Source organism: Lutra lutra, chromosome 7, assembly GCF_902655055.1.
Source record: "Lutra lutra chromosome 7, mLutLut1.2, whole genome shotgun sequence".
NCBI lineage: Eukaryota > Metazoa > Chordata > Mammalia > Carnivora > Mustelidae > Lutra > Lutra lutra.
Window position 1 is genome coordinate 49,223,377 of NC_062284.1, and position 143,170 is coordinate 49,366,546.

The 143,170-nt window shown below is 47.0% G+C and overlaps 1 protein-coding gene and 1 long non-coding RNA gene across 4 annotated transcripts; both read left to right on the plus strand.

The window, feature by feature from the left end:
- The first annotated feature begins 19,930 nt into the window (after positions 1–19,930).
- NOX5 (NADPH oxidase 5) lies at positions 19,931–73,146 on the plus strand. 3 transcript variants are annotated; one of them, XM_047738233.1, is made up of 19 exons: positions 19,969–22,142; positions 22,767–22,975; positions 36,107–36,474; positions 41,149–41,272; positions 43,063–43,213; positions 45,510–45,720; positions 46,619–46,853; positions 48,008–48,161; positions 48,396–48,574; positions 49,570–49,752; positions 51,345–51,477; positions 53,412–53,554; positions 55,374–55,502; positions 57,185–57,229; positions 57,544–57,668; positions 57,948–58,032; positions 58,719–58,818; positions 70,095–70,261; positions 71,257–73,146. In XM_047738233.1, exons 4-19 carry the CDS (start codon positions 41,153–41,155, stop codon positions 71,386–71,388), a joined length of 2,292 nt encoding a protein of 763 aa, XP_047594189.1. In that variant the 5' UTR covers positions 19,969–22,142; positions 22,767–22,975; positions 36,107–36,474; positions 41,149–41,152; the 3' UTR covers positions 71,389–73,146. The 3 variants fall into 3 exon arrangements, 2 of the variants coding, with proteins under 2 accessions (XP_047594189.1, XP_047594190.1); XR_007128812.1 differs by lacking the exon at positions 71,257–73,146 and having other exon boundaries at positions 19,931–22,142; positions 57,168–57,229; positions 70,095–70,136; XM_047738234.1 differs by lacking the exons at positions 19,969–22,142; positions 22,767–22,975; positions 36,107–36,474; positions 41,149–41,272; positions 43,063–43,213 and adding an exon at positions 43,952–44,939 and having other exon boundaries at positions 55,374–55,565.
- Positions 73,147–97,961: 24,815 nt separating this feature from the next.
- On the plus strand, positions 97,962–102,682 carry LOC125104921 (uncharacterized). The gene is made up of 4 exons (XR_007128762.1): positions 97,962–98,025; positions 99,802–99,892; positions 100,569–100,680; positions 101,162–102,682. It is a non-coding gene; the product is annotated as an uncharacterized LOC125104921 (long non-coding RNA).
- Positions 102,683–143,170: the final 40,488 nt, after the last annotated feature.

A 143,170-nucleotide genomic window follows, 5' to 3' on the forward strand; every position in this document is an offset into this window, starting at 1 on the left:
CAAATATTGTTAAAATGTCTATACAACCCAAAGCAATCTACACATTTAATGCAATCCCTATCAAAATACCAAGAGCATTTTACTTTAGATGGAAAGATTAACATTTCCTTTGTTGCAATGGGGTGGGAGGGTGAGGAGAAAGAATGGATTCAGATAAAGATAGGTTTATAGGTTTGGTATCAAAAGTTGAGGTAATTCCAGATTGTAGCTGCTGCTGCTGCTGTTGCTGCTCTCCTTCTCCTCCTCTTCTTTTCTCGTGATATAGAAATTGAGGATATCTGCTGAGATTGAGAGATTTGGAAGGTTTGAAAGGGATAGCATATGTGAAGGGTCTAGAACATAGCAGGTGTTAATGAGTGGTTGTTTTGTATTACTTATAGCTTTAGATAGTTTGATAATATAAGACCAGTGCAGTATAATGTGATTTGAGAACATTCAAATATCTTCTCTATAGTCCAAGAATGTGCTTGAAACTTTTTTTTTTAAGATTTTATTTATTTATTTGACAGACAGAGATCACAAGTAGGCAGAGAGGCAGGCAGAGAGAGAGGAGGAAGCAGGCTCCCTGCTGCGCAGAGAGCCCGATGCGGGGCTTGATCCCAGGACCCTGAGACCATGACCTAAGCTGTAGGCAGAGGCTTTAACCCACTGAACTACCCAGGTGCCCGTGCTTGAAACTCTTGTTTGAGAAAATGTTTACATTAGATTAAAGCATTGTGAGATACTGCTTTATCTATTTTATATGTTCAGATTTTGGTGGGACTTATTATTTAATGTTGAAGCCAACTTCTACTTGATTTCAAACTGTTATTAGTTCCCACTACAATCTCTTTTAAGTTTTGGGTTTTTTTTTTTGTTTGTTTGTTTTTGTTTTGTTTTGTTTTTTGAGTAATCTCTACATCCAACATGGGGTTCACACTCACAGCCCTGAGACAAAGAGTTGTGTGCTCTACCAACTGAACCTGCCAGGCACCCTTCCACTAAAATAGATTTTTTTAAAAAAAGGTTTTATTTATTTGACAGACAGAGATCACAATCAGGCAGAGAGAGAGGAAGGGAAGCAGGCTCCCTGCCAAGCAGAGAGCCTGATGTGGGGCTTGATCCCAGGACCCTGGAATCATGACCTGAGCCGAAGGCAGAGGCTTTAACCCAACTGAGCCACCCAGGCGCCCCTCCACTAAAATAGATTTTGATGTTTCCTGCAGATTGAGACTTGACCCCAGGACCAGCTTTGACTTTAAGCAGGAATAATGTAACTCAACTCTTTTGGATTTAGCATTAACTCACTTTGAGTATTAAACTAGACTTGATCTGGTGCAGTAGTCCTGAGATCCCTGTTTCTTCCTTATTCCTAAAACTTCATCCCCACCTCACACCCCAGGTTTAATAATCAGAACCTTGTCCCTGAATCCCAAATTTAGCAATCATTCCTTTTGTACTGCTCTAGACTAATCCCTGTTCAGGGACTAGAATTCTACCCACTGGGTTGGCACTAGCTGGACTTACCTGATGCTTCCTGTCTTCATGAGTATTCTCTTCTTCTATATTACTGGTTGTCAAACTGCGCTCCTCAAACCAACAGCATGCACATTGCCTAAGAACTTGTTAGAAATGCACATTATTGGGCCACACACCTCCTGCCTTGGGTTTCTAATTCAGTTGAGTTGACGCTCAACAATGTGTGTTGCAGTGAGCCCTCCAAATGACTTGGACACATGCTTAAATTGGAAACACCTGCCGCTTTCTAGAGCATCTATCATCCTGTGATAATCACTGAAAGCACATCAGTATTCCATATTCTTATCTATGTGCTCTGCCTGATAGACTGTATTCTCAGTGTGGATGTCTGATCCTCATCGCCTACTACATCTTTGTGAACTCAGTCCAGTATTTGTTCCTGCCAGCCTGCTCATCCTGTTTGTCTTCCCGTAGAATTAGGAAAGCTGTAATATGTAGTCAGAGGTTTGATAGACAAACCTCTTAAGACACTATGTCTTAATTCCCAAAGAATAGAGTCACAAATTGGCATATATAAGTTTCATTAAATTAGTAATACAATACATATTTATTGTTTTTTGAGGAATAGCATTTAGTAGACAACTATTGGGCAGAACTTTGTATTTGCTTTGTAATAGACACTAGATAAAGATGATAATTTCTGATTCAAACATGATATAAAACAATGAAATGTGTTCTGCAGAAAAAAATACATTAATGACTTTGCTAACATTTCCTATGAGAATTTACTAGCACTTATTTTACAAAATGGAAATTTGTTTTCCATAAATTACGTTATACCTTTTTTGTTGTCATATTTCTTATTTTAAAATTTTTCCAGCTTTATTAAAGTATAACTGATAAAATTGTAGTATGTTTGAAGTGTGTAATATGATAATTTGATATATGTCTACATTGTGAAAGGATTCCCACAATCAAGTTAATTAACATATCCATCACCTCACATAGTTACCTTGTTTTGTTTTGTTTTGTTTTGGTAACAACACTTAAGATCTACTTTCCTTGCAAAGTTCAATTATATGATACAGTATTATCAATTAGAGTTAGCACACTATACATTAGATCCTCATACCTTTACTGATCTTATAATGGAAAGCTTGTATCTTTTTAACAGCCTCTCCCCATCTCCTCCATCCCCTTTCCCCTGGCAACCACCATTCTCCTCTCTATTTGTTTTAGACACCATAGATAAGAGATACCAGGTAGTATTTGTCATTCTCTAACCTATTCAGTTAGCATAATGCCTTCAAGATTCATTCACGTTGTCATAAATGGCAGAGTTTCCTTCTTTTTTAAGGCTGAAAAATATTTCATCTCTCTCTCTCACACACACACACCCCACATTTTCTTTATCTATTCATCCATTGACAGACACTTGGGTTGTTTGATATTTTGACTGTCATGAACAATGCAATGAATGTGGAAGTACAGATAACTCTTTGAGGTCATGACTTCATTTCCTTTGGAGATTTACCAAGGAGTAGGATTGTCGAATCATATGGTAGCTCTGTTTTTAGTCCCTTGAGGGAAACTCCCTACTTTTTTATTTTTATTTTTTATAATGGCTGTATCAGTTTACATTTACCATTAGTGTATAGGGGTTCCCATTTCTCCTCATCCTTACTACTTGTAAGAATGTAGTTGTTGGGGGCGCCTGAGTGGCTCAGTGGGTTAAAGCCTCTGCCTTCGGCTCAGGTCATGATCTCAGGGTCCTGGGATCGAGCCCCGCATCGGGCTCTCTGCTCGGCGGGGAGCCTGCTTCCTCCTCTCTCTCTGCCTGCCTCTCTGCTTACTTGTGATCTCTGTCTGTCAAATAAATAAATAAAATCTTTAAAAAAAAAAAAAGAATGTAGTTGTTGTTATCTTCTTTCTTCCTGTTAATAGACATCTAACAGGTTTGGGTTTTTATTTGCATTTCCTTGATGACAAGTGTGTTGAGCAAATTTTCATCTACCTATTGACCATTTCTTTTTTTTTTTTTTAAGATTTTATTTATTTATTTGACAGAGAGAGATCACAAGTAGACAGAGAGGCAGGCAGAGAGAGAGAGAGAGGGAAGCAGGCTCCCTGCCTAGCAGAGAGCCCGATGCGAGACTCGATCCCAGGACCCCGAGATCATGACCTGAGCCGAAGGCAGCGGCTTAACCCACTGAGCCACCCAGGCGCCCCCCTATTGACCATTTCTAAGTCTTCTTTGAAAAAGTGTCTGTTCAGGTCCAGTGTCCATTTTTAGATTGGGTTATTTGTTTTTGCTTTTATTTTTGATATTGCATTACATGACTTTCTTATATATTTTGGATATTAACCACTTTTCAGATAGGTGGTTTGTAAATATTTTTTCTTATTCCATGGATTGCCTTTTGTTTTGTTGATAGTTTCCTTTACTGTGCAGAAGGTTTTTAGTTTGCTGTAGTCCCAATTGTTTGTTTTTATTTTGCTGACTTTGCTTTTGGTGTTAAATCAAAAATCATTGCCAAGATATCAAGGAGTTTAACCTCTATGTTATTGTTTTTCCCCGAAGAGTTTTACATTTTCGGGTCTTACATTCAGATCTTCAAACATTTTGAGTTGATTGTAGGTGTAAGATAAGGATCAAATTCAATTCTTTAGCATATGAATGTTCAGTTTCCCCACATCACTTATTGAGGACAATGTCCTTTCCCCATTGTATATTTTTTGGCATCTGTGTTGAAAATTAATTGACCATATATGAATGGGTTTATTTCTGGGCTCTCTATTCTATTCCATCAACCTATGTGTCTGTTTTTATGCCAATACCATATGTTTTGATTACTATAGCTTTGTAATGTAGTTTGAAATCAGAAAGTGTGATGCTTTCAGCTTTGCTTTTCTTGGTCAAGATTGCTTTGGTTATTAACAGTCTCTTGTCATTCCATATGAATTTTAGAATTGCTTTTAAATTTCTGTGAAAAATGTCACTGGAATTTTGATAGAGATTGCATTAAATCTGGGTATTGCTTTGGGGACTATGCACATTTTAACAATACTAGTTTTTCCAATCCAGCAGCATGAAATATTTTTAAATTTATTTTATCTTTTTCAGTTTCTTTCACTAATGTTTTATAGTTTTCAGATTACAGATCTTTCACCTTGGCTTACATTTATCTTGAGCATTTTATTTTATTTTTTCAGAGAGGGGGATAGAGCAAATAAAATAAAATAAAAATAAAAAGTGAATGCAAAATTAAAAATTTGTGAAAAAATAACTTATAAAACCTCTTGCAACCTCACCCTTATTTTGGTAATATCACTGAATGACTTCCATCAGAGAATCCTAATGAAATAGGCACATCTCACTTGCTAACCTATGAACACTTCGGCCTAGAAAATGTTATTATACTGACAGTCACATAACTTCCAGGACCTAATAATATGAAATTCATATATTGACAATGACTCTAGGTAAATCCAACATTGGGCCTCAGACTGAATTTCTTTTTAAGATTTTATTTTATTTAGAGACCATGCATGTGTCCGTGCACAAGCAGGGGGAAGGGACAAAGAGAGGGAGAATCTCAAGCAGACTCTGAGCTGTGTGAAGTCCAACATGGGGCTTGATCTCAAGACCCTGTGATCATGACCTGAGCCAAAATCAAGAGTCAGTTGTGCAACCTACTGAGGCAGCCAGGTATTCCAGCCATGGGATGAATTTTTAAACAAGTATTAAAATAATTTTTTATTGGTCAGTTTTTAAAATCTTCAACAATGATAATATTTATATTCAGATTTCATGGAAAAAGGAGATAACACATGCATTTGAAACAATAGTATTAAAGTGGTACTTAGTAAAATATCTCCTTTTGATTATATTATTTACTGAAGTGGAATTCACATAAAGTTAACCATTTAAAAAGAATGTTTTTAGAGAGAAAGAGAGTGATGGGGAGACACAGAGTAAGAGGGAGAGAATCTTAAGAAGGCTCCACACTTAGCACCCTGAGATCATGACCTGAACCAAATCAAGAATCAGTGCTTAACTTACTGAGCCACCCAGACACCCCTAAAATTAACTATTTTAAATTGAACAATTCAGCAGCATTTAGTACATTCACAATTTTATGTAACCAGTCTCTATCTAGGTCCAAAATATTTCCATCACATAGAATATAACTCTACCTATTAAATAGTTTCTTCCCATGTCCCCTCCCTTCAACCCCTGGCAACCACCAATCTGTGTTTGGTCTCCATAGATTTATCTGCTCTGAGTATTTCATCTAATAGAAATCATACAATATATGACCTTTGTGTTTACCTTCTTTCATTTAGCATAATGTTTTCAAGCTTCATCTACATTGTAGCATGTATCAGTACTTCATTCCTTTTGATCACTGAATAATATACCATTGCATGCATACACAACAGTTCATTTATTCATTCATCTGTTGATGGACATTTGAACAGTCTCCACTTTTTAGCTATTATAAATAACTGTTATGAACATATGTATATATGTTATGTCATATGTTATAGGTTATGTATATGTTATGAACATATGTGTATATGTTTGAGTGCTTATTTTCAGTTCCTTGGGGTATAGACATAGAAGGGGAATTATGGGGTCATATGGTAATTTTTCTTTAAAGATTTTATTTATTTATTTGACAGACAGAGATCACAAGTAGGTAGAGAAGCAGGCTCCCCACTGAGCAGAGAGCCCGATGTGGGGCTCGATCCCAGGACCCTGAGATCATGACCTGAGCTGAAGGCAGAGGCTTTAACCCACCGAGCCACCCAGGCATCCCTCATATGGTAATTTTTACATTTTTGTAGGAATGCCAAACTGTTTTCCACAATGGCTGGAGATGGCTGGACCATTTCCACCAGGAATGTATGAGGGTTCCAACCTCTGCAAATCCTTGCTAACACTTGTTATTTTCCATTTTAAAAAATTATGCCATCTTAGTGGGTTTGAAGTGACATCTCACTGTGATTTTGATTTACATTTCCCTAATGACTAATGAGGTTGAGCATCTTTTTACAAACTTATTGGCCATTTATACATCTTATTTGGAGGTATGTCTGTTCATCCTTTGCCTATTTTTTGATTGAGCTGTCTTTTGTTGTTGATTTGTAAAAGTTCTTTATATACTTTGAATACTAGACCCTTCCTTAGCAGATGAGTGGTTTGCAAATATTTTCTTCTAATCTGTGGGTTATCTTCTTGCTTTCTTGATAGTGGCCTTCAAGGCACAAAGGTTTTTAATTTTGATGTACTCCAGTATATCTCCTTTTTTCTTTTGTGCTTTTGGTGTCCTATTGAAAAATCCATTGCCTAATCCAAGGCCATGAAGATTTACCCCTATGTTTTTTTAAGGGTTTATAGTGATAGGTCTTTTTATTTGTTCTTTTGAAAATTTTTTCTTTAGTCCTTGTTTTTCTAGATACATATAATCATGTACGCTTTATAAGTGGTCTTATAGTATTAGCTCTTGTATTTAGGTCATCAGTCCATTTGGAGTTAATTTTTGGGTTCAGTGTGGAGTTGGAGTCCAATTTTATTCTTTTACATGTGACTATCTGGTTGTTGAGCACCATTTGTTGAAGAGACTATTTTTCCCCCAATGAGCTGGCTTGTACCAGTGTTGAAAATCAAATGGCAATAGATAAATGAGTTTATTTTGGGGCTTTCAGTTCTATTCGATTGGTGTATATGTTTATCTCTATGCTATTACCACACTGTTTTGGTTTCTGTATCTTTGTAGTAAGTTTTGAAATTGGAAAGTATAAGTCCTCAGCTTTGTTTTTCTTTTTCAAGATTCTTTTGGCTACTCAGGGCCCCTATAATTACATATGAATTTACAAATTGGCTTTTCCATTCCTGCCAAAACCAAACGGCTGTTTTGAAAGTTGTTAGGGATTGCATTTAATTTGTAGGTCTCTTTGGGTTGTTTTGCTATCTTAAAATAGCAGTACTTCACGAACAAAGGAATTTTTTTTAATTTAGCTTTTCTTAATGACTCTCAGCAATATTTTGTATTTTTCAGTATATATATCTTTCATTTCCTTCGTTAAATTTATTCTTAGTATTTTATCCTTTTGGATGCTATTGTAGATAGAATTGTTTTCAGCTTGTTCATTGCTGGTGTATAGAAACACAACTGACTTTTTGTGTTGATCTTGTACTTTACAACTTTCCTGAATTTGTGTCTTAGTTATAGTAGCTTTTTTTGTGAATTATTTGGGATTTCTATATATAGAACCATGTATCTGCAAGTAGAGGTGGAAAGTTTATTTCTTCCTTTCCTTGTGAACGCATTTAATTTCTTCTTCTTCCCTAATTGCTCTGGCTAGAACTTCCAGGACAGTGGTGAATAACAATGGTGAAAGTGAGCATCTTTATGTAGTTACTGATCTTAGAGAGAAATCTTTCAATCTTTCACCATTGAGTATGATGCTAATTGTGTGTTTTTCATAAACGCCCTTTATCATATTGAGAAAGTTCCCTCTATTTCTAGTTTTCTCAATGTTTTTATCGTAAAACATCGTTGAATCTTGTCAAATGCCTTTGTTGTGTCAGTTGAGATGATTATGTGGGTTTTTTCCTTTTATTCTATTAATGTGGTGTATTATACTGATTGATTTTCTTATGTTGATCGCCCTTGCATTCCTGGGATAAATCCTATTTGGTCATGGTGTAGAATATATTTAACGTGCTTCTGGATTCTGTTTCCTAGTATTTTGCTGAGAAATTTTCATCTATATTCATAAGGAATATTAAGCTATAATTTTTTCTTGTATTTATTTGACTTTCCTGGCCTCATAGAATGAATTAGGAAGTATTCCTTCCTCTGCTGTTTTTGGAAGGGTTTGTGAAGGATTGGCATTAATTTTTTGTTAAATGTTCAGTAAAATTCACTGTAAAGCCATCTGGTCCTGAATTTTCTTTCTTGAAAGGCTTTTGGGATTGTTGATTCAATATCTCTGTTTGTTATAGTTCTGTATAGATCTTTTATTTCTTCTTTTTAAAAAAAGATTATTTAAAAAAAAATTTTTTTTTAAAGATTTTATTTATCTATTTGACAGAGAGAAATCACAAGTAAGCAGAGAGGCAGGCAGAGAGAGAGGAGGAAGCAGGCTCCCTGCTGAGCAGAAAGCCCGATGTGGGGCTCGAACCCAGGACCTGGGATCATGACCTGAGCCGAAGGCAGCGGCTTAACCCACTGAGCCACCCAGGCGCCCCTTAAAAATTTTTTTAAGTAATTTCTGCACCCAACGTGGAGCTCAAACTCACAACCCCGAGATCAAGAGTCACACATTCCATCAATTGAACCAGTCAGGTGCCCCAAGATTTTCTATTTCTTCTTGAGTCAGTTTTGGTATCTGTGTTTTAGGAACTTGTCCATTTCATCTAGGTCTAATTTGTTGGCATACAATAGTTCATAATATTTTTATTTCTGTAAAATAAGTAGTTAATATTCTCATTTTCATTTCTGATTTTAGTTATTTGAAACTTCTCATTCTCTTTCTTTGTCATTCTAGCTGAAGATTGTCAATTTTGTTGATTTTTTTCAAAGAACTGAATTTTGTTTTCATTAATTGTACTGTTTTCTTATTCTCTATTTTATTTATCTCCACTCTGATATTTATTATTTCCTTCCTTTTTCCAGGTTTGGGGTTAATGTGTTCTTCTTTTTCTAGCTCCTTAAGGTGGATTATTTATTTTATATATATATATATATAAAATGATATATATTTATATATATGATATATAAGATATAGATCATGATATATAAACATATGTATCATGATATATATTTGTTTAAGATATATATTTATTTAAGATATATAAATATATAAAATCTTTAAAAGATATACATATCTTTTAAAGATTTTATATATTTATTTGAGAGAGAGAGAGAGCATGAGAGAGGAGAATGTCAGAGAGAGAAGCAGACTCCCTGTAGAGGTGGGAGGCTGATGTGGGACTTGATCCTAGGACTCCAGGATCATGACCTGAGCTGAAGGCAGTCGCTTAACCAACTGAGCCACCGAGGCACCCAAGATATATATATATTTTTTAGTGTAGGTGTTTATTGCTATAAATTTCCCTCTGAGCACTGCTTTTACTACACCCAGTAGTTTTGGTATGTTGTGCTTCCTTTTCATTCACCTTTAAGGGTTTTCTGATTTTCCTGTGATTTCTTCTTTAACCCATTGGTTGTTTGAGAGAGGGTTGTTTAATCTTCTACATACTTGTGAATTTTCTTGTTTTCTTATGGTATCAACTTCTAGTCTTTTCCATTGTGTTCGAAGAGAATACTTTGAATCATTTCAACTTCTAAAAATTTATTGAGACTTTTTTTGTAGCCTAATGTATGGTTTATTTTGGTAAATGTTCGGTAAATGTTTGGCAAATGTTTGAGAAGAATGTGTATTTTGCTGTCATCTGGTGGGATGTCCTATAGATCTCGGCTAGGTCCAGTTTGCTTACAGCGTTGTTCAATTGTCTAAATATTTAAAATATAAAAATATTTATAAATCAAGCTTTAAAAAGTTAAATTTGTCCTCCTACCTCAAAAAGTACAATAATAGAGAAGATTAAGATTTAGAATTTTCTAAGACTCCTTGGAATTCCACTCTGGAGCATGGTGGCCCTGCTCCATGGGTAACAGCCTGGAAGAAGAGCAGGTCTAAGGACAGTACTGACCACTATTGAAGTCAGGCTTCATTTAGACCATCTAGCAGACTATTAATGCCACCTCCAACACCCCCACCCAGGGCTTAAGCCACCACATTAAGTCCTGAATTTGGGTGAGTGCACTCAAGTGAATAAACTCAGTTACTTCTTGGGATATTAGGACCAGTGGAGTTCTCTGGTCACATGCCCATTTCATACTTCCTGTACCATAAAATGGGTACCTTAGTACCAGTTTGACAGTCACTTGATATGCCATGGTTATATGCTCAGTCTCTACCAAGATTCACTCCAAGACCTCCTTTCCAAAAGGAAAGTTGTTTTCTGCTGCAGAAGGCATGGCTTTGCTCCAAACCCTTATAGGTTTGTATTGTAGGTTTCTTATCAAGGCTTTCCAGAGACTCCTCATAGTGTGTTTATCCGCCATGGATATCTCTAGTGCCTTGGATAGGCTGGATCTTAGGGTCAAAATGTCAGTGCTGCTCACAGCCTGGACCTGTAATAGTTCTTTCCTATTCTGGGCCTCACTCAAAATTGTTAACTTCTGAGTCACCCAATTAGTGAGTTGAAGCAATATTCCCAGATGAAGTACATGTTGTCTCCAAAATCCAGAGACCCATCAGGTACTGTGTCTCTTTCCTAAAGATAAGGGGTAACAGGTACAAAAAATTGGTCTTATGAAAGGATGAACTGGCATGGCCAGACTATTCACTGATATGACAGGCTTCCAAATTTTGTTAGGGTTTATGTCCTACCCTCTGGCATATTTCCTTAGAACCTCCTACTTCTTTTTCACTGAATCTGATTAACATGATATTTTACCAATATAGTGGATCAGCACTATATTCTGTGAAATGTTAAAATTATCAAAGTCTCTGTGGACTGTCTTGTGACAGAGAACAGAAGCATTAACATAGCTCTGGGGCAAGACTATGTGTACTTCTGTCCTTTCCATGTAAATATTATCCTCATTTGCTCTTCTTTATTGATGGAGATTGAAAATATTGCATTTACCAAGACATTCATTACTTACTAATAGGTGTGTTGTAGTAACACCAGTAACACCAGTTGCCAGTAACACCTGGCACAGTAGCTATAACTAGAACTACCATTTGGCTGATGTTTTGGTAGCACACCACTTAATGCCACAATCTCTCTGGTTTCTGCAGGGGCCATACAAGTGAATTGAATGGGGGCTACAATGGGGATTACCACCCAGCATCCTTTAAATTTTTGAGAGTGACTCCCTTAGCAAATGTACCCTCATCCATGGAGAAAAATCAGTGGAGGAGCCTTGGTGCTAAATTGGAAGTGAAAAGACTCCCTTCTGATCTCAATCAGTCCCAGACTAGAGTTTACTTTTCTTCTTTTTTTCAAGATTTTATTTATTTATTTGACAGTGAGAGAGAGTACAAGCAGGGGAGTGGCAGGAAGAGGGACTTTGAGTTATATTTCAAAGCTGCAGTGATCAGGACAGTATGACACCGGCAAAAGAAAAAAAAATCGATTAACGGAATAGAAGAGAAAGCCCAGAAATGTACCCATAATTACATGGCCAATTAATCTTTCACAAAGCAGGAAAGAATACACAATGGGAAATGATGATGGGAAAACCGGACAGCTACATGCAAAAGCACCTGGTGGCTCAGTCGGTTAAGCATCTGACTTGGGCTATGGTCATGATCCCAGAGTTCTGGGATTGAACCCCATGTAGGGCTCTCTGCTCAGCAAAAGTGTAAAACTTCTCACTGAAAGTCCCGTGTCCTGCAAAACCCCTGACTCCAGGCAGACCAGGTGATCTCTGCTCCTCAAGTTCTTTCCCAGTACTCCTGGGGTGACCGTCAGGGAGCAGAGCCTCTCTGTGGGACCTGCTGGACCACTTCCTTACACCAGACACAAAAATAAATTCAAAATGTGTCTCTCTGTCAAAAAAAAAAATATATATGAAGAAAATGTGAGTGGTCTGGGTAGAAGCTCAAACCAGCCACATTTCCTTGAACCAAAGCCTAACCTAGAATAAGGCTCTAACTCAATTCTATGAAGCTGAGAGGTGAGGAAGGTGCAGAAAAAAAATCTGAAGCTAGCAGAGGTTAGTTCATGAAATTTAAGGAAAGAATTGATGGATTTGAAGGGCCCTGGAACAACCCTTGCCTAGAATTCTCTGTTCAGTGATCCATCTCCAACCATTCTCTATCACCCATCTGTCATTTGAGGTGTTAGGTTATGAGTAACTTCAGCAACGCTGGATTAGACTATCAGGGTGTTCACAAATTGATGGAGAAGTTGAAAAGCCAGGGGCAGAGTCTTCAAACACCCAAGGGAAGGCTAGTAGATAGGAACACAGCAAAGTCACCTTTGAGAACAGTGTGATCTGGACACCACTTGGCACACTTGCCCCTGGATTCTTCCTGTTTCTCCCCCCATGTTGCTGTGTCTTCTGACACTGACTCAGGATTGCAGGTTAGAGAACACTTTGGGGGGTGATGGGTATATCTGCTGTCTTTGCTGTGATGATGGTTTTATGGATATATGTATATGTCAAAACTTCAAATTGCACATCTGAAATATTTGTAGTTTATTGCACTAATCATACCTCAATAGTGCTATTTAAATAATGGAGTCGGGAAAGAGTTTGTGCCTAGAGCTGGGGGATGCAGGGAGGGAAGTAGAAGGTGTAAGGGAGAGTGGGGGACAAACGTAGACAGGCCCAGCTTCATGTTTGGTACAAGCTGCATTGGCTGAGAGGCACGCTGTGACTCTTCTTCCTGGACCTCTTGCTAGGCTGTGGTTTGTCAGTAGCAAGTTAAATGATGCTAACTTTTGCTAGAGCTACTATTCCATCTTCCCTTTTCAACCAGTCTCTGCTCTCAGCTCCTTTTTTTTTTATTTTTCCTTTCTTCCTTTTTTCTTTTTTTAAGGTTTTTATTTAAATTCCAGTCAGTTAACACACAGTGTAACATTAGTTTCAGGTGTGGAATATAGTGATTCAAACTTCCATACAACACCCAGTGCTCATCACGACAAGTATACTCCTTACTCCCCATCACCTATGTCACCCATCCCCACCCACCCACTTCCCCTCTGCAACCATCAGTTTGTTCTCTAGAGTTAAGAGTCTGTTTCTTGGTTTGCCTCTCTACCACCCCATCCCACCTTCCTTATTTGTTTTGTTTCTTAAATTCCACATATGAGTGAAATCATGTGGTATTTGTCTTTCTCTGACTGACTTATTTTACTTAGCATTATACTCTCTAGCTCCATCCATGTCATTGCAAATAGCAAGATTTCATTCTTTTTTTTTATGACTGAATAATATTCCATTATATATAAACTCACACATACACACACACATGTATATATGCACACCACTTCTTTTTTAAAATTATTTTTATTAACATGTAATGTATTATTTGCCCCAGGGGTACAGGTCTGTGAATCGTCAGGCTTACACATTTCACAGCACTCACCATAGCACATACCCTCCCCAGTGTCCATAACCCAACCACCCTCTCCATACCCCATCTCCCCCAGCAACCCTCAGTTTGTTTTGTGAGATTAAGAGTCTCTTATGGTTTGTCTCCCTCCCGATCCCATCTTGCTTCACTTTTTTACACACCACTTCTTTATCCATTCATCAATTGATGGACACTTGTGCTATTTCCATAATTTGGCTATTGTAGATAATGCTGCTATAAACATCAGGAGGCACGTAACCCTTTGAATTAGTATTTTTGTATTCTTTAGGTAAATACTTAGTAGTGTGATTTCTGGATCATAGGGTAGTTCTATTTTTAACCTTTTGAGGAACCTCCATATTGTCTCCCGCAGTGGCCGTACCAGTTTGCATTGCCACCAACAGTGCGTGAAGATTCCGCTTTCTCCACATCCTTGCCAACAACTGTTTTTTCCTGTGTTGTTGATCTGACAGGTGTGATGTGATATTGTAGTCTTGATTTGCATTTCTCTGATAATAAACAATGTTGAGCATCTTCTCATGTCTCTATCAGCGATCTGTATGTCTTCTTTGGAAAAATGCCTATTCATGACTTCTGCCAATTTTTTAATTGGATTATTCATTTTTTGGGTGTTGAGTTTCATAAGTTCTTTAGTTCTTTTGGATAGCAACCCTTTATTGAATATGACATTTGCAAATATCTTCTACCATTCCACAGGTTGCCTTTTAGTTCTGTTGATTGTTTCCTTCACTGTGCAGGAGCTTTTTATTTTGATGAAGGCCAATTGCTATTTTTGCTTTTGTTTCCTGTGCCTTGGGGGACATATCAAAAAAGAAGTTGCTATGGCCAATGTCAGAGAAATTACAGCCTGTACTTTCTTCAAGGACTTTTCTGGTTTCAGGTCTCATATTTGGATCTTTAATCCACTTTGAATTTATTTTTAGATATGGTGTAAGAAAGGGGTCCAGTTTCATTCTTTTGCATGTAGCTGTCTAGTTTTCCCATCACCATTTGTTGGAGAAACGGTATTTTTCCCATTGTATATTCTTTCCTGCTTTGGGAAAGATTAATGGACCATATAATTATGGGTACATTTCTGGGCTTTCTATTCTATTCCATTAAACAATGTTGTCTATTTTTTGCCTGTATAATATTGTGTTGATCACTACAGCTTTGAAATATAACTTGAAGTCTGGAATTGTGATGTCTCCAGCTTTACTTTTCTTTTTTCTTTCTTTCTTTCTTTCTTTCTTTCTTTCTTTCTTTCTTTCTTTCTTTCTTTCTTTTTTTTTAAGATTTAATTTATTTATTCGACAGTGAGAGAGAGTACAAGCAGGGGGAGTAGCAGGGAGAGGGAGAACCAAGTTCCTGCTGAGTAAAGAGCCCTACATGGGGCTCCATCCCAGGACTCTGGGATCATGACCTGAGCCCAAGTCAGATGCTTAACTGACTGAGCCACTCAGGCACTCCTTTACTTTTCTTTTTCAAGATTGTTCAGCTATTTCGGGTCTTTTGTGGTTCCATACAAATTTAGGATTGTTTGTTCTAGTCTTGTGAAGAATGCTGTTGGTAATTTGATAGGGATTGCTTTAAATCTGTCCATTGCTTCCGGTAGTATAGCCATTTTAACAATATTTTTTCTTCCAATCCATGAGCATGGAATGTCTTTCCATTTCTTAGTGTCATTTTCAATTTCTTTCATCAGTGTTTTATAGTTTTCAGAGTACAGATCTTTCACCTTTTTGGTTGGGGTTTATTCCTAGGTACCTTATTATTTTTGGCGCATTTTAAAGTGGGATTGGTTCCTTACTTTCTTTTTCTGCTGTTCCATTATTGGTGTAAAGAAATGCAACAGATTTCTGTACATTGATTTTTGTATCCTGCGATTTCACTGAATTTGTGTTTTGTTTCTAACAATTTTTTGGCCAGTCTTAAGGGTTTTCTACAGAGTATCATGTCATCTGCAAATAATGAAAGTTTTACTTCTCATGCTGATTTAAATGTGCTTTAATTCTTTCCATTGTCTGATTGCTGAGGCTAGGACTTTCAGTACTATATTAAATGACAGTGGTGAGCGTGGCCATCCCTGTCCTGTTCCAGACTGTAGGGGAAAAGCTCTCAATTCCCCACCCCACCCCACCCCCACCTTGAGGATGGTATTCACTGTAGGTTTTTTTGTATAGGGCCTTTATCATGTTGAAATAAGGTCTCTCTATTCCTCCTTTGCTGAGGGTTTTTTATCATGAACGGATGTTGTACTTTGTTAAATGCTTTTTCTGCATCTACTGAAAGGATCATATGGTTCTTATCCTTTCTTTTATTAACGTAGTGTATCACATTGCTCAATTTGTAAACATTGAACCAGGAATAAATCCCAGTTGATCTTGGTGAACTTTTTCTTTTTTCTTTTCTTTCTTTCTTTCTTTTTTTTTTTTTTGTGGGTGGTAGAGCAAAGTTTATTGAGTGATAGCAAAGTGATAGTACAAAGCTCCTAAGGAGGGATTGTCTGTGAAAGATTTTTTAATGTGTTGTTGGATTTGGTTTGCTAATATTTTATTGAGGGTTTCTGCATCAATGTTCATCAGAGATATTAGCCGGTAGTTCTCTTTTTTGTATGGTGCCTTTTTCTGGTTTTTGGTATCAGGATAATGCTGGCCTCATAGAATGAATTTGGAAGTTTTCCTTCCTTTTCTATCTTTTGGAGTAGTTTGAGGAGAGTACGTATTAACTCTTCTCTAAATGTTTTGTGAATTCCCCTGGGAAGACATCTGGTCTTGGACTTTGGTGTGTTGGGAGATTTCTGATTATTGATTCTATTTCTTTGCTGGTTATCAGTCTGTTCAAGTTTTCTATTTCTTCCTGTTTCGGTTTTGGTAAGTTTTATGTTTCTGAGAATTTATCCATTTCTTGTAGGTTGTCCAATTTGTTAGCATATAATCTTCATAATATTCTCTTTTGTTTGTATTTCTGTGGTGTGGGTTGTGATTTCTCCTCTCTCATTTGTGATTTCATTTATTTGGGTCCTCTTTCTTGTTGTCTTGATAAGTCTGGCTAGGGGTTTATCACTCTTATTAATTTTTTTCAAAGAACTAGCTCCTGGTTTGATTGTTCTGTTGGTGGTGGTGGTGGGGATGGGGGGGTTAAATTATTATTTATTTCTGCTCTAATCTTTATTATTTCCCTACTTCTGCTGGCGTTAGGCTTTGTTTGTTGTTCTTTTTCTAGCTTCTTTGGGTGTAAAAGTAGGCTGTTTATTTGAGATTTTTCCTACTTCTTGAGGAAATCCTGTGTTGCTACACACTTGCCTCTTAGAACTACTTTTTTGGCATTCCAGTGGTTTTGGATCATTGTGTTTTCACTTTCATTTGTTTACATATGCTTTTTAATTTCTTCTTTGATTTCCTGAGGGACTGACTCATTGTTTAGCAGCATGTTATCTAAACTCTATATATTTGTGGTCTTTTCGGATTTTTTTCTTGGTTGACTTCTGGTTTCAGCGTTGTGGCCAGGAAAGGAGCTCAGTGTGATATCAATCTTCTTGAATTTGTTGAGACCTGTTTTGCAGCCTAATATGTGATCTATTCTGGAGACTGTCCCATGTGCATTTGAAAAGAATGTGTATTCTGCTATTTTAGGATGGAATGTTCTGAATATACCTGTGAAATCCATCTGGTTCAGTGTGTCATTCAAAGCCCCTATTTCCATGTAGACTTTTTCTCAGCTCCTTTTCGAATCATCTTTTCTTTTTTTTTTTTTTTAAAGTTTTATTTATTTATTTTATTTGAGAGAGAGAGAGAGAGACAGTGAGAGAGAGCATGAGTGAGGAGAAGCAGACTCCCCGCGGAGCTGGGAGCCCGATGCGGGACTCGATCCCAGGACTCCAGGATCATGACCTGAGCTGAAGGCAGTCGCTTAACCAACTGAGCCACCCAGGCGCCCTCGAATCATCTTTTCTGATTGTCCCCTGAGAGGCACTCACCAAGCCTGTCTGGGAGGTGGACTCTCCATGATGACACCCACCCTTTAGGAATGGCATTGAGACAAATGATGGCTTGAGGATACCATTGCTCAAATGCATTCCCCAGAAGCAGATGCTGAGATGTGAATTTCTAGGCAAATCATTTATTAAGCTCCCAGCAAACACCAGTTAAGGAGATTGGGATGCAGAATGGGGAAGGGAAGAAGCTGAGCCAGAGCAGCCTCAGACAAAAGACCTCAGCTGTCTCCTGGGAGTGCTACCCAATCCCACAGGGGGAGTCCACAGTGTAAGGGACACCTCAGATGTCCCAATCTGGGGCCAGGGCACTGGGCTCCCATGCTGCCCAGCCAGTCACCCACTGGGAGAGGAGGAAGGTATTGGTTCCCAAGCAAGCCCAGCATTCTCGGCTTTAGCAGTGCTCCCAGAAGAGGTGAGGGTGTCAGCTGTGGCATGGGGACAGGGGCACAGAAATGCTGACAAGCAGTGTGCATGGAGCACCAACACCGTCCACTATAAGCCATTATCTCTTCAAATCCTAGCAAGCCCAGGGCTTGGTCGATAGAGACAATGGAAAGGCAACTTCATTTGGAGCCAAATTGGGGCTTGGAGTCCAGAGACCGCAGCTTCACTGTTACATGATTCTTCCATTTGGCCGTGTACTTCCCATCCACAGGGTAAACAGGCCTCCCTAACATATCAGACAAACTCTTTTGTTCTTCACATCAGAGACTTTCAGAAAGATCCTTTCTCAAGAGGTGCCACGACTTCCATTGTAATTTGGCTAGTGATTTCATCACACTCTTACTATATTCTGCTGGAAACGTGGGGGACATCTGCCTGTGCGTTTTGCAGGTGAGAGGGTCGGGGGAGTGTGCGGGGAGATCAGCACTTAGGAGAAGACTCAGCTGACTGGTTCCGCAGGAGGAGCCTGGTCTGCCTGGACAGAACTGATTGTGGGGCCTGGAAATGTGTGGGATATAGGTCATTCAGTCCACAACCTCATTTTACAGATGGGAAACTAACGTCCAGAAAGGTGAGACCCTTTGCTTCTTCTGCTTACATTTACTGAGCGAGCACTTCTCTGTGCCAGGACTTGAGCTAGAGCTAGGAATAGAGGACAAGGGGACAGGAGACTCCAACCTTATCATTATCGTTTTTTTCCTTGAAATAATTCTAGATTCCCAGGAAGTTGCCAAAAGTCCCATGGGTCCTTCACCCAGTTTCCCCCAGTAGTAACATCATAAGTAAAACCATAGCGTAATATTAAAACTGAGAAGCTGTTATTGGCAAAACCCCACAGACATTGTCCAGATCTCACCAGTGTTAATGTGGACTATTCATCTGTGTGTGTGCGTGTGTGTGTGTGTGGTTCTGTGTACTGTCATCACATGGATAGATTTGCCAGTCACCACAATCGAGGTGCAGAGCTTTTCCATCACCACAAAGGAGCTCCCTGGGCATCCCCTTCACTGTTGTGTCCTACCTACCATTCCTAACCCTTGGCCACTGCTAAACTGCTTTCTCTTTCAGACCTTTGTGGTGGGGGGGCAGCGCAGGTGGGCAGGAGATACAGATTACAAATCTTGGTAGTACGTGGACTATTATATACAAATATATGTAAATATAATTGCCTATATAAATACAGAAATGAAATGATACCATGACTTAGAAGTTAATATAACATTTCTGGGGGTGTCTAAATCCAAGTAAATCCATTGGAATGGGACCGGAAATGGGATGCTTTCAGCCCTTTAAGGAATGAGGTAGTGCACGCGGGCAGCTCTGGGCTCCTTTGTCTTGTGTAAATACACAAGCAAAACCCCAGAATGCTCTCTGCCCTGGAAAGTGAGAACAGGGGCTGAGGAGGGAGGGGGATTCCTTTTTCCCCATCCACCCTCTTGGGCGGTTCCAGTTTTCACCATGCACATGCCTTGCTTTTTGTTTTTTTTTTTTTTAAGATTTTATTTATTCATTTGAGAGAGAGACAGAGAGAGCACAAGCAGGGGGAGGGGTAGGAGGAGAGGGAGAAGCAGCCTCCCTGCTGAGCCGGGAGGCTGACCCAGGAGGTGGGGGGTGCTTGATCCCAGGACCCTGAGATCATGACCTGAGCTGAAGGCAGACTCTTAACCATCTGAGCCACCCAGGCGCCCCCCCCCCTTTTTAATATTAACATATAATGATGCCTTGCTTTTATCAAAAGGAATTAAATCCCGTTTGGATGCTCCTTAAACAAGGTTGAAGAGAAACTCTGTATCATCAGCTCCTTGCTTTCTCCTCTCCTCTGGGTTTTCCAAAGGTTCCCTCGGGACTTACAAGGCTGAAAAGGGGGCTCTGCAGCCTCCAGTTGTCATGGCAGCGACGGCTTCTGGAGATAAAATATCCAGGCCTGGCCTTCTCAGCCCTGCGTGCAAGGTGCTGGAACAGCCCCCACCCCACCGGAACAGCAGCATCCTCGCACCAACCTGGGTCCTGAGGGTTTCAAAGATGCCTTTAGTAGTACTGGTATGTAAGCCAGTCAGCAGTGTTATTTCAGAAGGACATTGTGTTCCGCACACAAGCAATTTGCAGTCTGAGACATGTTCTGCTGATGCTAAAAACACTTTTAGTTTCTGGCTTGGAGCACCAAGTCCCCCTTCTCCTCCCCTGCAGTAATCTGGTTTACCTGCCTCCATTGCTTTCTAAACACCAACCCTTTTCAGAGGCTGTCTTTGGGCAGCCCATTCTCACACCAGGCCCCCGTCACCCACTCAGCTTCCTTGCTCACACCCAGAAACAGGAAGGATTATTTATGGTTTCTAAGAAAAGCCCTTGTTTACTGGAAGAAGAAAATCAGACTGTCCTCCAAGGGAGGGGCTCCAAATGGCTTGTATTCTTTCCTGATGAAGTCAACAAAAACAAATGACATAAATGAATTTCTCAAAGAATTAATTGTGATATACTGTATTCTCAGTAAGCTCTTCTACTTTAATTCAGGTAAGTCCTGATAGAGTAAATGGACAGTGGGAACTGGAGAAGGAAAATAAATCAGCTTTCCTGAGGAGGAGTGGAATATTTCCTAAGGGGAGGGGAATATTTGTGGTGGCCCTCGAAGGTTGAAGAGGAGTTTACCAGGTTAAAGAAAGGAGGAAGAGAGCTATTATATGCTTGGTGCTTACAGCAAGGGCCTGACTCTCTCTAGAGATTTCCTGAATGATCCCATGTTGCCATGACCCCAACACTTCTGCATCCCCAGGATTTAAGAAGCAGTTTCAGGGGAGCTCAGAGTGTAAAGAAATGGAGAGAGGAGAGGGCTAAGACACATGTGGTCCACACGGGGCCTGTAATCCCAGATGCTCTCTTGTAGAACCAGGATTCTAGGCCCTGTCCCCAGCCTAGAGGAAGGCCTGGCCATTGATGCTGTGATTCCTGCAGGTACAAATGAAACGGTTAAAGGAACACAAGGGAAGGGACAAAAGAAGGACAAGGCAAGGTAGAGTAAGCAGGGGAAGTCAAGGTAAGCCTGCTTTGATGAAGATCTCAGGCCATGATTCACAGTGGGAACAAGGGACAGAACTTCTCCAAGGTCTAACATTTGAGCTCACACTTCCTCCCTCTGGGATTTCCAAAGCCCAATGGCTCTTATCAAAACCTCTTTAACAATAGAAGGCAAGAATAATATTTTTATTTCTTCCAACAAAAAGTCCGAGTTTACAGCTCCTAGATGTATTCCAAGAACCAATTCTTAGGAAACTGGATGAAGATATAAATCTTCACAGTTCCTGGATCAGCCCAAGATTCTTTTCCACGTAAGTAAACTGCAAGGACTCCACCCTCCCTGCCTCCTTCCTCCCTTTCTCTGTGCTGAGCCAGGCCTCACTTTGGCATGCAACCTCCTCAGTGTAGAGGCTGCTGGAAAGAAAGCCATGTTAGGGGACCAGGGCTCTTGTCCCACCCCTGGAAACTTCCAAGTTACTCCTTCAGGAAGCTGCAACCAGTCCCAGGGGCTGGGCCTCAACTTCCCCATCTAGAAAGGAGAGGTTATATTAGATCTTTTGTAGAAAAAACAACTGTATACATATTTTTAGTGAGGTCAGTTAAAATATTACCCAAGGAACTAAAAATGAATTTTAAGGCTGTAGGCAGACATAATTTCTGTAAGTCTCTATACTGCTCCAAGCTTAAAAGTGGAGAAAGAGCAGGGAGGAGGGTGGTGGACTTCTGCAGCCCGGTCCCCACCGCACCCCCTTCCCTCCCATCGTCGGCTTTCAGCAAAGGGAGTGTGCCTCACCCTTGTCACCCGTCTCCTGAACTGAAGGGTGGCACCAGTCAGTGCCTCCAATGCTAAGGAGGCAAAAGAGGGGTGGGGGTTGAGGAGGGGAGGTTGGCCAAGGAGGAGAGGTCCTTGCCCGGCTTTGGAACCCTGCTCCGCTCTCTCTGGAGAACAGACCCCTCCAGGAGGAGACATGAAGGAGGACAGCAGCCAGCATGGTGTCCAGTGCGACTTACCATGAGGGGGATTGCTGGTATCTCCAGGGAGCCCAACAACCTCACGTGGGTAGGTCTGAGCAGCCCCTTTTTACAGGTGAGGAAAACAAGGAACAGGAAAAGTGGCCTGAGGCACAAGGGGTGGACGCCAAGAGTTGGTTTCATGGGTGGTGGGGGGAGCTGGAGCATGAAGACCGTTACCCCTGGGCTGGCAGTCCAAGTCACGCGCCAGCAGCCCTTTCTGCTTCAAGAAGGCTAACTGCGGTTCTTTTTGACTGCAAATAATCAAAATGGCCTTCTGAATGATGAAAATGAACCAAATGTCTGTTCTGGGTCAGGTATTTCATCTAATCCTCCCAAGCACGTGGAAGGGTGGGCAGAGCAGACAGAGCCCCACAACTGAGAGCGTCGCTCAGAGGGGTCCCCGAGGCTTGCCCCGCAGAACACAGGCAGTTCCCGCAAGGGCTCCGTGTTGCAAACAAGCAAAGCAGGCTCAAGCTCTCCAGCCAAGGGGGCATCTCTGCCACAGAGGGAAGGGGCCTGGGCAGGGCTGGTGGGGCTCAGAGCATCCTAGTCTAGGCTCTGCTCCCTCAGAATGTCTGCCGCACTGGGTCTTATTGGGACCTCCTGTTTGCACAAGCATTGTGCAGTCGGAGATGTGTTCTGCTGATGCTAACTGTCCCCGTGATCCCAGGGCTGCCTGTGAAAGAGGACACTCCCAGCAGGAGCCCTATTTGCTCTCCCTACATTTTCCTGAAGCCGTGGGACAGCACGTCAAGGCCCAGCAGACTGACAGGGACCAGATCACAACTACTGGTGGAACCGCTGCAGGGATTCAAGAAGAGGAAGACGCGCCCCAACCTTCCTGTTCTGAAACCGGAGATAAGAATAGCAGATGAAAATGTAATAGCTTCTGAAATTTTATATATCAATCAAAGTGATAACAGAACTTGCTGAAATGTTGTTAGTGACCTTAACAGCCCTGATTTCTTCGGAAAGTTCATTTCAGCTTTAGAGGGGCGGGGTTGGGGAGGATACACCAGATTTCCTGTTGTAGTAGAATTAAATCTACTTGCCTCAGGAGGCCGGGAGCTCCTGCATATATATATATATTTTTTTTTTACCCCAGGGGTGCCCAGCTGTGGGTCATGCCCCCAGGAGGACAATTACCCTTAGCAAATAGCCTGAAAACAAGTCCTTGCAATCCTGTCTCCCAGGTGTGAGTTGCATAACATGAACAAGGTCAACTTTTTTTGGCTTTGAAATATACACTCCTTAGATTATGTCCCGAGGCGGGGAGCACAGGAAAAAAAGCCTCCATGGAGCACATGAGAGACTGAGTCCTGGAGAGGTGACTTTTCCAGGCCATGCGGTGAGTTAGCAGGCTGGACGGAGGTGGTGGAGCCCCTTTTCCTGACGGGTGCCTGGAGCTGACTAGGCCTCAGACCCTGCTAATCGTCCTTAGAACCGGAGTGGGGCGCTGTGTGTGGTTGACTGGAGCAGGGAGATGGCTCTATGGGATGCTCATGTAGCCAGGCCGTTTCAGTCATTCACTAAGTATTGACCCAGGTGACCATCACAGCCCAGCTAACTGTTCAGGTTTTGAGATTCATTTGCTACTAAAACAGACATAAGTCCTCACCCTCCTGGAGCTCACATTCTAGTCCAGGGGGAGGTAGACCAAAAAAAGACAAAACCAAAAGCAAACGTCATAAGGGAACTCATCATATAGTGCATTGGAAGGTGATGCATGCTGTAGAAAGAAGAGAGGAGCAGGGTAACGGGAATTAGTAGTTTGGGGTAAGGTGAGATCCATTTTTAAAATAGGGTGCTCTCTGTAGACTTCTGTTGAGAAGGTGTGAGACAAACAAAAGCTTGAAGGATGTGAGGCAGTTAGCCAGGTAGAGATGTCTGGGAGAAGAGTGTTGCAGAGGGAATAGTCAGTGCAAATGCCCTGGGGCAGAAATGTGCCTGGCATGATCAAGAAATGCTGAGGAGGTCAGTATGGCTGGGGCCGAGTGACGGAGGAGGAGAGCCGGAGCTGAAGGCAGCCACGTCATGGGGCCATGTCATGAAAGGACTGTGGGGGCCGTGTCCCTGGTAGTTATTCAAAGCAGGGTGAGGAACCATGTGAAGACTTTAAACAATGGAGTGACTTCATCTAACTTATATTTGAGCAGAATCTCCAGGGCAGCTGAGTAGAAAACAGACTACAGGGGGTGAGGGTGGAAGAGGGAGGTGAGTTGGGCTGTCAGAGTAGTCCAGGTGAGTGGCAATGGTGGCTTTGGCTGCGGAGAGGCAATTAGATTCTGGATCAATTTCCAGTGTAGAAGCAATAGGGATTTGTTTGTGGGATGGATGTCAGGTAGGCAGGAAAGAAAGAAACAAGGGACCACTCCATGTTTATAGTCTGAAAAGCTAGGTAAATGGAGGGGTGTCATTCACTGAGATGGGAACGCCAGGTGGCTCAGACTTAGGGATACCACGAGTCCAGTTTGGGACATGTTAAGTTTGAGATGCATGTTGACATCCAAGTGGAGATGTGAAGTAGGCAGTTGGATCTCCAAGCCCACAGTTCCAGGCGTGTCTCGAACTTGCCCATGCACTTGAAAACCATGGAGCTAGATAGACTTAACAGGAAGTTCATCTGTAGAGAAAAGAAAAGACGTCTGAGGACTGAGCCCAACTTTGAAAGATCAGAACAGCACGGATCAATAAGGCAAGATGCTGAGAAGGAGACAGTGAGTTAGAAAGGACAGGAGGACAGGACAAGATCCTGGAAGTCAAATGAAGACAGAGTTTCAAAAAGGAAGGAATGCCCTCAACTTCGATGCATGCTGCTGAAGACTGAGAATGATCCCTCTGTTTAACAGGTTATTGTTAATCTCAGTAAGAAAGGCTTCTTTGAGGGATAGAAGTCTGATTGGAGTGGGTTGCCCCACTCTACACTCCCCAGAAAGAGGAATGAGGAAGTAGAGACTGAGTAGAGGCCACTCATTCAGGAAGTTTTGCTCTTAAGGAGAAATTGGCCTCAAGTGGGTACAGGGGTAGGGCTCCAGGGCACAGGTGGCGGGCTGGCTGCCCAGAAGAGCACAGGTAGGTGACCCACGGTCTTCTCCAGGGTTCGTCCACATCTTTGTGGCTTTTCCTGACCTTTCTTGGCAGAGGAAAGTGGCCTCAGCATTGTTTCCATCCTCCAGCAAAAAGGGAAAATCCAGGGGCTACAACTCAGGAGTTAAAATCAAGGCCAAGAAACAATAAACAATCTGCCATAGGGATAGAGTGAAAACATGTCATACCTTTGATTGAAAGAATGTAGAAAAAAAGGACTTTATTCCAATAAAAAACCCAACCAGTTGGGAGCATGACTATATAAAAGAAGCTCAGTGTCCCCTCTATAGGAAAATACACCCAATTCATTCAAGAAGTGAGGGAAAGAGGAGTTCAGGATTTTCCTTCCACGATGTTTCGCTTCTCCACTGATCAGGCAAAAGCAAATAAAAGCAGCAAGGTATCCTCTTTTGCCTGATGGACAAGTATTTTGAAGAATAATCCCTATTACTTACAAGTGTTTGGTGCAAGAGGCATTCTCTGAAAACACATGTGGGAGGGAACACTGCTTCAAGATTCGGGGAAAACAATTTGGCTTTATTAAAGGGCTTCAGAAAGTTTATACATTTTACCCCTAGCAACTCCTCTTTCGGGAATCGAAAGAAATCACTGGAAGTTTGGACAAAGATTGAATCACAAGAGTTCTCAGACACTTGTTTGCAGTAATGGATTAAATGTAGGAAAATCAAATGTCCAGACACAGAGCACGAATTTACAACATTTGGACACGTTCATATTTAAAAATGTGAGAAATGCGTAGACTATGTTGGTAAGTGGAAAAAAGCCATAGAATTATTTCAAGTGAGTGATTCCATGCCATCTTAGGGATTGTGCATTCACTCTCCAACTCTGTCTAGTTTAAAAATTATCCTATTGATTGAATTATTTTAAAATTGTAAACACTATATTATTCTCAATATTTCTAACTGGGTTTTCTTCATACCAGCTGAAACTGGTTTCCTTTCTCCCCATTTTTATTCCTGAATTTATTTTTTTTAAATGGGTGTTTTTCTTTCTTTTCTCTCTTTAAAGACCTTACGTATGCTTACAGAATGGATTCTCCCTATTTTTGGTTTGATTGGCTATCTTCTTAGCATTCATTCTTTTTGGATCTTTGGGCATACCCACTTGCCGGTTCACCTTGAATGGTGTGTGTGTGTGTGTGTGTGTGTGTGTTCATGCTCTTTCTCTAAAAGTTTCATGGTTGTTTCCATCCATGGAATTTGGGCCCCCAAATTCAGTTCTGGTCTTGGTGGCCTGGAGCTCCCATCCATCGAGATCTGAGGACATTGTGAGGGCAATCACCAAACAGCAGTTGGCCTGGTCCATGTCTGGGTGAGTCAACTCTTCTTTTTCTCCTAAGTACAAAATATAAGTCAGTCCAGGCAATGGCTGGTCACAGCTTTTTACAGCCCTGTCCCATAATCAGGGCTCCCTCAGCCCAAGGCTCACATCCTTTCCTAGGAGCACAGTTCTTAGAAGCCTCTGCACCAGGAGATGAGCAGGACTAGAGTTTCCATTCAACAGCCATTGTGTGTTTCTGTTTCATCGCTGGTCAACAGAGATGTTTATCTTGTTTTTTATAACAGCTGATCTTTTAAATTTTTATCTTTATGTATTTACTTTTTAAAAAAAATGTTATTTAAATTCCAGTTAGTTAACACACAGTGCAATATTGGTTTCAGGAGTAAAATTCAGTGGTTCATCACTGACATACAACACCCAGTGCTCATCATTGCAAGTGCCCTCCTTAATGGCCATCACCCACATAGCCCATCCACCACCCACCTCCCTCTGTCAACCCTCAGTTTGTTCTCTACCATCAAGAGCCTTTTATGGTTTGTTCCCCCACTTTTTTCCCCTTCCCATATGTTTATCTGTTTTGTTTCTTAAATTCTACACGTGAGTGAAAGCATATGGTAATTGTCTTTCTCTGACTGACTTACTTGGCTTAGCATAATACACTCTAGCTCCAACCACATCATTGCAAATGGCAAGATTTCATTCTATTTAATGGCTGAGTAATATTCCATTGTATATATATATACGACCTCTTTTTTATCTATTCATCTCTTGTTGGATTTGAGCTCTTCCCATAGTTTGGCTATTGTTGATAATGCTACTATAAACATCGGGGTGCATGTACCCCTTCAAATTTGTATTTTTGTCCTTTGGGTAAATAAATACCTAGTAGTGCAATTGCTGGATTATAGGGTAGTTCTATTTGTAACTTTTTGAGAAACCTCCACACTGTTTTCCACAGTGGCTGCCCCAGTTTGCATTCCCACCAACAATGCATGGGATTCTCCTTCCTCTGCACCCTCACCAACACCTGTTGTTTCCTGTGTTGTCAAGTTTAGCCATTCTGACAGGTGTGCAGTGGTGTCTTATTAAGGTTTTGATTTGCATTTTCCTGATGATAAGTGATATTGAGCATCTTTTCATGTGTCTGTTGGCCATCTGGATGTCTTCTTTGGAAAAATGTCTATTCCTGTCTTCTGCCCATTTCTTAATTGGATTATTTGTCTTTTGGGTGTTGAGTAGGATAAGTTCTTTATAAATTTTGGATACCAATCCTTTATCAGCTATGTCATTTGCAAATATCTTCTCCCATTCCATAGGCTGCCTTTTAGTCTTGTTGATTCTTTCCTTCACTGTAGAGAAGCTTTTTATCTTGACCAAGTCCCCATAGTTCATTTTGCTTTTGTTTCCCTTGCCTCCAGTGTTGTGTCCAGTAAGAAGTTGCTGTGGCTGAAGTCAAAGAGGTTACTGCCTGTGTTCTCCTCTAGGAACTTTTTTTTTTTTTTAAGATTTGATTTATTTATTTGACACAGAGAGAGAGAGATCACAAGTAGGCAGAGCAGCACACAGTAGGGGTGGGGGGTGGGAAGCAGGCTCCCTGCTGAGCAGAAAGCCAGATTCGGGTCTCCATCCCAGGACTCTGAGATCATGACCTGAGCCAAAGGCAGAGGCTTAACCCACTGAGCCACCCAGGTGCCCCACTCCTCTAGGATCTTGATGGCTTCCTGTCTCACATTTAGGTCCTTCATGTATTTTGAATTTATTTATGTGTATGGTGTAAGAAAGTGGTCCAGTTTCATTCTTCTGCATGTGGCTGTCCTGTTTTCCCAACATCATTTGTTGAAGAGGCTGTCTTTTTTCTATTGGATATTCTTTCCTGCTTCATCAATAATTATTTGACAATATACTTGTGGATCCATTTCTGAATTTCTATTCTGTTCTACTGATCTATACGTCTGTTTTTGTGCCAATACCATACTGTCTTGATCACTACAGCTTTGTAATATAACTTGAAGTCCAGAAATGTGATGCCTCCAGCTTTGGTTTTCTTTTTCAGAATTACTTAGGCTATTCAGGGTCTTTTGTAGTTCCATACAAATTTGAGGATTATTTGTTTTAGCTCTGTGAAAAATGCTATTGGTATTTTGGTAGGGATTACTTTAAATCTGCAGATTGCTTTGGGTTGTACAGACATTTTAACAATATTTATTCTTCCAATCCGTGAGCATAGAATGTCTTTCCACTTCTTTGTGTCCTCTTCAATTTCTTTCATCAGTATTTTTTAATTTTTAGAGTACAGACCTTTTACCTCTTTGGTTAGGTTTATTCCTAGGTATTTTATGGGTTTTGGTGCAATTGTAAATGAAATCGATTCCTTGATATCTTTTTTTGCTGCTTCCTGAGACTTTGCTGAATTCATGTATCAGTGCTAACAATTTTTTGGTGGAGTCTTGTGGGTTTTCTATATATAATATCATGTTGTCTGCAAATAGTGAAAGTTTGACTTCTTCCTTGCTGATCTGGATGCCTTTTATTTTTTTCATTGCCTGACTGCTGAGGCTAGGACTTTCAGTACTATGTTAAATAACAGTAGTGAGAGTGGACATCCCTGTCTTGTTCCTGACCATTGGAGGAAAAGCTCTCAGTTTTTCCCCATTGAGGATGATATTAACTTGGGTCTTTTCAGGTGCCTGGGTGGCTCAGTCAGTTAAGCATCTGCTTATTTTCATAATATACTCTTATAATCGTTTGTATTTCTGTGGTGGTGTTGTGATTTCTCCTCTCTCATTTGTGATTTTATTTATTTGGGCCTTTTCTCTTTTCTTTTTGATAAGCCTGTCTAGGGGTTTATCAATCTTATTAATCCTTTCAAAGAACCAGCTCTTAGTTTCATTGATCTGTTCTACTGTTTGTTTCTATATCATTTATTTCTGCTTTGATATTTATTATTTCCCTTCTTCTGCTGGCTTTAGGCTTTATTTGCTGTTCCTTTTACAGCTCCCTTAGGTGTAAGGTTAGTTTGTGTATTTGAGAATTTTCTTGCTTTTTGAGGTGGGCCTGTATTGTTATATACTTCCCTCTTAGGACTACCTTTGCTGCATCCCAAAGGTTCTGGACTGTCATGTTTTCACATTCATTTTCTCCCATGTAATTTTTTATTTCTTCTTTAATTTCTTGATTAACCCAATCATTCTTTAGTAGGATGTTCTTTAACCTCCATTGATTTGTGGTCTTTCCAGTTTTTTCTTGTGGTTAATTTCAAGTTTCATAGTGTTATGGTCAGAAATATGCATGGTATGATCAATCTTTTTGTACTTGTTGAGGCCTGATTTGTGACCTAGTATGTGATCTATTCTGGAGAATGTTCCATGTGCACTCAAAAGAATGTATATTCTGCTTTTGAATGAAATATTCTGAATATATCTGTTAAGTCCATCTGGTCCAGTGTGTCATTCAAAGCCAATGTTTCCTTGCTAATTTTCTGCTTAGATGATCTACCCATTGCTGTAAGTAGAGTGTTAATGTCCCCTACTGTTATCATATTATCAATGAGTTTCTGTATGTTTGTTAATTGATTCATATATTTCAGTGCTCCCAAGTTGGGGACATAAATATTTATAATTGTTAGATCTTCTTCATGGATAGACCCCTTAATTATGATATAATATCTTTCTGCCTCTCTTGTTACAGTCTTTGGTTTAAAATCTAATTTGCCAGGCTGCCTGGGTGGCTCAGTGGGTTAAGCCTCTGCCTTCAGCTCAGGTCATGATCTCAGGGTCCTGGGATTGAGTCCTGCATTGGGCTCTCTGCTGGCCAGGGAGCCTGCTTCCTCCTCTCTCTCTCTCTCTCTTTCTCTCTCTGCTTGCCTCTCTGCCTACTTGTGGTCCCTCTCTGTCAAATAAATAAAAATCTTAAAATAAAATAAAATAAAATCTAATTTGCCTGATATAAGTATGGCTACTCTGGCTTTCTTTGGACATCCATTAGCATGATAGATGGTTATTCATCTCCTCACTTTAAATCTCCAGGTATTTTTAGGTCTAAAATGAGTCTCTGCAGGCATATAGATGGGTCTTGTTTGTTTGTTTGTTTTATCCATCTGACACCCTTTGTCTTGTGATTGGAGCATTTAGTCCATTTACATTCAGAGTGATTATGGAAAGATATGAATTGAGTGCCATTGTGTTATCTGTAGGGTTGGTATTTCTGGTGTTGTTCTCTGCTCCTTTCTAGTCTTTGTTGCTTTTGGCCTTTTTTCCCCACTCAGAGTCACCTTTAATATTTCTTGCAGGGCTGGTCTAGTGGTTATGAACACCTTTAATTTTTGTTTATCTGGGAAACTCTTTATTTCTCCTTCTATTCTGAATGACAGTCTTGCTGAATGAAGTATTCTTGGCTGCATATTTTTCCCATTCAGCACATTGAATATACCATGCCACTCTTCCAGTTTGCCAAGATTCTGTGGACAGATCTTCTGTGAACCTGATCTGTCTTTCCTTATAGGTTAAGGACTTTTTTCCCTTGCTGCTTTCAGTATTCTTTCCTTGTCTGTGCATTTTGTGAATTTGGCTACAATATGTCTTGGTGATGGTTGGCTTTTGTTTAGTTTAATGGGACTTCTCTGTGCTTCTTGGATTTCAATGCCTGTTTCCTTCCCCAGATTAGGGAAGTTTCCAGCTATAATTTGCTCAAATAAACCATCTGCCCCTTTTTCTCTCTCTTCATTTTCTGGGACTCCTACCATATGAATGTTAATATGCTTTAAGTAGTCACTGAGTCTCTAAGTCTACATTCATAATCCAATATTTTTCTTTCCCTCTTCTTCTCAGCTTTATCATTTTCCATAATTTTATCTTCTACATCAGTAATATGTTCCTCTGCTTCATCCATCCTCATTGTCATGGCATCCATCTGGATTTGCATCTCAGTTACAGCATTTTAAATTTTAGATCAACTAGATTGGATTCTCTAGTGTCTTCTGTGCTTTTTTCAAGGCAAGCTAGTATCCTTATAATTGTTTTAAATTCTAATGGAGACATCTTACTTATATCTGCATTGATTAAACCCCTAACTGTTATTTCTTCCTGTTCTTTCTTTTGGAGTGAACTCCTCCATCTTGTCACTATGTCCAGGAGAAAGAAAGAATGAGAGAAAGAAAGAAAAAAAGAAAGGAAGGAAGGAATAAAGAAAGAAAGAGGAAGTTAAATTGTGGATATGTTTTGGTCTGCTTGTTAAAAGAAGCTAGATCCAAAAAATAAAAAATTAAAAAAAAAATTTTTAAATAAAAAAATATTTTTTTTTAAAAAGAAAGAAAGCTAGATCATAGGTGGTGTTTTAGTCTGCTTGCTAAAAAAGCTAGGTCCAAAAAATATAAAAAACAATACAAACAATAAAAAAATAAAATACAAACTAAATTAATTTAATTAAATTTAAAATAACAATAAAAATAAAAGGAAGCCTGATCTTATTTCCTCTAGAGCTGAAGTTTTTTGTTTTTCTTTCTTTCTTTCTTTCTTTCTTTTTTTTTTTTTTTTTTAGAGCTGAAGTTTTGCAGCACTCTGTGTTTGGTAGACTTGGTGTGGACAAGGAGTTGTGCTGGTCTTCTGGGAGAGAGGCCTGTGACCCTGAAGGTACAGTAGACTTGCACTAGTGGAGATGTGCCTGCAGGGTGCAGGAGGGCGTGGCTTGGTGTAAGTGGCTCCAGGCTCCACTGGGTGGTGCTGTGTTGTTCCCTGAAGGCCATCAGTGCTGAGGGGCAGGATAAATATGGTGGTGCCCAGACTCTCTCCTCCCAAAGTGAGGAGTTTACACCCACCACCCTTCTCAAGTACCCATAGAAGAGCACACAATCACGTCTTCTGTGTTGCAAGCCTCCATCAGATCCCTGCCTTCATCCTGCCTGTGTCTGAGCTATCTGCCTGCCAGGTGGCCCTGCACTCCTGTGTTTTATCTCAGGTATGAGTGGGTTCCCAAACTCCAAATTTTAGAGATCTGTGCAAGCACCAATCCCTTGGGGGAGAATCTTGCTGCACTGCTTTGTCCAGAAGTTGGCCTTGAGTTCTGTGCTAGTGAATGGGGCAGCTCAATGGCCCCACCAGGTTCCTCACCCGTGGAGAGGTCATTCCCCCTCTCCCAAATGAACTCCAAGCAGGGGAACTGCCTCTCTCCATGCAACCCAGAGGATCCTCAGACCATGCTCTCTACTCCCAGGTCTCCACCTTCCTTCCCCACCAGAGCACTGCCTTAAGTTTTTAGAAGTATTTTCTCTCTTATTGTTTTGTGTATAGTACAGGTGAGGAGGTCCTCAAAGAGTGAACTTCAGGCCATCTTAACCAGAAACCCCAAACTGCAGCTTCTTACTTTTCTGACTCTGGTCTGTGAGTGTGAATGAAGTAACATTAGCATTCATACCCACCTTTTTCTGATTGTGAACTTTGGCCTCCCTACTCCACTTTCAATTTTCCCCGGGAATTTCTCCCAACGGGCATTTGGTATCACATGTGCTCACTAGGCAGCCTGCTCAAATCCAGCCACTCTGGGGCTCCTGGAGATGTTTACCATGTGACAGCCATTTAAAGACACCTCCTCCCACTGCTCAGCAGCTGATGTCCTCCAAAAACTCAAGACCCCTGAGCCTAAACAGTATAGGAGCCACCTGAATTCTCTGCAAAAGTGGAGAGAACATCGCCTCTCTTTTCAGAGAGCTCCAACCAGAGTTCAAGGGTAGAGCTGTAGAACATTCCCATGATCTTCTCCTCTTTCCAGGTGTCATCCCAAGCGTGTCCTGCAAGGCTGTTGACCCAGAAAAGAGGCTAAGCTAAAATAAAGACAAAAGCATTTATTTGTGTTCTCAGAATTGTGATTCCGGGAAAACAGATATAGGCAGCAACTGAAATGGTGCCCTCTCAGGGAACAAAGGTCAAGGAATTTTAAAGACAAAAGGGAACACTTGCATATGTTGTTTCCAAAGAATTTTTATTGATTTTGGGGGCAGAAAATGGGCCTTGGCTGAGCATAATTGCTTGCTAAGGCTCTCAGCAAAGTCTCTTACTGCAGCAAGTTGCAGGTGTCCAGGTGGACTCCTTAGAATATTTGTGGTTTGGTCAGGTTCAGAAGTTCATGGTTCTACCTGATGAAATGTGCAGATGCCCTCCTCCTTCATGGCCTCCCAGCTGCATGGGAGGAGACAGAAGTGAAAGCCCTTGACATAAGTGAAACCATTCCAATTCACCTTTCAAAAGGCAAACCAGCTCATGCAAACAGGTTCATCAGAAACTATTCCACTCCGAATCCCATGCTGGGTCACCTCCGGCATGTGCCTAGAATGGAACATTTAATTACAGCAGAGATTTTATCTGGTGGGTGGGTTGCGGTGGTTTTTAAAATCTTTTTTTTGTGCTTTTATATGCTTTCTTATAATTAAAGTTTACAAGTTTGTAATCATACAAAAATGTTATTGGGGGGAAAGTCTATCCTTCCCAAATGTTGGTTAGAAGAAAGGCATGCTCAAAAATGAATATTCAGTGTTTATCAATCTCCTTTTAAACATGTGCATTTTTTCCAGATACTGGACTGGCGAAAAACTGGACTTTCATCTGTCAGAACATTGGCAAGTACCTCGTTGCTCTGTTGTTTTATATGTGTTACTGGGCTCCCCAGCAACCAGGGCAGGGGCCTTGCTCTTTAGCTCGCTTTGTACAAGACCCTTTGTGATCTGACTCCTGCTCTCCGCTCCAGTCCTGCTTTCAAGCTTGTCCTTCCCCATTGTTTAGTTAGACCTGAACTGTTATAGCTTCCTGAACACTGAATGTATTCCCATCACCATGCCTTTGTGTTGCTCCGAATATGTCCTTTTGGCTTTTTGCCTGGCAAACTCCTATCCACACTCTAAAACCCATCTCAGATCAGTCACTTCCACTGGGAAGCCCTCCTAAAGCTCTCTTCTTAGCACTTCAGTCTCTGCCTTGATCACGCTGGGTTATTTCACTCATCTCTGTAGACTCAGACAGTGCATGGCACATGGTGTTTCATAAATACTTGTCGAATGGAGGCAGGTTTGTTCATTCCACAGATGTGTATGGAGTGCCCACTTTGTACTCAGCACTGTGTTAATTTCCTGGGACTAAAATAAATAGCCAGAGACCTTGCCTTTTGGAGCTCACAGTCCAGTGGGATAGAAAGAGAATCATGCACAGATAATCACTATTACAATAGGGCACAGGCAATTCTACCTCACCTCTTCTTCTTCCTCCTCTTCCTTAACCAGTTACAACTTGAAAGCATAATTCATACTTACCACTTGGCTTATTTCTTCCAAAGAATTTTGCATTTCCTACATGTAGTTTCTGAAGTCACTTAATGTAAGTTTCTATTTCTCTCTTCCTTCTAGTATGAGGAACACTTATCTGATAGAGTATCCCCCAAATTGCTGCTTCCCAAGCAAGTGAGCACCCCGTGACAGGAGGTGTGCAAGTCAAGACTACAGACCACCAGGTCTGGTTGGGGTAGGGCAAAGGAGAGACTTAAGCTATAAAAAAAGGTTGGTCGAACTCTATGATCTTGCAGGTCTTTCCAATCCTGATTCTAAGCAAAACACGTCAACCCTAAAACAAGATCATGGGGCTGAATTTCTCAAATGCTATCATCACAGCACAGGCTCTGGGATTGCGACCCCCAAAAGAGACACAGATGTTTTTCATCATCTTTGACACTGTCTTAAATCATTTGGACCAGGGAATGATGTCTTTTGCCAAGTCAGAATGGAGAATTTTCAGAGCTCCCCAGATCACCCCAGTTCTGCAGATCATACATGGCCTTGGGACTAGCCTGCGCGCAGAGGAGCATGAGTGACTGCAAAACGGCATCAAGTGGGCCCCTGATGACACTGGAGTCCAGACAGGACTGCATTCAAGGAGCCCTTTAAAGCATCCCACCAGCGGCCACATGATCAGAGAAATTTCTTCTGCCAACTTGTCTGCTTTAAGATAAAAACAAAACAGTTATAATTTCCCTCATTTTGGAAAGTAGCAAGAGACATCTAAAATCACCTGTCGGGGGTCCAAATCCTCACCAGACGTCCAAGGTTATCTGCTCATGTCTTGCCAGACAGGACAAAACGTAAAAAGCACTTCAAATTTTAGTCACAGTGTGACCTTATCCAACCATTTGTATAATTTCTCTTAGATTTTTGGCCAGTAGGATTCTCCGACCTCCCTCCCTCCCCAGGTCCCTTGAACTGGGAACCTCTTCCCAGGACTGTTCCGATATATTTTACCCAATTCGTTGGGACTGAGCTTTGCTTCTGTGAGTTAAATGCACAGTCTCCAGAGTCAGTCCAATACGGCTGAATGCCTGCCAAGCCATCTGGACATGTCACTCACCTTTCAGAGTGCCACTCTCCCCTTTGGTGTAGTGACGGTAATAACCACACCAAACAGGGTTGTGTTTTGTATTTAATTGAACACTATGTGTAAAGTCCTTAGCACAATGCATGGTTCAGGGTAAGTGCTTCAACCTTTCTGTTGGTAATCTACGTTATTGGGATTGATGAATTGCACTTGGCTCATTAAGGGCTGAGCAGAGCCGACTCTGACTTGATGGTGATGTTGGTTTTATCCACAGTGCATTTCTAGATTTCCTACCTGCTGATCTCCTTGAAGGAGGGGAAATGGAAGCTATCCAGCCAGATGGAAGACTGCCAACATCTTTCCAGTGAAATCCTTGCCCCACCCTTGCACCAGGCTCTTTGTCAGGATTTCTCTGGACCTAGTCAGCCACTGGCCAGTACGTGGATGCCTGAGGGGTAGTGGGTGTGAGCAGCTCTTTAGGAGAGTCAGGAAGAGGAGGAGCTGGGGAGAGGTCAACTGTGGGCTTCACCCACAAGCTGCTGTACAGACCATAGCCTCTCTGGGACCTGTGGTCTAGAAGATAGGAGAAAGGGTGAGCAGGCCAGAAGACCCAGCCTAGCCAGACTTTGAAAGCCACAGAGGGTGAGTGACTCTTTCTCTAGCTTTCCATGCCAATGACAAGGGAAAGGCAAGGGTTCTTTGCCTTCAGTGGGGGAACTACAGAGGATGACTGTCTGTCTGGGACAGAGGTCAGGCGACCTGAGCCTGCTCAGGTCTGCTCTTGCCTGGTTACCAGCAAGCTGTGCAATCTTGGGGATGTCACCAGACCTCTCTGGACCCGTTTTCACATCTGTAAAAGGAGGAATTGGCCTAGTCAGAGTAATGATATGTAGCATTTGTACAGTGCTTGTCAGTTGCACTTTCCCAAATAGCATCTCATTTGGTCATAGTAGCAGCCCTTGCTGGAAGGATGTTTGTCGCGTGCTGCCGATAAGCTCACCACAGGGCAGTGGGGCCAGTGATCAGGTAGGGCAGAGCAAGCCTGGACCTAAACTCCTGGTCTCCCAGGAAAATTCTGGCCTCTGCTGAGCACATTGTTCCCCTAGAGCTCTGAAATCTGAACGTTCCTAGCTCCTCCTCGAGGACGTCTGTCTCCTTCAGTGCTACCTTCTTTTTCCCCCTCGGACCCCCTTCCTCCCTTCTTCCCACCAGCTGTTCCAGCCTCTTTTCCACCAGCTTCCTAGAATTTCTTCTCCTTCTGCAGGCCTGAAACACTAACATTTCCAAGAAGAGGGAAGTGCACACCAGCACACACCAGATAGCCCATCCCCACCCTCTCTGGGTTAGCACCTGCATGCAGCCTCTTTCCCAGAGTTCTCTCTGCTTTGTGGAATGCCTTCCTGTGGGTCCCCTGGGATAAAGTAAGTAGGGCTGCTGAACCTCCAGGTGAGAGCCTGGACCTGCCGGCATGGGTCGCCAACATCCAGGGTTCTGGTTAAATGTGCAGATTCCGGGGCCTCACCCCAAAGTTGGTGAGCCAGAGTGGGCACTGTAGCAAGCTCTCCCTGTCTCTGACAGGCAGATGTCATAACTTGGGCACCGCTAGTCTTCCAACTGCTGTGTTTGGACAGCAGCGGGGGTTGGTAGATAATATTTATAGTGAATTATCCTTGTATATCTGGAAAAAGTCCTTCCTGATAAAGGTGGGTTATTATTTTTTGAAGTAAATTCCAGGATTTAACTTGGTTATATTCTAGTTTGAGTGTTGCATCTCTACCAGTTACATATGTCTTGAATTTTCCTTTTCTTGTATGCTATCTACATCAGGATTGGGGAATGCTAGCTTTGTAAAATAAATTGAGAGTCTTACCATTATTATTACTTTTTTTTACCATCAGAGCTAGTTTGATATTGGGCTTATTCTTTGAAGATTGGGTAGAACTCAGCTATAAAAACAAGCTGGGGCTGACACGGTCATAAGTGGTTGACATTTCACTGCCTTTCTTATTTCTGAAATGAATGTTAGTCCTTTCAGATTGTTATGTCTTCTTGAAATCAACTCATTTCCCTGAGTTCACCAAACAAGTGCACTTGGATACTCATATGTCTGTAGTCCCTCCCTTTTTATTGCCTTTCTCAATATTAATGTTGTATTTTTCCCACTTGTTTTTTTTTTCTTAAGATTTTATTTATTTGACAGACAGAGATCACAAGTAGGCAGAGAGGCAGGCAGAGGGAGAGGGAGAAGCAGGCTCCCCACGGAGCAGAGAGCCTGATGCAGGGTTTGATCCCAGGACCCTGAGATCATGACCTGAGCCGAAGGCAGAGGCTTTAACCCACTGAGTCACCCAGGCGCCCCCCACTTGTTTTCTTTAATTTGCTTTTCTACTTAGACTTTTTGAAGACCCAACTTCTTTTTTCACTGCACTGAAGTGTTATTAATAAACAATAAACTGGATACTTAACATGAACAATTCGATGAGTTTTTAACATATGGCTACATCTGCGAAACCATCATCATAATAAAAAATAAATGTATTATTTTGACCATTTTTAGTTTTCTAGTTCCTGAATTTCAGATTTTCTATTTAATTGTCTATACTTCTATTTGTGCGTGTGGATATTATATTATTTTTTTCCTGGTTCCTTAAGTGGAAGTGAGCTTGTTTATTTTTAATTTTTATGTATAGATAGTTAATTCTCATTATTCATGGCAATTATGTCCTCTAAATTCATTGCAAACAACGAATTAGGGAATTCTGGGCCATTGCTCCTCAGGAAAATGCAGGGTTAGATTCCTGCCAACATTTGGGCACAGAGTTTTGTTTTTTTTTAATCAAACAATCAATATAAAATCTTGTTTTTTTGTGTGTGTGCTTCTGTTTAAAGACTCCTTTAGAGGCACCTGGGAGCTCAGTTGCTTAAGCATCTGCCTTTGGCTCAGATCATGATCCTAGAGTCCTGGGATCCAGCCCCACATCTGGCTACCTGGTCAGCCAGGGGTCTGCTTCTCCCTCTGACCCGCCCCCTCTCGTGCTCTGTCTCTCTCATTCTCTGTCTTTCAAATAAATAAATAAAATCTTTTTTAAAAAGACTCCTTTAAAAATATAAATTGTTGATTTGTTAACATAGAACTCATGGTCAACAGTGCTAGGACTCATGTCTGAATAGAGTTTACCTAATACATGTATTTTTCCCCTTAAGGCATATCGCAGCCTTTTTGTGCTTAGGAACACTAGCCAGCATCTCAACACCACTCTTGGGGCCATTTTAAACAGCAAAGTCATTGGCACAGCATAGGGACTATAATCAATAATATCTTAACAGTGTTACCTGGTAACAGACGGTAGCTACACTTATCATAAGCAAAACATAACTAGATATACACCTGAAACTGACGTAACATTGTGTGTCAACCACCCTTAAAAAAGTTTTGTTAAGAATGAAAAAAAAAAGCAAAAGAAAAAGAAAATCACCAACAAAAAGCACAAAAATTTAAAACTTGCAGCACTCACTAGATCACGCAAAGGACACTCGTTCTCAGTATGAGAGCTGAAACAAGAAGGCCGAGGGACCCCCTCCCCCGTTCAGCCTCAGCTGGGAATGTGTACATCAGGCAGCTGAAATTGATCACAACTTTGCTCATGCCTGCAATGTCTGGGAAAATGCTGCAAGCATTGGCTTGGGAGCTACTAATAAGTTTCAACAAACAGGTGAATTCACGAATATGGAATTGTTAGGTCTGTTATTAAACGAAACGAGACTGAGACAAAGTGAAAGTTATTTAAAGCTTTATTTTATGATAAGTATTAGAAGTTAGACTGATCGGTCAGGGGAATGAGACTGAGACAAGGTGAAAGTTATGCAAAGCTCTATTCTATGCTAAGCATTAGAAGTCAGACTGACCGGCCAGGGCCGTCTCCCAAGAGAGCGACCCCTCCCCATCTTACAGGCTACCTTTTATTGGGTGAAACTGCAACCCATATCTTGGTATCTCAACCCACCGGGTTTGTGTGTCTCTTGCTGATTGGCTAGTTCCATCTGGTCTGGAGACTTGTTATTTAAGATTACTACCCCATACCAGGAACCGTTACAAACAGTACTTTTTGGGAAGGCTTAGTCAGTTAACATATTCAGTGTGAATAATAAGATCATCATCCTTCCCAAGATGGAGTCATTTAGGTTTGGGCAAGACCTTCTCACTGTTACAAACAGTACTTCGTACTGATTAGATGTCTCTATCTGGCCTGACTCATCCTCGTATTCTGGGCTCTGTTATCAGGAACTAGCCAACTACATTTTACTGGTTTCCCGGACTTGTTTCTAAGTAAGTTTCTCTGGGGGGGGGGGGGGGGGGAGTCAATTTAAGTTTACTGCACAAACAACAAAATGGCTATTTACCCAAGATGGAGTTGCTCTGGCTAAATAGGTCCTTACAGAATCTGCAAATAATGAGGATCAATTGTAGCTAAATCATTTAAGGTTACATTGAACTCCTGGGATACAGACAAAGCCATTCTCTCAGAGAAAAGTTTATGGCAACAGAAGCTATAAATCCTCACTCACAGCTTCATTTTTGGTTTGTTGGGTTCTCATAACACAGAAAGTGTCCTCATTTACCAGTAACCTCTGTTCAGGTCATTGTGTACTTAGCTCATCTGGGAGGCTGTCAGTTTGCTGATACCCTTGGAACATCAGACAATGTGCCCTGGACCCAGAGAGTCAAGACCTGAGGTCTGAGTCCTGGTGAGGCTTGTACTAGACGTGTTCAAGCAGAGGATGGGGCATGATGGAAAACATACTGGCCTTGAATTTGAACTTTCTCTCTCTCTCAGTGGCTGAATAAATTTCTCTAAAATACTCATCTGCTCTAAATCTATTTCCTCCCTATAAAACGTCATGATCCACCAAGCTGTGACAGAGATGAAATGAAGTAGTGGGTGGGAAGAATTTGGAAAACAGTGAAGAGCTGTGTAAATGTGAGGCAGGAAATATTGTCATCATGTTAACATGATGTGTTAACATGAGTGTGCCACTCTCTGACCTCAGGCCCACAGCCTGGGCTCCATCTCACTGGGACCCTATCATTCCAGAACATAAAGAGACACGAGTCCAGGCTGGCTGATGCCAGATGGAAGAAAGAGACAGGGACTTAGAGACATAAAGAAGCAGTCTTGGGGAGGCTCCTTTCTCATGGGCAAAGCAGGTCCAACCCATGGAAGGCCCAAGGACCTAGATAGAAGCAGGCACACGTCTTGGAACCACCAGAAGCCCTTGAGCACTCCAAACCCACAAACCTGTCTCCTCTTCTTCCAGCACCATGACTACCGAGGAGGACACCAAATGGCTTCAGTGGGTGACGCACCAGTTTGAGACCATTGCGGGGGAAGACCGGGAAATCGACCTGCAAGAATTCAAAGCAGCCCTCAATGTGAAAGAGGCAAGTGTCCACTCCAGAAGTGGACCCTGTGCTCATAGCGGAGGAGCAGTCTGGCTCTCAGGGACAAAGTACCTCACAAGGAGGGAAAGATAGCCCCCCGGGCATCCTCAGGGCTTCCAGCCTCACCCCTAAGCAGGATCCAAGCATTTTAGTCTCTGCTCCTGATGCCCTCCCATCCCTCTGGTAGCCGTGTCTCCTGGGGGCTTCGAAACAACATGTAAATTTGGGTGTCAGGAGCTCGACAGATCTTAGGAAATAGTTTTGGCCTCATGTTTTCCACCAGCCTCATGGGCAGAGTTGAGGCTATGATGTCCATAAGCCTCCTTCCAGGAAATAAGATTCTCAATGATTTGTATCCATGAAACTCCCACCCCCTCCCCAAAACCTCTCTCATTTCATAGGTTCTCTGCCCATTCCTGGAGAAGCCTGCATGCCCCACAAACAGGGGAGACATCCGTAGAGATCGGGGGGAGTGAGCCTGCAAATGTTAACTTCTCCCCACACATTTCATGGGCTAGCATCTGGTGGTGACTTGTGTCCTTGATAGGGGCGAGCCAATGAGCATCTGCATATCTCTGCATGCCCCTCACTTGCTGGTAGCAGGGATACTGCTAAGAACTCTAAATGCCATGCCTCCTTCCGTAGTAAACATAGGGAGGGGAAAAAAAGACATTCTGCCTAACAATACATTACACTCTTTTTTTTTTTTTAAGATTTTATTTATTTATTTATTTGAGTGAGAGAGCACAAACAAGGGAGGGGGAGGGAGAAGCAAACTCCCTAGGACCCCAGGATTATGACCCCAGCCGAAGGCAGATGCTTAACTGACTGAGCCACCCAGGCGCCCCAATACATTACAACGATGCTGTAAATTATCTTAAGCTAAAGACCACTTGGGATGGTAGAGAGTGATAAAGGCATTAACCAGGGATCCAGGAAAGAAAGAGGAGAGCCGAGGCTGGGGTGACTGTCTACAACAGACTTCAGCCCCCATTTCCTGCTTGTGAACCCTCATGGTTTCTTTAGGTCAAACACAAAGCCCTGCAGGCCCCTCTCCCTCCCTCCAGGCGAGCCTCTGGCCGGGCATACCTGGGGCACTGACCCCGCCTGTCTTAATTTCTGTGTTGGGTGTCTAACACCAGGCCTGGCAAGTGGGGGCTGTGCAGGACATGATTGCTGAATGAATGGATGAATGAATGAATGAATGAATGAAGGGGTGAATAACTGAATGCGTGAATAGAGTGAGTGAATAGGAGCTTAAGAACGAGCCTTAAGTGTAAGCTCAGGCAGCCTAAGCAATAAGTTTAGGGACCGTCCAGGTGTTCAAGGGCCATCTACCCTCTAAACCCTCCTGGTTCACCCCAAGGGGGATGAGACAGGACCGGGAGAAGCCTGCAGGGGGAGACCTCGGTCTGACACTTTTTTGCATGTTGAGGGGTCTGGACTGCAAGGCTGATGGGGGTGACGGGCACGTAGGGGACAGAGAGCCTGTACAAATGACCAAGCGTGAAGGGTCAGCAGGGGGCTTGAGGCCCAGACACAAGCCCCTTCTCACTGCTGGGATCTGAACAGTGCTTCCACGGGTATCTAAACTGGCTCTGGGCCAGCGGGAGGGGCCGTGGACAACACCCCCTGGTGTGGTCAAGCGGGCCGTTCTCACCCCGCGCGCAAGCACCACGGACCCGCCTGAAGCCCACCACCCCACAGCGCATGCGCGCAAAGCCCACCGCACTTCAAAGCAGGGCCCCTCGGCCACCCAGTGCCCATCTCCCGCCCTTCTCTGGCCACAGCCCTTCTTTGCCGAGAGGTTCTTCACTCTGTTTGACTCGGATGGAAGTGGCACCATCACCCTCCAGGAGCTGCTGGAGGCGCTGACCCTGCTCATCCACGGCAACCCCATGGACAAACTCAAATTCCTCTTCCAGGTGTACGACGTCGACGGTAAGGGCTCCGGAGGGGCGGGAATGGTCTCAGTGGGAGGAGCAAAGGGAATCCACCCCCCTCGCTGACCTTTCTCCAGCGCAGGCTGATGGCTCTCTCCCTTTGTGTGTCCACCCCCTACCCCTCCCACCCTCAACCCCTTTCTCAGGCTGACCACTGCCTCGCTTCTTGGAGAGGTGGCAAGAAGGGGCCACTCTGGCCCAGGAGACAAATGCCCTTAATTCGATCACCAGAAGCCTGAACTTATTTTGAAAGTTTGAAAAAAGAAATTGCTTTATTGCTTTTTCCTTATTATGATAAGTCCACCGTGAACATTTTAGATACTACAGTTCTTTTTTCTTTAAAGAAGAAAGCAAAAACCACCCATAACATTTTTCTGTACTGCCTTGTAATTGATCTGTCTCTTATCTCTCTGTACACACCTCCCCCCGCATTTTTTTAAACGGGATTACGCTCTACTGACTGCCTTTTTTTGCTAAACAACATACACATTTGTTCGTGTAAGACTATATTGCTTTCTAACATAATTTTTACTGTAGCAAAATATACCTAACATTAAATTTACCACTTTAATCAATTTTTTTAAACTTTAACCATTTTTTAAGTGTCAGTGCAACAGCGTTCAGTGCATTCACATTGTTGGGCAACCCAAGACCATCCACCCAGAGAACTTTTTCATCTTTCCAAACTGAAACTCTATACCCACTCAGGTTTGGAGTCTCAGTACAATTAGCCACGGGGAGCCACTAAAGAGTGTTGAGCAGGGAATTCCCTGGGCTGGATTTGCATCCTGAAAAGTTAAACCTAGCTGCAGGCCTGCTGCTGGGCAGGGCCCTCTGGCTTATGGGGTTTCTTAACTCCCAGTCCCACCTGACTCAGTCTAGCCAGACCTCATTCCTGGAACCCACTCCCCAAATTGGCCCCTTTCCCATAGTACATAGGGAGCTGACCACACCGAGTCTCCATGGGACAGTCCTCCTTGATTGCTTTCTGACCACCAAGCTTTGCTCACTCCTGAGAGGTTGATTTTTGATGGGAAGGAGCAACACACTCACCTTCTCCTTGCAGACTTTGGGGGCTGGGGAGGCAGTACAGGGCAGGTGAAAGGCAGGAACTAGAGAGCATTCCCTTCCAGTGGCTTCTGTTTTCTCTGAGAGCCAGGCAGGGATTGGATGCACATGGAGGAGAGAAGTGATCCTGTAGGCAGTAGGAGAATGACCTTACCAGAGAATCAGGATAAGGTTTCTGGGCAAGTTGAAGGCCTTGCTGTGGCTGAGGATCAAAGCTTCCTGCTCTCTTGAGTGCTTTTCTCCAAGAATGTTCTATCAGCTGCCCTGGTGCAGGAAAGGAAAGGATAGGTGGCTAGATTCACTCAGGAATGGGATATGTTTAGGTCACTAGAATAGAAGGACAGCGGGATGAGGAAGAGGAATGTGTGTATGAGAGTAATAGTGAAGGGGACCCTGGATTTGAAACTAGCCAAGGAGTGAATAAAGTTGAATGGACCAGAGGGTGTGAAGGCACAGGGGAGGGACTCTGAATGCAGTTAGAGACCTGCGGCATAGTGGCTCTTGGCTAGGAAACCTGAAGTATGGGAGGCGTGCTGGAGAGCAATACATGAGACTGCACTGTCATGTGATTACAGACTTTGGTTTGGCCTTTATGATGATTAAAATACCAATAAGACTTTCCATTTATATGCAGCTACCTTCTTCCAGATACTACAGTAAGTACTTTATAATGATCTGTTATCCTTGAACCAGTTCTGAGAGGGAAGGAATATTATCCCCATTTTATAGATGAGCAAAGTAAGGTTCACTACTCCAAAGGATTTATAGCCTACCATCACAGTAAGGGGCAGAAACATGAAGCCACCTCATGTGTATGTGCATCCAAATCAGGCCAAGAACTCATTAATCATGGGCCCTGCTGTTCATGCAGAGTGGAAAAATACACAGAAAAAAAGGATGTCTAAGCTCAGTACTTAGAAAGGAGGCTGCAGATTCTGGAGAAAGGCATGCACTGAAGCTAAGATTCTCCATGCTTGGGGAGGAGTTTCTCTCCACGGAGCTGGGCAGTGGGGAGCCATGGAAGGTTTCTGAACTGAGGTTGACATTATGTACTTTGATCGCCTGATCTACACCCGGAAAGGGACTTGGTTGGGAGAAAACTGGAGGTGGGCGAACAGGGAAAGTTCATCTTTCCATGCAATATTTGGGCAGGCAGGGGGAATCTGCAGGTAGAGAGTAGGGTCCGGGGCAAGCTCCCACTCGGCTTCGATCCCCGCTTGGGACAGGCAGCGGGTCCATCGACGTGGATGAGCTGCGCACCGTGCTGCAGTCATGCATGCGCGAGAGCGCCATCTCGCTGCCGGACGAGAAGCTGGACCAGCTGACGCTGGCGCTCTTCGAGTCTGCCGACAAAGACTGCAACGGCGCCATCACCTTCGACGAGCTCCGGGACGAGCTGCAGCGCTTCCCCGGGGTCATGGAGAACCTGACCATCAGGTGCGGTGAGGCTAGATTCCAGGCGCGCAGAGCGGCGCGAAACCTCCGGGGATCCCTCGGCCCCGCCCCACTCCGGCCGCGCCCCCACTCCGGCCCCGCCGGCCCCAGTTTCTTATAGCGGACAAAGGCCAGTTCTGCTGGGGGCTCATATCGGGTCTCCGATTTACAGTGTCTTTTCAGAATCTTCACAGTATTAAGCACCTACAGTGGGCTGGGCATTTTTACAAATATGCCAGTGCGTTTTATAGTAATGGAAAGGAAATTAGTGACCGCACCAGAACTGATTTCCAAAAGGAAATTAGTTACCTCACCTGAAGTAACTTACCGAGGATCACACCTATAATTAGCAGACATTTATTCAACTTGGTCAAGCAGGCACTGTTAATTTATACGTAATTTATGCCAATAAACAAATGCATCAACTAGAGAAGTGCTAAGTAGGAAAGAGCTGCGGAGGACAATAAAGTAGCCGGGGTGTTCCAGGCTCCGAAAAGTGCCACTTTTATGGTTCATTCTTTTTGTGTATTAGCTTACTTGTGGGTTATTTACCACAACATATCTCAGAATTTTCCATCCTTTTCTATTGCCTTCCCCCACCCCCCACCCCCAGTTGGTAGGTAAGGGAAGTAATAGAAGCAGACGTGATTGTGGCATCAGGCAGTTGGGAGTTCCATCCTGGCTTTGCCTGCTGTGTGACTCTGAGCAAGTCGCTCGACCTCTCTGTGTCCTGGTATAAAGGGAAGCCGGCCGCCGGCCAGGAGGATCCAGAGAGTTGGTCGGTTACAGCGGGCGTGGGGTCTCTAGGTTGCCGCTGGGGGGCTGCCCGCCACACCCCGTGGGGATTCTCCCTCCGCCCCGCGCCGGGCGGGTCCCTCTGAGCAGAGCCCCTCTCTCGCAGCGCCGCCCACTGGCTGACGCCCCCCGCAGCCCAGCCGCGCCGGCGGCGTCCCCGCCTTCTGACCTCCGCCTACTGGCACAACCACCGCAGCCACCTGCTCTGCCTGACCGCCTACGCGGTCCTCCACGTGTTGCTCTTCGCGCTGGCGGCCAGCGCGCACCGGGCCCACGGCCCCATCGTCATGGTGGCCAAGGGCTGCGGCCACTGCCTCAACTTCGACTGCAGCTTCATCGCGGTAGGACTGGGGGGCACAATGCCCAGGGAAGCAGGGTGAAGGGGTGAGGTTGCTGGGGGATGCTGATGTAAGCTCCTCATAGCCCAAGGGACCCACACGTGGAGTCCTGGAGTGCCAGGGCAGGCGGGCTCCTCAGAAGTCAGCTGGATCAATCAATATTCATTGGACACTGGGACCCAGAGAGGGGCAGTGACTTGTCCATAGTCACACAGCCTGTAAAATACAGCCAGCATTTTTGTGCACTTACCATGTACAGTCAGGGTGCTAGGCCCTCTCCTTTTGATGTTCACAACAACCTAGGTGGCCCCAGGGCAGGTGGACAGCAGACAGAGAACGAAAAACACTTCCACTGACCCAATACCTGCTCATTTACTTATAATTATATGCATGCCCTATTATCATTAGCCATTAGACTTACAGAACACAATAAGGCAAGAGTCATCTTAACGATCAGGAATATACATCTTTAGTTCAGATACTCTTCTTGATAATGTCAGTGTCTTAGGTGGGTTTTATTTTTATCCTCGGAACTGGCCACATACCAAGAGTCGGAGTCCCATGACTCATCTGCTTGGTCACTCGCATTAGGAACACTGCTTTCAGTCAGTACTTTCTCCGCAGGGAATCTTGTCTTTCCTGTGAGAGGTAGTTTAACTTGGTTAAAACCAGACATCATCTGCAAGTCTCTCTATCTGGGCACACATATATTGAAAGCAAATGAGCAGGAAGGGAACCCTGGTCTCAAGCCCCTTTGGAGAACCCAGTCTTCCTCCAGGACACCTTGAGAACTAGACGTAACACGTGTCTGTCTGACACACAGACTAAATGAGGGCACCATGTCGACGCGGGTATTAAATGTTAGCAAAAGCTTCTGTGCTTTTCGTGTGTTTAGGTGAAAGTAATAACAGCAGCCATTCTGTAACATTTGTTCTCCCTGCGCTGATTCCAGAGACCGTGCTTTGGACACCTCAGCTGCAGACCTAGGGGAGCAGCAAAGGCTTGGGGGCAGGGGTGATGGTGAAGGCCTTCCCCACCCCCCAGCCTGCTCAGGAGGCACAGCCAGCTCAGAGAGAGATGGGGAGATGGCTGCTGGGGAAGGGAGACTGGGGCGGAGGGAGAGCCAGGGGGTGGGGGCTCTCTGCTGCTCTGTCCAGGTGCTGATGCTGAGGCGGTGCCTGACATGGCTGCGGGCTACCTGGCTGGCTCAGGTCCTGCCACTGGACCGGAACATCCAGTTCCACCAGCTTATGGGCTACGTGGTGGTTGTGCTCTCCCTGGTGCACACTGAGGCTCACGTTGTGAACTTCGGTGAGTGGCCTGGGGCTGGGGGAGAGGACGTGGGTGGGCCTTTCCCCAGCCCCCAGCCCAGGACATGGGGCTCAGTCCCTGTGTGTCCTGCAGGCCCAGTGGGTGGGGAGGGGGTGTCCTGTACCAGCCAGTGGTCTGGCTGGAAGTCTCTACCCATGTGGGTGTCTGATGGGGGGGATGGGTCCCCAAAAAGAAAGGTGGAGAGGGAAGAGGTTGTCTTGTGCTCATCTCCAGCGCTTCAGGCTCAGTCCAAGGACAGCCCCTTCCGGTTCTGGGAGCTGCTGCTCACCACCAGGCCTGGCATTGGCTGGGTCTATGGCTCAGCCTCCCCGACTGGTGTGGCTCTGCTGCTGCTGCTGGTCCTCATGTTTGCCTGCTCCAGCTCCTGCATCCGGAGGAGTGGCCACTTTGAGGTGTCCAGCCCTTCCCCTTGGCTCTCCCTAGCTGGGCTCCCCTCTTCGTTCCATGCCGTGTCCCCTCACATTTACTCCAGAGCCCAGGCAGTCCCAGGCTGGTCTGCATATTATGTGCATGTGCTCTGGGGTCTGTCACTGGGCTGTAGTATATGTCTGCCAAGTGGAAGATATTTGGCTCTGGAAGATTCTGCCTTTTTGCCAGCCTGCCCAAATTGGATTAGACCAGGCTCAGGGAGAGGAAAGAGCACAGGCTTGCTCAGCTCCCTCATCTGTAAAGTGGACCTATAGTTCTCTACCTATGAAGTTATTTTAGGAATTAAATGAGATGACATATGGGAAGCCCCTATTATTCACGGGGCACACAGATGCTCCCAACACATTAGTTCCATTTTCATTCCCCTCTGTGTAGTGTCCTCAAGATGCAGGAGGTCACAGATTTGGTTTGGAGCCCTCTGGACTAATCTGGTCACATCAGCTAGACACATACAGAGCCCCAGCAGCAATCCTTTGACGTGGGCCTCCACATCCTCATTTGGCCAATGAGGAGTCTGACACTCAGACAAGTAATCTCGCAGCCCACAATAGCAGGTGTTCAAACTCAGGTCTCCGTTCTTTCTTCTCCACACCCAGGAAATTACTTTCTTTTCTTCCCCCTGAAAATGGGTCAATGTCATGGGGACATTGATGCTGATAAGCGCTTTGAGGGCACTCCACTCTGGCCAGGCTATCCCTAGGCAGATGTTTTAGATGTTTGCTGCGAGCGCTAGGAGCCCTTATATTAAGATCCCTGGGCCAAGCCCCCAGAATAAAGAAACCCCAAAGCTTCCCATCCCCAGCCTCCTACCCAGCCCTGTCTCCAGGAGAGGGTGTATATGACCGAGGCTCTGGATCTGCCCTGGCTTTGAGGTTGTCTCTGAGCTCTGGCGCTGTTCCACCCTAGCCAGATCTTGAGCTCTGGAAGCTTACCACCCCCTCCCTCCTCACCCTCACAGGTGTTCTACTGGACCCATCTGTCTTACCTCCCCATGTGGATTCTGCTCATTTTGCACGGGCCCAACTTCTGGAAGTGGCTGCTGGTCCCTGGCATCCTGTTCTTCCTAGAGAAGATCATCGGGCTAGCAGTATCCCACATGGGAGCCCTTTGCATCGTGGAAGTCAATCTCCTTCCCTCCAAGGTGCGAAGGGGAGTTGCAGGTGGAGGGCGCAGCAGCTGGATACCCTGTTAGACTCGCAAGAAGATAGGGACCAGCATAGCTACAGCCCCTGCCCAGCAGAGGAGACAAGCAAAGTCTGGGATCTAGTCTGGCCTTCAGGAGTGACACCTGAGGCAGAGGAATGACAGGTAGTCAGGACACTGCTCCAGACCAACTCACAAAGCATATTAAGAACCTGCAAGTTGCCAGGCCCTGTGTGAGGTAGCAGAGACACAACGATGGCTCGGGTACTGTCCTGCTTGTCCCCTAGGTTACAGGGCAGGGCTGTGCTGGTGAGAGTAGAAGGTCAGGATGTGGGAAACTATCCTTGAGCCATCTGAGAAGCCTCCAGAAGGAGGAAGGAGTTGCCACATCAGGGTTCTGAGAGACGAGCAAGAGTTTGCTGCACAGACATGGAAGGGTACTCCCGGAGAAGGAACAGCACCAGCAAAGGCACCGGGTTGTGGGTAATGTAATTTGTGAGTAATGTAATTCGGCACAGCTGGAGCCAGGATGCCAGAAAGAAGGGGTGGGCGGGGCCTGGTGGGCCAGGAGGCTCCACATCCTGCAGGCAATGGGGAACCCCTGAGCAGGCTGGTAGGGAGGGGGCAGGCAGTCATATTAGGTTGGGTCTTTATTCCAGTCAGATTTCTGCAGTTGCTCTGTGGGAGATGAGATGGCTTGGTGAGGACTTTGGGGAGGTTATTGCACATCTGCAGATGAGAGCTCATGAGGGCCTTCACCTTAAATGGGGGCTGTGGGGTGGAGGTGGGGCGGCCTATCACAGAAAAGCTCAAGAGGTCACCGGGTGCATTCAGGGGTGGGAGAGAGGAAGGAGCCCAGGACCTCTCTCAGGTGTCTGAGTGACAGGGCCATTTGTGGGGAAAGGGAAGGCAGTTCCAGGTGGGCTCACTTCCAGGCACTTGAGTGTGAGGTGGCCGTGGAGAGTGAGGGGTTTTATATCAAGGCTCTGGCCTCAGACAGTGTGATGAGATTTGCATCCCATAGTTTGCTCACTGGTGGGCTTGTGCAAGCTCCTTAGCCATTCTGAGCCTTAGCTTCCCATCTATAAAGTGGAGAAAGAATGGCATCCATGTCTGAGAATGGCCATGAGGACCAGAGATCATACTTTCCGTGCTTCACACAGATCTGGCACCCAGTGAGTGCTCAGTGAGCCAAAGCTGTGGTCCAGGAGGATGTCATTCTCCCAGGGGAGATGCCCATGAGTGGCTGGAATCCCAGCCAAATGCTACAGAAGTTCCTAGCAAAGGGCTAGAGCTGTCAGGGGTTTACAGAGAAGGGACCATTAAAAGCTGTGTTTACACCCTAAGAAGTGGGATCAAGCCATGAGCCTCACTTCAGACACATCTCAGCTTTCCCACTCTCTGATCACAGCCCACCCCCAGCCTGGCAGAGGGGTACAGGGTGAGCCCCACTCACAGGCACGGGAGGGTCTCGCATCCGGGTCCACCTGGGTAGTGATGGAGGAGGATGGCCCGGCCTTTTCCCTCTTGCCCAGGGGGACCCTGGCAGCTTGGCCCGCACGGATGACCCTGACCTTCTTCTCTCCCCAGGTCACCCATCTCCTCATTGAGAGGCCCCCTCTCTTCCACTACAAGCCAGGCGACTACTTGTACCTGAACGTCCCTAGCATCGCACGCTACGAGTGGCATCCTTTCACCATCAGCAGCGCTCCAGAGCAGAAAGGTATGGGGTTCTGCAGGGCGTCAGGTGTAGGCTGGGAACCAGGAAAATGGGAGTGAACAAGACCAGAGACCCCCAGTTTCGCCTTCCAAAAGCTCCTTCCAAAACCAGGAAGCAGATGCCCAAACACTTACTGACTGGGCAGGCCAGGGCTGGACGAGCTGCCGTGAAGATCACATGAGGGCCAGTCATCTTCCCCCGTCCCTGTGGAGCCTCAGGGCAGCAGAATCCCTCGAATCCTTCTTCCCCATCCCTGGACCACAACCATTTCTCTCTGGCTCCCCAGCACCCACAGAACTGCTCAGCTCACCCTTCCTCCGCTCAGTGGACTTCTGGTTCCCAGCCATGTGTGTGCCTGCTTCCAGTCCTGGGCTGTCATCAGAGCCAGCTCCTGGACCTCTGCCCTCTTCCTAGGCCAGAGATCGGCCTTTCTGCCTTAAGTGGCACCTCTGGCTGGGAACACCTTGCATGACCTACGACAGTGAGACCCTTGCTCAACTCCATGAAGGGTAAAGGGTGCTGGTTGCCTGTTTTCTCTGGCCCATCCATATTAAAAGCTTTAGTTCTACTCAGGAAGCCTCCCAGGGAAACCTAGTGCCCACAGTTCAGGGTGCAGCCCCAGGTTAAGTGTTCCCCACGTGAGACTGCCCACCACCTGCCCTGAGTGGTGGCTCACATGTACCATGAGGCAGAGGTGGGGGTGCTGGCAGGAGAGGGAAGGTTGTTTTCTTCCAAGTTTTCTTTCCTGTTCTGTTTCTCAAGAAGATGCCTGCTCTCAGAAAAGTCAGACAATATAGAAATATGTACAGAAGAAAATTTAAATTCCTCAAATAATTCCATCCAAAGAAAGCCATTGTCAGTCTTTTGGTGATCTGTCTTAATCTTTCTTTCTTTCTTTCTTTCTTTCTTTCTTTCTTTCTTTCTTTTTTAAGATTTTATTTATTTGAGAGAGAGAGAGTACAAGCAGCGGGAGATCGGCAGGCAGAGGGAAAGGGAGAAGCAGGTTCTCTGCTGAGCAGGGTGCCTGATGCGGGGCTCGATTCCAGGAACCCGGTATCATGACCTGAGCTGAAGGCAAATGCTTAACCAACTGAGCCACCCAGGCGACCCTGTATTACTATTTCTATGTGGCTCTATTGGTGCAGAGAGAATTTTGCCTACATGGATCCCACTGTTCACACTGTTTTACAGTCTACTTTTTCTCCATGCACAGAATGTCTTTGAAGGTCTTTGCATATCCGTTCTTTTAAAATAAGAGCTTTCCTCTGTGGCTGCGTGGTATTCCAGTATACTGATACTAGTGTGATTATAAGGACTGTGTGCACTATACGGAGGTGTCATTGATCGGACCCCTTCTCCAAGGGCTTTCTTCAGGGTTTCAGCTTGGAATCTGCCATCTCCTGGGCCCCAAGTCACCTTGCTCTAATGTTGTGGATTCTCTCTTGTGCCCTTCAGCTGAGGAGAAGCTGCCCCATGCTGACTTCTAACAGTCATCCACTCTGCGGAGCACCTGAATAAGCCCCTGTTCCATCCCAGGCACTGGGCACAATGAAAGCCATTGGTCCCACCACAGCCTGAACACCTCCCGTGTGCAGAGCCATTGATGGGCCCCTGGTTGAATGTGGGAGGGAGTGGTCCTTGCCATGGGGAGACCCTGGCCTGATAGAGGAGGCAGGGCCCACACCTCCAGGGAGCTCCCCTGTCTTGGCAGAGGAGACTAAACCCTTGCTTTGTAGGCTTACGTTGACTCCATGGATCTCATGCTGGAGAGATCAGATTTCCAAGTCTCGGGGCTGTGACTCTGGTTGGGACCCAAGGAAGGACATTCCCTCTGGGACTTGAGCACTTAATGCCCAGCTCCAGTCCCTGGGGTGGGACACGTCTGCTCCCTGCTAGAGGAGCCAGTGCTGAGCCCCCCTTCCTCCCCGCTTGCTCAGACACCATCTGGCTACATGTCAGGTCCGAAGGCCAGTGGACAAACAGGCTATATGAATCGTTCAAGATGTTGTGCCCCATGGACTGTGGCTCTGGACACCTGTCAAGGAGTCTGAGGAGGAGAAGGAGCCAGAGGGAGCCCCAGGTAAGTGGCTTTGGGGGAGGAAGGGTCCACCGTGGAGACAAACCGCACAGGGACCATGTTGCTATCTTCTTGGCTGGGGAGCATCTGTCCCTGTGCAGCTGCTATATATACCCGCTGAACAGCCACACAGGGTGAACCAGCTGTGAACTAACCAGCTGTGATCCAAGAGGCTGATGTCCTCCCCCAGGACCCCAGGTCCTCCCCAGGCCTCCTTCAGAAGCCGAGGGGCAATGGAAAGGGAGAGGAAATTGAGATCAGAAAAACCTGCCTCCATGTCTCTGCTCCAGCACGTTCTAACTGTACGGCCTTGCACACCCTTTGGCCTCACCAAGCTTTAGTGTATTCATCAACGAACTGGAGGAGGCCCCCATCCTTGGCCTCCCTTGCTCACACGATTCTTTTAAAGGACCGAGGATGGAATGGATGCAGGTAAAGTACTGAGCTGACCGGACAGCAGGGTCCCCATGGACCCCCCCGCATCGTCCCCGTCAGCAGCAGCAGTGGCGCCATTGTTATCTTCTGAGCCCTGATGAAACTCACAAAGCCCGCAAGTTGCCAGTGTCTGGAATGAATGCAGGCTCTGGGAGGTTTTAGAGGAATACAGTGAGATCACAGTACAAAACAGACAAAGGAGGCTGAAGGTGTCTGGACACAAACCTAGTAGACAATACCACTCCCCTGGGAGACGTGTTAATATGGGAAAACCCTGCCCAGGGTCAAAGGAAAAGAAGTCCCGGGCCTGGCTCAGCCCTGCCATGCCCTTGTGGAACTTAAAGTCCAGGCAAGAAGATGAGGCAGAATCCTGCCAGTCCAGACCAGAGGCTGGCATCCCTCTAGAAAGATGCAAAGCTTTGGGAAATGAAGGGATAGATAGAAACATGCAGGACGTTCTCTGGACGGAGGAAGCTGGCTTTTCAAACCAGGTGACTCCTGCACCTCAGGAAAAGGTGAATAGATTCATTAAAGGCTGTGTTTCTTTGGAACCTCAGGCACCACCACTGAAGAATAAATTGGCACAATCTTTCTGGCACATGGTCTGGCCACACATGTCAGCCTCTTAAATATGTGGACCCACTGGCCCCGCATTTCCGTTTTTAGGACTAGTTAATTGGAGAGTTGCACAGGAAGTGCATTAATCACCGTTTTCATTCATTCACTGAGCAAATATTTATCGAGCACAGCACCTACGGTTTTCTAAGGACTGTTCTAGGTGCTGAGGATCTGTCAGTAAGCAAAACTGAACGGTCCCTGCTTACCTTCTGGCAGGAGAGACAGACAATAAACAAACAAAATACATGCATGATGTGTCAAGTGAAAATAAATGCTATGAAGAAAAATAAATCGGGGGAGAGGGATAGAGATGGGAAAGGTGCTATTTTATATGTGGTGGTTGTTAACAAAAATGAGAAAATGGAAATACTTGAAATGCCCAACAATAGGGGTGTAGCTAAATAAATCACTGGTCATCCTTTTCAGGGAATAGTAAGTCCCTTAAAAAAGATTATGTAACTGCATATGCATTAGCATGGAAAACTAGTCAAGATGTACTAAGTGGAAAAGGCAGGTTAGAAAGCGGTATGTTTCGTTTATGCAAGAGTGTGTGCATGCGACTGTGTGTGTGTGTGTGTGTGTGTGTGTGTGTGTGTAAGTAAAAGTCTGGAAGGACCTAGAAAAATGTTTAGAGGAGCTATTCCGCTTTATTCAGGGTACTTTTTCACTTTATTCTTGCACGTACTATAACATGGGAATCTCTACAAACTAGCATGTATTGATTTCATGATTTAAATAACAAAGCAGTTTCCACTTTGAAACCAAACAGAGCTTGCCCAGCCAGCCCATGCATTCGGGAACCTCGGCACAGGGAGCAGTGGCCTTCAGCAGGGACGTCACTGTGGAGCTGACCTCCTACAGGCCCAAGGGAACTCCACAGCAGGGAGACCAAGGCCTGGTAGGCACAGGGACCGAGGAAGGGGCTCCAGCCCAGCAGGGAGCCCCAGCCCATCTGGGCCCAGTAAGGCTGCGGGAGCTGGGGCTGGAGGTGGGAAGCTGGGGTGTTTACCTCCCAGGGGTGGTGAGTCCTTGGAACTCGGGAGAGAGATCCTTAAGGGCAAGCCACACACAGGAAATGCGCAGGACACGGTGTTCCCATAACCAGGCATTGGCGCACCCCCTTCGGAACTTTTGCCAGTCACTCCCCACTGCGAATCTTTCCAACCTAGCATCTCTCTTTACTCCCCAACAACACTTCCAACTTCATTGTATCTAAAAGGCTGCTTGAGATGGCTGCTTTAATGGCAAACTAGTAGCATGTGCCATCATTGGAAGATAACCCGAGAAGTAAAATCAATAAAAACCCATGTGACTCCATTCTTGTCCGACGTTCCCGCCTGCTCGTGCTCCAAGCCTGAAGCTGAGCTCCACTCCTCCTCTTTCTCTCTTGGACTCTCTTTCATACTCTTTCTCTTTCTCACTTTGTAAAATAAAAAAAAAAAAAAAAAGAGGTGGAACTGGTGAGTGTTGCATGTCAAAGATCGCTAACCATGATATAGGCTTTCTCCTTGCAATCGGGAGTCCTGAAGGACAGTAGCGTTTGTCCAGAACACCTCTGACACCAGTGGTTCAAGCTGACACCATGGAGGATGCAGCACACAGGGGACCCCACACAAAGAAGCAATGTGCCATCATGGGATGAGCCCTGGACAATCAGCGGGAGACCCAGCTCTACCCTGAGCTCTTTGGGAACTGCGGCAGGTCATCCCCACACTCTGAGACTGTGTTCCTCCTCAGGGAAATGAGGATTTTCTCTGGATGATTATGAAGGTCACTCCTAACTCTGCCTTCCAGCACCAGACAAAGAGCTACCCAGACCCCTGAGGCCTGTTTGGGGGTGGTCTGCTTCCTTCACCTTTTGAAAGGAAATCCCCTGACCTCCCAGATCTAGTCTGCTGTGTGCTCGGGCCTGGAGCACTCAGGCAAAGCAGACAGAGGAGGCCTGCTCCCTGCCCTCAGTGGCTCCCATCAGCAGGCCCAGAACAGGGTCCCAAGGGCAGGGTGGAGCTGTGAGCCAGGCCAGCCCAGGTTTTTCTGGCTGGTGCATCTGGATAGAGCTTCAAGGGGTAGCAGCTGCTTCAAGTGAACTGGACTCTGAAGGCTGCACAGGAATTTGCCTGCTGGGGAAGAGGAGAGGGTGTTCTAGGTCAAGGGAAGAGAATGTTCAAAGCCAGCGGTGCATCAGAGACACAAAAGTTATAAGAGTGGCTGGAGATTGGGGGTGAGTGAGTGTTCTCCAGGCACTCCCGAGGCTGCCTTGTATTGGACCACAAGAGCCCATCGTTAGATATTCAGGAGCTTTAAGAGCCAGGAATGAGACACAGTTATTACATCAGAAGCCACGATGGCAGCATTTATACCAGAAATCTCCGGACACTGCCAATCAGTTGTTTGGTGATGTTTTCTTTTTTGGAAGAGTCAGTTTACCAGCACATCACTGACATTCTCCCTTAGAAGGGCTACCTGGAATGCCTGGGGCAGAAAACAACAGTTCCCTTTTTGTAAAGTTGTTCAGACCAACAAGGGCTGGGTTGCCTCTGAGAATTGCCTGATCCACCCACAGCTCTCTGCTCCCTGCAGGTCTCTGAGATGTCCTCTGAGAACCACCTGCTTTGTAACATCAAGGTAAGAGGGTCTGGCGGGTGGACGTGCCCCATGCTGCAACCAGAGGAAAAGAAGCCTTAGGTACCCCAGTTCTCCAAGTCCCCAGCATCCAGAGAAGGGGACCAAACCCATCCCTTTGCAGGTGCTGGGTTCCATTCTCACCAGCTCCGCCTTCTCACATCCCGGGGCTCTCCCAGACTTGTGCTCTGAGTACTACAGTGGGGGCCACTGAGGCCCAGGTGACTGCCTGCATGTAACGGGGGGTGCTGAAGCCTTGGGTTCCAGCTCTCCAGGCACCCAGCCCTCTGTTTCCTGCAATGCCCTCCCGTTCACAGTGCTACATCAGCGGCCCCTACGGAACCCCCACCCGCAGGATCTTTGTCTCTGAGCATGCGGTACTCATCGGGGCGGGCATCGGCATCACCCCTTTTGCCTCTATCCTACAGAGCATCATGTACCGGTGGGTGGACAGGCTGCCACCCCTGCCTGTCTCCTGGGGCAGAGTCCCAAGAAGCACCCCACTTCTTCCCTCTCCCTTGCTCCTCCCTTCTCTCCTTTCACCCTGTTTTCTCTTTCCTCCCCGGTCCCTCCTCCTTCTCTCTTTTGGCTCTCAATCTTCCCCTTCCTCATAGGGCAGGCCCTGCCACCTCACCCTTTTCCCCCAACCCCTGTACTGTTCTTTGGTCTGAGAAGTCTCATATCTGCCCCAAATTCAAAATCACTCATTGCCTCTCCTCAGGCACCAGAAGAGGAAGCACATTTGCCCCAGCTGCCAGCACTCCTGGATGGATAGCATCCAGGATGAGGACATGAAGCTCCGCAAGGTAAGCACTGCCTCCTCCAGGCAGGCCTCTGGACCCTCTCCCCTGGGAACCTCCCTGCCCAGAGCGAGCTCTCCTGTGCAGATGCAGGGGAGGGACAGATGACTCTCCCTCCCGCTTGGAATGGCTGGTTCCTGTGCTTCCCTCAACACCCCGTGTTCTCCTCGTGCCTCCCATGTGTCCAGGCCTCCACCCATCACCTCTGAGAGGCATTCTGGGACCTGAAGGTGGAGTTCCACTAAAGACCTTGGAACCTAAAATTCAGGCAGCTGGGATCCAGTTATAACCTAGCCATCACCTGGTGGTGGTTTTAAAAATGAAAATGTTTGCCTTTTGAAAATGCATTATTTCCTATAGGCCACTTAAAAGAGCTTGTAGGGGGAAAATAAGTAATGTCCTTCTGCCTTCTTCCTAAGCTTAATATTTCAGCACACTGCTTGCTATTAACAAGAGGTTATTATAGAAAATCCTGACCTCCCAGTCAGGGACTTGGGTCCTGATTCCATGCTGCTCTGTGACCTGGGCAAGGTTCCTACCCCTGCAAGCCTCTGTTTTCCCCTCCATTAAATGGGGATGATAGCGTGGCCCTGATCTCACAGGGGTGGTCATCTAGGCGCTGGGGATCACAGATGCCAGCATGCCCTGAACAAGGCAGGGCCAACCCTGAACAGAAGGGCCCCTCTCCCCAGGTGGACTTCATCTGGATCAACCGAGACCAGCGGTCTTTTGAGTGGTTTGTGAGCCTGCTGACCAAGCTGGAGATGGACCAGGCCGAGATGACACAAGAGGGTAGGAGAGGGACAGGGCCTGAGGAGGATGGCAGCAGGGTGGGGGTTTGGGCTCGGGGTGGGGGGGTGGTTTAAGACAGTGTTTAAAGTATCCTATTTCTATCAAAAATGTGGGGGAGAGAGGAATGGTTTTTCTTCCACCACTAAAATGTAACATTTACAAAACCAAAAAAAGAGGAGAAAAAGTTATTCATAATCCCATCCAGCTATGCAAACTATTCCAGGCATTTTAAAGGATCTCCTGATGTTTTTTTCTTATTTACATTTACAAAAATATATATCCTTTTTTTCTAATTTCCCTCTTTTGTGGTATTTCTTTTAATTCACAACGAGCACTTGAAAATTTATCTCTTTAAGATTTTCTGTTTATTTATTTGACAGAGAGAGACCGTGAGGGAGGGAATATAAGCAGGGGGAATGGGAGAGGGAGAGAGAGATGCAGGCTTCTGGCTGAGCAGGGAGCCCGACGCACGGCTTGATCGCAGGACCCTGGGTTCATGTCCTGAGCCGAAGGCAGACGTTTAATGACTGAGCCACCCAGTTGCCCCCCACTTGATGAAAATTTAGATTCCTGAGCCTCATCCCAGACTTCCAAATCAGGATCTCTGAGAGCAGGGCCCAGGAACGTACATCTTTTTATTATTATTTTTATTCATTTGAGAAAGAGAGAGAGAGCAGGGTGCAGAGGGAGAAGGAGAAGCAGACTCCCTGCTGAGCAAGAAGGCCAACACAGAACTCGATCTCAGGCCCCTGGGACCACGACCTGAGCCAAAGGCTGCCGCTGTACTGACTGAGCCACCCAGGCACCCCTCCCCAGGAATGTACATCAGATCACTCGTATTGACGCTTTTTTTTTTTTTAGCTTTTTTTAAGGGATAATTTACATAGGATAACATTCACCAATACAAGTTTACAGTAAATACAATGACATTACAACACATATGTACAACTGTGTAACCAACTCCACGATCAAAACATGGAGCATTTCTTTTTTTTTTTAATTTTATTTTTAATAAACATATAATATATTTTTATCCCCAGGGGTACAGGTGTGTGAATCACCAGGTTTACACACTTCACAGCACTCACCATAGCACATACCCTCCCCAATGTCCATAACCCCACCCCCCCTTCCAACCTCCCTCCCCCGATCAACCCTCAGTTTGTTTGTGAGATTAAGAGTCACTTATGGTTTGTCTCCCTCCCAATCCCATCTTGTTTCATTTACTCTTCTCCTACCCCCTTAACCCCATGTTGCATCTCCTCTCCCTCATATCAGGGAGATCATATGATAGTTGTCTTTCTCCGATTGACTTATTTCGCTAAGCATGATACCCTCTAGTTCCATCCACATCATCGCAAATGGCAAGATTTCATTTCTTTTGATGGCTGCATAGTATTCCATTGTGTATATATACCACATCTTCTTTATCCATTCGTCTGTTGATGGACATCTAGGTTCTTTCCATAGTTTGGCTATTGTAGACATTGCTGCTATAAACATTCCGGTGCACGTGCCCCTTCGGATCACTACGTTTGTATCTTTAGGGTAAATACCCAGCAGTGCAATTGCTGGGTCATAGGGTAGTTCTATTTTCAACATTTTGAGGAACCTCCATGCTGTTTTCCAGAGTGGTTGCACCAGCTTGCATTCCCACCAACAGTGTAGGAGGGTTCCCCTTTCTCCACATCCTCGCCAGCATTTGTCATTTCCTGACTTGTTAATTTTAGCCATTCTGACTGGTGTGAGGTGATATCTCATGGTGGTTTTGATTTGTATTTCCCTGAAGCCGAGTGATAGGGAGCACTTTTTCATGTGTCTGTTGGCCATCTGGATGTCTTCTTGGCAGAAATGTCTGTTCATGTCTTCTGCCCATTTCTTGATGGGATTATTTGTTCTTTGGGTGTTGAGTTTGCTAAGTTCTTTATAGATTTTGGACACTAGCCCTTTATCTGATATGTCATTTGCAAATATCTTCTCCCATTCTGTCAGTTGTCTTTTGGTTTTGTTAACTGTTTCCTTTGCTGTGCAAAAGCTTTTGATCTTGACGAAATGCCACTAGTTCATTTTTGCCCTTGCTTCCCTTGCCTTTGGCGATGTTCCTAGGAAGATGTTGCTGCGGCTGAGGTCAAAGAGGTTGCTGCCTGTGTTCTCCTCAAGGATTTTGATGGATTCCTTTCTCACATTGAGGTCCTTCATCCATTTTGAGTCTATTTTTGTGTGTGGTGTAAGGAAATGATCCAATTTCATTTTTCTGCATGTGGCTGTCCAATTTTCCCAACACCATTTATTGAAGAGGCTGTCTTTTTTCCATTGGACATTCTTTCCTGCTTTGTCGAAGATTAGTTGACCATAGAGTTGAGGGTCTATTTCTGGGCTCTCTATTCTGTTCCATTGATCGATGTGTCTGTTTTTGTGCCAGTACCATGCTGTCTTGATGATGACAGCTTTGTAATAGAGCTTGAAGTCCGGAATTGTGAAGCCACCTACTTTGGCTTTCATTTTCAATATTCCTTTGGCTATTCGAGGTCTTTACTGGTTCCGTATAAATTTTAGGATTATTTGTTCCATTTCTTTGAAAAAAATGGATGGTACTTTGATAGGAATTGCATTAAATGTGTAGATTGCTTTAGGTAGCATAGACATTTTCACAATATTTATTCTTCCAATCTAGGAGCATGGAACATTTTTCCATTTCTTTGTGTCTTCCTCAATTTCTTTCATGAGTACTTTATAGTTTTCTGTGTATAGATTCTTAGTCTCTTTGGTTAGGTTTATTCCTAGGTATCTTATAGTTTTGGGTGCGATTGTAAATGGGATTGACTCCTTAATTTCTCTTTCTTCTGTCTTGTTGTTGGTGTAGAGAAATGCAACTGATTTCTGTGCATTGATTTTATATCCTGACACTTTACTGAATTCCTGTACAAGTTCTAGCAGTTTTGGAGTGGAGTCTTTTGGGTTTTCCACATATAGTATCATATCATCTGTGAAGAGTGATAGTTTGACTTCTTCTTTGCCGATTTGGATGCCTTTAATTTCCTTTTGTTGTCTGATTGCTGAGGCTAGGACTTCTAGTACTATGTTGAATAGCAGTGGTGATAACGGACATCCCTGCCGTGTTCCTGACCTTAGCGGAAAAGCTTTCAGTTTTTCTCCATTGAGAATGATATTTGTGGTGGGATTTTCATAGATGGCTTTGATAATATTGAGGTATGTGCCGTCTATCCCTACACTTTGAAGAGTTTTGATCAGGAAGGGATGCTGTACTTTGTCAAATGCTTTCTCAGCATCTATGGAGAGTATCATATGGTTCTTGTTCTTTCTTTTATTAATGTGTTGTATCACATTGATTGATTTGCGGATGTTGAACCAACCTTGCAGCCCTGGAATAAATCCCACTTGGTCGTGGTGAATAATCCTTTTAATGTATTATTGCATCCTATTGGCTAGTATTTTGGTGAGAATTTTTGTATCTGTGTTCATCAAGGATATTGGTCTGTAGTTCTCTTTTTTGATGGGATCCTTGTCTGGTTTTGGGATCAAGGTGATGCTGGCCTCATAAAATGAGTTTGGAAGTTTTCCTTCTATTTCTATTTTTCGGAACAGTTTCAGGAGAATAGGAATTAGTTCTTCTTTAAATGTTTGGTAGAATTCCCCGGGGAAGCCGTCTGGCCCTGGGTTTTTGTTTGTTTGGAGATTTTTGATGACTGTTTCAATCTCCTTACTGGTTATGGGTCTGTTCAGGCTTTCTATTTCTTCCTGGTTCAGTTGTGGTAGTTTATATGTCTCTAGGAATGCATCCATTTCTTCCAGATTGTCAAATTTGTTGGCGTAGAGTTGCTCATAGTATGTTCTTATAATTGTCTGTATTTCTTTGGTGTTCGTTGTGATCTCTCCTCTTTCATTCATGATTTTATTTATTTGGGTCCTTTCTCTTTTCTTTTTGATAAGTCTGGCCAGGGGTTTATCAATCTTATTAATTCTTTCAAAGAACCAGCTCCTAGTTTCGTTGATTTGTTCTATTGTTTTTTTGGTTTCTATTTCATTGATTTCTGCTCTGATCTTTATGATTTCTCTTCTCCTACTGGGTTTAGGGTTTCTTTCTTGTTCTTTCTCCAGCTCCTTTAGGTGTAGGGTTAGGTTGTGTACCTGAGACCTTTCTTCTTTTTTTTTTTTTAAGATTTTATTTATTTATTTGACAGACAGAGACCACAAGTAGGCAGGGAGGCAGGCAGAGAGAGAGAGAGTAGGAAGCAGGCTCCCTGCTGAGCAGAGAGCCCTATGCGGGGCTCGATCCCAGGACTCTGGGATCATGACCTGAGCCGAAGGCAAAGGCTTTAACCCACTGAGCCACCCAGGCACCCCCCTTTCTTGTTTCTTGAGAAAGGCTTGTACCGCTATATATTTTCCTCTCAGGACTGCCTTTGTTGTGTCCCACAGATTCTGAACCATTGTGTTTTCATTATCATTTGTTTCCATGAATTTTTTCAATTCTTCTTTAATTTCCTGGTTGACCCATTCATTCTTCAGAAGGATGCTGTTTAGTCTCCATGTATTTGGGTTCTTTCCAAATTTCCTCTTGTGATTGAGTTCTAGCTTCAGAGCATTGTGGTCTGAAAATATGCAGGGAATGATTCCAATCTTTTGATAACGGTTGAGACCTGATTTAGGACCGAGAATGTGATCTATTCTGGAGAATGTTCCATGTGCACTAGAGAAGGATGTGTATTCTGTTGCTTTGGGATGAAATGTTCTGAATATATCTGTGATGTCCATCTGGTCCAGTGTGTCATTTAAGGCCTTGATTTCCTTGTTGATCTTTTGCTTGGATGATCTGTCCATTTCAGTGAGGGGAGTGTTAAAGTCCCCTACTATTATTGTATTCTTGTCGATGTGTTTCTTTGATTTTGTTATTAATTGGTTTATATAGTTGGCTGCTCCCACGTTAGGGGCATAGATATTTAAAATTGTTAGATCTTCTTGTTGGACAGTTCCTTTGAGTATGATATAGTGTCCTTCCTCATCTCTTATTATAGTCTTTGGCTTAAAATCTAATTGATCTGATATAAGGATTGCCACTCCTGCTTTCTTGATGTCCATTAGCACGGTAAATTCTTTTCCACCCCCTCACTTTAAATCTGGAGGTGTCTTCGGGTTTAAGATGAGTTTCTTGTAGGCAACATATAGATGGGTTTTGTTTTTTTATCCATTCTGATACCCTGTGTCTTTTGATTGGGGCATTTAGCCCATTAACATTCAGGGTAAGTATTGAGAGATATGAATTTAGTGCCATTGTATTGCCTGTAAGGTGACTGTTATTGTATATTGTCTCTGTTTCTTTCTGATCTACTACTTTTAGGGTCTCTCTTTGCTTAGAGGACCCCTTTCAGTATTTCCTGTAGAGTTGGTTTGGTGTTTGCAAATTCTTTCAGTTTTTGTTTGTCCTGGAAGCTTTTAATCTCTCCTTCTATTTTCAATGATAGCCTAGCTGGATATAGTATTCTTGGCTGCATGTTTTTCTCGTTTAGTACTCTGAATATATCATGCCAGCTCTTTCTGGCCTGCCAGGTCTCTGTGGATAAGTCTGCTGCCAATCTAATATTTTTACCATTGTACGTTACAGACTTCTTTTCCCGGACTGCTTTCAGAATCTTCTCTTTGTCACTAAGACTTGTAAATTTTACATTAGGTGATGGGGTGTGGACCTATTCTTATTGATTTTGAGGGGGGTTCTCTGAACCTCCTGGATTTTGATGCTTGTTCCCTTTGCCATATTGGGGAAATTCTCTCCAATAATTCTCTCCAATATACCTTCTGCTCCCCTCTCTCTTTCTTCTTCTTCTGGAATCCCAATTATTCTAATGTTGTTTCATCTTATGGTGTCACTTATCTCTCAAATTCTCCCCTCGTGGTCCAGTAGCTGTTTGTCCCTCTTTTGCTCAGCTTCTTTATTCTCTGTCATTTGGTCTTCTATATCACTAATTCTTTCTTCTGCCTCATTTATCCTAGCAGTGAGAGCCTCCATTTTTTATTGCACCTCATTAATAGCTTTTTTGATTTCAACTTGGTTAGATTTTAGTTCTTTTATTTCTCCAGAAAGGGCTTTTATATCTCCTGAGAGGGTTTCTCTAATATCTTCCAGGCCTTCGAGCCTGGCTAGAACCTTGAGAATCATCATTCTGAACTCTAGATCTGACATATTACCAATGTCTGTATTGATTAGGTCCCTAGCCTTTGGTACTGCCTCTTATTCTTTTTTTTTGTGGTGAATTTTTTTGCCTTGTCATTTTGTCCAGATAAAAGTATATGAAGGAGCAAGTAAAATACTAAAAGGGTGGCAACAACCCCAGGAAAATATGCTTTAGCCAAATCAGAAGAGATCCCAAATCGTGAGGGGGGAGAAAGGGGATAAAAAGAGGTTCAGAAAGGAAAAAAAAGAAAGAAACAATTAAAAAAAGAAAACCAATAAAGAAAAAATATAAAAAGAAAAAAATGTGTGTATATATATATATATATATATATATATATATAAGATAAACTGGTTAAAAACGTTAAAAAAGAAAAGGGTAAAAGTTAAAAAAAATTAGCAGAAGAAGAGAAAAAAAACTGAAAAAGAAAAAAAAATTAAATTAACTGCAAGGCTAAAAAATCATGGGGAGAAAGCCATGAGTTCCGTGCTTTGCTTTCTCCTCCTCTGGAATTCCGCTGCTCTCCTTGGTATTGAAACTGTACTCCTTGGTAGGTGAACTTGGTCCTGGCTGGATTTCTTGTTGATCTTCTGGGGGAGGGGCCTGTTGTAGTGATTCTCAAGTGTCTTTGCCCTAGGCGGAGTTGCACCGCCCTTACCAGGGGCCGGGCTGAGTAATCCTCTCGGGTTCGCTTAACATGGAGCATTTCTATCACCACGCCCCCAAAGTTTGCTCATCCTCCTTTGCATCACCGCCCTGTCCCCTTTTGCAACTCCCTGCAACATCTGATCTGCTTTCCATCACTATAGTTTTGCCTTTTCTAGAATCTCCAGTAATTGGAATCATATGACAATCACAGTTTTCTAACTTCTCTCACTTAACATAATATCTTTGAGACTTACCCATGTTGCTGCAGGTATTAGAAAATAGTTAATTCCTTTGCTGTTTTGTGGATATACCACAATCTGCTTTGCCATTCACTTGTGAATAGATGTTAGAGTTATTTCCACTTTTTGGCCATTCAGAATAAAGCTGCTCTGCATATGTGCACACAGGTCTTTGTGTGGACGTATTTGCTGGGTAGTGTGGTATGTGCCAAACCAGTTTTCCAATTTCTGTGTTTCCATCAGCAGTGGACGAGAGTTCCGGTAGCTTTTCAACCTTGCCAACACTTGATCTCGGCAGTGTCTTTCATTTTAGCCGTTCTAGTGGGTATGTAACAGTATCTCAGTGTGCTCTTAATTTGCATTTCCCTAACAACTAATGACAAAGATAGAAGTACTCCCTCAGACTCTCTGCTCAGCATGGAGCCTGACGCAGGGCTCAATCTCACGACCCTGAGATCACAACCTGAGCTGAAACCAAGAGTCAGATGCTCAACTGACTGAGCCACCCAGGTGCCCCTCCAGCATCAGTTTTTAATGTACATAATCTGCCAGTAGAGACGAACAGGTGAAGAGGCATAGGTAGTGATTGGGGCTGAATGCTCGGTATTTTTCCTGATGAGATGGCCATCCATAAGTGTAGAGAATGGTCTAAGGTACAGGTTAAACCGCTCAGCATGTATGAGTTACTTTCCTGTTTGGTCCCTTCTTTTATACTTTCACCAAAAATGAGTCTTGTGATTGTCCTTCTCCAGCCCCACAATCTTCCCCTCCCTGCCCCCGAGTATTGCTGCCTACACTTTGTGCTAAGCCAAGGCTTAGTCTGTACGATGGCGTGTTTCTCTGGGTTTGTCATAGTCTTCACAGGACATCTTCATGGAATACTGAGGTTTTGTACTGTGTTTTAAAGTGAATCTGTTAGAATCGTTGTTGTGTTTTACTTACAGAATAATTGCTATGAGGAGGGATATTTTTAGGTATGTTTCTAACTTTAGAGAATTGGCAGGGGTGGGGTATTATGCTGGTTGAGTTCAGTGGAACCGGATCTTGTTTGGCTGTTTAATTATCCTAAGGCTGCCATGAGTGAATTAAAATTCCATGATAAATAGTTTATAAGTTCAAGTAATCAAACATAGTTTTTTTTATAAGAAACATTCAAACAGATGTAGTTTAGAATAACAGACATTCAAAGCCCTAAAGCGCAAGTCAACATGTTTGACACAGAATTGGTAAACTCTAGAATGTTGCAATGAAGCTCTTCGCCTTTTCTTGTAAATAACAATTATAGCAAATATTTATAGAGCCTCAAATTCATTCTCAATGCTTTTATGTATATTAATTTATTAGAAACTCAATTTTACTAGGACAAGCTAGGGGGGAAGTTTAGATTTCATTTAAATTTCCTGGTTACTGGTATATAAATATTTGCTATTTGCTTCTTTGTAATCTGTGTAAACAAAGGATAACAGCAAGCCTGGTGCTTTGTAGTCCCAAAGCCACTTGAGTCAACAACTTTATTACCTCAAATTTCTTCCAGGGTTTTTCATTAACTACAACAGAAACCCATGACTTCTGATTTCAACTCTAATTATTTACCAAGGTTCGAGTTCAAGAATCTGTGGCTTATTGCTTTTAATTTCTACAGCTTAAGCTTCAAATATTCTGTTTGAGTTTGAATCTTTATTCTATCCCATAGTAACTCTCAAAAACTTGGGGACATTATTTAACTGCTTTGCTTTGATTTCCTCGTGCTAAAAATATGGATGGAGCTAGTACCCACCTCGCAGGGTTGTCAAGAGAAGTCAACGAGATCATCTGTGTGGCACATGGAACTGGAGCTTAATAACTGCTCAGTAAAGTAAGCAGCAGCAGAAGTAATTGTAATAGTAGCAGTAGTAGCAACAGTAGCAGTGGTAGCAATAGGAGTAGCAGTAGCTGTAGTAGCAATAGTAGCAGTAGCAATAGTAGTTGTAGCAGTAGCTATAGTAGCAGTAGTAGCAATCGTAGTAGCAGCAGCTGTAGTAGCAATGGTAGTAGTAGTAATAGTAGTAGTGGCAGTACAAGCAATAGTAGTAGCAGTAGTAATATAAGTAGTAATGGTAGTAGTAGCAGTAGTACCAATAGTAGTAGCAGTAGTGACAATAGAAATAGCTGTAGTAGCTATAGTAGTAGTAGCTATAGTGGTAATAGTCATAGTAGAGTAGCTATAGTAGAAATAGTAGCAATAGTAGCATTAGCAGCAGTAGTAGTAATAATCGTAGTAGCAATAGCTATAGTAACAATAGTAGCAGCAGCAGTTATAACAGTAGTTGTAGTAGCACTAGTAGTAATGGTGGTAGTAGGTGTAGTAGCAATAGTCAGAGTAGCAGTAGTCATAGTCATCATAGTAGCTATAGTAGCAATAGCATTAGTAGCAGCAGTAGTAATAGTAGCAGTAGCAGTAGTAGTAATTAAAATCAAAGTAGTGGTAGCTGTAGTAGCAATGGTAGTAGTAGCAGTATTTAGTAGTAGTAGTATTGAAGTAGTAGTAGTATCAGCAGTATTTAATGTAGTAGTAGTAGTAGTGTTTAATTAAGTAGTAGTGGTATTTAATGGCTCTACAATGAATGATATGTCAGTGGTCTACCATGCTCCTGCTACTGGACAATGTAAATTTGTTCTGATTCTCCACTATCATATATAAAGCTGCAATTAATATATTTGTGTACATAGTTTATTTCCTTCTTTTGGATGATTCCTTTAAGAGAGTATCCCAGAGATGGAATGACTATCTCAAACACAACAGTTCTGGCAGGGGTGGAAACCATGTCAGGTCATTCTCCAGAGCTCCTTCTTCTCCCTCTTACCACTGTGTCGTTCTCCCTGGCCCCCTCTCTGGGGGTTAAGGACTCTGAGGGAGGGGAAGAAGGGTCAGGGCTCTCTCAAGTTAAGTGGTATGTGAAACAAAATATATTCTCCCTCCTAGGGCCATTTGCATTTTAACAGTGACTGAGACCTCAAGCCAAAGGAAAAAGGAGCTAATGGCAACATATAAAACAATAGAGAGCCAGCCAGGATGGCAGGGATCCTTTAGTCTTGGGAGAGGAGAAAGATGGAGTGATCATCTGCTCACAGCCCCAACGTCCCAGATCAGGCCCCATCATCTCTGGCTTGGACCAATGCTCAAGTGGAAGATGGTATCGCCAGCCTCTTCCCTGTCATGGCCCACGTGGAAAATGATACATTAGTCTGCCAGATCAGGGAAAATGGAGGAAACTGCTTGAGCACAGAGGTGCCTATCAGGGAGCTCAAATTGCCCTGCGAGCCAAAGGGATCAAGATCTTAGCAAACCCGTCCCACTACAGGTGTCCCCCTGTGTCCAGGCCTGTGTCCAGGCAGAGCCAGGCCAGCCTCTGCCCTGTCCCTCCTGCCCTCTGGCTCCCCTTCTGGGATGCTGTTCTCATCCTGCCACACCCCACTCTGATACCCACTACCTGCCCCCCATTTGTCAGCTGGGCATTCAAGGCCCTTTCCCTCTCCAGCCTCAGTGTGCGTCCGGTCTCCTCTCTCCCATCTCCTTTTGCTCCCTTTCAAGGATCCTGTATTCTAGGTGGGTAGTCATGTCACTCCCCACAAACACCACATCTCTTCCAGCCTCTCACTCTTGGCTCATCTGCCCACCCCCCTCAGGATGCCCTCCTTTCCTGCATCCCACCCTAGCTTTGAATTGTGCCCCTCTTCCGAGACCTGTCCCAATCCCCACAGTCCCAGAAAGCCCCTCATCTGCTGCAGCCATTCTCTGTAGCTCAGTACCCTTTGCCACCTGACCCCCTCATTCAACCCTTGACCCTTTGGTCTCAGCTTTTCGGCTGTGCCTGGCCTATGTCCCCAACCAAATGGAACAGACACCACGAGGTGTGACAGGGCATGAGCTTCGGAGCCCAAGGACTGCCATGCTCCCCTGGAATGCGTTTCCCCTTCGAGTCCTGAGGTGGCCGTGGGGTGCAGGCTAGACTGTGGATACAGTCACACTGTGTGCCTGGCTCAGAGCAGGCCCTACCCCAGCAGTGGGCCAGCTTTCCTTCTAAAGCGCTGGTGGGCCGAAGGTGTGAGCCTGGAGCCCTCATGGTCTCGCTCCAAGCCCCGGGGCCAGGGGCTGACATCGTGCCTTGTCCCCATTACGGGCGCGAGCCCCTCAGTGCCGCCTTTGCTTCCCACCACCCAGACCCCTTCCTGGAGCTGCACATGTATATGACCTCTGCACTGGGCAAGAATGACATGAAGGCCATTGGCCTGCAGATGGCCCTCGACCTCCTGGCCAAGAAGGAGAAGAAGGACTCCATCACAGGCCTCCAGACACGCACTCAGCCTGGGCGTCCTGACTGGAACAAGGTAAAGGCCAGCGACAGCCCCACTGCCTGCAGGGACCATTGGGGCAGAGAGCCTAAAGCAGTCGCTGGGAGACTGGGGATGAGCAGCTAGGGACTGAGCATGAGGCCAGGGGCCAGGATCCAACCAGGATCACTGGCAGCATGACTGGATCTCTTTGTTCCATCACTGGGCTCAGTTTCCCCATCTGTTCTGCGAAGAAGTTAGTCAGTTTGACCTCCTAGGCCTCCCCCAGCCCTGACTCCCTGGGAATCAGGGTCAGAAGTCCTGAGTAGACAGGATCTTGGGGAAGCACCAAGTCCTATCCTTCTCAGTACAAATGGAAATACTGAGGCCCAAAGGAACAAAAGTTTGCAGTCTTTATTTTGTTTCTTAGATTGGTTTTTAGATTCTCTTCCCCCCTGAGTACTTGCCAGTCAGAGGGCCATTAGTGTGAGGTATCAGAAGTTACTGCTTTTTAATCCATGGGCAATGATCATGCCCAGAGAGTGAGGGAAGAGGACATCACTGGTGCTTGGGCACCAAGGAGGGCTTTTGGCAATGGCCTCCGTAAGCAGAATTTGGGGTGGGAAAGGGTCTTCACTGGGGGAACGGCCAGAGTTTAGGAAAGAGACATTTCAGTGGAGGCATGTGACTGGGGGAGGACTAGCGGGATGTCCAGGCAGTCAGGGTTCAGTGTGCCCATGGGGCCCTGTCGCTGTCCTCCAACAGCACAGTCTCCCTGCAGATGTGCTCCGGGAATGGAGGGCCTGGGTCTTCTGGTCCAGCCCCTTCCTGGGGTCTGGGTCAGGTTAGGGGTAGAGTAAGTGGCCCCCCAAAAGAATGCATGTTGGACCCTGCACTCTGAAGCCATGCAGCTGTGCCTTGGAGTTCCTCATGGGGACGGAGGGACATCGCTGCTGACCCATTATGTGGTCAGCCCTAGCTGGGTGTGTCCCTGAGCGGGTCCACAGGCTCACTCTCCTCCCTCTGCTCTCTCCTACCCCGTGTGGGCTCAGGTGTTCCAGAAGGTGGCTGCTGAGAAGAAGGGCAAGGTGCAGGTCTTCTTCTGTGGCTCCCCAGCCCTGGCCAAGGTGCTCAAGGGCCACTGTGAGCAGTTCAGCTTCAAATTCTTCCAGGAGAACTTTTAGCCTCATCTCTCACAGTTCTGCCCAACTCACACTGCCAGCCAGCTTGACCATATTGCTCCCATGCCCCACAGAGACCAGCCTCAGAGGACCTACCTTGTCCCACTCCACCCCCAGAGCAGGAGCGCCTGGGGCAGATGGACTTCCTTCAAGACCCCGGGAAAAGTGCGGTGCATTCCCGGATTGCTGAGAAACTGACCAGGCCAGAGGCCAGCGGCTCCAGAAGGAAGTGCAGAGGGGGCTTCCCAGGCCACTACCCCTCCAAAAGTCCTCTGAGGGAGGCTTCCCCTACAACAGTGGTCCCACACCTGCTTAATCACCACAATCATTCAGGATTTTATCCCGACATTTTCTTATGAAAATTTTCAAACATAAAGGTAACTAAAAGAATTGTACAGTGGACGGTTACCCAGTTGCCGGATTCCTCTGTTAGCGTTTTGCTATATTTGCTTTTCTGCATATTTTCCATCTATCCCTCTCTCTATCCATCAGTGCCCCTTGTTTTTCTGATGCATTTTAGAGCATGTTTTGTCACTCCCTGCAGTGGAGAAGTTAACTAAGAGGGTGTCCTGACTTAGGGCTGGGGTATGCATTGGGAATGCGCCAAAGTCATTTGGAAAGTTGGCAGAGCGGAGTCCGTTTAGCATAGGACTTCTCTGTCTCTCTGTCTGTCTCCTTCTCTCTGTTCGCCTAGAATTTTGTATCACGCAGACAGTGGGAGCAGACAGAGGAACTTGAATACAGATTCTAAAATCCATTTAAGGGTCCACATGTTTGACTTAGGATCACACGAGTCCTAAGGCTTTCTCGCCAGACATACTCCAGGTAGCCACTGGAGGGCGCTGCGGAATCAGAGATCTTGGAGGTTTTGCTTGCTGGGAGGGAGACCGGTTCCAGAGCTGCAGTGAACCCAAGACCCGCCAGAGCAGACTGTGCCCCACCCTGAAGCCCTGGCTCTAGGCAACACCTCGAGGCCCAGAGGTGGGTGGATCTGTGAAGTCAAGAGTATTCGTTTTCAAGATCAGAGTCCTCTAGCTGCCGTTCCCTAACAGCCCCTCACAGATGCACATACAGACCCTCTCCCTACCATGCACCCCCCCATCCCTCCCTCCCTGGAGCCACTGTCCAGGTTCTGCGGCTTCCCAAGTTTCCATCTATAAGGTCAGCATAGGCCTGGCTGAGCATAGGTCCAGGCTCTGCCCTGGGGGTCTGCCACCTCCTATCATTGGAGGTGCAGGATCAAATGTGGGGTCTGTCCATCTGGATATTGCCTGGATGTCCAGATGGGGGCCCTCCCACCATCAACAAGAAACAAACGCATCCGTATGGCTGACTGACTTTCCTCCTTAGACATTTGTGGGTCTAAGAGGGCTAAGGAGGGCACACAGAAAAGGAACAGAAGGAACACAGGCTAACTACAGATAAAAGGTGCATTAGGTGAGTGTGAGCTTCCCGCACTGTCAGCTCCCCACAGCCAGGCCTGCAGCCCCAGAATCTAGCACAGAGGGAGCGGCAGTAGGCCTACCCCGCATGTTGACTCCCACAAGGCACAGGTCCTACTTAACTGGAATGATCCTTGGGAAGGAAAGGTCCTCTGCACCTAGCCGTCATTTTAATCTGGGAAACCAAGGCGTGAACTCGAGCCCACTGAAGGAATCCCTTGGCCAGGCTCCACGAGGCTGCTCTGCTCTGAGGACAGCTCTGACAGAGACAGCAGGTGCTCCTGTAGCCCTGAGTCAGGCCCACCCAGACCAACAACACGCCAAGAGCCCTCGAGCGTTCTCGGGAGGGGAGGGTGACAACCAGTGGCAATGGTGCGAGGTGTCACAGCCTGGCAGAGTCAAGATTAGGGAGGGATTAGAGACAAGACTGGCGGTGGGCGAACACCTTGGAGATGTGTGGAGAAAGGACCTTTGCTCTCTGAAATCAGGGCACTGGCTGCCAAGTTTGCCTCTGTCCCAGTCAGCGTGTGACCTTGCGTCTGCCCTGGGACCTCTGAGCTGTCGCTTCCTCACCTGCAGGATGAACAGATGAAGGATGAATATTTTTAAGTGCTGGTATATGCATAATCCTTTCTTAAGAAATACACAAAAAATATATGTTTCTCATCTGTTTGCTTTGGGGAGTGGGAATGGAGGGACAGGGAAAGGGTATTGTTTGAGGTTTGTTTTTGTGGGTTTTTTTTTTTCCTTTTTATCTTCTACCCTTCTGTAAAGTTTGAAGTTTTTAATGATAAATGGCTGTAGATTTTATAGGGTTTTTTTTTGAAGGATATTAAGTAAAAGGAAAAAGAAAAAAAACCTCACATAACCCAAAATAAACGACACGTGTATATAGAGCAAGGGAAAAATTGGTAGAAATGCATTGGAAGACAGGAAACACACCAAATGTTCCCAGTGGTCAACGGTGGAGAAGGTAAAGGAGGACTTGCACATGTTCCTCTTTTATTTTGCGCATTCATGCATCACCTTGTAACGTTTCACCTTATGGTATAGGAATTTTACCCCCGCTCTTCAGGAATTGCTTGTGTGATTCTTTTCCCTCCTAATCTATGTCCTTAGGTTAAGGCCTATATAGTTTTGTGTTTGTTTGTTTTTTCAAGAATAAACAAAATAGAGAGATTTGAAGTACCATTAAGATCCTTAATACTGATGAGCTCCCAAATGAGTGTCTGGGACGCGGCTGGGCAGTGGGACTGGCCTCTCCAGCTGGGGGCGCTGCTGGGCCTCTGCTGAAAAGGGAGGTAGCTGCGTGCAGGGATTCAGTGTGCCAGCCCGTGGGCCCCAGCCGGTCTAAGGAATAAAGCTGGTCCGCACAGACTGCAGGGGCCCCAGGCACGCAGGAGAAGCTGCCTGCACGGGGCTGGGCACAGCAACAGCCCAGCCTCACAGTCCAGATGCTGGGGACTGGTGCGCTGGAAGCTGGGAGGCTGGGTGGTCGGGGAGTCAGGGGGAGGGGGCACTGTTTCTGCTAAACAAACACTCATCGTAACCAGCCTTCTGACAGATTGATGCATCTTTTTATGATCTGTCTTTACAATATGATGACTCTCTCCTTTTAAAAATAAGATTAATTCAGACAAGACATTTATTTTATGGGGAAATCCATCCCAGGGGGAAAAATACTCAAGCTGACTGGCGGAGATGGCTGGAAGGAGACTTGACTCTGCAGCTTCCAGCTTCCCAACCCAAGCCCTATGGAATTGGCCCCAAGTGGGCTCCCTGCTCCCGCCCACGGACCCCACTTGAGTGAGTGTAACCTGCTGGAGAAAACAAAATAAAGAAAAATACATAGTGAGTTTCTGTGTGGCAGGCGAGAAAAGGGTACATTTTTTGCTAAAGAAGTTCTGAGATGCATGCAAATGTGGAGGGATACGAGTTTTGTATATAAATTAAGCTTGTCTTTAAATGCCCCTGAAGAGCGTTCAGGAGACATGAATGATTCGTCTCTGTGTCTCTGGGACTGGAAAAACGCTATCACCTGGCAGGCGCTTGGCGGTGTGTCATGAATGTTTCTGTGGCTATGGTCCCTGTTTCAGCTGGTGGCACTGCTAGGTAGCATTGCCTCTTCTATGTCCCCCATCCTTCACCCCCAGCCAATCACCAAGCCCAGTCCATAGGACATTCTACAGGTTTCTCACATCCATTCCCTCCCCCGCTGGCGCTGCCCAGGTTCAATCCTCCGACAGCCTTTTGCCTGGATTCTTGAAGCAGCCTCCTGGCTGGTTTCCCTGCCTCCAGCCTCTCCCAGCCACTCCACCCCTCCCCCTCCGCCAACTGTTGTAGATCTAATCACACATCTTCCTGTTGGATAACTGTCCTTTTGCGGTAATCCAAGCCCTGTAACTGGCACACGGGCCTCTCCCATAAGATAGGCACTCGGTTAAGATCTGCAGCCCCATTATCATTGGCTCTTCCTGACCTCTTGTGTCTTGCCAATGGCCATCTCCCTCTCTGCGCTCTGAAAATACCATGTAGCAGAACTCCTTCCAGACAGACCACCTTCACGCCTTGGCCTCTGTAGACATGCAGAGCACCCTTCCCCACCTTCAGACTGAAGTTCCAGAACATTTCCTCACAGCCCATCTGTGAAGCCAGCCTTGCCTGGTCCCTCTTGTCACAGAATGAACAGCCTCCTCTGTATGATGGCTTGGGACCTACTTCTGCTCGGGCAACTTCTGTAGGTACTTACCTATTTACTAGCCTGGCGACTCCTTCGAGGGCAGGAACAGAGTCTGTCTGTCTGTCTTTTGGCACCTGGTATGTAGCAGGTGATCAGCGAAGGCGTTGGTAAGCTGACAGGACCTCCTCGCACCCCCATCTCTCCTTCCTTTCCCTGCCCTTGTTCCCGCTCCCCCTCAAGGCTGGGAAAACCCTGACATCCTTGCAGGCAGGCAGGATCGCTCCCGTGGGTAGCGCCGGCCTCCCCCACCTCCCCTACTTGCCATGCTGGCTCTCCTCCTGTGGGCAGAGGTCAGGTGCAATAGAGACGTCCTAGAGGCAGAGAGGCCCATGTGTCCAGCCCCTCCATGAGACAGGGAGGTGGGGCTCGTGGTCCCCTGCACCTGTGACCCCTCCCTCCTCTTCTTCCTCTTTTCTTTCTGTAACTCAAAAGAGATGAATGACTTAGAAAGAGCAAATGAATCAGAAATAGGATGAGCAAAAAAAAAAAAAGAGGGTAATTTTGCCAAGTTATTATTCAAAGGCGCTCTTGGGGACCCAGAACAGGAGCAGCCCCATCAATCACCCCTCAGAGCCACGCAGGCCAGTGGGAGGAGTGGCCTTGCTGTCTGCGGCAGGATCTGTGTGAGGGAGCAGGTGCCTGAGCGTGCAGCCAGGCCAAGAGCCTGGGGCCCTCTGCCAGCCATCACAGGGGGAGAAAGGGAGGCCAGAGGGACACTGAAAGGGGTCAGCCAACCATAAGACCCAGGACAAGGTCCACTGGCAGCTCTTTTCTCAGCAGAGACCAGAGCCCCGCAGGCTGCACTCTGGAGGCAGCTCTGGTGAAAGTACCCACAGGGTAGAGGGGAGAGTTGGGGGATGGGGACAAGACTCTGGCCTGGGGCCTGCTCTTCTTGGTGGCTCCACCCAGGTCTTTGCTACCCCGGAGGGGGCAGCCACTGCCTCCTCCCACCAGAAGCGGGAGGGCCTACGTCCCTCCTATCCCTGCCTCCCAGGGCTAGACCTGATGAATGCTCCTTGAGGGAGTGAATGAATGAATGAGAAAATTATTACAGCCCATTGTTTGCTTCTCTTTGTAATTCTTATTATTTTGCCATGATTTTTACCCATAGGTTATCTCTGCATATTAAACTGTCATTATGATCTACTTGGGGGCAAAACCTAAATCTGATTTCTCTCTATACGAAAGTGCAGCACTTTGCTGGCCTTGGAAAATAAGCGTGGAAGGAAGGAGGGCGGGGGTAGGGGGTATGAGAGTCTCAGTCCGTGTCACCAGGGAGGCTGCTGGCCCCCAGGCTCCACATCAGAGTGTATTTTGGTGCCATGAAGCAGACAAGTTTGTTGAATTCCTACCGTTCTGGGTGCTGGAGTTCAACCATGGTCAGAAGGGTCAGGGTCTCTGCTCTCAGTGTCCTCATCTATAGAATGGGGACAAAATAATAATGGTACCTATTAGATATGACGATAGCAAGGATTCAAGGAGTTAATGTGAGCGAGGTGCTTAAAATCATGCTTAGCATGTGGTTATGTTTCAATACATGTTGGTTATTTCTGGCTTAGTCTGTTGGGCAGCTATGACAAGATAGTGTAGATTGGATGGTTTATAAAGGACACAATTTTTTGCTCACAGTTCTGGAGGCTGGGGGTCCAAGATCAGGGTGCCAGCATGGTTGGGCTCTGCTGGGGACCCCCTTCCGGGTTCTCCCTGCCATCAAGAGACACCTGTTGTCCCTTGTCTTTAGGTCCTTTATGACCAGCCATATGGAGGCCTAATAAACACCCTCCCATCCCACAGAGGACCACAATGCTCCGGGGGGGGGGCAGCAAACACCACTGCCCTACCCCACCTCCGTCCCCTCACATCCCAGGGGAAGCCCTGTCCAGGCCGTGTGGACACAGCTGCGGCGCCCCTCCCTGCTTCCTATCCCAAACCTGCTGGTCCTGGGCTGTAGGAGGCAGGATGAGATCAAATCATAGTTCCTCCAGCTCGTTAGTGCTGCATTGTGGATTCCAGGAATAATGTATGTTCTTTGCTCCCCTGATTGCTTCTGAAATCTCCTGCCTGTTTATCAAATCTGAGCCACGCTTTGCAGCCTCTTGCTCTTGGCCCTGTGCTCCTCTTCTCCAGAAGAGGAAAACAGCAAAATTCTCCCAGGGTTTTCAATTCAGAGTTAAGGACAAGAAGGCCAGTTTCCAATAGCCCGCCCCCCTGCCCCCAGGGGAGAAGGGAGATGAAGTGGGCTTTAGGGAGGTAGAGGGTCTCAGAAAGAACCTGGCTCCCCTTACCTGGGCTGGACTGAGGCTAATGTCCCAGGAAGGAAAGCCCCTTCCTCATGCCCTACTTCCCCCAACAAAACCCTGTGGAATCAGCTAAGGCCTACTAGTCCACCATTTGAAAATCACTCACTCATTCATTCATTCATTCACGTCAGAAGCGTTTGTTGAATGGCTGCCTTGTGCCAGGTGCAGTGCCAGGTGACAAGGTGCCAGGTGACAAGGACAATGAAGCAGATGACAGCGAAGAGCCTCATGAAGTGTTGTGATGGCCAAAGGAGGAGAGAACCCAGGTCAGGGTGGGGTGAAATGACCGACCTGGGGCTGGCCTGGGCTGGAGCATCCAGGATGGGTCACTCACATGGCTGGAGCCTCACAGGGGTGGCTGGAAGGCTGGGCTCGGAGACACAGGGATGGTTGCCCTTCTCTCTCTCTCTCTCTCTCTCTCTCCCTCCCTCCCTCTCTCTCTTTCTCTCTCGTCTCCATACATTCTAAGGGTTTCTTCTTTTCCACGTGTTCTCTCTCTCTGCTGTCTCCGGCACAGAGAGGACAAATTTCTTCCATATTGGCTCAAGATCCCACCAAAGCACGAAACTGTTAGTTTCTAGGGCTTCTTAAGGCGTAGGCCCAGAACTGTCTCAGAGCCCACCACATTTTATGGGTTAAAATAAATCACAGACCAGCCCAGATCAGCTGTGGAAGGAGGTCACCCAGAGTGAGATCATAGGGAGGACCAGTTCACTGGGGGACATCTCTGATACCCACCACCCCCTGACTGAATGTCCAGGAGTATTTTACAGGGGCGGGGGTCTGGTTTTCTGAAGTTCCAGGATTTCCACAAAGACTCAGTTCTTCATCCTCCACATTGTTTTCATCAACACACACACACATACACATACACACACACACTGAAACACTGCCACCCCAACCTGTAAAATTAATCAGCTCTCTAAGATGCTGAAGTATGTTATGTGTGTTATGAAGGAGAGATTAAACACCATCCTTTTTTAGCTGCCTATTTATAAGGTGTCTTAAATACATTATCTCATTCGATCCTGATTTCCGTTGCATTTTAGAGATGAAGAAACAGGCTAAGCAATCTGCCCACAATGGTGAACTAGGTCTGTCTAACCCCCAGGCCCTTCCATCATAGCCAAAGGAATGACTAGAGAATGAGGTAATGTTTCTAGTCTGAACAAACAAGGCCCCGAAAGGTAGAATTACCCAGGGTCCCACGACCAGGATCCCCATCCCCCCGTAGAAGGGAACAGACTTGAAAGAGAGCCCAGGGCCTTACACGAAGCAGGTGTCAGGGAACTTGAACCTGCCTCTCCTCCCCAAACCTGGTTTCACCCTCAGCTCACTGTTACCGGCCCCAAGAACGCAGCCTGTGCTGCATGATGGGCATAACTGCAGGCATGGCCCATTCTCTGTCTGACTGGGCGGGAAGCCGGAGGGCGAGCCGCAAGGGCTCAGTCCATCCCACCTCGTCCTTCCCTGCTCACCTTCCCCAGCAGTCACTTGCGCTTGGAGCAACCCATTCCTGGAAAGCAGAGGAGAGCAACAGATTGAGGCATTGACTGTGTGCGGCCAAGTGATTTATTTTTAATGTGACTAAACAAGACACACACCTGCCTGTGGAAACATAATCTCATTGAATCATCAGGGACTCAGATGGCCGTTGAAGCCAGGAGAAGACAGGACACAGGAGAGAGAGAAGAGAGGGGAGAAGACACAAGGAGGGAAGCAGAGAGGAGGTCGGGGGCCCACTCCCTAAAAGTTATGATTTCAACAATATCAGTGAAGTACCTCCAAGTGGGCCAAGGGCAGCCACTTAGCTTCGCTGGTACCTGAAATTTCACAGTTGGACTTTTCGTTCCCGTGGTCTAGTCAAACACAGTATGTCCCCCACTAAAGTGTCCGTGTGACAGCGGAAGGGCATAAAATGACACTAATCCATTTTATTTGGTGAGAAAGAATTTAGAAGATCTTTTACACAAGCAGGGTTCCCCCCCCACCGGGAGATGGGTAATAAAGTCTATGGAAGTCACCAGAGAGGAAATGGGGGTTGGTTCTGGAGACTTTCTTTTATGACTTTCTTAATTATCCCAGCGGCCCATCCTGAGGCTCCGTGGTGTCCAGGAGCTATGGGCACAATCCAATACATATGTAACTTCATTCAGTCTTGGCAGTGGCCCTGGGAGTTGTCCCTGCTCTCCAGGTGAGGGCTGCACAGCCCAGTCTGGCCTGTTGTCTCTCTCAGCCCTCTGAAGTTGAGATCTGGATGCAACAGTTTCTCATGGGATTGCCAGTGGCTCCTGGCGGCCACTCAGGATGGACATGTCAACAGACTCAAGTGGCAGAGATGGGACATGAATGTCCCATCTCCATTGTCTAACTCCATATCTCTCTCCAAATGTCTAACTCCATTTCTCTCTCACACAGAAATCTAAGCTGGTAAGAAGTCCTGGGAAGAAGGGTGGCTCCATGAGGTGGTCCAGGGATGGGGTCTTTCTATGTATCCCCTGACCCTCTCTTCACAGGGAAGGAAGGAAGTAGGCCAACAGTTCCTGTAAGGGCATGACCCAGCTCCACACTATCCCTGTCATGGGCCAGCACTTAGGGACACGGCTCCATGTAGCTGCAAGGGATGCTGGGAAATACATTCCCGAACCAAGCCAGCTCAAACAGAGGAGGTCTGGTGAAGCTGAGAAAGACAATGGATAATAGGGGACAATAAAACAGTTTCTGGCACAAACAGGAATGATCAAAATTAAAAGGGCATACACCACTTGATCCTGTAATTGTAGTTCCAGAAATCTTCTCTAAGGGTACAATTCACATAGATACGCAAAGATTATGTATAAGGGCAGTACTGATAGTTTTAAAATATGTTCACAAATCCTTTGCACTCCTCCCTCCAAAAATGCTGGATTTAGTGACTTGTTTCTGAGGAACAGAATGTGGCCCAAGTGACAAGTTGTGACATGTGAGCTTAGGTTGTAAGAGGCATCGTTGCTTCTGCTTTGTTCCCTCTTGAATAACTCCTGCGGGGGAAATCCAGCCACCATGTGGTGAGGACACCCAGTCAGCCTTGTGGAGAGGCCCACATGGGGAGAAACTGAGGCTCACCACCAATGGCCAACACCCACTAGCCAATCCTGTGAGTGAGTGTCCCCTCCAGCCCCAGTCAACACCCAGTGACTGCAGCCTTGAGAAGAATCCTGAGCCAGAAGCCACTCAGCCAAGCTTCTCCCAGCTTCCTGACGGACAAGAACTGGGATAGATAATAAATATTTATTATGGTTTTAAGCCACCGAGTTTTGGGGTAATGTGCTAGGCAGCAATAGATAACTAATAAAGTAGTCGTCACTTCCTTATTTGTAATAGCAAAATCAAAATTAGAAACGCCAGAAATGTCAATAATGAGAGGTTAAAAAACCATGAGAAATCCGCAGATTGGAACAGGCAGCTGCTGGGATGAGATAGGGCTCATGTAGACTGGGGTGCTCTGTGATTGACAGCTCCCCCAGACACCTTACATGAAAATAGCAATTTGCAGTACACTTATGGTATGATCCCAATTATATTTAAAAAAACAAACAACAAAAACAGAACAACCAGGGGTGCCTGGGTGGCCCAGCCGGTTAAAGGTCTGCCTTTGGCTCAGGTCATGATCTGAGGGTCCTGAGATCGAGCCCCGCATCAGGCTCTCTGCTCGATGGGGAGTCTGCTTCTTCCTTTCCCTCTCCACACTTCCCCACTTGTGCTCTCTCTCTCACTCTCTTTCTTTCTCAAATAAAAAAATAAAATCTTAAAAAAATGATATGTACGTGTACACATAGACACAGATCTAATGAAGTCATGTCTGTGTGAGCTCAGGTGTGTGCATTCATATCTATGTGATTGCAGGAACTTCCCCGAGGAACAGGGCTGAGACGGTGCAGCTCAAACCCGGGCTATGAGTCCGCCTGGGAGGAGAGAAGGGGAATGGGCAGGGGTGGGGGGCGACGAGGATGGGGGTACGCTGTGATATTGACATTTTGCCAAGTGATCTCCATCATGTATTATTTCAGCATCTTCCATGAAAACAAGCTTGTGTATTCCCTGTGTGATGGAACAAGGAAAATCATGAGAAGAGAAACAGAGGTGGGAGACGGAGGACTTGGAAGGAAGCAGACGAGAGGGAGAGGCGTTTCTCACCTCGTGGGTCTTCACTACAGGCACCTGGGTCAGAAAGGGGAGGTAGCCTCCCTGTGCCCTTGCCCTCGCTGGGTGAAGGCTGCCAGCCATGGTGCTCGGGGTGGTTTGGTGAGGAGGAAGAGGACAGAAACTACCTGATTTGGTCCCTCCTTTCCCCTTGTGGGCTTTGAGGTACGGAGGGCAGGCAGGGGTGGGGAGGGGGTCTACACCTAGAAGGGCAGGGCGCAGGCCATGTCAAGTGGCTGAGGGACATCAGGGGAGAAGGGGGAAAGGGGGTGCAGTGGTGAGCCTGGAGCAGGGAGGGGTGTGGGGCACTCTCGCTCCCCTGGGTAATCTGTTCTGCTTGCCCTACGGGGACAGTGGCTGCCCCAGTGTCCCCAGGCTCAGGAAGTCCATGAAGATTCTGCATAAAGTGCTAGGAAAGAATCAGTCCAGGCCTTGGGCACAAACCAGAGATGGGAGGAGGGGACTCAGAGAGGCCCAAGACGATTTGCAGCCCTAGGAGGTGGTGGCTTCAGCAGACAAGGAAGCCAAGGAAGCCAGCTTCCAGCCCTGGGATCTGGGCTCGGGGTCACCACCCTTATCCACCCCCCATCCCGTCAACCTGCCTAGGCCTCCGCAGGAGAAGGGGAGTGGGGCACCTGGGCTTGCCAGACAAACCCCTGTATTCCTCCTCCACCTCCTTGCAGGCTGGGCTCTCCATCCCAGCAGCCTCACTGAACCCTCTTCCCTGCACCCCTGAGATGAAGCAAAGAGAAAGCTGGCCTCTTTTCTACTCCCCGCCTCTCCCAGAGAAACCCTTCCAGAGCTCCTGTTGGCCTTCAGGAGCTCACCGTCAGAGCCCCATAAAAACCCACAGAAGCCTGAAACATTACAAAGCCCATGGAAGGAGGCCACCATGTCCACCTCGGGAATTGAAAGGAAAAAGCAACACACAAATGACACTGTACAAAGACCTGATTTTCTTTTCCCATGAAATTATTTCCACAACAACGACATGTTTCACCCTTTCCCTTCAGCACACTCGCGTGGGCCCTGGACAAAATTGTGAATGACACAAGACGCATTGGAGTCTCCACCACCTCTCTCTGCCTTCTTGCCTCCTCTCCATTCCCTGCACCACGCCCGCCTCCCGCCCCACCCAGTTTCCAGTTCCTCAGAGGCTCATTCCCTCCCCCCCTCACCTCCAGGCCTCCAGGCCTTTCTGGAGAAGTTCCCAGAGCCTGTCAGGCTCAGCCCCTCTGTCCACTTACCTAACTCAGACTCCACCTTCCCAGCCAGCCCGCATTTCCACTCTTCCAGCAGCCTCTGGCCATCTCCCCATTGCCCCAGCTTCTTCGCCCATCTGCAAATGGGGTCTCCAGGGTTCCTCACTCACTTACTGCCCTGGAGGGTCACACTGGGACCCACATGTGCTTCCCCTCCCGAGACCACCGCCCCTCCCGCCCCCACAATTCATATGTTGCAGCCCTAACCCTCTGGCTCTATTTGGAATAAGGAGGTAATAAGGTAAAATGAGACCACCGGGTGGGGTCCTGATCCAACAGGACTGGTGTCCTTCTAGGAAGAGTCTCCGGAAAGCTTTCTCTCTCCGACATGCCCCAAGGGAAGACCATAGGAGAACACAGAGAGAAGGTGGCCATTTTGTGCTCCCACAAATGCATCAATATCGGAAATCGTCCATTTGTTCATAGCAAAATAAAGAGTGCCCAATAACTATGCACAGTTCGTCCCGGCCCACGCAATTAATGAATCACTCCTTCACATTATTCAGCTTGTCAGCCTGGACTGAGCTCCTCCTATGTGCCAGACAGGTAACGTTCAATACAAGTTCACTTCCTTCGTGGGAAAATGGACGTGGTGTCCGCCTAACCAGGCGATAACCCTAAAGGAAACCAATTAACCTGCCCTTTCCCGGGGTGTCTGATGGAACTCTGCGTGCCCGTCAGAGCCACAGGAATATCACTAACAGGCAATGCCAGCAGGATTAGCTCTGCAAAGTGTTTAAAGTTTAGCAAGAATGCTTTCTGCAAATGTCAACACTCCAGCTTGTTCCCTACAAACCAGCCTTCTAATCAGCGGGGCCGCCGTTTCCAGCTCATTGAGCAATGACATAAAGAAGTCCCGACACAATCAGTTCTCGAGAAGAAAAACACCAGAAGGGGGAGGGAGGGAGGAACAGTCAGAACTGCCTACTAAGTGCAAAAGACAGTACCCGCTGCCCCAGTTACGGGCACCTCCGGTTCTCAGAGCAACGCCTACAGGGTCCCTGAGGCTCCAGATGTCACCCAGCTCCAACCAAGGCCAGGTGGGGTCTGCGCTCGCATTTCGTGTCAGAGAGGGAGTGACTGCAGAGGCTAGTCACAGGAAAAGAGGATAGCGAGGTGCCTCTTGCCTGGATGTCCCGGCACCCCGATCTTCTCCTCTCCCTCTTCAATTCCCCTCAGAGGCCTGGTGTAGGGATGTAGGTTTGGGAAATTTTGAGCTAAAAAAGGAAATAATTGGGACGCCTGGGTAGCCAGTTGGTTAGGCAACTGCCTTTGGCTCAAGTCATGATCCTGGAGTCCCAGGATCGAGTCCCGCGTTGGGCTCCCTGCTCGGCAGGGAGTCTGCTTCTCTCTCTGACCCTCCTGCTTCTCATGCTCTCTCTTTCATTCTCTCTCTCTCAAATAAATAAATAAAATCTTTTTAAAAAAGGGAAATAATTTCCTTCTTTCTTTCTTTCCTTCCTTCCTTCCTTCTCCCTCCCTCCCTTCCTCTCTCTCTTTCTTTCTTTCTCTCTCTTTCTTTCTATCTTTAAGACTAGTTGGGATTTCAAAACAAAGTTACTAATGGAAATGATACACTGGGGACTTTCCAAAAAATCGCTAGTGGGGAGCAGCCTGTGCTTGGTGGCTATAGATGTGAAGACATTTAGCCTTGGACACAGGCGGGCAGCCTGTCGAGAAGCCTAATGCCTGCCTCCCGGGCGGCACAGGCAGTGGACAGCCCAAGGGCAGCAAGTTCCTGATTCTGATCTCCAACCATCCCTGAGACCCTGTGGTCCTCCGTTCTCCACCCTGGTATCTCACCAGCATCCCAAGGTGAGCTTTCAAATAAATACAAAAGTCAGGACTCACCCAGATAGATTAAATCATAATCTTCAGGGAAGGGACCTGGGTGTCATACACTTCAGCTCTCCCTGTGATTCTATCCTATAGCCAAAGTTCGAAACCTCTGCTACAGCCTAGGCATCCGGGGATCACAAGAAGCAACTGGAGCATTCCTCCAGAAAATTTTGCCCGGTCTCTCCCCTGGAGATCGCAAATCAGTGGGCCTGGCAATGGGTCCACAAATCTGTTTTTAAATGAGCTTCCTGGCGCTCATTATGATAAGCTTGGGGACCCCCAAATGTAGCAAAATGCTGTACGCTCATATTATCATCATTATAATCACTTCTGACATGTTCTACTTTTATTTGCGTGTATGTTACTGTTTCACATCCATCACTAGGTTGTAAGCTTGGGGGGGGGGGGGGAAGAGGGGACTTTGCCTTATTTGCTGTGGTGTTTTCAGTTTGGAACAAAGTACAGGCAAATCATTATGGGGACCCTAATGGATGTTTGTTGAATGAATGAATATGTTCTTCTACACTTTGTCACTTCTACCTTGTGAACCAAGGCAAGGATAAGGTGGAAACGCTGAAAAAAAAAAAAAAAGAAATATACATATTTTCACTTTTATTTCACTTTCCTGTATAGATCTAGCTGGAGTCCTGGTGTTAGAACGTAAAGATGTATTTTATATAGAATTTGATTTTCTTCATTCCATCATCAAGTTTGGGTATTTGGAGATCTGAAGACCCCAAGAAAATCAGAAGTGTTCAGGGGGAAGAAAAAAACTTTCTAAAGTTTTTAAGAGAAAATCCCCTATCCCTACCATTTTTTTTTTCCCTGAAAATTTCTGGCTCACTGCTGAATTTATTTACTGTGTCACCACTGTTTCCCAGTAAGTGTCACTGGGGAATTCAGGGGAAAATCACCCACAGGACTGCCCTCAAAGATGTCCCAGTTAGTGGGAAGCCAGCCCTGGAACTAGTCAGTTATAGTCCAGAGTGATAACATGTGACGTCAAATCTAAGATACTTTCTGTTGTAAGATGTGCCATTAATTCACTGTCCGCCAGGAAAAACGCTGCCAATGAAACTGGGACGTGCCCTGCATGGTAAGACCTATGCTAATTTCAGATGTGCACTGGTAGAGGGGAAAACGTGCGTTTTAGAAGTGGTAAAATGTGTAAGTGTTGAGAGGTACATTCAGACCCAAAGGGTGTTAGGCAGAATAAGTTGGGGCAGTGGGGAGGGGTGGTGATGCATGGGGAGGAGAAAGTAGGGGGGGTACAGGGCAGCCAGTGTGGAGAGGTCTGGAGCATGGCTAGGTTTAGGGATACCCCCTCCCGCCCGGGGCTGGGGGCAATGAAGGGCAAGGTGGGATTAGGCAGCAAAGGTCCAGTCATGACTGCCACATAGGTGGGTGACCTTAGCCTCGGGTTACACATGTAGCCTTCCCCATCAAATTCAAAACTGCCCTGTGGGGCAATAAATTCTATAATTGCCCCATTACTAAGCCATCTAGAGATACGCACCCTTTATCCTACGGGCAAGGAGAGCCATTCAAGGGTTTTAAGGCAGAAAAAGTAAATACCATAATCAGATTGGTGAATATGCCTGCCTGCTGGGGGCTTGGGGGATTGCCTAATTAGAATGCTTTTTGAAGAGCTAATATGTTCATGCAAGTCAACATTTTTATTTATTTTTAAATTTTTTAATTTCTTTTCAGTGTACCAGAATTCATTGTTTATGCACCACACCCAGTGCTCCATGCAATACGTGCCTTCCTTAATACCCACCACCAGGCACACCCAACCTTTTTAAAAAAGATTTTTATTTATTTATTTGACAGAGAGAGAGATCACAAATAGGCAGAGAGGCAGGCAGAAGGTTGGGGGGAGAAGGCTCCCTGCTGAGCAGGGCTCTATTCCAGGACCCTGAGATCATGACCTGAGCCAAAGGCAGAGGCTCAACCCACTGAGCCACCTAGGCGCCCCACAAGTCAACGTTTTAAAAGACAGCAAAGTGAAAACTCTTCTTTCCAGTTCTACCCTCCTCCCTTGGGGCAAAGAACATGATCAGTTTCTCGGTGCCCTTTTAGAAGGATCTAATGCACCTGCAAACAGATAGTCTTCCTCCTTCAGGTCTAGTTTCCCCGCTGACCCTTTCTTTATTTCCCTGTAATCTGCAGACCTCCCCTCCTCCTCTTGCCGTCTCTCGCTGAGTTTTCAGCAGAATTTATTGTCCCTTTTACTCCTTCCGATTTTAGACTTTAAGAATGACGTTTGGGTGGTTGTCTTTTTTCTGAGCAATCCGACTCGGGATTCATTTCTTCCTACTGTTTCATGACCTCTCTCGTGATCTCTCATGTCGGTACTTTCTTCATGGAGACAACTGCTTCACTCTGTTCTCTTAGTTTCTGGTTAGATTGTTCATCTGCTCCATGGCAACATTCCTTGGTGTGTCTTCTTCACCTGCTGTGTGTTTCTTCTCCCCACCCCCCTCTGCCTTTATTTCTTGTCATTGCTTTGTGTAAATTACTCATCACGGAAGCAGGTGTTCCCCCCTTCCCTTGGGCCTCCTGCAGGAGAGCCACCAAGGTTGTCTACCAGGTGGGCTCAATTTTCCTGACGACCTGGGTCAATATAAGGGCTCTTAGCCTTGAATGCTCTTCACCAACGGTGAGGCTTTTCCCAGTGCCAACCTTCTCCTCCCCTGTTGCCACAGAGACAGACTGCTTCTTACAAATACGCTTAGTCCTGGTCTAGTGGGACCCACACCCCCAAACTGCGCACCTGCTTCCCACTGTTGCAAATGAAGGCTTTCTCTGTTGCTCCCCCACCTTCTGGATGAATGCTTTGCAAGCTATCCTTGAGACTCTACACCCCAGGGCCCCCAACTCCACTTCCTCCTACGAGTACCTCTGCAGAAGAGCCAGTGTTCTGGGGCACCTCCTTCACCCGTTTTGTCTTCACGTTGGCCCTGGCCTGTGGAACAGACTGGAAGCAGAACGATCAGAGGCTGGTAGACCAGGGAGGTGATGGTTCCCACATCAGGGAGCTGGTATTGAGGAGGAAGAGAACTGGATCTAATACAGCCTTAGGAGTTAGTGTGGATGGTTCTTACTAGCTGATGGGACATTTGAGTGGGGGCGGGGGACATGGCTCAGGCAGAGAGGGATGATTTCAGGGCTGGCTGCCAGAAGCTGATAGAACACGACTTCCTTTTCCATAGCTTTTCTGCCCAGTTCTGGGCTGCATCTGCTGGGGCGGGGAAGGCCATGGAGGAGTCCTAATGGGCCGGTGAGCAGCCCGCCACTTCCCTGGAAGGTCCCCTGCAGATACCTGGACGAAACTCAGGTCTGCCGGAAATGTCTGAGAAGACCCTAAGGAAGTCGGAAGCCGAGTTCCTTGTCCTCCCCCAATTCCTGTCCTACCAACCACATCTTCCTAATTATGAGACCTGAAAATGGGATTTACAAAATTAAAACATGTGGGCACAAAAGGCTCTGTAAAATTGTTGCTAATCCAGCGTTTCCTGCCAAGTCTTCGTGGGGGTGGATGGACCACCTACTGGAGGTCATGTAGACCACCACCAACCTTCAGAAAGGCCTTCTAGAGTATCCAGCGTTGCACAAACAGAACAGAGAACTTTGTCTTTCTCTAGGGATCCACAGAGAAAAAGAAAATAAAATCTACCTAGTCCCAGAGACGGTCAGAGCTCAAAATTAGGATTTGCTGGCTGCAGTCTTGTTCATTCCCATTCAGGAATACAGCTGCCTCCCTGTGTCCAAGATGAAATGTCATTGTGTCATTGCTTCTGCTCCCTGGGGACAGATTGATGGCTACTGAGACAATCACCCAGGTAGGGTGCCTTTTGTATCTGGTTTTTGTTTTTTGTTTTTTGGTCTTTTATAATACTTTTACCTTGGCTCCTCCTAGAATATATTTCTTGACCCAGCTCACACGGTTCCAGCCTGTCTGGCCACAATGCTTTCTGCACACAGCTTTGATATCCTAGAACAACATATCCAATTTAACGTAAGCTGTTCCCTATTAGTGATTTCTTTGGAAACTCTCCAGCAATTCCCCAGCTAGTTATTAGGGCTCTTAAGGATTTACTTTAGGAAGAATAATCCTGGGACGTTGACTTTCTAACCCTAAAATCCCAGGCTGTGTTCTGCAATGGAATGTTACACAATCATTTAAAATGGTGCTTATATAAGATAGGGTTTTTAGGGAATTTTTTAAAACTTGGGAGAATGTTTATCATATTGTGAAGAAAGCAGGATAGAAAATTGTATAATTTCAACTATGTTAAAAATATGTATGCGATAGGCTGAAAAGAGGCTTTTCACCCTAGCCCTCCCCACCACCTTATAACCACCCCAATTTCCTTTCCAAGCAATTAAAGCAATATGCTTTTTTTGTCAAGTTAATGAAGGCTATCTTGTCATCTAACCTTGACAGAGAGGAGGTAAATGTTCTCTCGGGCTAATAAGGTCAGTGTGTTTGCTCACAGGAAATAGAGTTATGAGTAGAGTAATAGGAAGAATATTAATTTCTCATGTGTGTCAAATATTATTTGTATGGTTGTGGGATTTTTTTTCCTGGAAGAAAGTAGTGTTGGGGTAGTGAGATACCTTATATTGTAGATGCGTCGTTGGGCAAAGCAGCTAAGGTTTGGGCAAAAAACCCCTCCACCCCGTACCCTCCATCCCTGTGTTCCAGAACAGGCCTCCTGCAGGGACCTACTTGTCTTCTAGAGCAGGGACAGATGGAGGCACTAGAGACAAGCCAGTCAATCAGAGCCAGAGGATGGGAATGTGGGAGGCTCGAGAGTGGATTCAAGAGTTCCTTGTTTGTTTCAATAGTGTCATTCCCAGGAGGGGCTGAGTAGGAAGAGGTGAGAAGCCCGAGGGGCGACAGGAAGAGAGGAGAGGGGAGAAAGACATCCAAGCGGGACAGGACATGAACAGCCTCCCCCAACTGGGGACACCTGGAGGGAGAAAGTTAATCTCCAGACAGCCACCTCCCCTGAAGACTCTAGAAAGAACCTTTCACAGGAATTGCAAATATATATGCCCAGTAAGGAGACTGGAAAGAAACAGCTAAAATGTTAACCATGGTTCCTTCCAGATATCTGGATTATGGGTATAAGATTTTGCTGCTTCTTTGTTTTTCTGAAATTGTCCTTTTTTTTTTTTTAATAATAAGAGATATGTGCTATTTTTAAAATCAGGAGGGGAAAAAAATTTCCATGACCATTTGTACAGGGAGGTCTCAAGTCCCGAGGTTTCAGAGGAGGCCCAGGCAGGTTTGGAGGGGTGGAAATGCAGCAGCGAGGGGTGTGTCAGACTGGTAGCGACCCCTAGAGGCCGATCAGGCCATTCCCCTGCCTCTGAGAGGAAGTTCCTGAACAAGACATAGTATTTGCGCTCCTTCCCTGGGCCAGAAACCGCCACTTGCCCTCTTCACTCTCCACGGAGGGCCCCAGAGCAGAACCCCAAAAGAGTTTCAACTTCATACCAAGTGTCTCTGTGGCTCTTGCTGTGGCCCCAGTATTCTGCTGGAGGGAAAACAGGGCTCTGATGGCTGGATGGAAAGTAGGGAATGATCCTCCTGCCGCAGTCTTTGCTCCCAGGTGGCTCCTAGAAAACTCTGGGTCGGGCGCCTGGATGGCTCAGTTGGTTAAGCAACTGCCTTCTGCTCAGGTCATGATCCTGCAGTCTCAGGATCAAGTCCCGCATTGGGCTCCCAGCTCAATGCCCTTATTAAAAAAAAAAAAAAGAAGAAAGAAAGAGAGAGAGAGAAAGAAAGAAAAGAAAAGAAAATTCTAAGTCTCCAAGGGGGTGAGAAGCCAAGCTGAGCCCCAGGTGCGAAGGCACTCAGGGAAGAGGGAGGGAGCATCTGTGCAGGAGGCCTGCTGAGCTGAGAGAAGCAGCTCCCTCCCTCTCTTTCAGTTTCCCTTCCTTCCTCTTCTCTCTGATGGCAGGTGGTGCCACGCCAGACATTTTGGGTACAGAACAAGAGCTGAAGTCTTGGCCCTTGGTTTCCAGGTGTGGACAGCCTGGCAAAGAAGTAAGACCTAGCTGCAAGCATTAATTTCCTAACACGAGAGTTTGATTTCCAGAAGTTGTCCCTGTTCCCCATTGGGGATGGGGGCAGAGAGACGGAAGACAATAAGAAATAAATATGCTCATGTGACAGCCCTTGAAGAACAGGGAGGTCACCTTTTAGGTGGGGTTGGAAGAAGAGGTACCTACTTTCAGGTACCACTGTACGTAGAAAGTTCCAGAATGCCAGAGATGAAGGAGGGGAGGCTAGGCTTTGAAACAATGCTACCACCTCTTCCTCGCACCCCTCCTCCCTTTCTTCCCTGAATAACAGCCTGCCAAAAGATGTCAATGTCTTAATCCCTAGAATCTGGGACTATGTCCCTTTACATGGCAAAGGGGTCTTTGCAAAATGATTCAAGATGTTGAGATGGAGAGAGGACCCTGGATTATCTGGATGGGCCCAGTATAATCACAGGGATCCTTATAAAAGGAAGCAGGAGTCTCAATAGAGAGAAAAGATGGAAAGGATGGAAACAGAGCCAGGGAGGACAGGAGATTCTATGCTGCTGGCTTTGGGGATGGAAGAAGCAGCCGCAAATGAAGGTGGGTCTCAGGAGCTAGTAGAGTCAAGGAGCGGGTTCTCCCTCGGAGCCTCCGGGAGCCCCACTGTCCCATATTAGACTGCCAACCTCAGAGTAAATTCAATTGGTTTTAAGCCACTAAATTTGTGGTAAGATCTTATGGCAGCCATAGGAAACAAACACAGCACCCCCCATGCCGCCCCTGCCGCCCTTCCCAGGTCCTTGTGAAGCAATCGTTTGAGCTATCTCTAGAAACAAATGCTAGCATTTATTTGAGATTATACAGTGAAAAATGGAAAAAACATATTTGTAACACATAAAGTTGACCAAAAACTGATTTCTCTAAGTTCTAAGGGTTTGATAAGAAAAAGACCCTAAGTCAGGTTTTCAAACAAATACTATGTGTTCGGGAAAAGAAAGGTGGGTGGCCTGGTACTAAAAGGGGGGGGGGGGTGAAGATTCTCTCAGATGTGTTACTGAGTGAAAAAGAACAAGGGCAGAATATCTCGGGGAGGGATCATGGAATCCCATTCATGTCACACAGAAAACAGAGTCCTATTTGTACGTGTTCCTTTTTCCTGAAGGAATCACAAGAAAATGTTAACAAAGATGGCCTTTGGGACAGGGACAGAAGGGGGTGACACTTAATTTTAAAAATTTTCCAGTTGTTTGAGTTTTTTAAATTTATACCTCGATTTCCCCCCCACTTTTATTGAGATATATTTGACAGATATATGTTGTAAGGGTACACCATGATGATCTGATACATGTATATTTTGTGAAGTAATTACCTGATAAGTTTAGTTAATAGATTTTTTTTTTTTTTGAGAGAGAGAGAGAGAGAGACCTGTGGAGAGGGGTGGCCTGAGGGAGAGAGACAGAGAGAGAGAGAGCTTAAGCAGGCCCCATGCCCCACGCAGAGCCTAACATGGGGCTCAGTCTCATGATCTTGAGATCATGACCTGAACCAAAATCGAGTCAGACGCTCAACCAACTGAGCCACTCAGGTGCCCCTATAGAAGTTTTTTTTAGTGTCAACAAAGGCTAATCTGACCAGGAAGTTTAATGACTTACTTTTGGTTATCTTCTTGGAACCTCCCCATATTAATAGAAAGAAAGAAAGAAAAGAAAAAAAGATGGAAAGAAGGTAAGAGAAAGAAAGTTCGTTTTAAGCAGCCTAATAGAAGGTGAGCCCCACATAGCGAAATCAGGCAATCTCTGATGGTACATGTATATTACTGTTTTGCAAATATGAAACACTAGGGCGTTGTGTAAGTTTTCCTACTCAGGCTTCTGCGCGGAGCCAGAGCCAAACGAAGTATGAACACCCCTGGTCCCCTGTGTGGCTGACACCTGGCCAGTTACAGAGACCCCGCCATCTAAACATGGCTGCGGAGGCAGCCTGGTGACTAGGTCTGTGGGAAGAACAGCATTGCCTGTGGGTCCTGATTTAGCTGCCTCTCTCCCCACCCCACCCCTTCAGCCTCTGACAAGTCTGGGGACTTCTCTGGGCCTTTGTCTTTTCATCTGTAAATGTGAGGAAGGCGAGGATGTCTGTTTTCAGGGTTACTCTGAGGTTTCAATAAGCTAATGCTTGTGAGGTGCCCAGCATGGTGAGTGGCCCAGGCAGGAGCACCCAAAACCAAGTGTTCTCCTTTCTCACCTTTCTCTTCAAGCCTGTCAGGGGCTGAAGGAGGGTCCTATCTGGCAGGAGTGAGGTCAGAGCAAGTCCTTGTCTACAAAAGGACAGAGACCTCAGAGAGAAAACCAAAGTCACGAAGCCCCACATCTGTCTCCACATCTATGTGTTTGCCCCCCGGGGGTTGTCTCTGCCAAGTCACAGAAGGTTCACCTAGTGTGTGAGCTTTTTACAGCTGCACAGGCCCATTGGGCCTTCTCCCTGCTACACATTATATCGTCACTGCCGTTGCTGAACTCCTGGGTGTCGTTAACCCACACGCCTAGGCCCCCGTGACCAGGGCGAGGGACAACAAGCAAGCTCTGTTTCCAGAGCCCCTGTCTCGATGGGCTAGTTTTCTCGGGGATTCAAACAAATGGAGCGATTCAACTTTGAGCCGCTCCTGGTGGTGATGTGGGCTGACCGCTGCAGCAGCTTCAGAATTCTCTGTTCCACTGGCTGCCTCACACAGAAGGTTCTCTAGAGTCCTGCTGCCGGGAGGTGGGCAGCCCCCTGCCTGACAGGGTCTGCAAGGCCCGCACAGGTGGCCCGAGCCACCCCCTGCCTTCCCACGCCTTCAGAGATGCCGCCTCCTTCCCCCAGGAAGTATCCCACCTCTTGTCTCTCTCACCCATTCGTTCATCCGTTCAATGCACACCGTTCCAGAGAGATCTTTAAGCCCCAGGCACTGACCCAGGCTCTGGTCAGGCAGCAGCGACAATGAGACAGACACTGCCCTCATGGCAAGGCCACTCTGGTGGCCACGGGAGCAGAGAGGAGGTTGCGAAGAATACGGGATGGGATCTTGGCTAAAATAGAAACCATCAGTCACCCCGTACTTCCTGAGTGCTTACCATGAATGAGCAGTGGGGCCAGGAGGAGGTAGAAGGATTACAGGACCATTTATAGTCGGGGCTTGGTTCCATCTGGGGGACAGAGGAGAAGAGGGGTCAAGGCTGACTGGGGTTCTAGCTCAGTGGCTGTGGTAGGAACACGGAGGGAAGCAGTTTTTGTAGCGTGTGAATTGGGGATGGGGGTGAGAATGAGTTAGTTGTTAGACATGTGGGGTTTCAGACCCAGGGGCACCTCGGAGGGCAAGGGGCCAGCAGGCAATTGGACGTGTGACGTCATGGCACAGGAGCGAGCCCTGGACAGGCAGTGTAGATGCAGGAGGCAACACGGGGGTGGGTGGGGGAGGCACAGAGGGTGACCGCTCAGGAGAGAGAGGACCCAAGACAGCCTTCTGAGGACCTTGTGCTTCAAGGATGGGAAAAGAGGAGGAGCCCCAAAGTCTAGGAGGAGTGGTCCCACAGGGTAAGGGCACACAGAGAAACAATGCCATGGCATCCTGTGTCCATACCCACTTTTTTTTTTAATATTTAATTTATTTATTCGACAGAGAGAGAGATCACAAGTAGGCAGAGAGGCAGACAGAGAGAGAGAGAGAGGAGGGGAAGCAGGCTTCCTGCTGAGCAGAGAGCCGGATGCGGGGCTCGATCCCAGGACCCTGGGATCATGACCTGAGCCAAAGGCAGAGGCTTAACCCACTGAGCCACCCAGGCGCCCCTCCGTACCCACTTTTAAAGATTTTATTTATTAGAGAGTGCATGTGAGCAAGGGCGGAAGTAGAGGGAGAGGAACAAGCAGACTCTGCAAGGAGCACAGAGCCCGACTCGGGGCTTGATCCCATGACTCTGAGATCATGACCTGAGCTGAAATCAAGAGTTGGTCGTTGCCACTGTGCCATCCAGGTGCCTCCATACCCTACTTTTTGAGGGCAGTTTCCTTTAGGAAACCACTCTTCCTTTTTTTTTTTTTTTTTTTTTTTTTAGATTTTATAAGAGAAAAAGAGAGCTCACATGAGTTCAGGGAGGAGCAGAGGGAGAAACAGACTCCTATTGAATAGGAAGCTTGATGCGAGGCTCAATCGTGACCTGAGCTGAAGTCAGATGCTCAACCGACTGAGCCACCCAGGCACCCCACCCTTCCCCATGTGTCATTCTTTCGTGTGGTTTGAGTGAGGAGGGCCAGTCCTCAGGTAGTTGTGTCCCTCAGCCCCCACTGGGCTTGGGTTAAAGAGGGCCTCATAAGCTCTGAGGGCCAATGGGAAGCAAGGAGACATCAACGTCAGTGAGGGGAGGAAAGGGCATCTATTCTTAAAAAGAGGAATTCTTCTACCAGAAGAGAGCCTCCCCAATGCCCTCCCCCCGCCCCCCTGCCACCAAACACTTTGGAAAGAGTATTTAGGATGTGAAGTCAGGAACCAATGCTGCCATTCATAATTGTGAGGGGAAAAGTCTGGGTGCCTGGAGATTGTTTAGACAGTGGGACAGAGAGCCACCAGTTCTTAGATGACATTGTTTGAGCCACTAGATCAAGCTTCACCTGAAGCCAGACTGCCTCTAGGCTTTTCAGTTAAGCAAGTCAATAACTTCCCTTTCCTGCTTAAACCCTTTTGACCAAAGGCTTTTTGTTTTGCTGCTTGCAGTACGGAGTCCTCATTAATGCACAAGCTGAAGAGAAGGTCTCAGGTCAGTGGGTGGAACATGGGATGGGAGGAAAGGTGCCAGGACTTTAGAAACCCTGACACTTCGGTGTCCCTGAACCATTGTCAACTACTGAGTCACACTTGCAATCTCATTTTACAGGCTTCCATTGTTTTGTTTTCTCTCCTGCTTTATATCTTCCCTGACTACAATTAGCATTCTAAAGTTGCTTACTCACTGAAAACAAGATGCTGCTGGAAAATAGGTTAGATTCCCTCTTTCCTTCTGTTGCCCCTCAGATGCTGAGGTCCCATCCTCATAAACCAGGGTCAAGGGCATGTAACAGCAGATCCTTGAGTCTCTCCCCACTCAGATCCACCTTCCACATGTGGCCCTGTGGGCTCTCAAAAATGCACATTCCTGCTTATAAAACACCAGGACTTCCCACCACCTGCAGAAAGAAATCACAAACCCCTTGGCATGGTGCTTGTGGTCACCTATGTCTTCTAGATCCTGGGTCACTTTGCTATATCTGATATTGTCCCACGAGCCCCGACACCAACGGTTTGTCATTGAATGATTTGAATGTGCCACGTCCCTCCATGCCTCTGGGCCCGTGTTCTGCTTTCTGCTCCGCATGGAGAGGTCATCAATAATGACAGCTAATGTTCACAGGGCACTTTCCATGTAGCAGGCACTGTATGAAATGCTGCGCATGGATTATCTCCTTTAATCCTTACAAATTCCCCATGAAGAGGGTCACACCCCCCCACACACAGGATCGCCCCCCGCCCCGGCCGTGTCCCAGGTATGGGGAAAGATGCTGGGAAAGCAGATATGGATTCTGCCTTGAGGTCAACACTGGAGTTAGACAAAAATATGATTGTTCTGAGACCGGGAATTTGAACATGAATTGGGGAGATCCAGGTGAGGAATGGGGGTGCATGTGGTCATGAGGGTGGGAACCCCATCTCAGCTGACACTGAGGCTCCTCCTCCCTCAAGCAAGGGTCTCCCAGGCCTTATGGGAAACAGGCCATTTAGGCTTGGTGCTCCAGTCTCCATTACACTCTGGACATCACAGCTAATAGCAGTGTCCGGACTTCCTGGATCCTGAAGATGGGAAGTTCCATGATGTTCCTGCCAAGCATCTGTGGGTATGAGGGATTATTTGCATCTCTTCTGGGGTTGGGAGCTTGTGTGATGAGTAGGCTGATCACTCCCCTCTAAGGTCTCCCAGATCCACCCACCCCACCCCCCAAGCCTGACCCTTTTCAGAAGGTTGGGAGAATCTCCCAATTCTCTATTCCTGGCTGCTTCCACCTCACCCCTCCAAGCCCTCCCCATCTCAGACAAGGCAGCATAACTCCCCTGAAAACGTGTTTTCACCAAACAAAAGCCAGGAAGGGGAGGGAAGACTCCTGGGTGCTTGGCAACAGCAGCCTGGGGCTGGCTCACCCAGCAACACAGAGGACTCTGGAACAGAACTCACAGACACGGGGCTCCCTCCCCTGCTGGGAGAACATCTGCAGCAGGAGGAGAAAACACAAGTGAACACTCCCCCCTCTCTTTGTGATGACAGTCATCTGACTAAGGGCTGGCTTCAGTGTTCACCGCTTGAGCGTGAGCTACCCAAGGCAGGCTGCTTTCTTCACTTTGGCCCTCGCACAGGGCCAGGCACACAGTAGGGCTCAGTAAGTGTTTGTGGAAGGGAGGGAGAGAGGAAAGAGAGGGATGAGGATGGAAGGGAAGGAGGGAGAGAGGCCGGGAGGGAGGAAGGAAGGAAGGAGAGAGGAAGGGAGGGAGGAAGGAGTAAGGGAGGGAAGGAGAAAGGAGGGGAGGGTTGAAGGAAGGAGAGAAAAAGGGAGAGAGGAAGGAGGAAGGGAGGGAAGAGTGAGGGAGGAAGGCAGACAAACAGGCCTAAGAGAGGTTCTGGGCCGGCTGAGCCTACAGGCTGTTAGTGGGCCTCTATCCCCGCCCCTTTTCTCAGAGCCCCGCCCACCGGCCCCTGACTTCTCAGTCCTACAGCTGGACGGGAGAAGACAGCTGCCTGGTGGGGACACCTTGGTATACCGCCCTCTGGGCTTCCCTGGTAAGAAGCTGCGTGGCTTACGGGGAGGCACATAGACTTCAGAGTCTGGCAGGGCTGGGTTACCAGGAATTCCAGCCTAGTGACCTTGGGCAAGTTACTTATCCTCAGCGGCCGCCGGGAGGCGCTCATTGTACCACAGGAGCTGCTAGTAAGTTCACGTGTCTGGCAAATGGTAGGTGCTCCGGAAACGGTGCCATTACTGTTTACAGTGCATTTTAAACTTCGTTCATTCAGCCTACACTAATGAGCACCCCCAGGCCCTACCCTCCCAGAGCTGCTTCTCAGAAAGTCCCAAAGTCTCTTACATTCTGCTGGGCCAACAACAGAACACCTCCTCTGTTAAGCACCAGGGATCTGGGGATGAAGAAGCTAGAATCCTGTACAGTGAGGGGGTCACCTCTCTCCTCAAGACCTTCTGGCCCCCTGGTTTTTCCTTCTCATCTCTTTCTCTAATCCCCTTGGGCTCTAATGTCCCCTGGGCTCAGTGACAATCTCTCTGGAAGGGGGCTCATCTGGGAGCTCCTGCAGTCCTTGCCACCCCCTCCTGACAGTGGACACTCATCACTCGGGGAGGCCGGAAAGGAGAGGAGAGGTCAAACTCTTTTCCTGGCTCCTTTCCCCTACAGTGAAAATTCCAGGCTTTTTGCTGCTGGTTGTTCCATGACACCTCTTTTGTATTTTAGCTTCTCCAGCTGAAAGAAGACCAGTAGGAGGAAGGGAAATGCAGCCTCCCTGAGGAGGCCTCCTTTCTGGAAGAGCGTTCCAGGCCCAGAGAGGGGAGAAAGAAATTGGGTACCACTCCAGTATTGCTGACACTGGGCCTCAGCCCTCCTGCTCTCCCTCCTTCCCAGCACACCATCCTCCCACCCCTCTCTTGGGAATATTTGAATCTCAAAAAAGGAACGTGGGGATCTGACAGAGGACTTAGATACAGAATATATAAACAGCTCCTTTATATATATAGGCAAAAACAAAAAACCCCAAATCAGCAAATATATAAGCAAAAGACTTAGAGCAGCCACTTCACATAGGTAGGTGTCCAAATGGCCAAGAAGCATTCAAAGATGCTTGACCTCATTAGCCATCAAGGAAACTGAAGTGAGAACTATATGCCACAGCTGAAATGAAAAAGACAGGAAATATCAAGTTTTGGTGAGGATGTGGGGTAGCGGGAACCCTCGTACACTGATGGGGAAAGAGTAAGGCTATATAGTCCCTTTGGAAAACAACTCAGAAGTGTTACTAAAGATGACCACACTTATACCTACCCCCCGAAATCCTGAGCCCGGGCGTATACTTAACAGAAATTTGTTCATGAAACACAAAAAGTCAAGGACACTAATGTCCACCGTAGAGCTATTTGTAACCATGCAAGCTGGAAACTACCCAAACTACTCCGAGCAGTGAATGAATAAAGACAGTATGGTAGTGTAGACACAGGGAATGTGGGCAGCAGGGAGCATGAACCAGCTACTGCCCCCTGCAGCACCACGAATCTCACACACATAACCGTGCGTGAAAGAAACCAGCTAGGTAAGTGCGCATGTGCCTTCACGTGATTCTGTTAATTTCATCTTCAAAACCAAACAAACCTGAAATCTACCTATGGTGTTAGATTCCCAGACAGTGGAGGCTTTTGGGAAGGAGAGAGGCACAAAGGGACTCAGGCGGGGCTGGACAACAGATAACAGGCTGTGTTCACTTGGGGTAAGGATTTGAGCTATATACCATTCCCTGTGTTTTGCTCCTTTCCATTTGCATGTGTTCCTTCAACAGAAAAGAAGGCTACCGGACAAAGAGGGGTGGGGGAAAGAAGAATGTAAAGACAACACTGGAGCCAAAGGCTAAGCAGCAGACTCAGGTGGAGGTGAGTGGCAATGGCAGCGAGATCATCCCCCCTCCTTCCTGCCCCCCAATCCACAGCAACGGGAGGGAGGGGAAGGGAGAGGAGGGCAGAGGGAGGAGTCACAGTGTGACTGACCTCTTGAGGAAGTGATAGAGCTTGAGCAGCCCCTCAGAGTTGTCCTGCCTGGGGCTGCAAAGGCCCAGGGTCAGTCACCCCACTCTGGCAGGTCGGGCAAGGGACATGTGGGTGGCCTCCACAGGCGGCCTGCCACCTGAGTAGAAACAATCTTATGGCCTGGAAAGGTTTTCCTGAGGCCCCTCAGCCCAGCACTCCTAGTCTGGTGAAATCCTCCCAGGGGCACTCAACCCTCACAGGCCCGCATGGCATTGCACCCTTTGCCTCACTCCCACACAGACGGAGAGGCCTGGAGGCACCACAGTGCCTTTGCAGCATCCCTCCCACACCTCAGCAAAATCCTGCCCTCAGCCTGGACGCCCTCACCTCAGCCTCCCTTGGTGAAATCCGGCTAGCCTTTATGACTCAGTCACCTCTTCCAGGAAGCTCTCCTTAATCCTGTGCCTTTCCTAGGAAGAGTGGCCCCTACTCTTCTGAGCCCTCTCCAAGCACCCTAGCACCCGGCCTTTTATAAAACTCTCATTGCACTATTGGTTTATGTGCCTGTGTCTGCTACTGGCAGGAGCCGATCTGATGGGGAGAGGCCTTATCGATCCACTACACAAATGGACGGCTACCATTTGTTGCATTCCTCAACCGTGCCTGCATTTACATAATTCTAACAACCCTGAGAGGTGAGAGTGGCTGCCTTTTAAAACAGGGGGAGCCCGTGCCCACCCACCATCACACAATCCTAAATATCAGAGTAAGGACCGAGATGGGAGTCAGTGTGAAGCCTTGGAATCCTCTGGAAATGGTATTTAGGGAGAGAAGGGAAGGAAAGGAAAGGGGAGGGGAGTGAAGGGGAGGAGAGGGGAGGGGATAGAGGGAAAGAGGAGGACAGGAAGGAAAGACGGAGGGCTCCTCTGCTCAGTCCCTACTGGCAGCCTCTTCCAACAAGCAAAGGCACCTAATGGGTGGGAGGGGCGGCTCTCCCCCTCCACCAGGCCTGCCTGGCACTCTGTTCCCAGAAACTCCTCATCCTGGCCAGGGGAAAATGCAGTTGTCAAATCAAAGCCTGTCTGTAGAGGAAGGTCCCTGGGCCAGGGCTGGAGCAGGAGCAGGGTTAGCTCACAATTTAATCCTGATGTTTGCCTTCTTTATTCCACCCCCCAGTGCTCCCTTTCAAGAACTGCCTCGGGGTTCCTGTTGCAGCATCAGACAAGAATGGAAGACGCAGCTGGGGTTAGCAGTGGGAGCCTGTAAAGCCTGAGTCCCTGGGGGCGCAGGGCATACAGAATCCTGCACTGAGCCCAGAGCACAACAAGGGGGCCTGGGCCTCACACTTGGATGGGGAGCAGCAGACAGATGTGTGGGCCTCAGGGGCAGACACACGGAGATGGCCATGCAGATGTGCCTGAGAGCACACAGAAGCTCACACACACTGGTCGCTTGCACACATGGCTCCAGCGTGCATCCAGAGAGCAGCTCTCGTGCACATATGAGCAGGTGTACACACACACGGCTGGCATGTCAACAGACACGCCCAAACACACAAACACCCCAGAGACACACCCAGACATTTCTGGCAAAGACCATCATTTTGTCCTCAGCTTCTTGCCACTGAGAATCTACTGGTTCCATCTCTGAATGTCTCACCTGACTGTCCCTCTTCCCAACCTACCACAGCCCCTGTTCCCTTGAGCCCCCACTGGGCCTCTGGACAACGGCAATGGTGTCCCGGCTGGGACCCCGCCCCGCATCCTGGCACACTCTGGTTCATTGGACACACAGGAGCAGGGGGCCTCTGGGCATTCAGGCAGATCTGATGGCATCACTCTCCTGCTTTAAAACCCATCCGAGGCCTCCCCTTTCCCACCAGAGGTAGCTTAGATCACCTGCATCACACATAAGGCCCTTGGCGATCTGGCTTCCAGTCCGGGGGTGAGCTGGCATGGAGCGCTGTGCCCTGGGTGCCGCAGCTGTGGGACTCCCTCAGGAAGCTGCCCTGCATGCCTCACAGGGCTCACTCTTGCTCACACGCCGCGAGAAATGCCCTCTTCCCCACTGCCCCGGGTTCGGGTGCTAAACCACCACTTGGCCACCCTCCCAGGCCCAGGTCAGTCACGTCTCTCCACTTCACCCTGACCTTCAAGGCTCCACTGTGCTGCCCCACTATTTCACAGGCCCTTCGTTGGCCTCTCCGGTGTCACTGTCCTCTGTGTGCGACAGCTTCTCCCACAGAACTCCAAGCGGGCTGGTACACAGACCCAAAGGTACTGGTGCTCAACGAGTTTCTGGGTGTGAGTGAGTGAATGAATTGGCATGTGGGCCATCCGATCACCCTGGGTGATCTCGCCTGGCTAGGTGAGCAAGCTCTGGCATGCGCATGCGTGGTGACTTCTTGAGCTCCGCCCCCACACCGCTGAATGGGGGTACTGAGGGCTCCCCACGGTTGATGGTGCGGGCTCTCGGGTTGTATGGAGAGAAGAAGGGTGAGTGGCTAACGCGGGGTGGGCGCTCCATAAATAATAGCCGAGCTTGCTGTTGCCAATTTCTATTTTTATTTCCACCGAGGCCTTCCCATTACTGTTTTCTGATTCTCATCCCCCTCGCCATCCCTTCAGTTGAGTGCTGGGCTCCCAGAATGGACTCACTTGACGGTTCACCACAGGACGGGTGGACGACGTGGCTTCTTGGGGTCTGTGTGCAGTCTGAGACTTCGGAGCCCTGTACTGTACCACCTCTTCCTGGCCAGTCTCCCAGGAGACTGGAAGCTAAGAGCTGCCTGGGGTCCTGGTCCTCCTCCCATCCCCAAGCTGAGCAGCTGCTCTGTTCTGAGTCCTGAGCCGAGCTGGGACCTGGGGGAGGGGAGTGGGGACAGCTGGGCCTTTTTGCTCCAAAAGGCAAAGTTGTTGCTGCCAGCACCCCCAGCAGCTGCGGACGCCCCCCAGGATGCTGCACATGTGGCTGGGGTTCCCATAGCAACCTGTGTGGGGACCTGATGTGGCCACTTCACTCCATCTCCTCCCGGACTTGCGTGAGAGGTCAGGGAGAGCACTGGAGGGATGAGGCTGCTGGGCACTTTGACAGGCACACACTCCCATCTGGTGAGGACCGGGCTGTTATTATCCTCATTCCACTGTCGAGGAAATCGAGGCCCAAAGACATGGGCTTCCAGCCCCAGTCCCTCCAGGCTCAACCAAGAGCACTGGTCTGCGGTCATATCTGTTTGTACTGGGGCAGCTAGCAGCGGTCAGCACTGGGCACGATCTCTGGCTGCAAACAACCCAAGCCAAGCCCCAGGGTTGCAAACAAGAAAGGATGTACGGAAGGACGGTAGAGCAGCTCCAGGAAGAAAGGACAGGCAAGATGCATGACTGGAAAGGACAGGGACAGGGCAGCTTCGAGGGCCTTGGAGCAGGAATGAATGGACAACAATCTCATCAGAGTCAACAAACTTCGGTTTCCTGTCTCTTCCTGTCTCTCCATGTGGGGCTCAGGCTCAGGAAGGCCTGGGGCCAGTGCCACCTGTTGGCTGGGGGAGAGCAGAGCTGTGGTTGACACTCCTACCAAGCCTGCATCTAATGGGGGAGGGAGTGGTCTCCAAAGAAAATTTGGGATGTTGTTTCTAGAAGATAGAGGAATAAATGTTAGGCATGCCAAACCCAAGCTCTCCTGAGTACCATGCTGCAATGGGTACGTGAGATGGGAGATTTTCTATGGGGAATGTGAAAGAAAATGTAGATGCACAGTGGGGGTGCTTCCTGGTAAAGCAAGAGCCAGCAGTGGTGGGGAAATGGATACCCAGAAGAAGGAAGGGGTAAGGTGGTCACACGTCCATTTTCATGGAACGAAATGCACCCATGTTCACACTGTTAACTGACCTTCCTTCTGCATCCCAACACAGACACACACACACAGAGACATATACACACATTTCTTTCCTTTTTAGCTTTTTACCCAATAAATTCCCAGGATCACAGAGATTAGCCTTGTTTGGTAGAAAGAGCCCTGGTCACCTTCAAACATTCTCTATGATTTACTTACTACATTCACTGTTTATTGCCTGCATCTCCTGTCCCTTCTAGAATGGAAAATCCAAGAGGGCAGAGATTCTCTCCTGTTTGTTCACGGCTGTATGCCTCATGCCTAAGAGTGCCTGGCATGTAGTAGGTGCTCAATAAACATTTGCTGAATGAGTGAAGATGTACCAAGCACTCTGGTAGGCATTTGGGATACAAGAGTGAACTAAAAGAAGGATCCTGATCTCATGGAGCTATATAGCCTAGTGAGACGAAAACCACCACAAAAATATATAGCAAAAGAACAAAATGAAAATTATACAATTCAAAGAAGTGATTTTTAAAAAAGAACTAAGATGGTGGGAAATTACTTAAGATATGGCAGTCACAGGACAGAAGTCCTCTCTTAAGCAGCAGAGATTTAAACAAAGATCTAAAGGGTAGAAAGAGGCTGACCATGAAAAATGTGAAGGCAAATTCTTCCAAGAAGTGGAAAGAGCATGTGCAAAGGCCCTGAGACTTTTGTATGTTGGGGGAACTGGAATGACAAGATCAGTGTGGCTAGAGCTCAGTAGCCAAGGGCCAGAGGATACAGGTTGAGAATGGAGAGTGTATCAGCCCCCACCCCCACAACCCACAGGGCCTTGTAAGCCATGGGATGGGGACTGGATTGCATTCAGGGTAAGGTGGGAAGCTGTTAAAAGGTTTTGAACATTAGTGCTTGACCCCTTTCGTGATTCAGCCTGATCACTCTGCTCTGGCTGCCAGGCAGAGAATGCACTAAATCAGGGCACAGTGGACCAGTCAGTAGGCAATTGTGGTAGTCCAGACAGAGCACGGGTGGCCAAAGTCAGGAGACAAGGGGACACCTTCAAGCCACCTCTCAGTTAAGTCAGGTGATACAGTCAGGTTGAATGATATCACCGTCTGAGGGCCATAAAGGTACCCCCCCATCCCCAGTCTACTCCCAGTCCATGGGTGATGGATGGACACACTGATGATCTGGCTGGGCCTTGCGCCTAAATGACAGGTGACAGATGGGGTTGGAACAGAATGCTCTGAGCCATGTGGCCGAGGCACTGCTAAGAGGAGGACTTTGGAGCCAGGAGTTAATTTAAAGAAAGGAGTGGGGGAGCTCAATATCGCTTCCTCCACTGTTCAATTAGTGGAGAGGGCTGTAGGGAGCTAGAGTTTTAAAGATCCCCTTAATCATCTTCTGTCGGCCTGGCAATGTGCAGGAGTGTGGCAGGGATAATTGTACCTACCCATTAACAAATGCAATTACGGCTCTGGGGCCTCCAGCACCCCCTTTCCCAATTAAACAGCTGATGAGGGGCCCATGGGGGAGGCCTTTGAGATGAATCACTTGACGCTGAAAACATGGAGGCCTGAAGTCTGGACAGAGAGGCGATTAGAGTCAATAAAATCATGATGGGAAAAGAGAGGCTCCTATCCACTCCCAGCCTGCTCCAGCCTGAGGCCCTCTGGGCAGCTGGAGAGCTATTCTTTAGGACAAATTGGAAGTTCTGCTTTACACATAGGAAAGCCAATACTTGGAACCTACTGACCAGTGCCTCCAGCCAGCTGCTTCCTCCCACAGAATGTCTAGATGCCCGTGAACTCCTCGGTAACCGTGGTGAGAAACAGGGCTGTCCGATGTGCGGGTGGGGAGGATATGAGGAGGGCATGCTCCCATCCTATGAAGGGGAGGGGCGGCAGGAAAGGAACCTCCTTCCTTGGACAGCTCCAGTAGGCCAGGCCTGTGCTCCCTCCTTCTCTAGGGGCCATATCCTTTCTTTGAATCCAAATCCCAACAGCTTTAGAGGAGGGATATGGTCTCCCTTCTAGAGGCTGGAACAGAAGCTTGGGGAATCCAAATGCTAGTTGGGGGAGAGCCGGGATTCGAACACTGGCCTATCTGACCGTCAGGTCTTCCCTCACTCTGCTATGCGGAGTGGACTCTTCGAGATCATCACTGTCAAGATCTTGCCCCCATGTCCCATGGAGAGGAGTGGGCTCAGGGGAACATTTCAAATGTTATTCCCAACTCTCCCTCCTCCATCCTCCCTATCCCTGGCTACATCTCGAAACTTCAGAAAGGAGCCACTGTGGTTTCCGACATGGCCTGAGGTGGGACTTGACAGGTTGGTGAGTTCTGAGGTACCGAGCACCAGGGTCCTCTCCCCTCCTACCTACCCTGCCTCTCCGGGTCTCTTAATGTGTCTGTCTGTTACAAATGCTAGGAATCATTACGCATGCGCTGATTATCACTTTCACTTAGCATCCCCACAGAAGCTCCGGGGGCTGGAGTGCATAATTGGAGAGCTGCATAATTCGTTTGCAAAGAGGAGACCCAGTTCCACCAGCACATCCCAGAGTGCACAGTCCCCGTGCAGAGGTCCCAACAAGGGCCAGGAGACCTGGCCACAACCTGAGGCCTGCCCCAGGGACACAACCACCCCAGGCTAGACTTGAAGCTAACTCTGCTTCCCCGCCAAGGGAGCCCGGGGGAGTGAGTCATGTTTCCTAGTCCCCAAGTCCCCCATCTTATTGCCCTGGGAACCCTGTTTTAACTTTCTGGCTTGATTCTGGTTTTTTTTTTTCTTTTCATTTTTTTTTCCCCTTTGTGGCTTCACTGAGGAGTCGGTTCTAGAGAGTGACAAAAGCTGTGGGTTAAAATTGTATTAACAGGGGAGGCACCTGCCAGTCACTTCTTCTTTCAAAGCCCTCCTGAACTAATACCAGAACATGTGCCGCTTCCTGTGGCCTAGATTCTTCCTGAGCTGGGAACTCTCCCACATCTGCCTTATCCACTCCGGACCCCGTAAAAGCCTCAGTGAGATGGGGAGGCAAGGGAGCAAGGGATGAGCCACGGTCGCTTGGCCCGGAGGAGAAACCCAAGGCCTGGCCTCAAAAGTACCCAGGGCCGACTTTGGTACCTGACTGGTGCCATCCCCTCAATCCCAAGGACATGACTGGGAGTTGAGAATAAAGCAGTCAAGTTCTCTCTCCTCGCCTCACCCAACATTTATCAAATGTCTGCTGTAAGTCTGGCCCAGGTCCAGGGCTGGGGACCAAGTGGTAAATAAACCTGTCCCCGGTCCATAGGAGAGACGCTCAGTAGAAGCAGGGGCAAAGACCTCCTTCTGGGAGCACGGAGGAGGGATCACTGATTCTGCTCAGGGAAGCAGGAATTGACCTTCAGTCACAAGGCTGGGTGGGGCAGGGGAGGCACAGGCTTTCCAGGAAGAGGGTAAGCCTGAGCCAAGGCAAGAAAGGCACAACAGACATGGCAGAGGTGGTACCACCTGGCCCCTGCTATCTCCACAGCCCCTGAACCATCCGAGTCCCATAGAGCCAGCCCCAAAGTGGAGGAAAGGCACAGGCCTCCCAGATGGCAGCCCCAGAGTTGGGTGGGAGCCCAAGGGGCTCAGGGGCATGCCCCCTCCTTCTGCTCCAGATAAGTTGGAATGGAGGCAGGGAGGCTGCAGACACCTGCTCTGGGGCCAGACTCCAGACTCAGGGAGACAGACTCCAGGCCCACATACCTTGCATATCAACCTACCTAGGGAACAATATGGCCACAATTTCCCTACATGGAATGACACAGCATGTGCATACGCCCCGCTGCCCCTCTGCCCAGGGCTGCGGGCCTGGCGGCCCCGGATCCCCTTACCACCATCCTGTCTCCCCTTCCATAAGCAGGTGCCCCTTCACACCAAGCTGAGCATCACCAGTCGCCTGATGCCCAGCGGATGGCGGGAAGAGCGCTGGCTCCGAGGGGGATGGGCCACAAGGTCACGACTGACACCTGAGGGCTGGACTGCAAGGCAGCGAAAGATTAATGGCTTCCTCCTCGTCTTGGTGCTCAGTCGGGGCCCTTTCCAGCCCAGCCGCCCGTGTGTGGTTCAGTGTGGGGCTGAGCAGCTGCATTCCTCAGGTTCGCCTCTCTGCACCCACCTGCACCTTTTCCTTCTCTGCCCTGGCTTTTCATTTCTTGAACTGGACACCTTCTTCCCTCTTCCTTCCCCTCTGCTGGGTCTTCTCTTTCCTTTGCTCCCGGGCGGGAGAGGGGGAGGACGGAGGTCAGGAGGCACACAGAGGACATGGGTGTGGGGAGATACCACAGAGGCACCCAACAGTCGGAAGCCAGCCTGACCCGCAGAGCCAAGCCAGGGTAAGCTCCTGTTAGATTAAAAACGACTTCACAGAATGCCAGCCTCAGACGAGTTTACTCTGAGACCAAGATGTAATGAGACAAATTTTGTTCAGACTTGGGCAAAACAGAATCACTCCGCCACCCACCAAGTCTGAGAGAGCCCCTCTCTTGGCCATGAGGAGTGACTGCTACTCCTTTACCAGTTTCAGCTTAGTCTTTATTGCAGTCTTCCCTCCCTCTGGAAGAGATTTATGGAGTTACTCCTAGCATTGCCCCCACTTTCTGAAGCCATCCAATCTAGAGCAACCTCCACTTCCTGAGACCCTGCAAAGCCCAAGTGCATTCTCTTGTTTAACTGCAGATGTGATCCTGGTGACCCTTTGGCTGAAGAACATTGGCAGAATTGGAGGTCCCACTGAGACTGAGCTGACACCCTCACTGCCTTGGACCAGGACCCTCACTCAACTCAGTAACTGTGCACACATCTTTTAGGGGGTGGGCACTAGGTCCTGGCTTTTTTTTTTTTAAAGCTCCCTAGGTGATTAGAATGAGCATCCTGGCTTTTGAGGGACGGGGTGACAAGTCATTTTAGGAGGTCATAGAGGGGTCAGAAGGGCAGCACCTGTAAAGCAGTGACCTTGATCCCTGCCTGTGGTATTCAGTTACTGTGAACTGTCATTTCTTTTTTGCTATGCCTTCTTCATTTTGCTGTCCCTCTCAATAAACATCGGTTGGATGAGCATCATTGTTGCTGATGGGAAGATGCGAATCACATGAAATATAATACATCTCAAATCATGATACCATCTTTCTCCTCAAGACATCTTTCCCTTTGACTTGGTGGTCTCCCAGTCACCAAGGGTGGAGTCTAGAGTTGGAGGCTCAGACTGATCCCAATGCCCTGTCCCCGCTCTCCACACAGGCTCTCTTGGTACCCCTTCCTTTCCGATCTCCCTGACACCCCCGTTTCAGACCCCAAAGACCCCATGGTGCCTTGGGCTCTCAGGCTTCCCTCTGGTTATCTCTACGCAGTTCGTAATGTCTATGACAGCTCTTTCTGGAACTTGGCCTGACCGTGACACCCTCAGCTCAGACACCCTGCACAGATCCTCACCTTCTCCTAATGAAATTATCTCAACATTCAAGGCCTTCCATAAGCCAGCCCCAACTCACACACGGATCACATGCAAGCGTTCTTCTCATTAGCCCCATGGACATTCTCCATGACTTCAAGTCATTGTGCTTTGCTTATGCTGATCCTGCTGCCTAGAACACCCTTCTCACCATTATAGCTATATAAATCCCACTTATTCAAATTCCAGCTCAAACGCTACTTCCTTCATCCTCACTCACCCCAGCCAAAAGAGACTCCTACCCCTTTATATTCTCCTAAAACCATCTTCCCTTGTGACCCTTTATCAGACCCTGATCTGAATTGTGACCCTTTTTGTTCACCCTCTGTATGTTTGTCATAGGAAGCACTTCAGACCACAGGGTAAGAACCCAGACTTTGCCATCAGGAAATCCTGGAATGACCATTCTGCTCCCTCCTACTGCTAGTTCGGTGACCTTGGGCAAGTTTCTTAACTCCTTTGAGCCTCAGTTTCCTCACATGTGTAATGGGGGGAACCTCATAGTATGGTAAGGATTAAATGAGATCAATATCCATTTCAAATGCCTCACGTGGAACCTGGTGGAAATCATCATTATTATAATAACAATGTTAGAATTACTAGGACGAAATCCAGAGCAGGGTCTCACATCTCCTGTATGCACACAGGTTACCCAGGGATCTTGCTATAATCCACCTGTGACTCAGGAGGTTTTGGTGGGGGGGGGGTGGCGCCGAGCTTCTGCATTTCTTTTTTTTTTTTAAGATTTTTTTATTCATTTATTTGACAGAGAGAGATCACAAGCAGGCAGAGAGGCAGGCAGAGAGAGAGGAGGAAGCAGGCTCCCTGCTGAGCAGAGAGCCCGACTCGGGGCTCGATCCCAGGACCCTGAGATCATGACCTATGCTGAAGGCAGCAGCTTAACCCACTGAGCCACCCAGGCGCCCCATGAGCTTCTGCATTTCTAACGAGCTCCCAGGTGGTGTGGATTCCGCTGGTCCAAGGAGACACCTGGGGTAGTAAAGTCCTAGAGGGCGGGGCTTGTGTCTCATAAACAGTATCTCTTTCACAGAACCTAGCATGGTTTTCTACACAGAATAGAGGCATCATCATTTTTAAAAAATGAATACATCCTCATGGTGGTGTAGGAATGATATTGTACATAGCCTTCCTTACTCAGAAGATTACACACACACCCCCCACACCAGCTAATCTAACCTTGTGTAGGACTGAGATTTCCCAGGGGCCCCACTGCTGTGTTTCAGAAATCAGTGCTCGGAGATGGAACCGGCTGTGCACTAACCTTATAGCCCTGATTAATTCCCTCCCTTTGTTTGCCTCATTATCGTGATTAGGTTCTGCCCGTAGCATAGCAACGGCTAATTGTAGGCTGGTTGCAGAGTGCATAATTCCCGCTATTAAAATTTTATCGAGGCTTAATTGTGCTCCTTTTTGCAGCAGCATAGCTTCAAAGTTTCAGAAAAGAGGGGATGTGGTTAGTGGGAGCTGATGATTTTTTAATCTTAGCAAGCTCTGGAAAGCCCCGCTCTGCAATGTCATTGACCTTGAGATGGTTTCCCGTGGCCAGAGAGAAGCCCATCATTTATTTATTAACCCTCCAGAAGGTCTGCAAACAATCCCCTGTGGCCAGGCAGAAAGCATATTATGGGTCAAATGCCATTACAAAAAGCCCCAAAGGGCAGGCCCACCAAACAGTTTGGCAGTGTGGGCATCTGGGCAGGAGAGCCGCACTCTACAGCAGGAGGGGGTGCTGCGTGCAGACGGGTGCATCGGTTGGCAGGTGCCCCGAACCACTCAGTGACCCTCCAAAACCAGTGAGCTTTGAAAGTGGTTTTCTAGGAACTGGGGTGCCAAATTGCGCCAACCTGTGCTTAGTGGTGGGTAGAAAGAAATGAACCCATCAGCAGGTACTTTCTCCAAATGGTTTTGGAGTGTAAGTGATCACTGGCATCACCCAGGGAGCCTGTTAGAGCAGCACGCTTTCCAGGTCCTGCCCAGACCTACTGATTCGGAGTGGGGGCGGGGAGAGCTGGGAACCCGCCCTCAGGTAGTACTGATGCTGACTTGCTTTGGGAATCACTAACCTGTGGCCCTGCGGGACTCTGGAAAATTTTTTAAAAGTCAGCAGAACCAACTGTCCTTGGGGAGAGGTCCACTTACTCTGCTCGGCTCAAACTGGAACCACTGAGGCGAACTGGGGGGGCTGCAGGGGGGAATGGCTCTAATCAGTGATTCCCCAACTGCAGCGTGCGTCAGAATGACCTGGAAGGTTTGTTAAAACATAGATTGCTCAGCCCTGCCCCCTCAGAGTGCCTGATCCATTAGGATCGGGGGTGAGGCCGCATTTTTAAAAAGCCTGATCCATTAGGATCAGGGGTGAGACCTCATTTTTAAAAAGCTGTGAGAAGGGGCGCCTGGGTGGCTCAGTGGGTTAAAGCCTCTGCCTTCTGCTCCTCAAGGTCCTGGGATTTAGCCCCACATCGGGCTCTCTGCTCAGCAGGGAGCTTGCTCCCCCTCCCCTTTCTGCTTGCCTCTCTGCCTACTTGTGATCTCTGTCAAATAAATAAAATCTTAAAAAAAAAAAAAGGCTGTGAGAAGGTAAGTCTGGGTGATGATCTTCCAAGGACCACACTTTGAGAACCACTGCCTTCAGTGATTCTCCAAATTCGGACGAAATATGTCTCTTTGAAAGGGACTTAGTTGTGTTTCTTGGTCCTCACATTATAGAATAATGCCTTGTATGGAGAACCTGTCCTCGCGTTGTGGACATCTATCTGTAATCCAGAAACGGTAATATGGATAATCAAGCTTTGACCAGAGACGTTATGAAGGAGTGGAAGCCAGGGGTCCTGAATTTAAACACAACTGAAACCAGTTGAATCCACTACCACTATTAAGTCAAGCACGGCTTTTAAAAAGAGGTGGGTTTTTTCTTCTTTATTGTTTTGTTTTGATTTGGCATTGCTTAAACAATAGGCAAGATGCTGTTTGATGGGCTGTCCTCAAGCTGGGGAAGACTTCAGATAAACCACAACGATGGAATTATGGTGAGTGAGTAGAAATGAACAGTGAGCACATTTTATAGAGAGGAGATAAACTGGTTGGCGGGGGAGGTATGGTGAAAGAGAGAAAATTCAGAATTAGTTTCAAGCAGGGGCAGCAACTCAAAAACCCTCAGAGGCCAGAAGGTTGAAAGCAATGGGTGAGGCAGCAAAGGCAAGTTAGAATTTGTGGTCCCAATGTGAGCGAGACCACCCTGGTGTGCTGGAGAGCCTTGGTCCTTCTAAAAGGGAAGCGTCAACGGCACTTGCCTCTTGTTGCCATGGAAGCATGTGAACCCAGAAATTGCTTGCTCTTTCCAATTTTCAGGGGAAACTGGGAATCTGAATTCTAATATGAATTTTTTTTAATTGAAGTATAGTTGACCTATAATGTTAATTTCAGGTTTACGATGTAACGATCCAACACTTCTATACATCACAAAATGCTAACCACAGTGAGTATAGTTACCAGCTGTCATCTTATGATGTTATTTATACAATATTATTGTCTGTGTTTCCTGTGATGTACTTCTCATCTCCGTGACTCATTTGTCTTATAACTGGAAAATTTGTACCTCTTAAACCCCTTTACGTAGTTTGCCTGTCCCCCCCCCCCACCCCTCCCCTCTGACAACCACCAGGTTTTTCCTCTGTATATATTTGCTTTTTGGTGTGTTGGAAATTTCCCTATATTTTTTTTAAGATTTAGTATTTGAGGGGGAGCAGAGGAAGAGGGAGAGAGAGACTCTCCAGCAGATCCAGCTGAGCATGGAGCCCAACTTGGGGCTTGATCCTATGACCCTGAGATCATGACTTGAGCAGAGATCAGTCAGATACTTAACCAACTGAGCCAGGCATCCCTGAAATTTCCCTACTTTTAAAAACTGAGCTCCAATCAAAATCTGTCTGTAGGCTATCAGTTTATAACCCTAAAGAGCTCAGGTCCTAATTCCTAGCTTCTAAGTCACTGGGATGCTTCTGTTAGGAACCTGGCACATTTTTTTGCTTTTTTGGGGTGAGGGTTAGTTGTCAGGAGAGGAAAAGGAAAAGAGGTGGGAAGGAGGTAAGGGTAGGATTATGGAAAGCACTGTAAGAAGAAGGAATTTACTATTCAGAGGGAACCTGGCAGTTAATATTGTTCCATGCTCTACATAAAGAATATATTCCTTCTACAACATTCCTGGTGTGGTAGACTGTTAATTTGGTGGTGCTGTGACTGGTGGCACAGTGACTCTGGGCTTGGTCAGTGGGTGGTTAGCAAGCATGATGCAAGCAAAGCCTTGATAAATCCTTGTACATTGGAATGTTCCCTTTGGGATCCAGCTGCCATGTAGAAAGACATATGGAAAGACTAGTGAGAGAGAAAGGAGCCCCCAGACCTTGCCCTATGCCTTTCTTCCATTTGGTGTTCCTGAGTTAAATACCTTTTTTTTTTTTTTTTTTTTTTTTTTTAGATTTTATTTGACAGAGCAGGGGAAGCAGTAGGGAGAGAGAGAAGCAAGCTCCCCATTAAGCAGGGAGCCCAACGAGGGGCTCGGTCCCAGGACCCCAAGATCTTGACCTGAGCCAAAGGCAGACACTCAACCAACTGAGCCACCCAGTTGCCCCCCTGAGTTCTATTTTTTAATAATAAACCAATAAACACAAATAAAGTGCTTTCTTGAGTTCTATGAGCAGTTCTAGCAAATTGTCAAACCTGAGGAAGGGGTAGGGGAACCCCCCACATACAGCTGGTTGATGAGAAGTATGGATGCCTCAGGACTCCTGGCCAGCATTTGAAGTGGAGGCAGTCTGGTGTGACAGAGCCTCGAACCTATGGCATGTGCTGTTAATTCTGGATAGAGAGTGTCAGAATCGAATTGAGTTTTGTTGGACACCCAGTTGAGGATTTGAGAACTGTAGAGACCATGGCTGGCTCGAAGGAACAGAACATCTGATAGACAGTGACTTAAATAAGAGGTTTATCATTCTCATGTAACAAGAAGTCAACCTCTGTTTCTTTTTTATTTTTTTAAGATTTTATTTATTTATTCATGAGAGAGAGAGGTGCACAAAGGGAGAGAAGCAGGCTCTCTGCTCAGCAGGGAGCCTGATGCAGAAACTGATCCCAGAACCCTGGGATCATGACCTGAGCTGAAGGCAGACCCTTAACCAACTGAACCATCCAGGTGCCCATCAACCTCTGTTTCAATGATAAGGACAGGTTGCCCTGGGTTGGGGGGGGGGGGGGGACTAGGGAAATGTGACGAACTAGGCACATTCACACCCTGAACAAAACTGGGGTTTTAACCAGTAAGAAGGAATGGGTATATATTTTGCAGTGTTTGTCACAGGCAGCTTCGGCTAGAAAAAGAAACTTGTGTTGTCCACCAACCTTAGCCATAAAACTGCAGGTCCAGCAGCCCATAATACAGCCAGCGCCCATTTGCCCCATGCACGAGGAAGAAGCCTCTGTCTCAATTTAAAGGTATAGCATTTCGTATTTGTCTGTCTGCTTCTTCCAAGCTCAAGTCCTAAGAAGCTGATTGATCTTGAACTTAATTCAGCCCATTGATATCATCACTACTGATAAAAGGCTTCAGGGCAATCCACGGGAAATCTGAAGCAATAGAGATGAGCAAACATTTTCAAGAGAGCCTACCTTCTGTGAACTACAGCAGACTTCCAGGGTGTTTGGCACAAAGGAAGAGGCCGTGGAAGGAGCTAAAAATAAAGCCTGTCGTTCACAGAGTTAGCCTGTGGCCATTTCATGAGTGAGAAATGCCCTGATGGAAGTGAGGGAGAAGCAATAAAAGAAGAGGAGATTGAAATTCACTCATTTTCGTTCTTTTTAGCAACTTCCTGGAGGGAGGGAATGGAGATGGATGGGATATAGCATCACAGAGATGGGACTTGGCAATGAGCTTAGAAATAAATTACCCAACCTTTCACCCAATTGCAAGTAATAATAGCTAACATTTATGGGGTGTTTACTACATGCCAAACATTATACAAAATAATTTACTTGCTCTCTTTAATTTTATCCTCACCATCTCTTTAAAAGGCAGCATGATTTTAATGTCTGTTTTTACAGGCATCGAGTTAACAAACTCGTTGAAGGCCACAGCAGCTAATGGTGGGACCCAAATTCCTGGCTAGGCACTATCTTTCTATCCCATCCCCTGAGAAATTCTGCCTCCTTTCTTCTAGCTCTGCACGCACTCCCTGAGCCAACTCCTTCCTATTGAGAAGTGTTGATTGTTCAAAAAGTCCTCCATATATGAAGGAGAAGTCTGCTTTTCTAGAACTCTCATCATCTGGTCTACACACCAGAGTTAACGCACAGGCCAACCTCCCTGCCCTAGGACAGTCCTTCTAATATCTCCACAATCCTGCCTCCTCTGAGCCCGAGCTTCCCCCCTGGCTCAGTATCCCAGCTAGAGTCCCCCTTCGCCAAACTAGTCATGAAAACAAAAAGACCAGGCTGACAGCAGGAAAATCTTGTGGTCTTGCTCTGCCATTTTCCACTCCGCACGGACACATGGATAAAAATCCCCCCAACCACATTCCATAATAGAAGGCAACACATGGCCAGCCACGCCGTTGCCCACCATGGGGGGGCTGGTGGACGCTGTGGCAGACTGGTGAGCAGATGCTTGGTCTGAGGGAAGCAGACGCCGTTTGGCTCCAGCCAGGTGTTGTCACGAATGGATGGTGCCAGATCGTGGAAGCTTTCAAAAGCTGCTGGAAGTCTGGGTTTCTGTTTGCAAATTTTTTATTTTTATCAGATCAGTTCGTGGGCTTCCTGATTCTGTTTTTGTGTTTTTACAGCACTGTGTGAGCCCAGCAGAGTGTGCCTGCGGGCTGGATCCAGTCCCGGGGCTGTTGTTTACAGCCGCTGCCACTGTTGGCCAGCTAGACCCCAAGCCCCAGGGAAGTCTGGCCAGTCCCAAGGACGGGAACCCTTCCTCTGGACCTAAGCACCACGCTTCTAGAAATGCAGATTAAATTTGCACCAGCTTTCCCAGCAGCTATGTCATATTATACTTTAAGTTCATAGGGAACTTATGGCCAAATGAGTAATTTCAAGCCTTCATGTAAAGTCTTGTCTAGCCTGAGCTCCCCAGCCATCTCATGCAGTATTTTGAACCTCACTGCATGACTTTGCATCTATACTTGTCGGTCCCCATTCTGTCTTGGAGAGTTTCTCTCCTTTCTAACCCACTTTCGTGCACAGCTTTGAACAAGGTGACTTCCATGAAATCACCCACTGGACCCAATACCCTGATGAACTCTGGACCAGTCCTGTGGACATTGATGTTGGCTAAAATATGGAGCTTCAAGGCACCCCCAAATATCACCAATGCGCTAATTACACTCCTTGGCTTTAGGATGAAAGGAAAGAAGCCTGCATTCGGTACATACTATGAGCTCAAGCCTGCCAGCCCGCTCATCCCCATGTCCCGTCCACCGCAGAGACCCCTCCTGTAGCTGACATGTGACCATGTCACATGTCACATGACCATGACATTCTCCACCACTAAATCTAAATTCTCAGCTCTGCATTGGAATTCTGAGACTGATTCTGTATGGAACAGTATATTCAAATCTGGATCTCCATTTCATCTCTGGATGTACACCCACACCCAGTGCCTGTGCTCTGAGGCTGAACAAATGCTTGTCTAGGAGGACACACACTGTGCCAGGCACTGTCCTTGGCACCGCAGCACCCATTATCTCAATGGTGAATCCCCTTAACTTTCAGTACATTCTGGCCCACATTTTTGAATTGATTCTATTTGGTTACCAAGGGATTTGTATTACCCCTGTTCTTTCTGCCACGATGTGAGTAATCGAGAGCAGGGCACTTCACTGCTCAGCAGCCTGCACAAAGCCTGTAGTAGGTGGCTCACCAGGTTCTCTCTCTTTTGGGGAGCTCTTCATGCCTCACTACATGCCTCTCATCTACAAAATAAGGTTGTTGCGAAGGATCTGTTAACAAATGTTAAGCGTCTATAACCGGAGCCGGGCATGTAGTGGGCACTCACGAATATTAGTTCAAAGAAATAGCAGTTGGAGAACTCCTTGTGGGCATCTCCTGGGCCAGCTTCCAGGAGCCAAAGAGGGGACACCCCTCCTCTAAGGAAAGGTCACTAATCCCTGACCATCCACAAGCTCAGCAGCAGACACTACAAGTGACTTTTCTGGCAAAGGGGAAGATTCAATTCAAGCCATCCCCATGGCCCAGTGGGGTGACTGGGTGGCTCAGATGGTTAAGCATCTGCCTTCAGCTCAGGTCATGATCTCCAGTTCCTGGGATCAAGCCCCACATCAGGGTCCCAGCTCAGCAGGAAGTCTGCCTCTCCCTCTCCCTCTGCTGCTCCCCCTGCTTGTGTTCTCACTGTCTCTCTCTCAAATGAATAAATAAAATCTTAAAAAAAAAAAAAAAAAAAAAAGGAAGACCCAGGCCTGACTCTCACCTGTCAGTTACTTGCTATGTAACTTTGGGCCCAACGCCTGCCCTCTCTAGGCCCAGGTTCCCCATCAGCAAGATGGGGGTACTAATATGTAGCTTATAGCACTATGGTGGGGGGTCAAATGAGATTTTTTTAAAAAGAGTTTGAGAGGGCAAGAGTGAGCACACAAGTGGGGGGAGGGCCAGAAGCAGACTCCCCACTGATCACAGAGCCCCATACAGGGTTCCATCCCAGGACCCACAGATCATGACCTGAGCCAAAGTCAGACACTTAACCAACTGAGCCACCCAGGTGACCCAAATGATTTAGAGTTAGATACTTGGCACATAGTAGGCCCCCAATACAGAGACAACGATGAAAATACTGAGCCATGCACTGTTATTGAACCCTCCCAGGGAGCAAGAGCAGCCTTCCTATTCTCCTGCCAGATTTGCAAAATTTAAATTACGACCATATTGCTTGGTGGTTGTAAAAAAAAAAAAAAAGAATCAAACAATATAGGCATTTATAAAATAGAAAGTTGGACTTCTCTAAACTCCCATCCTATTCTCCAGAGAGAGCCACCATTAACTGGTGTGTGCCCTTGCTGACGTTTTTCTTCACTATGCTACACACACACACACACACACACACACACACGTTATTTTTAAAGCAACATCAGGATCAAACCATACAGCCTCTTCTGCAACTCACTTCTTTCTCTAAACAGAATTTCATGGCCACTTTTCCAAGTCAGAGTATATAGAGCTAGTCCAGTGGTACAGGCTGAATTGTGTCCCCCAAAATGAATATTTTGAACCCTAACTCCCTCAGTACCTCAGAATATAACGTATCGGGAGATAAGACCTTTTAAAAAAGGTAATTAAGTTAAAATGGGTCATTAGGATGTGCCCTAATCCAATAGGACTGGTGTCCTTTTAAGCAGAGATGAGGACACAGAGACATCAGACAAGCACACACAGAGAGGGATGAGCACAAGAACACACAGCGAGCACAGGGAAGGCAGCTGCAAGCCAGGGAGAGAAGCTTTAGAAGAAATCTCAGGATGGACACCTTGATCTTGGACTTCTAGTCTCCGAACTTGGAGAAAATCCCTTTCCGTTGTTTCGCACCCCTCTCCTGCCCCCGCGCCAGTCTGTGACATTTGTTATGGCAGCCTGAGCAAATTAATACATCCAGGCTTTCATAAGATACGTAGCATTCCGTTTTGTAGACAGGATGAAAAAACGTGTTGATGGACCTTTAGGTTGTTTACAGTTTTATGGTGTTAGAATACTGCAGGCCACGTCGTTTGTAACATTCTTTGTGTACGTACGTGAGGATATCTGTAGGCTCTGTTGCCATCTGAGGAATGACCAGCTTGGAGGATATGCACACCTTAAACAATGTGCGAATTAGTTGTACCAGTTGAAATGCCAGCCGTGTAAGCAAAATTCTGCCTCCCTTTACCTCAAAAGCATAATTTCAAGGACTTACATTTTGGGGCCATCAAACATAACTACGCTGACAGTCAACAAAAAGATGAGATCTTGACCTTGGCTTTGTTCGTCCTGCCCACTCCTGTCTATTCTGAAAACTTGGCGCCATCAACCACGGGCAGAAACACAAGTTTCCTGAGTAGAGAAAGTTCTCCGCAGACAGTAAAGTCTCTTCATGGTGAAGGTAAACTCAGTAAGAACACACGGCTGGGCTGCAAACAGAAGCATTGATTTTAATTTTTTAAGAGTATAAATAGATTTGAATCCCATGCAGTATATTGGATTTCAGGAGAAAATATTTCCTGACAACCTGCCAATGTATTTGTTTACTTGTCTTTTGACAAACAAGAACGGCAGTGGAAAGCTGCAGAAATGGACAGAGGTTGGCAATGCCACTCAGATGGGCAGTGCTATTTTGATCTGAGCTGATGCATCTGACTGGCCTTTGGTTTGAAAAGAAATATGAGGAATGGGAACAGTCTTCTGTGGTGGAGATGAACTCGGGGGTGCCATGGTCCAGGTATTTCCTGGTCAATGCAAGGGAATTTCCCCAAACCGCAAGGGGCTTTTCCTTCCCTCTTCTTGCTCTTAACTCTTTTATATATATGGGTGTCCAAAAGAACAGATCATTAAAGGAAGTCTATGAAAACAGGAGCCAGGACCGATCAGCCACTTGGAGGACATGTGCAGGAAGAGTGGTCATGCCACATGGGGGCCTGGGTGCTGCTTGGGGGGCCCCCGCCCGTGGGCTGAGTGGGAGCAGAAACATCAAATTCTAGTCTGGCTGCAGCCAAGCATTGGTCCTGGGCACAGATCCTCTTCTCTCTTCCTGCTGTCTCACTGCTGAGACAATGTCATCCAGCTTTATGATTTTAAATACCATCTGCCTGCTGACAATTCACAGATTTCTGTCCCGAGCCTAGAACGTTCTCCCTCATCCTGGCATTTATAGCCATCTGCCTATCTGACATCTCTTCTAGGGCTCCAGACACTCATCTCCAGATTGTGACATTCAAGAGTGAACTTCTGATCTAATGTTCTCCCCAGTCTGATCCACCTGCCACCTTCCCAGTCTCAGCAGTGGCCACTCCGGCCTTCCAGTTGCTCAGTCAAAACCCACGCAGTCACTCGTGACCCCTCATCCTCTTACTCCTCCTGTGGGCCCTATCTTCAAAATATATCAAGAACCGTTTTAATACCTTCACTGCTATCAGCGTAGCCCTAAACTACCGTAGTGAGTTGAATTATGCTCCTCTGGGAATGTGGTCTCATGTGGAAAAAGGGTCTCTGTAGACGTAATTAAGAATCTTGAGTTGAGATCCACCTGCACTCAGGGTGGGCCCTAGATCTGTCGAAGTTGTCCTGGTAAGAGAGAGGCAGAGAGAGAGAGCAGAGACACAGGGACACCGGGAGAAGAGAAGGCTACGAGGAGATAGAAGTGGAGATCAGAGTTTTGCAGTCCCCAGCCAGGAAATGCCTGGACCACCAGAAGCTAAAAGAAGCAAGGAAGAATTCTCTTCTGGAGCCCTCAGGGGGAGCATCGCTCCGCTGCTGCCTAGATTTGGGACTTCTGGACACCAGATGTGTTACTGAATAGATTTGTGTCCATTTCAGGCTACCTAGTTTGTGTTAATTTGGGAAGGAAGGCCTAGGAAATGGTCATAATTACCATCATCTAGCACCTGGATTGTTGTAAGAGCCTCTAATCTTGTTTCTGTCTTTCTGCTCCATAGTCCTTCCTCAACACAGAAATCAGAGCAATCCTTTTAAGTCATAAGTCAGGTTTCCCCACTCTATTCAAAACTTCCAGGGGCTCCAATTTAACTCAAAATAGAAGTTAATTTTTAAAAAATATTTTATTTATTTGATAGAGAGACACCAAGAGAGAGAACACAAGCAGGAAGAATGGGAGAGGGAGAACAAGGCTTCCCACAGAGGAGGGAGCCTGATGTGGGACTCGATCCCAGGATCCTGGGATCATGACTTGATCCCAGGGCAGACACTTAACTAACTGAGCCACCCAGGTGTCCCTGTTCACATCTTTCAAAATTCAAAAAGCACAAGAAAATTTGCAGCAAGGTCTTCCTCCAACCCATGTGCATCCAGCTATTCTATCCTTCTGGACTTTATCTACATATCCCCTCCCTCTGATTTTTAATTAAGCCTGAAACTCAAAGGTATTCCACACCAACACATAAGAGCTTATTCCTTGTTACAGTGGCATAGCATTTCCTGGTATGTAGAAACCTTAAAATGATTTAAGTAGCACTCAATTAATAGACATTTAGTTTGTGTGGAAGTGCCTGGGTGGCTCAGTCTGTTGGGCATCTGCCTTCGGCTGAGGTCATGATCTCAGGGTAGTGGGATCGAGTATCAGGTCAGGCTCCCTGCTCAGCAGGGAGTCTGCTTCTCCCTCTGCCTCTCCCCCTGCTCGTGCTCTCTCTCTTTCATTCATTCTCTCTCATAAATAAATAAATAAATAGATAAATAAATAAATAAATAAAATCTTTAAATAAAAGAAGACATGTAGTTTGTTTGCCTTTTCTTGACATTCCAGACAATGCCAGAACATTGTCTATAAATTCTTTCCACACTTGTGAGTTTATCACTGCACAGGAGTACATTTTTGAAATAACCAAAGTTTGACAATCAAATTTTTAATACACGAATGTTGGGCGGGATCCTGTGTTTATAAGGTTTGAATGCTCCCCATGCCCAGAGCTGTGCTCCCCTTCTCGTGGTCTTCTGGTCTTACCCTCTCGTGGTCTCTCAGCCTCATTCCGGGCGGAGCTGGAGGTCAGAGCCGGCTGGGTCATAGGTGCAGTTCACTGCATGATTTCTGGGCACTTGGCATTTTGCAAAGTACTCACTGGATCCCACTTAATGCTATGTCAGGGAGGGATTAGGATTCCTATTTACAGTTGAAAACACTGAGGCTCAGAGCAGGTGAGTCATTCGCTCACCCAGGTTTCCACAGTCAGTGAGAACCAAAAGCAAGCTTCCTCTCTAGGCCTGTTTCCAAAAACTGGACTTGTAATCCCTGCATGCTTAACCTCTCTGGGCCTCTCTTTCCTCAATTATAACACAGAAATGACAGCCGTGGTTATTCCATAAAGTCGTGTTGAGGGTGGGAGAGGGTGTTTTGCCGGTGGTTGTTTTCTTTTTGTTTTTAAGCAATAGGTTTCAGTTTACTAGATCAGACAGATTTGCAACATAGTCTGCATCAAGGCAAAATAAACCATCTCCAGCAAAAGACAGGGAAACTGGGCAGAAAGGAAAAAAGCATATATGGGAGGTGGGAGGATGATTCTCTTAAAAAAAAAAAACAAGCATTATTATAAAAGACTTTATTATAAAAGAGGCAGCAAGGGCTAGAGTGGATCAGAAACAGTGAGGAAATGAGTTCACAGCGGGTCTCAGCGAATGTTTAGGAATGAACAGTGTTTCTCAAAGCGTCATCAAGGATCACCCACAACCCCATGACTTTGGGTGCTGATTGGAAGCACGCAGTTCCCATGGTCTCTTCGTCGATTTCCTTAGGAGTGGAGACTGCGTGGAGCTACTTGGGCTCTAGCATGAACCTCTGTTCACCTTTCCTCCTCATGCCCCACACACAAATCACCTTTTCCTCCTCACCAGCATAGCCAGGGATCTAGCCAAAAGAGATTCCTAGATTGCAAACCCAGAAATCCTTGTGTTTCTGATTTCTTTTTACTGGGAAAAAAAAAAAGTGACCAATGACCCACGAATATGTCAAGCTGGGCCTGGTGTCTCACACAGATGCAGAGATCCAGCCAGTCCGGCGGTAAAGGTCACCCCAATGCCCATGGACCCCCAGGGTCTCACTAATCCAGATCCCCTGAATCTTGGGTCTAGTCCCATTAACCCAATACCTTTTACAAGCTAAGTAGGTGGATAAAGTTTAAGTAAACAATATTCATGAATGTTACAATCACGTGTGCTCTTTTCTATCACTAAATGATCCTGGTACACAGACATTATTCCCTTAAATAATCAATCACTGTCAACAAATCAGAGGATGCAGAGAATGAAATTAACAAAATGAGCTATGGATATAAAATTCACTTGAAATGCAATTTAGTGACAACATTAGCTTGCAATTAGTTTGCCCAACTGTTTGAACATCTTCCTTTTGTACAAATTAAAAAAAAATAAATGTAATTAACCTTTTTACTGTTTAATTGCTGTTGGGTGCCAAACATCATTATTACATGGCTCCTGTTATCTGGGAGTGAAATAATTAAATGATGACTTGGCATGAGGGCATCAGGGCAGTGCTGGGGGCTGTTTTCTGGAGCTTCTATTCATGACTGAGGGCAGAGGGTGGAAGGGTCCAGCAGGAGGGTGATGGAAGTGCATCTGCTCCGGGGCTTCCCCAGAGCACCTGATACTGTGGCATTGTATCTGGATTCTCGGAGAAAGCCTCTCAGGAACTGTCTCACTCCAGATTCTTCATTCTCTGTTTCACACACAGAGGTCTGCATTCTGGTTTCCTGGCAGAGTCCCCTGGAAACAAAGCTCGTTGCCCCCACATCTTATTTCTTTCTGGGGTTCTAGGACACCTTTTATCCAATCTCTCCAGCTGGAGAGATGGAGTCCCCTGAGACTCCTGCCTCCCTTCAGCTACCACAGGCAGTAATTCTCGTCACCCTGCCCTGCGTTTTTCCAGTGGTACCTGCCTCTCTTTCTCTCTCTCTTGCTGTGTGCTGGCTGGGTCCTCATCTCCACTCACTTCTTATACCCCTGCATTGCTACATCCTTGCCTCTACCCCACAATCCACCTCGTACACTTTAGCCAAGCTTTAACAGACCACTCCCAGACTCAAGACCCTGAATGGCTCCCCTCTGCCCACACAATCCAGCCTAAGCCTCCTGACCGCCTGTCCTGGCCATCTTTCACTGCCAGCCCTGGCCAGATGGGCACACCCTCACTCACTTCCCCTGCCTCTGCTCCCTCCCCAGACCCAAGCTGCCCTTCAAAAATTGGTCTCCTGGGGGCGCCTGGCTGGCTCAGTCCGTTAAGCATTTGACTCTATCTCAGTTCGGGTCTTGATCTCAGGGTGGAGAGTTCACACCCCACAGATAGATAGATGGATAGATAGATAGATAGATAGATAGATAGATAGATAGATAGATAGATAGATACTGGCCTTCTTTTTGCCTCCAAACATGCCTTATAATTTCCTGCCCTCACACCTTTGCTCATGCTAGCTGCTCCATCTGGGGGGAAAAAGAAAAAAAAAAAAAAGAACAACAAAAAGCCCTTTCCACTTGTCTCCTAGTCAAATCTTTCTTGCCAAGGCAGCCCAAACCCCACACTTGCTGTTCAGTCTTCCCTGCTGCACCCCAGACTCCGGAGATCTGTCTCCATCAAACGGCTCACATGCCTATTGTATGGAACATTCCTTCTGGTCCTTAATAACATGCTTCATGATTTTGCTCCATGCTCTTGGCTGAATAGTACATTCTTTGAAAGCAGGGACATGCCTTGTGGTCCCCACTTTTTGCAGACCAGCTTGATTAATGGGTGAAGATGTTTCTAAGGCTCTCATCTTCCCTTCACAAGGGGCTGCAGGAAAAAAGGCCACATCTAGATATTCGGAAACCTCTTTTTTTAGCAGCCTAGGAGCAGAATTCTCCAGTAATCTGTGGAAAATCTTCATGAATTCCTGGGATTCTCCAAGAATCCTGAAGGGGCTGGCAAGATGCTGACCTTCTCAGGTCTGAGGGTAGACAGCTCCCGTACCTTCAGAAAGACAAACCATTATTCTATTAGCTGCCTACCATTCATTGAGCTGCCACTTTCTGCCAGGAGCTGTCTTAGGGGTTCTACGTATTTGATCTCATGTAATTCCCACAGCAACCCTGCAAAAAAAGGTTGTTCCCATTTTACAGAAGGGAAGTCTGAGGCTGGGAAAAGTTAGCCATCACAGCTGGTAAGCAGAGGCAGGTCAGAAAGCAAACTGAGTCCAAAACCCCCTTCCAACCACCACCCAGACCCAACAGTTCTGAAACCCCATCTCCTCTAAGAAGCTCCCCCACCAAGCTGCACGGATCATGAGCTTGCCTCAGTCATCCCTCACTTTTTCTTTACATCCTGTTTAAAATGACGGCATCAGGTGCCTCTCCTGATGTAGGCGGTTATGATACACGGATTTGGTGATCATCGTGCGCGTTCCCCATGAGCCTACCCAGCATCTGCGCTGGAACCGCGTTGTCTGCCACCAGACAGACAAGACAGACAGAACAAGAACTTCTTGTTCACGAGACAAGAAATGACAGTCTGGGTGGGTTTTCTGTGGCCACTGAAACTACCTTTTCCTCCCGTCCACTTACTCTTTGGAATATTCTTTGAGATAACGCCAGCAAGGCAGGCTCTCCCCAAGCCCGTTTTTGGACTGAAGTTTTTGACTTAATATACGCTGTGTGTCTCAGTAAAGGACTTTATTTTCCCTGTGCCTCTTTCCCCCCTCCATAAAATGAAGACAACATTTCCTACTTCACTACTTGGGATGTAAATGAAATATAGTATGTTAAACACCCAGCGTGGTGTCTCATCTAGTGAGGGCTTCCTGCAAAGTATGACTTCTTTCAGATCCCAAATACATAACCCAGGGCACAACTGTGGGAGGGAGAGTTGAGTCTGAATAATGACCAAAGCCCAGGCAGTGCTGGCCGGACCTCTAGGGAACAGGACCCAGGCCCCTACCTCAGCCTTTAGCCTGGGCTCCCTAGGCTCCCACCCTTGCCTGACCTTCCCCAGCCCTTCATCTGCCCCCAGCCTCACCAGAGCCCTTCCTGGGGAGGCAGGGAGAGAAATGGGGGGAGGAAGACAAGAATAGGCTCCCACCAGCAGCTCCAAGGACACAGAGCCCTCCCAAGCCAGGGAATGCCCCTGCGCCATTCCCCAGCTCATCCTTCACGTGGATTTTCTTACTTGAATGCAAACAACTTTGTGCTGTGCAGGGACACAGAGCAGTTAATCAGAGGAGTGGTGGGGCCAAGGAGCTTTTTATAAAAGATGGAGGTGGCATTTTACACCTGTCCTCATGGAAATGATCAGATAGAAGGCTTGGTGGAAGAAGGAGCCTTCCACTGACTCTGGTTTTGCAATTTTATCTGACTTCCTTCATCCCCCATAATTAGGTCCAAGTTCCCTTTCTCATGTCAGTGACTCCTTTATACCAAATAGACAGCATGGAATTTGGATTCAAATCCTACTTCCACTTATTGGCTGGGTGGGCTCCCTAGAACATTTCCTCATTTCTAAAACGGGAATAATCATAATGCTTCTGTCTTGAATTTGGTGTGAGAGTTAAAGGGACATGGTTTGGTCCAGAGCTGCATTTAGTAAGAGCTCAGAAATGGCCATTGTGGTTGTCAACATCCTTTGACCCAAAAGTTTCTCCCAACTCTTCCTGAGATGCTCCGAGTCCTCTGTTCGGAGGCAAGCATTTCTTCTGCATCAGCCACGGTCCAGAATAGCAGACCCAGAGACCTGACGCTGTAACCGTGTGTGCATGGTGAGAGAGATAAAGACGAGGACAGATCAGGAGTTCAAATCTCGCTGTACACATCTATCCAGCAGTTCCCTCCTCACAAACACTGTTCTCTTCAGAAGTTTGAGACTCTGACTAGAAACAGCCAGGAAAGCATAATGGATGCTTCCAGGCCTTTCTTTGCAACAGCTCTGCTCAAAACTCCAGAATCAGCAGGAGCCCACTCTAGTTTTTCTCCATCCCTGGCTCATCCACCAGGAAACAGGAGCACAGAGTATAAGAGCTTGCTGAGCTTTCTCTGGGAGTGCCCCAGAACTATCTAGAACAGTGACCTTGACCTCTGCCACATGTCGGCATCAACTAGGAAGTCCTCAGCCCAGAATTCCGATTGACCAGCAGGGCAGAGGGAATTTTGGAAGGTCTCCAGGCAATTCCACTGTGCCACCAAGGTGAAAACCCCCAGAATAGGAGGCCCCCAAGCCTCCTAAGTGGGACTACCTGTCTTAACCCAGGTCACATGGGACTCAGCCAACCCTTAACAGGGGCTCAGGACACTGGCTCATCCAGTCACTTATTCAAGCTTTATTCTTCCAATGATGTGGCCAGGGCCCTCCGCCTGCCCTTCTGGGTAAGGCTCCCTCCTCTAACAACCCCAGGCCCTGTACTTAACCCTTTGGGGCATGTTTCCCTCCGTGCATCACTTTTCTTCTCCATACCTGGGAATTCCTCAAGGGTAAAGACTGGGTCCTCCTTTCTTACCCCTCAAGTGCCTGATGTGTTGAAGGGAGGGGCTACATGAATGCCTGTGCCTGAATGGTGAGCCGCGGGAGTCTGCGCTCAGAAGGGAGGCCACGGAATCGAGAGCGTGGGGTCTGGAGAGGGAAGGTTTCCGCTCAGATCCCAGCTCTGCTACTTAGTGGCTATGCTGCCTGAACCCCACTTTCCTTCTATGAGAAAGGAGGATAACAAAGCTCTGATCGTGTTATTGCAAAGATGTAAATGATATAAGCCATTTAATAATGCACTTTGCCCAGTGCCTGGAACTAGTAAGCACCCAATAAATGTTAGGCTCTTATTAGAATGGGCGGGGGTCAGTAGTTGAGCCTTCATGGGCCTTCAGACGCTATCCTCATTCCCTAAGGCCTCTTGAACCTGGGTTTCCCGCCCTTGTTCCCTGGGACACGTGAGCAGGAATCTCCCTGCGCCTTCCACCTGTCAGAAGGGAGGCAGCTTCCAGGCCCTCGGTGCCCGCCCCCGCGCAAGGTGTGCAGTTGCTTTGTTTTTAACCCCACCCCCTTTATGTAGATTGCAAGGCCGGAGGGTGCAGCTGCTTTGACTGGCCTCATCTGCCCCGGGGCTATCAGCCCCCTGACAGATTCACCTGGAGGACAAACTGGGCTCCTGCTCAGGAAAGGTCACAGGCAGCCTCAGGAGCAGCTCCTCGCAGCTGCCATCCGGGTTTTTCCACCTGTGGTCCCCGTGTGCTGGGGCAGGGCTGGGGCTGGGCTGGGGCCAGGGACCAGGCACTGAGGTTCCTTTCCCTGAAGGTCCGATCGAGTTACAGAGCACATTCTCTGGCTCCACCTTGAAGAACATCAAGCCTGCCTGCTTGGTATGTGTAAAAGTTTTTCCGGAGAGATAAACACAACACCAGGCAAAGTGGGTGCAAGGCAAGATTTATTAAAGGCACTCTCCAGCGAAGTTTCAGGGCTCAGGAGGAGGGGAGCCAGGAAAGTTGCGCCGGGAGGAGGTGGGCACCCTTGGGTGGAAAGCAGAGTGGTGGAAGTCGCGCCTAAGGCAGGGAGGAGGGGGCTTTTAAGGGGCCTTGAGGGGAGCTCAGGGGTCTTTTGGCAAGTTTCCCTTATTCGGATATTTCGCCTGATCGTCGGGGTCCCATTGGTCCACTGGAGCCCTGGGCGGGGGGTCTCAGATTCCTGCTTGGGCCTTTGTTCTCCTGTCTGAGCTCAGGTCTTGTGGCGGGAACTTTCTCTGTCTTAAGTAGCCCTTTCTGCCAGCCCAACAGTATGATTCCAGGGTTGCTGGAAAAAAATCCCTCAAGTCTCAAATATTTTCCTGCTCTAAGGCTGAAACTCCACCAGGAGACACCCAAGCTTATGATCTGGAGCAGTGGTTCTCAAAACATGGTTAATTCTCAGGCCCCTCCCCAGACCTCCTGAATCAGGATCTGGAAGAAAGAGTATCTGGGTTTAACTGGCCCTGTTGGCAATTCTGATGCCCTGGTAACTGCACGGAAGGGAGGATGTTATCCAGAAGGGTAAGACGCATGCATGTGATAGTTCTGACGTATGGCTCAGCTCAGCTCGGTGGGCTGGGAGGAGGTTGGGACAGGGACAGGGACAGGCAGTGGGGAGGGAAGGTCCTGCCTGGCTAGTGCAGCCAGACAAACCTGGGACAGACTCCTAGGTCAGCCTTCCAGTGGTGTGGCCCTGGGCAAATAACTTAGTCTCATCACCTCTTGTCTGTCCAGCTGTAAACTTCAGATTGTACAACCAATTCGAAGGGCACAAGATAAAACAGGATCCATAAAGTACTTGGCCGTAATAGGTGCTTAATGGATGCTAAGATCCTCTCCCCAATCCACCCCCACCTTATACAGAAGAAGTCTGGGTCCAGTTCCCTGGCAGGGAAGATAGGATTTGTGAGTACCACAGGCATGGACCAGATAAGGAAGATGCTGGAAGAGGTTGGGAGGCCAAGACAGGGGAGAGGAGCAGAACCGAGAAGAAGGAGCAACCCTCAAACTCCACTCTTCTGCTTGCGTCTGTCTGGGTGAGGTCCAGCATTTCCCCCCATGCTTCCCAGTTACAGGGGGGGGCTGACTCTGCATAACCGCCCCCACTCCTTGCTCAAGTCATTTGAACCTCTTTCCGGGGCAGGATTTACAGGGCCAAAGGCTCCCTCCAGGGAGGTGACTGGTGGAAATACAGAAGTGGCGAGCTTTCCTGGAGTTAGGAAGAGAGCCAGCAGTTGGTGCAGAAGCTGCCCAGGAGATCTGCCTCTTGCCCAGACTGGGCCAGAGTCTGCCCAGGAGCCAAAGACAAGCGGTTGAGAGCCTCCCGCAAGAGACAGAGGCGGCCCTGGAGAAGGAGATCCACGGGCCCACAGCGGCCCGCTTCCCTTTCTCATAAGGCCTTTGATGAGAGAGCCCATGAAGGTCTCAGTCTCACTAGGCAGGCTCACATGATGTGGTTCTGGGGTAATGATACCCTGATTTTCCTAGCTCCCCACTGCCAAGAATCCCAGAGTCAATGTTTCATCATTAATGTAAGGATTTATCCCTATGAGAATTCACATCTCCATGAAGCTGTGTTCTGGGCTTGGGCTACTCAGTCTGAATTCAAACCCCAGCTCTACCATTGGTGAGTTTTAACATACTGGGTTAAATATCCACTTCTTCAAGCCCCCCTTTGTGCCTTTGTGAAATAGCAACAGTGATTATTTACATGTACAGTGATGATATATATGTAATATATATAAATTATATATGTACCTATTAGTTCGGGGGTTAAAAATATGCAGTGCTGTTTGGATCTTTATGAATACATTTCTTTAAAGCTCCAGAAAGAATGGAGGACAAGGACTGCAGGGAACAGCTAAGATCAGGATGGCTAGCAGCTGTCCAGCGGATGCTAACGTGGGTGGTCCAGCAGGTGCCACCGGAAAAGCGCACTGTCAGGGTTGGGAAGGATTCCAAGGGCAACTCCAGCCTCGATGGAGTCCATGACGGAGTGGAAATGTCTGTTCGGACCTGAGCAGGGGGCCTGGGAGCAGGTGCAACTCACATTTGCCATCTCTGCTCTTGTTGCCTCCCCTCCCCCGCCCAAGGCCAAAGACAAGCTATGACTCTGGTAATTACCTGAAGTAAAATTGTAAAGGCCATTCCCTGAGAACTTCAAAGGCTCATATGGAAAGAGTGACTTAGCCTCTTAATTGAACACTGTCTCCCAGGGTCACTTTGCAACGTAGCCGCTGTCCCCAGTCACAAGGCACCTCCTGTTGATCTCCATGATAGGCATCCTTGATGTGGACCCTCAGGGAGAGAAAGAGAGGAGTCTGTCTCTGCAGTGGCCCTAGCCAGGTGTTTGGTGCACTGCACAGATCCTGAAGCTGGTTTCATTGTGGTGGGGGTGGGGTGGAAATTGGGGTGGGGGGTACTAGGAGCTTGGGGAGGACCCAGAGGAACCTAGCACCGGAGGGGAAGCTGGACTCCACAGTTTCTTGGCTACTTGGGGGGATCAACTCTGGCTTCCGCCTGTTTCCCAGCTGGAGGCCTGTGAAGCCTATGGGTGTGTACATTATTAATCAGCTCAATCCTTTCTACTTCCTAATAATCTCCTCTTTCTCCACATCATGAAAAAACTTTGAAAAGCAGGCAACAGTGTCTCTGTGCGGAGTGCTGAATGCGAGACCATAGAGTTAACTAACTAGGACTTAAATTAAAACTTGAAATGAACAAAAAATAAAATAATTTTTAAAGGCTAAATAAATAAATAAATATAACATATTAACACTTATTAAAAAAAATAATGCGAGGCAGCAGGACTGGCCCATTGGTCCTGGGACCCACAGGACTCTCATGGGCCATGGAAAGGGTTTTAGTTTGTTATAGGAAAAAAAAATGAACATTATAGTAGTGAATATAGAATAATGAATCTGGCTGGGATTTTGTTTCATATCAATGCAGTCATAAAATATCATTTTTCAATATTATTTTATGGTGGAAGGGGTCCATGAAGGCAAAAATGCCTAGGGCCCAGGGAAACCATAACAGAGTCCTGAGCATGGGAAATGGAAGAGATCTGAAAGAGAAGTGGAGACAAAGCCATGGTCTGTCCTCGGACCATGTCCCTCGGTCTGTCCCTGTTGACCCTGGGACCCTGAGCAAGAACTTCATTTTCTGGTTCAGTGTCCAGCAAGTGCAGGAGGGAGAAGCCAAGGCTTCCCTTCCTCCCTGCCTCTGGGCCCTTCTCTAAAGAGCTGTGAGCCATGTGGAAATGTGAAAACATGCACTAGGTATGTAGCAGGTCAGAGTGCTCGTTACCCAGACTGAAGGGGGAGACGTGCATGCTCCAGGATTGGACGGCTCCGGAGGACAGGTGAATTTCTCCAGGACCCCCTAACATCCACCAGGCAGTCGCCATCTGTCCCTTTCCTGGGCAAAAATAAGTTAGAAAGAGGCTGGATGCATTATCTGGACCTTTGATGAGTTGTGGGGGTTCCAGGGAAAGAGCGGCCTTCAGAGAACCACACATCTCGGGCCAGAGTGCTGAGCTGGCTTCTAGAATAACCCAGAGGAGCAGGGAGAAGGAGCTGGAGGAGGGAGGCCTGCCAGGTGTGAGAGGTGTGGCCAGTCTGTAGACCTGGGAAGGGGGTGTCCTGCTCTGTGGGGTTCCTAAACAGAGATCTGAAGCCCCCACAAATGGGGTGGACTTTTCAAAAATAGGCTATGGGAGAGGTAGGGGAGAGGAAAGGGGAAGTGTTTGATGAGAATTTGCTGTTCTGGGGTATGATACAACTGTTCCTTCTCTGCAAGGAGTGCCCATAAAGTCAGCATTACTCTCCCCTGCTCTGGAGTTGAGTTTGAATATTTTGGTGATACCACTAAGTGCCAAATAAATCCAGTGTGTGTGCCGATAAGCCATCTGCCTTCCTGCCTTCTTGTTCTTCCCTCCTGGGTCCCCTCTATTTCCCTTTTCCTTTCTTCTCCCCTCCCCACTTCCCCTTTTTTCCCCTCCCCACTGGCCCCTGCCCCTCCTCCCTTTTCCTCCACTTCCCCTCTCCTCCCCATTCCAGAAAGAGGAAGCATGCCCATCGGAAGTCTCCCACCAGCATGGACCCCAAGCAGGAGATCTGGAAGTTGCCCTGAGAGTAGCGGCACCCACCTTCCTCCTGGTGAGTGGAGCTCTAAATGGCTCAGTCTGACTAGAAAAGGAAGCTAACCTAAGTTTAGCCAGTGTAATTACTAATTTAAATGCCATTTCTTTCCTTTTTCTCAAGCACCTTGGAAAAAATGGACTAGGGTAGGGAAATGGAAGCAGGGTTTTCTGAGTTCGGACAGCCGGACCTCAGCCTGCCCGCTAGCCAGGCCAGGTCTGCAGTCTGGGGGGCCCAGCAAAGACAGAACCTTCACCTTCAGGGGCAAACCAAGACCAAAGCCTGGCCTCCAAAAGGAAACCCTTTCACGTGTTACTCTGCCCACCCTCTGGGGAGAGAAAAAGAAGGGGAGCTTAGAGACCCAGGAAGTTCAGGCTTTCCCAGGGGCTGTTTGGGGTGGGGGTGGGGAGGCGCTGGGCTGGGGGTGGAGGGATGCTGGCCTAGGGCCCTCACCTCAGAGTCCTCCCCACACTAGGCTTTTCCCTCACAGTTTTTGAGCCATTATAATTAAGGATCGAAGAAACGTAAGTTCACATTATCAAAGGCCATTTCAAAAACGTACCAGATGGGGCACCTGGGTGGCTCAGTCATTAAGCAGCTGCCTTCAGCTCAGGTCATGATCCCAGGGTCCTGGGATTGAGCCCTGCATCAGGCTCCCTGTTCAGCAGGAAGCCTGCTTCTCCCTCTCCCACTCACCTTACTTGTGTTCCTTCTCTCGCTCTGTCTCTCTCTGTCAAATAAAGAAATAAAATCTTAAAAAAAAAAAAATACCAGATGGGCAAAATAGTAAAAGTTTTTAAAGACCTTGTCTACTAAACAGGCTTTCTCAAACCCTACTGGAAAGAATCATAGAAGCTTTCTAGAGACACAATTTGAAAATAGGTAACCCAAAATAGAGTCTTTAACCTGGAGGTTCCACTTCTAAGAATTTATCCTAGGAAAACCATGGATGTCATAAAGAATTACTCACATAGGTGTCCAATGCAATATTTATTATAGTAGTGAACAGTTTGAGACTTAGAAGCACAAGTAGCTAAATTGTGGTACATTTATTCCATGAAATTCTGAACAGCCATTAATAAATGATTATAGACATGGATATACTCTCACGGAAATGTTCATTGTAAACTGTTTAAATGAAAAAGTTGTTTTCTGAACAACATGTATATTACAATCCTAACTTTTAAAGAAAAAAAAAATATTTAGGGGCACCTGGGTGGCTCAGTAGGTTAAGCCTCTGCCTTCAGCTCAGGTCATGATCTCAGGGTCCTGGGATTGAGCCCTGCATCAGGCTGTCTGCTCAGTGGCGAGCCTGCTTCCCCTCTCTCTCTCTGCCTGCCTCTCTGCCTACTTGTGATCTCTGTCAAATAAATAAATAAAATCTTAAAAAATATATATTTATAAGTGTATCAGTTATCTATTGCTGTGTAACAAATTACCCCCCAGAACTTCATGCCTTAAAACCACAAACGTTTATTATCTCACAGTTTCTGTGAGCTGGAAATTCACAGCTTGTGGCTGTGGCTCATGGCCACATGGAAGTGGCTTGTGGCTCATGGCCTCTCATGAGGTTATAGTAAAAATGCCAGCTGTGGCTAGCGTCACCCGTAGTCTCGACTAGGCTCCAAGATGACTGCTTCCTGGGGCCATTAGCAGGAGGCCTCCCCTTCTCCCCACATGTGCCTCGCCATAGGACAGCTTGAGTGTCCTCGTGACATGGCAGTTGGCTTCCCCCAGAGCAAAAGATCTTGGAGAACAGGACAAAGATCACAATGTCATTCATGACCTGAAGTCACACTTTGTCACCTCTGCAGCATTCCTTTGATTCTGCAAATCTGCCCTATTCCATGTGGGAGGGGACTACACTGTTTGCATGAGCCCTAGGAGGCAGGGATTGCTGGGGGTCATCTTGGCGGCTATCGACCACGATGTACCTACCACACTGAGGATACATACATGAAAGAGACAAGGCATCTGTTCTCCTGGAGATCACATTCTGGGAGCGGTGGGGGTCCTTAAACAATGACCAGCAAAGGAAGTGTCACATAGGGGAGCTGGTGTCAGAGAAGTAGGTAGGGCAAACCAAGAAGACCCTTGTAGGCCATGGAAGGGGTTTGGGTGTTATTCCAAGTGCAATAAGAGTCTCCTGGAGGGTTTTCAGCAGAGCAATGCCATGAGATGATTCATATTTTTACAGGACCACTCTGGCTGTGAGGGAATGGACCCAGGGGCAAGAGTGGGAGCAGAGAGACCTGGGAGGTGTTTGGAAGGGTACTGCTGTGATTGCTTGGATGATGGCACAAGGGACCCCCTGGTCAGAGGGCCGAGGTGATCAAGGAGAGTTGGGGAGTGGGACTGGGAAGGGTTAGGGGTAGAGTCCCGAGATGAAGCCAGCTTTGAGTGTGTCCGTGGGGGAGGGAATCAGAAAAGGAGCAGGGGCAGGAGGGAAGTGGTGGTGATTGCGGGTTGAATTGTTACCCCCAGAGGTTGTGGCAAGTCCTAACCCCTGGTACTTGTGCCTGTGACCTTCTCTGGAAATAGGGTTTTTGCAGATGTAATTAAGATGTAAATTAATATACAGTGTTACTAGAGTAAAGTGGGCTCTTAATCCAAAAGGACTGAGTGTCCTTAGAAGAGAGAAGAGACTAAGACACACGGAAGAAATGGCACAGGAGGGCAGTGGTAGAAATTGAAGAGGTGCAGCTGTGAGCGGAGAAATGGGAAGGATTGCCAGCCACGCCTAGAAACTAGGAGGAGGCGAAGAAGGCTTCTCACCCATGGGCTGCAGAGGGAATATGGCCAACACCTTGATTCAGGGTTTCTAGGCTCCAGAAATTTGAGAAAACACATTTCCATTGTTTTAAGCCTCCTGGTGTGAGGTATTTTGTTACAACAGCCCTAGGAAACTAATACAGTGGTCAAAGAGAGGATATTTATTTTATTTTATTTTTTAAAGATTTCATTTTAAAGCAATCTCTACTCCTAACATGGAGCTCGAACCTACAACCCCTGAGATCAAGAGTTTTGCATGCTCTAATGACTCAGCCAGCCAGGTAGGTGCCCCAAAGAGGAGATTTTTTTTTTTAAAGTTTTATTTATTTTAGAAATGAGGCAGTGGCAGAGGGAAAGGAAGATGGAATCCTTAAGCAGACTTCCCACTGAGCATGGAGGCTAATGCGATGTGGGGCTTGATCTCACAACACTGAGATCACGACCTGAGCTGAAATCAAGAGTCAGACCCCCAACTGACTGAGGTCCCCAGGTCCCCCCACCCATCCCCCCGTACCCAAGGAGGGGATTTTTAAACAGAGGAATATTAGAGCAAGTTTGTGTGTCACTAGGAATGACCCCGGGTATGAGACCCTGAGGATGCAAGGGAGCTGGGGTAAGGGTGATGGGGTCACTGGGAGGAGAGAGGAGACGGCATCTAGTGCCATTGGTTTCCGATACACACAAATCCTCTTCCATCGTCCTGGGTGGAAAAGCCAGTCCACGTACAGATGGAGGGAAAAGTGCCAAGCCTGGTGGCCAGAAGATAAGAGGGTTTCTATTCTCTCAAAAAAATGTGAGGCGAGACATGTGGGGATATAAATAAATATAGCAGGATTTCATTTGGATAGAAAAAAGTTTGGAGGAATGTATCTCAGCAACTCAATAGTGGATATGATTAAAATGACATTCGGGGTGACTTTTCTTCTTTCTTCTTTTTCTAATGCATAATGCCTGATTTTCTGCCAATGAGCCTAGATTAAATAGCCAAAAAAAAAAAAATCATTTTTTGATTTGAAAAAAAAAAAAGGTGTATGTCTGGTGCTGAGCCTCCGGCATCAGCCAGCTGTTAATGGTGCACAATGAAGATAGGAGAAGGAGTGCCAGGGGGAGGCTGTGGGGCTTTGGGGGTGAGAAGAAACGGTCAGAATCAAGGGGAAGCCCCAGGCACAATTAGCTTCAAACAACAGGCATTAGGCTTTGGATAAACACCAGGAACGAAAACATCACCATTAGGCAACAGCTTCTGTGCTGAGGGACCTACAGAGCCTGGAGGGATCGGGGAGACAGCCCAATTCCTTCCTTGAAGGATGCCGCTCTTGTTCCTGGAGGCTCTGGACAGGCACACATCTGTCAACTGTTCTCTCTGATGGGGAACAGTGTGTTTTCTGAGTTCTATGGGAAGAGACCCACAGGCCCGTGGAAGCACCATAAAGACATAGAATTTTAGAGCTGGAGGGGACACTTGGGGGTCTTGAGATTTGCAAAGTGGGGAACTTGAACAACCTCCCTCAGAACTAGGCAGAACCCAGGACCCTGTGTTATTAAAAAGCTCCCAGGTCATTCTGTCAGCCAGTGGAGTTTGGAAACCCCTGCTCCATCTGTCTGTCATTTGGCTGGGGAACAGCTATGGTCTGAGACAGGGCACTGCCCCTGTCCCTCCTCCATCAGAGTCTTTCCACCACCTGGAACCACCCCTTTTCTCACCCTTCCTCCCCAGCATCTCCCCTGGTCTTTTCTGCTCCTTTAGGTCCTGCTCATCCTCTGGGGCCCGGCTGGTCACCCCTCCATCACCAACATTCTAGACCAACTGATCTCCCCCTTCCTGAGCTTCCGTAGCCTGGACGTGTGCCAGGCAAAATCCACCCAGGGATGATCCCTTTGGGGATTTCAGTCTTTTCTCCACAATGGAATGTGCCCACCCCATGAAGACAAGAATTATTTTTCTTTTCTTCCCGCACCTCTTTGTCTAGCAGAGGGTTGGGCACATGGTAAGGGGCTGGGAGGCCGAGGGAACAGAATACTGGACTAACCCCCAGGAGACCACACCCTCTGTGTGATAGCCAGTCAGTCCCTAGAGCTCTGTGCCTAGCTTTTAGTAACAGCAAAACGCGCCAAGTGAATGATGTCAGTTTGCCAACCCAGAATTTTCTCTAAGCAGTGGAACCCATTTGTGCAATAGGAGTCAGCACCCTCATGCATAAAGCAAATGACAGAGAGGGGCTGCGGCTTCTTCTTCTCCCCCTTCTTGCCAGGTGCATGATTGGAAACCCCGTTCAAGAACTCCTGGCTGACCCCTTACACTGCTAATGCCCCACATGCCGAGTGTTTCCTAAATGCTCATGATAGGCTGGCCAATCTGTTTGATTTCTGCCAGCCCTTTCCTGCCGCCACGTCGAAATGTTCTGTTCCATGGCCCTCCGCCCAGCAGAGTCTGGACATTCCATTCCATTCTGTGCCTTGCACACAAGACTGCCCAGCAGGGCAGCTGGAGTGCTGTGGCCCTGTCCCTCGTGGGGAGGGAGGCCTCAGCGTCTGGGCACGGCTGATAAGTTCTCATCATATTTAACATGCGACTCGGGGCTCCCTGGGGAGGAAGAAGCTGCCTGGAGATCCCCTCCCTTGTAAGCTAAGCGATGAGTGGCTGCTTTTCTCTAAGCTCCTCGGATGAAAACTGTCAAGGGAGATTTCTTAGCTGAAATCTTACACTTTCCAAAGCTGTGGCCCAGACACTCCCACACTCTCCTGGCAACTCTGACACCCTTTCTTCCCAGCGAGGATCTTACTTGCCCGTCATGGGCCATCAGGGAAATCTCCTCCCACTGGGAGCCTTGACACCCTCCTCTACCCAATGGGACCTCAGGGCCGAACTTGCCAGGTTGTTGTTCAACCGGTGCACATCGGTAGAGGTATTTCAGTTGTTAGAATGGTCAGCGGCATCCATCTTAAGCCTCTGGATCTCCATTAACCTCTAACCTTCTAGCCACCTGCGTCTGGGCACCCCAGACCTCCGCAGACTGGGCAGCCTGAAGGTCATGTCCCATCCAGTGGGAGCCCTGCAGACATGCTTCCAGAGCCGTGGCTGGTCCATTCTTGCAGGTTCGTGCCAGGGTGTTAAGTCTTTTAGCATTACCCTGGGCTGTGGGGATGTACCATAATGTATGCCCGGCACCTGGCACATTCGTTCCTAGGACACCAGAGAAATGGTGATTTTTATAATCCTCAGACTTCGCAGCGCCGAACCTCCCAAGTTCGTTCACCTCAGCCAAAACCTAGGCAAAATGTATCTCTTTCCCGTGCTCACATCGCCCCTTGTTTCCTCGGTGGAGAACTGAGACATTGAGTTTGGTGTCTTGATAATATATTGCTTAAAAAAAAAAAAAAGCGCATGTATTGCTTTTTAAATATTTTTAGGTCGTCACATGGTTTTAGGACTGTTTCCTTTGTGGGTTGATTTCAGATCAGATAAGGTAAAAAGAGGTGAACCCGTCTTGGAAGAGTAAAGGGGTACAGGAGGGTCTGTTCCTTGCCTTCGGTCTACACTGGCACCTGCCCAGGGCTGGAGCACCCCTCATGGTATATTCAGCCACGGAAGTTGTTGGCCTGCTTCACAGACACCCACCCTAAGGACTGGAAGAGCCAGTCTGACTCACGGAGCCTTGTGGTTGAGCACACGCTTGGTGGTGCTCTATCACGTATTTCTTGGTGCTGGCTGAATGGTGGTCCCCAGAAGCTTATTGTATGACTCCACCTGTTAGACTATCAACCCCACTGGGGCAGGGACCTTTGTCTTTCTCATTCACTGATGTATTCCAAGGCCAACTAGAATGACAGGAGCGAGGTGGGTACTCGATAAATATGTTTTGCTTAAGTGAAGTTGGTTCAGTACTTTCTGTCCTAGCAGAAAAGGGGAAAGACACAATGCAGAGCACACTTCTTCCCTTATAGGGGTGTAAACTAGAAGCAGCAAACATTGTATCCGCCACTGTCCCAACAGCCAGATTAATCACATGGTCATCCTTTGTGACTGCAAAGGAGGCTGGGAAGTGTAGTCTTTACTCTGGGTATTCTATGACCAGCCACATTCAGCCAATCTTGTAATAAAGGAAAAAGGAGAGAATGGTTTTTGGAAGAAAAGCTAGCAGTCTCTACTCAAAATGATGGCTGAATAGAGGTTTGCATTTCTAATGAGTCCCTGGGTGATTCCAGTGTAGGGGGACAGGAGCCCTGAAAAGAAAACCACGTCAATTTCATGATGCGTCCAAGACAAGACTCAGAGAAAGGATATACTGTTCAGTAAACGTCCCATGTTCCAGGTGCGAAAAATGAGACCAAGAGAGGTGAGGTGATGAAGTGACGAAGTGACTTGCCCACGGATGCCTAACAAGAGACAAGCCTAGCGGGCTTGTTCCCAATAGAGCCTTCCTCCCATGTCGCCACACCACTTCATCTCCTAAAAGACGGAGCCGGTGACAAGGGCGATGCTTTAAGCCAGGATTCCCAATGGGAGGACTTGCAGCATCAGCGATATCCAGGAACTTGTTAGAAAGGCAAGTTAGCAGGCCCCACTCCAGGCTTTTACTCTGGCTTTTTTTTTTTTTTTTAAAGATTTTATTTATTTGACAGAGAGAAATCACAAGCAGGCAGAGAGGCAGGCAGAGAGAGAGGAGGAAGCAGGCTCCCCGCTGAGCAGAAAGCCCGATTCGGGGCTTGAACCCAGGACCTGGGATCATGACCTGAGCCGAAGGCAGCGGCTTAACCCATTGAGCCACCCAGGCGCCCCTACTCTGGCTTTTAACAGTCCTCCATGAGATGCTGAAACAGGCTGACGCTTACTTTAGGTAGGGGAATGATCTCGAACTGGGCAGTTTGCAGAACTCAGGACAGTTTTAGAGATGTCTTTCCTGAGCTTCCTCAAATAGCCTGTCCTGCTCTGAGAGACCACTTGGGGACCCAGCAAGAAGTGGACCACCAAGAAGAAGAGCACTGAGGCCTCAGGGAGGTGCTTCTGTTGGGTGGGGTGGCTTCTGAGGACCCAGGGCAGCCCACAGCTCAGACCCAACACCTGGTGGTGGTTCAGGCCGGCTTTCTGGCCGGGGACCAGCCACCATCTCGTTTTCGTCTCTTCTGCAACCCAGATCCACACCCCCTCTGACCCCAGGGGTGGACTGGTGTGTCGAAGATGTGGGCTTCATTTTCTCCCAGTTTCTACAAACCAACTCCTTTTCTCTCCTTGCATAGTCTGACAATTTTTGCAGCACCTTTTTGTTTTCTGTTTCTTTTCCTCTTGGTCTTTTAAAAAAATGTATCTGAAGGAGAGAAACCACCACTCTGTCCTTCTTCACAAATAGAAATTAGACATCCAGGGACGCCTGGGTGGCTCAGTTGGTTAAGCGGCTGCCTTCGGCTCAGGTCATGATCCTAGTGTCCTGGGATCGAGTCCCACATCGGGCTCCTTGCTCAGCGGGGAGCCTGCTTCTCCCTCTGCCTCTGCCTACCACTCTGTCTGCCTGTGCTCATGCTCTCTCTCTCTCTAACAAATAAATAAATAAAATCTTAAAAAAAAAAAAAGAAATTAGACATCCAGGGAGAAGGGGGCTTCAATTTTGGGGGCTCCTTGGCAATTCTGATCTTTGGAATTTCCTCTACCTTTCCAACTGCAGGAGGCCTCAACTGACTGTAATTCCAAAGAACCTTCCTCTAAGCTCCAGGAACCACCTGCCATTTTTCTCCCTTTGCCTTGGCCCTGTCACTAACTCATGGCATGACATTGGACCCCTCACCTAGTCCCACTAATTCTTAGTTTCCCCAGTTGTTAAAAAGAGGGGACATTGGGACAGCAGACCACAAAGGGGCCACCACTTACCTGCCACCTGGTGACAGCATACCTACATTATAGATAAATTACCCAGGAAAAATGTAATATCCTGGCAAATGTAATATCCACAAATACAAGTGAAGAACCCCCAATTTAAAGAAAACAGAATTCTTAGGAAGGTTTGGCTAGCCTTTAATTTGTCCCTGTCCTAATGATTTTAGGAAACCAGGTGAAAAAAGAGTCCACTCCAAGAAGGGACAGGCAAACTCTCAAGTGCTGAATGCTTAGTTCGCCGTGATCCTACTCATCCGTCCACTGGTCCATTCATTTATTTTATACCTCCTCTTTTTCCAGACATTACCGGAGGCAGATGTAATAAAGCTAAAAGCTATTACTTTGTTCCCATAGGACATACAACAGCTTTTTTTTTTTTTTTGAAGATTTTATTTATTTATTTGACAGATCACAAGTAGGCAGAGGCAGGCGGGGGTGGGGGGAAGCAGACTCCCCGCTGAGCAGAGAGCCCGATGCGGGGCTCAATCCCAGGACCCTGGGATCATGACCTGAGCAGAAGGCAGAGGCTTTAACCCACTGAGCCACCCAGGCACCCCGACATACACACTTTTACTGTGTTGAATGAGAGAAAAAGGTGCAGGCGGGAAAAGAGGAGGAAGGAGAAGCTAGGATAACTGACAAGTAACTAAGAGGAAAAGAAGAAAAAACCCTCATCATCCAGCAAAGTCCCATTTACTGGGCAAGTCACCCTTTCTATTTTCCTTTGGCTCTGTTCTGAAAGGCCTCTGCTGAGCAGCATCGATTGGGGAACTGGGCCACGGTCCCCCTGCCAAGCAGAATTCATCAAAGCTGCTTTGGTACTCATGGAGCTGGCTTTCTGGCCCTAATGGAGCGGGATCCCAGCAGGATCCCAGCAGGATCCCAGCAGGATCCCAGCAGGATCCCAGCAAGATCTTTGCAGGAGCAGTTCAGGCCTAAGTATGCCCCTAGGAGAGGGGGAACTGAAGTCAGATCAAAGAAACCAGGGCGGAGTTGAGATTCACTTCCTCTGGATGCCCCAAGCCTGGGCCTCAGCTCCTCTGCCCTTCAAGCCGGCCCCAGGACCTTGAGCCTGGTTCACTGGAAAGGCTGTCAGTCAGCCAGCCAATTAATTGACCAACCAATAGGTCTGTCTTTACTGAGCGTTTCTCAAGGTGACCTGGGGAATGCAACTGCAGGTGCTTGACTACTGCCTTGAGGGCTTTGCTAGAAACTGTCATATACTTTAAAGAGTAGCCACTTTTGAAAGCTGACCACTGATTGTAAACATTGAAGGAAGGAAGGAGGGGCAGTGTGTGACTGTTCGCAGTGACTGACCTCATTAGGAGATCTGGCTGGTGGTAGGAAGTTATGCTCAAGGGTCCTGAAATAAAAATTGTGGAAAGCAAGCTCTTCTTCTTCAAGAGAAATAGAAGGAGGCCAGTAGGGCAAGCGGTGCCTAGGGGTGGACACTGGGAGGGGCAGAGTTGGTGGGCTCTGGGGTTTCAGAGGACGGAAAGCCCACTCTCAGCAGCGGCCCCCAGGGACCACTGGGGAGAGGAGAGGAGAGGCGGCGTGGAAAAGGGGTGGAAGTGACCCACACAAGGGCCATACTGAAAGTTATCAAGCAGGTTTGGGGCGCAGAGTCGGGGCCCAGTCTGACAAGGGCCAAGCCCGCTCCACCTTTTGGAACTGGGAAAAGTAAGGATGCTGGCCATGGGTATGGAACGCCATTAGCTCACATTTCTACGGTGCTTAGCATGTACATAGAGCACACTTATTCACTGGTGAATTTTCACAATTCTGTAAGGTAGCTACCATTTTCAGATGGGGAAACTGGCGTCCAGAAAGGCTAACT

Bases quoted from the DNA above. Each gene is read 5' to 3' on its own strand.
- NOX5 (XM_047738233.1), top strand. From the start codon at position 41,153: ATGACTACCGAGGAGGACACCAAATGGCTTCAGTGGGTGACGCACCAG. The intron at 41,273-43,062 runs GCAAGTGTCCAC...CTCTGGCCACAG, and splicing joins CAGCCCTCAATGTGAAAGAG to CCCTTCTTTGCCGAGAGGTT. The intron at 49,753-51,344 runs GTGCGAAGGGGA...TTCTCTCCCCAG, and splicing joins TCAATCTCCTTCCCTCCAAG to GTCACCCATCTCCTCATTGA.